The sequence below is a fragment of the Pistacia vera genome, unplaced genomic scaffold (assembly GCF_008641045.1).
Source record: "Pistacia vera cultivar Batoury unplaced genomic scaffold, PisVer_v2 Contig1, whole genome shotgun sequence".
Taxonomy (NCBI): Eukaryota; Viridiplantae; Streptophyta; class Magnoliopsida; order Sapindales; family Anacardiaceae; genus Pistacia; species Pistacia vera.
This window is the reverse complement of record NW_022195026.1, coordinates 280,237-422,059: the sequence shown is the minus strand read 5'-3', so window position 1 is coordinate 422,059 and position 141,823 is coordinate 280,237. Positions and strand designations below refer to the sequence as shown.

Here is a 141,823-nt window from a genome sequence, read left to right as displayed (position 1 = left end):
TTTCTCATCCTGCATCAAATTGTTAAGGGTTAAAAAAGATTGAAATGTTATACAATATGAATTTTTTTTCTTGCTTATCGTTAGAGAAAGGAACATACTTCTCCAGGTAATGTTTGAATGCCACCAGCAGCAAGGTCAGCTGAGACAGTTTTGGATCCTTCTGAGGCTGCCTTAGCACGGTAGTACTTCACAATGGGCAGTTTTGGAAAGGCATAGGCATAGAGAAGAACACAAATAAGCTCAAAAACAACTGAGATGGCAAAGAATAGAACTGCAAGAAATGGTAAAGGTAATTTGTATTTAGCTACCAAACAAGAGAGTTTTTGTGTCTGTTATTCCATTAAACATTAGTTTATTGAAAACTAGCTAGAAATAGGAGCACACAAGATTGCTACAGCATAACATACTTACGCCCTTGCGAAGACCATCCTGAGAGTTCTCGAAAACTCTTTTGTGATTAGCATCAAAGCAGAGGTTAGAGTCCCTGATGCCGCCAAACCAGCAATGAAAGACTGAGGAATGTGAAAAAAAGTGAACGTCAAAATTTAAAATCAGAAAAATAATTGGAATATAGCAATGCCAAATGCATATACTGACTTGAATTAATTCAGTGCTCATGAAGGAAAGGTCTCCAACCATTCCACCCTGCACATGTGCATCAGCAACTCCAACAGCACCACTAATGGCCCATATTCCAATGAAAGTTCCGAGTCCTCCTTTCCCTGATGTAGCTAAATCCAGCTAGAGACAGAAAATTAAGGATAAAGGATTACAATGGTTTCAAGGGATATAACGTACAATTGAATTAAATATACATCTATGGCAGATATAAGGTAATTAAGGTTCAGGAGTACATTAGATTGGTATAACTTTAATATAAGAGGATGGTATTTACGACTAAACCAAAAGGGTACTAAAAAAGAACAGGATATGGCCAAACAGATTTCTTCTTCTAGTATTGGTTTTTGCTTCATTTTATGCCAGAATTGCAAGTGTTCCAAGTGCAAACGCCAGATACACAAGAGTAAGGACCCCTGAGGGGTGGTATTGCTGCAAGAGTAAATGAAAACTTAGATCATCAATCACTTGCCAAAGCAATAACTACAGCAAGGAAAATAATCTGTATGTTATGAAAACAACTTCCTTAGAAGATTTGACGAGACACTTAAAAGTATCAAATCCATATAATATATATCGTGGCAGTTTATGATAATACTCTATTTCGATAGCTTTCTTCGTAAGTAATATCAAATGGCAAACAGGACAAAGCAGAAAAAACTTCTTGAATATTATAATACATGAGTAAATTTTAAAATTTAATAAAACCGGGTCATTTATATGTTGTCAATAAAATGATGCTATTATCAAAAACTGGTAGAAAACTCTGTTTTTAAGCCACTTATTCGGTTTAACATTAAACCAAAAGCAGTTCATGTTATCCAGATACACCATAAGATTTGAGATTTCTGCATGATTTATTGGTTCTAATTGAAGGATAGGTCGGTAGTATTTCACAAAGCCTTCAAAAAGAATACAAGATTGGGACTTGAAAATTACCTGGAACAGGTAAAAATAGTAGTCTTCTACTGTCAGCATACTGTTCCATGAAACGAGGCACCCGATTCCGAGAACCCAACCCTAAACCATCGCAGCATACTTCCCCTGAATTATAGCAAATATGTCAGAAATTTTTTCAACAAATATCTCATCCTGTATATATACTAAATAAAGAAATCGAAAGGTCTAACAAAAAACCTCATCCATCAGGTGAAACCATTACAGCTTCCAAAAAGCAATTGCAAACTAGTAGAGAAACATTCTTATGGACCTGCAATAGTCTAAACCTGTATACAGCCCAAGAAGAGAACATAGGAATCATGCATCAAAGATCGGTTAATAGTTTGCAGAAAGAATAAAAGCACTTAAAGCATAAATAGTACACAACGGAGCTTAGAAAGGCTGAATAATTATTACATGAGCATAACAACATGTCAACAGAACAAGGCCTTACTAAACTCTCAATAAAACTTGCACATCAATGAACATAATGCACCTCAAATAATTATATCCACAAAGTTCTTTTGACCAAAAAAATTCATGCCCAATTGCCCATAAACACCAAGGAGAGCAAAGGAGCTCTTAGCTATACAAATAACAGTGCCCAGAAAGTCCAAGAAGATACTTTCAGGAAATATTTTTGTTTATACTAGACTTCCTGAGCTTGACTTAGACAAATAATAGGGCAAGAAACTTTTTGTCTTACTGGGAAGAAATCATTGACAGAGTACAAGTCTAAAAGATGCATGTAAATACAGATGCCCTCTTTTTTTTTTCTCAACAATCAAACATGAATTATCAATAAAATTTTAAAGTTAATTTATGCAAAGCTGATTACTTGAGTGGTTTAACTCTAGGGGCCAGCCTAACCTTGCCTTTTATAGAAATCATAAACCATGATTCTGAAGCGGAGATTGAACTCCTGGAGCCTAACCATCTTCCACATATACAAGCTTTCTTTTATGCACCACTTCCCAGATGACCCACAAGTTATGTTTATTGAATTGACAAAAGGATATCATGGACATTGTTTTTACTTCGTTAACGAACAAAGTTGAATGTCATTAGCGCGAAGCAAATCTTCTTTGTGACTTTCATGACTTCATATACAGCCATGGACACAGAGTAGAGCCGATGATGAAATTATTTAATTAGTGCTAGATAAAGGGAACTTGACTTAATTAATCATATTTTAAGGGATCAAAATGAAATGTGAATTTTAGGCCACTCTCATTTTTTTTATTTTTAATTTTTATTACCCTTTATTTTCAACCCTCATCAAAATAAACGCTATTGACTTCATTACAATCAAATGGCAAAACAAAAGCTCAAATGTCAACTTTAGCTTTCACATTCCAAATTTCCAATTGATTTAGCACTTGCTAATGTACGTTTAGGATTCAGAGTATTAGAACTGAAGCTCGGGTCATCAAGGGGCTTCAAGCGGTGTCTCAATAGTTTCCTAATTACAGAGTTTTTTAAGAACAAGAATTTTTTAATTTGACGAATAGAAAGTTTTTAATATAAATATATTGGTTAATTATATAAGTCAATTTTCCATAAATGTATATTAAATAAAACCAAATAGCAAGATGACAATGAGCATACAACTTGCCAAGGTTAGTGATTGTTTAAATTTAAAGATTTAGTAATTATTGGAATTAGACAATTAGGTTTAGGTTTTGTTAATCTATCAGGCAAACGTAAGGATCACGAAGAAACCCCCAATACTAAAAAAGGTCGTTTGCTCAGTAACTAAAATATAAACCAAAGTCAATTTAATTAGAATTGTGAATTGTGATGTTCACAACTCTCAATATGATGTACAGCAATTGTCGACTGTTTTTCAGTTGAGACAAGAAGATAAATCAGGATATCATTCATTCACAATATTTTCAATGGTTATTAGAGTAACTGTACAACTCAAAAATGTTTTCGATGCTAAACTAGAATATAAAAATTACTACGCATCTTCAAATCAGACAGAATCCAACGTTACCAACCTTTGCCTATGAGCCACAACCAATCCAGTGTAACCCCAGCAAATATACCTCCTAGAAGAAACAACACAAGCAAATTTCCAAGTGCATTTTGCTCCGGTCCCTATACAAATTCAAATATAATCAATAACATTTCAAAAACTGGTAAATGCTTTGTCAACTGATAGTCCAAGTATGGTGTAATAAACGAACCTTATACCCTCTAGGTGCAGAAGTAAGGACACAAACAGTGAGGTAACCATTAGTTAAACCCAAGAAGGATGTTAGCATAATCATCCACCCTTGGTCACCGTATTTGGCTGTGAAGTAGAACGNAACAAAGTTGAATGTCATTAGCGCGAAGCAAATCTTCTTTGTGACTTTCATGACTTCATATACAGCCATGGACACAGAGTAGAGCCGATGATGAAATTATTTAATTAGTGCTAGATAAAGGGAACTTGACTTAATTAATCAGATTTTAAGGGATCAAAATGAAATGTGAATTTTAGGCCACTCTCATTTTTTTTATTTTTAATTTTTATTACCCTTTATTTTCAACCCTCATCAAAATAAACGCTATTGACTTCATTACAATCAAATGGCAAAACAAAAGCTCAAATGTCAACTTTAGCTTTCACATTCCAAATTTCCAATTGATTTAGCACTTGCTAATGTACGTTTAGGATTCAGAGTATTAGAACTGAAGCTCGGGTCATCAAGGGGCTTCAAGCGGTGTCTCAATAGTTTCCTAATTACAGAGTTTTTTAAGAACAAGAATTTTTTAATTTGACGAATAGAAAGTTTTTAATATAAATATATTGGTTAATTATATAAGTCAATTTTCCATAAATGTATATTAAATAAAACCAAATAGCAAGATGACAATGAGCATACAACTTGCCAAGGTTAGTGATTGTTTAAATTTAAAGATTTAGTAATTATTGGAATTAGACAATTAGGTTTAGGTTTTGTTAATCTATCAGGCAAACGTAAGGATCACGAAGAAACCCCCAATACTAAAAAAGGTCGTTTGCTCAGTAACTAAAATATAAACCAAAGTCAATTTAATTAGAATTGTGAATTGTGATGTTCACAACTCTCAATATGATGTACAGCAATTGTCGACTGTTTTTCAGTTGAGACAAGAAGATAAATCAGGATATCATTCATTCACAATATTTTCAATGGTTATTAGAGTAACTGTACAACTCAAAAATGTTTTCGATGCTAAACTAGAATATAAAAATTACTACGCATCTTCAAATCAGACAGAATCCAACGTTACCAACCTTTGCCTATGAGCCACAACCAATCCAGTGTAACCCCAGCAAATATACCTCCTAGAAGAAACAACACAAGCAAATTTCCAAGTGCATTTTGCTCCGGTCCCTATACAAATTCAAATATAATCAATAACATTTCAAAAACTGGTAAATGCTTTGTCAACTGATAGTCCAAGTATGGTGTAATAAACGAACCTTATACCCTCTAGGTGCAGAAGTAAGGACACAAACAGTGAGGTAACCATTAGTTAAACCCAAGAAGGATGTTAGCATAATCATCCACCCTTGGTCACCGTATTTGGCTGTGAAGTAGAACGCTGGGATGAGTAAGAAACGAGAAAGAGTTGCTACCATGAGACCTTTTCTAGACTCCAACTTCAAGAATTTTATGAGTGGAATGTATCTCCCAATAAGATCGCACACATTATACATCGCTATCAAAACGAGTGCATACCTGAAGAGTAAACACATGTCAGGATGCCATTGTTGACACAGAGACAAGAATATAGAGGCACCAAGGAATAGGTTGTAAAAAAATCATAATGTATAGACAGTATAAATTGACAGAAGTTAACACTGATGAAATAAACTACTTATGTTGCTCTTGATGAGTACTTACCATGTACCCAGACTGTGTGATCCAGTATCTTCAGATAAAAATCCAGGAAAAATTGATAATGTCAGAACATAAATGAGAAACATATCAAGTGCATAATCAATATTCTGAAATAATAACTGTTTGTTGCTCAGCCTCTGAAATTGTTCTTCATCCTGCATTAAATTGTGAAGTATTATGAAAAATTGAATTGTGAAGTACCAGGAACCTTTTGTTTCATATAATTACAGAAGAGCAATACTTGTTCTTTGAGTAATGTTTGGATGCCACCAGCAGCAAGGTCAGCTGAAACAGTTTTGGATCCTTCTGAGGCTGCCTTGGCGCGGTAGTACTTCACAATCGGTAGTTTTGGAAAGAAATAAGCATAGAGGAGAACGCAAAGAAGCTCAAAAAGAGTTGAGATGGTGAAGAATATAACTGCAAGAAGCAGTAAAAGGTTTAAAAGTTTGTCTCCACAATAGTTTTATAAACCTATCTACTAAAAGGAACACAGGACTACAACAGCAGAACAGCTTTCTAGAGTAGAGCAGAATTTGGCATAGTGGTCCTTTGTACAAAACTGGTTAAACTAATTAAACATCTAATATCATAAAGTACTCCTAAAAGTTCAGGATTCATAAATAGAATTTTGATAAAGCCACGGTCATCGAAATCATCTAGTCATCATGCTGTTTGTCATAACTTTTATACCATACATCACTCATCAATGAACTGTATCTCCTGACTATGATTCTATAAAGGAGATTGGTAAGCATAGGCATCATGTTATTCACTTCTGTCGGGCTGCTTACAATGAAAATGACAAACGTAAAAATGGAGCTCAAACATACAAATTGTGGTAAAAGGGCTCCTAGTTCGTTGGAAGGAAGAGCATGATGGAATATAGTTTACTTTCCAATTTAGATAATATATCTGGCGGTAGAGGAATTTATTTCCTTTTCCTTTCCTATTTTCTGATTGAAAACAAACACAACAAGAAATTTGAACATACTAGCCCCCTTGCGAAGACCATCCCTTGAGTTCTCAAAAGCTGCTTTTGTGATTAGTCTCAAAGCAGATGTTAAAGCCCCTGATGCAGCCAAACCGGCGAGGAAAGACTGAAGAATATGAAACAAAAGAGAATTTAATTTTTTTAAATCAGATCAAGAAATACCGAAAACAGAGAAATGACTAGGCTATAGAAGCTCCAACCACATATACTGACTTGAATTAATTCAGGTCCCATGAACGAAAGGTCTCCAACCATTCCACCCTGCACATGAGCATCAGCAACTCCAAAAGCACCACTAATGGCAAAAATGCCAATGAAAGTTACAAGTCCCCCTTTCCCAGATGTAGCTAAATCCAGCTACCACAGGAAAAAAAAAAAAAAAAAAAAATGAAAAGACAGGACCGGAGGGATATAAATTGCAATTGATTGATACATGAAACACAGGTAACATCCAGGTGCATATCGGATGGTATAATTTTAATACAAGAGAACGGTACTTACAACTAAAACCAAAAGAGTACTTAAGAAAAACAGAGTATATCCAAATATATTTCTTCTTCTGGTATTAATTTTTGCCTCATGGTATGCTAGAATTGCAAGTGTTCCAAGTGCAAATGGTTGATACACAAGAGTAAGGACCCTTGAGGGGTGGTATCTCTGTGAAAGGAAATGAGGACTTAGTTCAATCACTTAGCAAAGTCAGTAATGATCTGAAAATACTGTCAAGAGAATTTTATAATCTTCAAACTACTTAAGAAAAGATAATTTCAACTGCAAATTCTATGTAGGCCAATTTTTAGGTTTTTTATTATAGAAAAAGCAGTTGAACGAATATCTTCTAAAGCCTACAAGAGAATACAAAATTGGATATGAAATTTACTGGGAACAAGTAAACATAGTAATCTTCGATTGTCAGCATACTGTTCCACGAAAAGAGGCACCCATTTCCGAGAAGCCAACACACAACCATGGCAGCATATTTTCCCTAAATTGCAGCAAATGTAAATTAGAAATTTCTTCAAGAAATTATGAAAATAAGGAATCAAAAAGTCCAATGACAAACCTCAAGCTTAGCTGGAGCCCTATCAGGTGAAACCATAACTCTTTCCTTTCAAATAGCTAAAACAACCGCAAATTAGCACAAAAAAACTGAAACAATATAGAGTAAATCATGTATGCACATAAAGAATAGATCATAAAAATCGTGTATCGATGCCAAGTTTAAGTTAATTTTACGGGTTATAAATTTCATAGCAACCAGCACAAATAATAAAAGGACACTTTTTTATTTTATTAGACAAATTGAAACCTCCTCACCCTTACAATACTAAACTAACAATTTGGGGTATAAATAATAGCACAAAACTCACATTAATCATTCCTCAACGATAGTGCAACAACCAAGGGTTGAGAAATAATTGCATGATCACAACATCTCAACATAAATATGGCATCACGCATCAAAATGTTGAATATGTCAAACAATCCAATCAATAAAACACGATAAAATCAAGTCTGCCTATGAAACTTCATGACAAGAAAGTACTTCCACGTTACCAAAAATTTCAACTTTCTCACCAAGAAAGTATATCCACGACTAAACCTCACAAACTATAAACACTTCATAACAAGAGAGACATACACAGAAGGCATATAAAGAAAAACAATCTTCGTAGAACCAAAATAAATTCATAAGAACATAGTGAGAGATAATATTTAAAATACGAAAAATAAAAAAGAGAGATTGAACTTACCGTTTGCAGGTGAGCACATATGCAGATATGCTTACTCGGAGAAGAGACTCCTGGACTTTTTTTAATTTTATTTATTATAATTATTAATTAGAATCTGAATCTGAATCTCGATAAGTGAGACGGAAAGAATAAAACAAATAAACAGAGAACACTTAAATCGACCTTTTTTAGGTTTTCTGAGGAATATTCTAGGCCTATAAGCTGTTGCCAAACAAGATGTTTCGACTTTTAAGCAATTTTAAGTTTACACAGTTGGTCGTAGGTTTATTAGGCTTATGCGTATCTTCTTCTCTCTTTCATGTTCAACACGTGTGAGCCAGGGTATTTTCGTCTCCAACACCTCATGCCGTCATGCGGTTTTTTTTGTCAAATTCGTCCATCTTTAAATCTGGTCAATACTAAATGGTAAATTCTGATAAAGGATAAGAATATGTTTGAAAAGGAATATGATGTTATAATATTAATAGGGATTAAATTCCTTTAATGATATCAAATACCTATACATCTGTCCATTTATTTGTTTTATACTGCCAATTATATAGAAGGTTATTTATTCTTTTAATATACAAAACTCTTTTTTCCAATACCCTAAATTCCTTATTTTTTTTAGGGATTAATTTTTTATATATGGGAGAAGATGAAAAAGGTAAATTATTTTAACATTCATCCTATGCTAATTGATATTACTTGTTAAAAATTCTTTAGTTTTTTAGTTCTATAATAGTTAAGTTTATTAGACAAAAAATATTGTGTACAAAGAATATGTATAGAATAGGCTGTCTATGAAGTGAGATGAAGATGGCGATTGATTTTAACTCAAAAAAAAAAAAAAAAGGGATAATAAGGTTAACAAAGAAATTAAAAAAAAACAATATTAAAGACGGGTAATTTTAAAATGAAATATAAGATATTTATAAGTTCAAATTTTTAAATTATAATCTTATTATTAATGGGCTTAGAAAGAAATTTGTGAGTTATGAGGCTGATCTTTTGACTTCATATATATTGATTATTATTATTATTATTATTACTTATACAACATGGATTTTAGGTTTTGTTAGTTTGTGGATTGCGGATACAAACTAAAAAATGAAAAAAAAAAAAAAAAAAAAGAGAGTATTGTTATTAAAAGTTTAAACCCCTCAAGAACTCTTTATTATTAGTCTCCTTTAAATTGTATTTATAAATATATATGATTTGTCACAACAATACCCTTTTTATAAGATTTTCTCAATCGTAATTTTAATGGAACCATTCATTGTCTTGCATACAGCGATGGAAGAGTTTGATTAACTTCGATTTTGCTTGGGTTTGACAGAGAAGCAATTTAAATTTGATATGTACATGATAAATACTAACACTTTCTCCGATACCCCCCACATTTTCCTATGCCCACAAAGTTATCTCCAAAATATGTATGGTTTTTATTGAATTTTAAAAAAAAAAAAATTAATTGTTTTAATGTGATTAAACCTAAACAAATATAAAAAGTTTCTTTGAGAGTTGGCATAAATTTATGATGATTTCGACTTAAAAACTTGGTAGGATTGAATGAATGCTTATCAGCTTACGACATTTTATCGCACAATGATACAAATTACTAAGGTGATTATTTTGGACTTAATTAGTAATTACTAGTTTTATTAAATTTCTAACTTAAAAATAAAACAAGTTAAACTATGTAATCTTAATTAAATAGAAAATCAAATAAAAGAGGCAATTGAGGAATGTACCTCATAAATGAGTATGCCCAAAAGATATTTTTAAGAAGATAAAAGAGGTAATTAAAGAGCCCCGGAGTATGCTTAAGAAATATTTTTGAGAGAGCAAAGGAGGCAATTGAAGAGCCCTGACGTATACTTGAGAGATATCTTTGAAAAGACAAGAATTGTACTCACTTGAATTGAATTGTTTGTATTGAGTTGTTGTAAATTATATGTGAATACATGACTTATTTATATAAAGATATTGTGATAACTATGTAAAGATATAAAATATTATAATAATGATGAAATCTCTACCATAAAGGAAATTAAATAATATATAAAATACATTAGGAATGATTCTATGTTCATATGTCAACAATTTGCTTAGAGATTGGGTTAGAAAGATAAATAGTAACTATGACATAGCTATATATATAAATAATTTTGAAGTTATAAAAGTGAATCACCACTGCATAATTTGATGTTCATCTAATTCAATCCAAAAGTAATGAGGGCAAAACTATGAGTTTTAATAAGATAAACATGCATATTTTTTGTGATTTTTACTTCATTATATTTATGGTTATGTTATGACTATTCTAGAAATATGTACGAGTGTATTTGTTTTATTATTTTGAGTAATATTTCTGAAAAAGTTGAGTTGAATTATCATGATGATGATAAGACTTGAATTTGAAAATACGTTTGGTAAGATTATTTTTTAATCCTCTACAATTATTAATTTAGTTAAACACTCCTTATAATAAAAATTTTAAAATTAATAAAAACACATTCACCCACCCATTAAATGCCGACAGCCGACCACCACTGTCGGAGGGTGGCTGGAAGTCGCTGGAATGATGTACAACTAACTGGTTGGAGGTGTTTAGTTAAATTAACAAACTTAGAGGGTTAAAAAAATCTAAATATTTTGAGTTAAATATAATATAATTAAATTTTAAAAATAATGAAACAAATATGTATTTTAAATATAATAAGATAGAAATAAGGAAATATACACAATTTACCTAATGCTGTATTTACATTTTCTATTCAAACAGTAATTAATATTACGCTTTATCATTTCCTAGTTTCATTTCAACGATTTCTTAAAATGGACGGTCCGGATTTGTTATCTACTTTTATCTCCACAAATTACAACACCAACAATTTCTTTTCTTTTCTTTTCAAGCTCTTCTACATTTTAAAGCGCTGTTCTGGTGGTGACCGACCAAATCTTAAAAAAAACGGCGTGATTTCAGATTAATTAATTGTGTGTCACAATCTCCTTGAACACTCGGTAAAAGTAAGGGGGCAACTAACACATACTCAAAGTTTGTAAAGGTAAAGTATACTGAAATGTTTGAAAATGACAAACACCCATTTTTTGTTATATTTTATTAAAAAAATTTATCTGTTAAAAGATAAAAATAGTAAAAAAACTAAAATATCTATCAATCTCTATTTTTAATGTGTGCCAATAAGGGTCAGTGTCATTGTTTATCATCAAATTTTATAGAAAAATACTAAATCTGATTAAAAAATCGATTGATGACGTAAGAGGGTTGTGCAAACAGGCTTGGGGTGAGAATAAAATTACTAAACTATCTTTTAACAGATAAAAACCCTTTACAGAATATGACAGAAAATATTTATTTCACATTTTTAAATCTTTTGGGTATATTTATTTGTCATTTCTAAATTTTTTGGAGATTAGAAATCTTTTGGATATTAATCTGTCTTTATGTCAAACTTTAGGCAGGTGGAAGTCGTTCGGCCTAAAAGTAATCTAAAACTCTTTTTATGTGAAAGGATTTATGATCATTTATCTATTCTTGAACTCTACATTTTTTTATATATATTTATTTAACAATGCAACCTATTCGTACATTAATGACAGTAGAAGTAGAAGTGAAAAATTTATTAGTGTTGAATAAATTATTCATGTATTTATCTAATTCAATCATTACCATCTTTTCATTTATAAAAATTGGAGAGAATATAGCATATATAAAAACAGAAGCTTTAATTAAAATGGATGCATGTCGAAGAATCATAAATTTAAATATTTTGAATTTCATTAACACAATGTTGTACAACCATAAATTAAAACCTGCCTTCAATTAGAAATTTGATCTGTTGTTATATACAATAAAATATATTGTTAACATTGTTGGATTGGTGGAGTCTTGTGAAAAAGTCTTGTAAACTGACCAAATTAGGTTCGACACTTCAACAGCCATTACAAAGTGAGCCTCTGCATGAACAAAATCTGTCTAAACCAGAAACAACATACCGTCACCCCGAGGCTGTGCACCCTCCAGACTGTCCGATCCAAAATCTCTGAAACCCACTTAATCATTGACCACTTAACTACTACTTAATTAAGAGTCATTTGACTGGTGCCCATTTTATAAATTTTAATTTATCACATCAAACTTCCCAACCGCCATAAACGTATGGCTTCATAAATATAATGTTGTCTTATATCAACCTCTCTTCGCCTTCATTCACTGTATATATACCCTTATAATGCAATCTCCCATCACAACACCACAACCTCTCCCTTTGTAAACCATTCCAGTTAAGCCTTCAAAATGGGTAGCCTCGATTCAAACATGGCCGAGTCTTGCCAATTCAAGCCTTTAAATCCTGAAGAGTTCAGAAAGCAAGCACATGAAATGGTTGATTTCATTGCTGATTACTACCAAAACATTGAATCATTTCCAGTTCTCAGCCAAGTCCAACCAGGCTACCTCCGGGAACGCCTACCCAAAACTGCACCATACCGACCCGAGTCCTTTGAAACCATAATTAAAGACATTCAAAAAGACATAATCCCCGGTATGACTCATTGGTTAAGCCCAAACTTCTTTGCATTTTTTCCTGCTACCGTAAGCACGGCAGCTTTTCTTGGAGAAATGCTGTGTACTGGCTTTAACTCCGTTGGTTTCAACTGGATTGCCTCTCCAGCTGCAACTGAGCTTGAGATGGTTGTCATGGATTGGCTTGCTAATATGCTCAAACTTCCAAAATCCTTTATGTTTTCAGGCACTGGTGGTGGTGTTATTCAAAACACTACCAGTGAATCCATTCTTGTTACTCTCGTTGCCGCCAGAGATAAAGCTCTTGATGTTATTGGCATAAATAACACGTGTAAACTTGTTGTTTATTGCTCCGATCAGACTCATTCTACGTTCACAAAAGTCTGTAAATTAGCCGGTATATATCCTAGTAACATTAGGTTAATACCCACCACCATAGATACGGATTTTTCTTTCTCTCCTCTACTTCTTCGTAAAGTTGTGGAAGCTGACATGGCAGCGGGGTTGGTCCCACTTTACTTATGTGCAACAGTGGGGACAACGTCAACCGCAGCCATTGATCCCATTGAACCGCTTGCTGAGGTGGCAAAAGAATTCGGCATTTGGTTCCACGTCGACGCTGCTTACGGTGGTAGTGCATGTATTTGTCCCGAGTTTAGACACTACTTCAATGGTATCGAACAAATTGACTCACTCAGTTTGAGTCCTCATAAATGGCTTCTCAGTTACTTGGATTGTTGTTGCTTGTGGGTCAAAAATCCAAGTGGACTTACCAAAGCATTAAGCACCAACCCGGAGTATTTGAGAAACAAACAAAGCGAATCGGATTTGGTTGTGGATTATAAGGATTGGCAGGTGGGTACGGGTCGAAAATTCAAGTCGCTCCGGTTATGGATGATTCTACGTACCTCTGGTCTGGTTAACCTCCAAAGCCACATCCGCTCTGATGTTCGCATGGCCAAAATGTTTGAGGTGCTCGTAAAATCGGATCCCCGATTCGAGATCGTAGTGCCTAGACAGTTTGCACTGGTATGTCTTCGGCTAAACCCATGTTCTGAGGTTGGGTCGGGTTATATAGAGATGTTGAACCGTAAACTACTTGAATGGGTGAACTCGACGGGGCGGATTTATATGACCCACACCATAGTCGGTGGACTATATCTGCTGAGGTTTGCAGTGGGAGCCACATTTACTGAAGATCGCCACGTGGTTCCCGCGTGGAAGTTGATAAAGGAAGGAGCCGATGCATTGCTCAAAGTCAAGGATTGATGCATGATTTCAACTGAATTTGATGTGAAGGGGCACTACACCGTTGGAGACTTGAGTATTGATAGTGTTGGATAAGCATTCATCCGTTAAGTAATAATCTATTGGACGCAATTTGGCTATTCGGTAAATTTGTGCATGTTATCTAGCATTGAATAAAAATGCATGTATGTTTCGTAACGATTTTATGTCATCTTCTTGTACATTTGCTGAAGACAACACTCGGTGGCTTATTATATAAATGATATTTTGCCAGTTGGATGTAAATAAGATGACATAATACAGTATATCTGACAGTTAGAGCTGGTCCCAAGCAGGCCCAGGCCTAAGCCCGTTTGGGACTGATCCCAAATGGAACCAGTCGCTCATGAGCAATATTAAGATTTGGACCGGTTCTATGGGCTTGAATAATTTTTTTTCCTTTGATCTTTTTTTTTTTTTATATTTTAGGAGCGAAATAAAATTTATAGGGGGTTTTTAGTTTTTTTAGGGGTAGATTAGTAAGTTTTTAAAAATTTAATTAATTTTAAAAAATAATGAATTAATTAATAGTTAATTTTAATTTTTAACATAAATTCACATTTCACACATTCACGCTTCACAAATAAACAATTAAATAATTTTTTTATTCAATTATTCATTTTCATCGTCAACAATATTTACATCATTCAAATCTGTATTCCTAAGGAGTTCGAGTAGTTCAGGATCTTCAGCGTGTTGTTGTAATCTTCTTTCTGTATGAGTCCAATCCCGTAAACACGTTATCACTTCAATCATCTCATCAGTTAAAGAACATCTGTTGTCTTTAACAATCCGACCACTCGTTGAAAATGTTGACTCGGATGCAATTGTAGAAACCAGCACAGATAAAATGTCACGTGCCATTTGGGCTACAATGGGGAATCGACTTTTATGTTGGTTCCACCATTAAAGAATATCCATACATGTCGCTTCTTCATCGTCATAAAGGACAAGTCCACTTGTAGGTAGCGATTCAACTCATTTGGTCTATGTATGTACGAGCTGGAGCTGCTACTTCCGCCACATTCCACATACGTCCACTTGCTCAATCCTTGACGGAGGGCTACATTAAGGTCCTGATCCTCTCTCCTGAATGTTCCACTTCCACTTCTACTTCCATTGTACCTGTTCTCATATAAAGAAAAAATGCTATCCAATTTTTGTTTAAAGTTAGTCAAATAAGATGTATAATCATGTCCTAAATGCTAGCCTAACTTAGTAATTATACAGTTAACTACGTATAATTTAAACTTAGGATCTAGAACAAGGTCTAATCCATATAAGAATGGAATATCTAACCAATATCTCTCATATTTTTTTTTTTCCATCTTTAAAACAATTTCCCTTAAAATGTTATTACATCTATGTTTAGCAAAAGTTTTAGCAATTTGAAGTAAAATATCTAGCACTAAATTAGTAGCCTGATAATAAATACCACTTAATGTATTAGGAGCATCATAAAAAATTTGAAGAAATGAATAAAAAATTTCACAAACCGCCCAATCATCATAGTTGACAACTTCCTCTAGATAGTGCTTCCGATTGATGAACTCTGTAATTTGTTTCGCGGTTGGCAAAGTTTTTTCCAACATCAAGTAGGTGGAGTTCCAACGGAAAGGCATGTCCGTACATAACTTCAAAGGTCGAACCGGTGGGTCCTCTTGCTTACAATATTTGACGTACTCCTGCTATCTTTCATTGCTACTGCCGATGATAAATCCAATAGTCGCGAGCACCCTCTCCATCTTCGAATGTATAACATCTAAACATGCTTTAACTATCAAATTAATAATGTGGCAAACACATCTCTGATGAAAAAATTTGCCTTCACCACGCGGATCCAATCTCTTTTCAAATAAAGAGATTGCCGCGGTGTTAGCAACTACATTATCAAGTGTTAGCGCTACAACTCTATCAGTTAATAAATATTCTTGCAAAACTTCAAGAATTGTAAAATAAATAGTTTCAGCATTATGTTTTTCATATAATGGTTCAAAACCCATTAATTTTTATTGTAAACCCCAATTATGATCTAAAAAATGTACTGTGACAGTTAAAAAATCGGTTTTTGATCTACAAGCCCATATGTCTGATGTAAGTGCAATAGATATATTCCTAAAATTTTGAAAAAAACTGTTATAATAAAAAGTATAACCATTGGTTGGCAGCCAACGGTTATTAGAGAAAAGTTAAATTTTTTTTATTATTTTATAAAATTTATAAAATTTTATTTTAACCCTTGTAATTTATGTTTATTTCAAAATATATAAGAGGTTTTATGTAATTGTACAAGGGACTAAACCGAAAATGTGCAAAAAAATTTGGGCCCAAGCCTGGGATCGGTCCCAGGCTCGGGCCTTGGAGGAGGGCACAGTGGAGGGACTGGGCCCTCTTCCTTAGGCATGGTCCTTGAGAGGATCGGGTTTTTGGGCTGGGTTTTTAGACCCAATCCCAAATGCCCACCTCTAATCTTACTCTCCAAAACTGAAAGTCTTGCCATTGGACCACAGCGATGGTCAGTTGTACTCTCTCTCTCTCTCTCTGTCTCTGTCTCTGTCTCTGTCTCTGTCTCTCTCTCTCTCTCTCTCTCTCTCTCTCTCTCTCTCTCTCTCTCTCTCTCTCTATATATATATATATATATATATATATATATTACAGTTGACCATCCTTGTGGTACAGTGGTACAGTGGCAATACAGTATATCTGACTCTCCAAAACTTTTTCTACAAAGTGAAAGTTTTGCCATTGTACCACAAGGATGGTCAGCTGTAATATATATATTGAATTGGATAGTTTTTGTGATAAAACCATGACTAATCGTAAGAATCATACATACAAACCCACATTCAGGAAAAAACCTTTTCAATAAAGCAAATTCTCTAAAACAGACAAACCCACAAAGCAATTTACGTGCTTTAGATGCGATAAACAGGGTCATATCGCTAGATATTGTAAAATTAGTGAAGGAATTAGAGAATTGAGCATTGATGATGAGATCATACATAAAATTGAAATGATAATGATACAGTCCTCTGATTCTGATTCAAGTGAAAAAGAAATGTCTGACGACAACCAAGTTGATGAAATCGAAACCTCCAATGAAAATGAAATAAATATCTTAACCAAAGACCAAAATTCCTCATAGAAGCCGTTAATAAAATTGATGATCCTCTTTTGAGAAAAAAGTATCTAGAGAGACTAAAAAATACATTCAAAAAAACTGATAGAAAAATAGAAACCCATAAGGCTTATAGTTTTCAAAATATTATTTACAAATTCGAAAAACAAGAAAAAAGGAAATTAACACTTGAAGATTTAACAAAAGAAATCCAACACCTAAAAATTGAAGTTAAAGATTTATAAGAACAACAAAAACAACATTCGAAATTACTTGTTGCCAAAGAAAAAGATAAATCTGAAGAATCTAAGGATGATGAAGATCATAATGCAGATTTCATAAATATGCTAACCCAAATAACTTATAAAAAATGGCATATTAAGATAAAACTCTAATCCATGATGAATTTATCCTAGAAACAATTGCTCTATTTGATACTGGAGTAGACTTCAATTATATCCAAGAAGGAGTAGTTCATACAAAATACTATGAAAAAACACTAGAATCTGCTAAGTTAGCCAATGGCTCAACACTTTTTATCAATTACAAATTATCATATGTTAAAGTTTGTAATCAAAATATTTGTTTAAACACCTCCTTTTTATTAGTAAAAAATTTGAGAAGAAGTATAATATTATGAGCACCCTTCATTAATTTAATACAACCATTTAGTGTTGATGATTTGGGGATATTCACAAAAATAATGGGTGAAGTTCTTATCTTCAAATTTATATACAAACCCATCCAAAAAAACCTTAATATTCTCCAAGAATACTCAACGTCAAAAAAAGAAATTAATCACCTTCTCCTACATAAACAAAAACATATATATGTCCTCCAAGAAGAAGTTAAAACTAAAAGAATCGAATCCCAACTTCAACAAAATGATATCCGCACAAAGACAAAACAAATACAAAAAACTATTGAAACTCAAATTTGCTCTGACCTACCTAATGCTTTTTGTGATAGAAAACACATATGGTTAGTCTGCCTTATGAAAAAGATTTTGATGAAAAAGAAATACTTAAAAAAGCCAAACCAATACAAATGCATAAAGAATTAGAAGAACATTGTAAAAAGGAAATCAATGATCTTTTACAGAAAAAATTAATTAGCAAAAGCAAGTCTCTTTGGAGTTGCTCGGCCTTCTATGTTCAAAAAAATGCTGAACTTGAAAGAGGAGTTCCAAGACTTGTCATAAATTATAAACCTCTAAATACAGGCTTAAGATGGATAAGATACCCAATCCCAAACCAAAAAAGATTTATTACAAAAACTATCCAATTCAAGAATCTTTTTCAAATTCGACATGAAATCTGGATTTTGGCATATCCAAATCAAACCAGAAGATAGGTATAAAACCGCATTTACTGTAACATTTGGTCAATATGAATGGAATGTAATACCCTTTGGGTGAAAAAATGCCCCATCAGAATTACAAAGAATAATGAATGATATATTCAATCCATACTCTCAATTCCTTATTGTCTATTTTGATGATGTTCTTATATTTTTATCTAGTATAGATCAACACTTTAAACATTTAAAAACATTTATTCATATTGTCAAAACAAATGGTTTAGTTGTTTCAAACGCAAAAATAAACATTTTCCAGACAAGGATCCAATTTTTAAGACAAAGAATCTACAATGGTACAATTATACCTATTCAAAGATCCATTGAATTTGGTAAAAAATTCCCTGATGTCATCACTGATAAAACCCAGTTACAAAGATTCTTAGGAAGTCTTAATTATGTAATGGATTTTTATCCTAAACTTGGTCAAATTTGCAAACCTTTATATAAAAGGTTGAAGAAGAATCCAACACCGTGGACAAGCCAACACACTAATACAATCCGACAGATTAAAGCCCAAATCACCCATTTACCATGTTTGCATTTAGCAGACCCATTAGCCTTCAAAATAGTTGAAACATATGCCTCAGATTTAGGATATGGAGGTATTCTCAAACAAGTACAAGATAACGAAGAACAAGTTATTTAATTTACTTCCAAATTTTGGAATGAAACTCAACAAAAATACTCAACTATCAAAAAAGAGATTTTATTCATTGTCCTATGCATTTCCAAATTTCAAAGTGATTTTACTCAATCAAAAATTTTTATTTCGTATTGATTATCAAATTGCTAAACATGCTTTACAAAAAGGATGTTCAAAATATTTCATCAAAACAAATTTTTGCAAGATGGCAGCAATTTTTATGTGTGTTTGATTTTAACATTGAATACATCAAAGGAGAAGCTAATTCCCTGCCTGACTTCCGCACCAGGGAATTACTTCAAGGGAGATAACCATCATGCCTCCCAAAAAGACCAACCCTCCAATCACTCAAAAACAATCAAAGGTTTCTTATGCCCAAAAGCTCACAAACACCAAATCATGGTATGAACTCGTATGTGAAGAAGAAGCCTAAGAAAAAGCCCAACAATCAAAAGAAAAAGGCATAGCCTCAACAAACTCTTCTCAGAGCCCAACAAATACAGAGCAAATCCAAAATTGGATAAGCTCTTTTCAGCAAAGTCCAGAAGTAGCCTTAGCTATGATTGGGTTAACACCAAATTTACCAAAAAATGAAATTTTGAAATTTAAAGAACCTCAAACTCTTCCAAAAAGTTACCAAGAATTTTCCAAATGTGAAAAAATTTCACTAAGCAAATTACAAAAGGCAGCTCAAATTGGTCTTTCAAAAAACAAAGAACTTGTTCCTGCGGCTACACCATTAAAAGCCTTTAAACCAGGATAAAAATATATTCAAAAAGGAATTGCAACTAATCTTTTGATTTTCGAAGAAGGATATGATTTTGAAAACCATAAACAATTAGTTCAACAAATTTTTCCAAAAAAATTTCATTAAAAGCTCTTAAACCAGGACAAAAATATATTCAAAAAGGAATTGCAACTAATCTTTTAGTTTTCGAAGAAGAATATGATTTTGAAAACCCTAAACAATTAGTTCAACAAATTTTTCTAAAAAATTTTCATTTTATCCCTGAAGATTTAAGGAAAACTAAAATTTTTTATGAATTCCTTCTTGTTGATTCTGACTCTTGTGAGTTTAAATACTATGAGGATAAAAACTAACCAGGATTTATCACTAATTCAACCTTTCATATCATGAAAATCCTTAGTCCTTTTGATTGGGGATCCAACCCAAACCAATTCAAAAAAAATTTCCAAAATTTTGATTAATTCCCGAAATCCTACCCCCAACTGTCCGTGAAGGATTCAATGAGTTAAAGCTCAAGTTCAAAGTTTCTGAAGCAGATTCAAACTTCCTTCCATAACTTCATTTCTCAGCAAAGTTCCACCTCTCGTGGATTTTACAATGGGAATATGAAATTGTCCAAAATATTAGCAATCTCCCTAATTTGATCCGGAAATTTAAAGTCAAGTGGTGGGATAAATTTGATGCATCCCATGTGTCCAAAGAAAAAATTCAACTTTGTCTCTCAAGTTCACCTCATCAAACTCAGGCAATTACCCCTGAAATTGCCAATTTTTTACGAAAAAAGATTGTGGCATCAGTATCCTTAGCAGAAGCCAAGACAAAACAAGAACTTAAAGACCACCTCAAGACTATTCTTTCACAACTCCAAGATGAAGAAGAAGAAGCAGAAGAAGAAGATGGAGAAGAATCTTATCGAAGTTCTAGTGCCTTGGTCAATCTCGCCCAAAGCAATGAAGATGACTATTATGGAATCATCTAAGTTATTCCAAAAAGTTCGAAATTACCGCTTCTCTCAAAAAGAAAACTAGCCAAAGAACCGACATCAGATTCAGAGAATATATAGCATAATATTGAAGAGTCTGAGATTCCCTGCAAAAAGAGACATTTAATGCTCTTTATAAAAAATTAAAATATTCACTCAATAGTATTCATGTGATATTATAGTGAAATCAGATTTCTATAAATTGGGAGGGCTCGTGCAATGTGAACCAAGCTTTACAAAGCCAATTTTAAAATTTTCTCTTTCACTCTCTTTTGATGTAAACCTCTCAAAGCTCTCCAAAAAGAAAACTTTTATTGTAAGTTCAATTTCCTTTAATCTTTCAATAATCATTCAATGTTTAATCTTTCAATAATCATTCAATGTTTAATCTTTCAAGTTCTTTAATTAATTTCTTCATCATTTATCATGTTTGGTTTTAATGTTTATTTAAGTTTTTATTTGTGTTCTTTGTTTCTTTAAATTTTTGTTCATCACTTAATTTGGTTCCAGTGCGGCACTGCCGCCGTTACCTAGTTTAATAATCATTCATCATGTTTGGTTTTAATGTTTATTTAAGTTTTTATTTGTGTTCTTTGTTTCTTTAAATTTTTGTTCATCACTTAATTTGGTTCATGTGTAGCACTGCCGCCGTTACCTGGTTGAAGAATTAATCTCACTTGTTAATATGATTTCAGTGCGGCTCTGCCGCCGTTGTCTTATTAAGTTGTAAGATTATTTAAGTTTATTTTTATTTAAATTTTAAGTTTATTTAATATTTATTTAATCTCTGCATATCTCCTCTTTGTGTGTAACGATCCTGTGTTCCCTCTAGTGTGTGTGTGTGTCTATATATATATATATTATGGTAATCGGAATGTCCAGACCAATTTATGTATACCTCAACTTATCTTGGGGATCTATTGAACACCCTACAAACTCAAATATTCAAGTAAGCTATAATATTATTATAGTAGGTACCCCTAAGGTTTGAACTCAAGAATTCAAGGAATAAAACAAACCTCCTTAACCGTCGGACCAATCATTTGGGGTTGAGTTGTACTATAGTACACCCAATTTCTGGATGAAAGCCCAACATGACATATTCATCTATAATCTTCTTTTAAATTGACTTTGAGATCTATATTGATAAATATTAATTATTCACATATGTTATAATTAATTTGGATAAAGAAATTTTTGGTATGAAAATTTTGACAAGCAAATAAACAAATAAGCACTCAACGGGCTACTTAATAGGATACAAAGAATGGATAATAGAAATTGTTAATATTACCAAGATTACAAGTGGCAGGAATATGATTACAATCAGGTACCTTGCAGTATATGTTTATAAGCTCCATTTCAGAAAACCACAACTCTATGATTACAGGATGTTTATGCCATGTTGCGAAACAAATTGATCCACTAGATGGAATGAAAAGCTCTGGAAGAAGTTTATGCCCACCATGGTGCTTCACCAGTTCTGAAATCTGTCTCAGTCCATGGAACAAACACTACCTTGCCATCTGCCACATCCACATTGGCATGAGCCAATGCCAAGGACTGTGGCAAAAAGTAGAATTTAAGTTTGTTATAATCAATTATGAAACAGAAAATGATTAAAGAAAAGTTGTACTGAGATCCATGAAAATGAGCATAAGGAGCATAGATATGATTTGCTTACCAATGGAGCAGGTCCTCTCACAACTCTTCCTTGGTCATTGTACTGAGAGCCATGGCAAGGACAGATAAACTTGTTCTCAGCTTGATTCCATGGCACGACACACCCAAGGTGAGTGCACACTGCATTTATTCCATATGATGCAAGTGTTCTGTCTTTCTCCACAACAAGGTAAGTTGGATCTCCCTGAAGTACACAATAAATTTCAATCAGATTTCAAAGTACTCATAGCTTCACCATCTCCCTATAATACAACATCAAGTTACAAGTATATGCTCGTTCAATTTCCTCTCTTTCCTCCCATTCATACTCACCCAGGGCGCTCCTCGCCATTGGAGACAAATCTAAAACTATATAGATGGAAATGACTGGTACAACAGGACAAGTTTCAAACCAGGGAACTCAAGCTTTGCGAATGAACACTCCAGGACAAGATATAGAAATTCCCAAACATTACCGTTTATTATTTTTCATTTTTACAAGAAGAGGCGGGGTTCACTGAATGATCAAGGTAAAGGTTATTTATTTGATACGTGCATGCAAAGAAAAAGGAATAATTTTCAAATTGCAAATTATTAGTGGTTTTGATGGTTAAAACAACAATAACCAAAAAAGCCTTAAATTGGTGTCTAGATAGCTCATCAGATTATCCTTATAAAAACATTATAGAGCAAAATTTCACAATCTATGTTTTGCCGCAAATACATTGAGAATTATTGAGGGGAAACGACAAAGAAAGCCTTTGTACCTTCAATCCTTGTGTAAGGGTTCGGTCACCAGGGCCATGGTTCTCAAGCCATTCAGAAGCAATGACATCATTGCCTATGGCATCTTTGGCAGTGGTACCGCCACCGGCACCTCCTAATCTGTCATCATACCGACAAAAGTTAATAAAATTACAAAATAGGCAGAACTACCACAGATTTTCTTCGCATTTATGGAACAACGAATCCGTTTAACCAAGAAACGATAAATTTCCACGCAATCATAGCTGTCTTATTTCAGAACAACAATTCTTGATTAAATTTAGTTGTAGTGTAGGTCAACGAGAAAGGCTTCCTTTTTTCCATGTTCATAAAAAATCCTGGTGAAAAACATCATATTCATACTTATGGTTGAGTTACACTTGCATAATTAAAATTTGAATAGAAGTAAGCAGAAAGTATTTTACTAAATATCTGTGAAGTCTGAACAGTATGAAGCTGCTTCTTATTTGGTTAATTCTATGATGTAACTTAAAACAATAATCATTTCAGCAAATAACCAAAAATCTGTATGATGCATACTGAGTAATATAGAAAACATGACAAAAAAAACGTTTTACTCACCCAGGTGGGGCAAAGAAGGTGGCATAAGGAACCAGCATAAATCCAGTGGGAAGTGAAAGGGCACCCACCAGAAGCAAATTCATAAGCTGCCTCTTGCTCATATCTGGCACTCTATCAGCCGGAATACTAGTAGCCTGGCACTTGATTTTGATTCCTCTGTCCTTTGTAATCATATGGGTCCTGGTTGGCTTCCCAAGAAGAGCTCTTGATGGAGAAAACATACCACTCTTGCTTGAGCATAGCTATATAGAGAAACTTAGCAAAGTGAGATTTCATAATGACATGCACATTGTTTATTTATAATTCAAAAGAATTAGTTTTTTCTTCCTTTTTTTTTTTATATTTAAGAATACCTGAGAAGGAGTTGCAGGAGAAAGAGTGGAGGAAGCCATAGTTGAGATTGGAGTAATGGTGTAGAAGAGACTGAGCAGTATCTTGGTTTTTGTAATTGAGTTGATATTATGGAGATCGGAAGTAACGACGACCACAATAACAGTTAAAGTGGATAAGGCAGCAATATGATGCCACATATTTAGAGATGATGCTTTTTATCTCTCCTACACTAGTTGCTCATCCCCAATTTTGGGCCTTACTGCCGATTCAGCCTTTTGAAAAAAGGCCTCGTAGATGTTGAATGACTGGCCATAGTGAAAATCGAGAGACGGGATTCTAAGAGGCCCGGGGTCTAATGGAGAACGAAAACAACGTTGTTTTTTCAAGATGATATTTCATACGCTATGGTATAAGTTAAAGAAAGCTACTGCAGACCATTTTTTTTTTTTTTTTTTTTAAATTTATTTTACACTACACTTATTAGTTTTGGTATACAAATTGACGTGGGATTTCCTTTTTATATCATATGATTTAATTTTTTCACTATTTGATCATTATGTAGTACATTGTCTTGTTTACAGAATTTATAATCGTAATATTGGTCCTACCCCCTTTTTCTTTATTAATTACCCTTTGACATGCATAAAATAAACAAGTTGTTAAGTTAATAATATTTGCTGCATTTATTTCACTGTTTTTCCACCATCCTATCCTAAAAACTCAAAAATGCATTTGTTTCAGTATTCTCAACATTCAATTTTACTTTATCCAACTCAAAACATTAACAATTACCTTTCTTGTAAAAATAATTCAATTCAACTTAGCTTTACTTTTTCTAAAATACTATTATGAAAAGTATCATAATAGTAAACCAAATGGAGTCATAATTTTCGTTTGTATTTTATAAATGTGTCAATAATAGAACGAGGGAATGAAAATAGCACTTTTTGTGAAAGAAATTGACTCTAACAATATTAAAAAAAAAATTGTAAGTTGATGCTATATTTTTTATACGCATGTCAGAGAGTAAAGGTGAGAAATGAGAAAGTGAGTATAGTTAACACATTCAATAACAAGCTTTGTAGAGTAGAGCCCATGGGTCAAACTGTCTATACTTTATATTGGGCTAGCTGCTTGACTGCTAAGAAAAACTAGAATCTGGGCCATTGTAAGATATCTAATTTGATTTTAAGATCTTTATAGGTGTGGGAATAATGGGTAGTGAGAAATAATAATAATGATGTAGGTTTTGGGATTTTGTCCAAAGTGGAGAAAGAGAAAGGAAAAGGCCCACTGGGTTTGTCTACATTCTATGATATATAATGATGGTGTTATCTGCATGGGTGTTATGGCGTGAAATATCCACTCATCATATCACCTGCATTTCTCTCCCCCTTTGTCTCTCTATTTTATCATTCCAAGCGTGCTCATCATCCCATCCCCAATCTCTCCCCTTTTCCTTTATATATTAATTCACTATGGGATTGATTATATTTATATGGAAATGGAAATGGAAATGGAAATGGAAATGGAAATCATTCATAATTATCAACTATGTTTTCACCCTTTATTCAACCTTCTCAATTCACATATGTCTTACCACACCTAATTTTAAATTACTACAGTACCCCACATTTTATATCATCATGCGGCTGTTAGTCTTATATGTTAATGTTACTATTGTCCACGTTCTTTGCAAAAGTATCCCAGATGCAAATGTATATATAAATAATTATAGAGATAAAAAAAAAAAAAAAAGTAAAAGGAGAGGTGTAGTTGTGGGTATCTTTGGTTTCTTTAGGCTTTCTCTTGCACCAATGCGTAGAAAGAGAGAGAATCTATATTATCATCGTCAAAGAAGAAGACACCCAACAACAAAAGTGATAAGGTAAAATATAAATGATATACTGATTACATATATTCATAGATAAATGAATAAAGAAGAGAGAGCTACAGGATGGAATGAAGCAAGCTTGAAGCAAAGCCCCAAAAGAAAAAAATGGAACGTTCTTCAAAGGCATTTCGAGATGATGGAAACTTAAAGCTGTTTAGCTTTTTGTGATATCAATAACTAAGCTTTTTGTCTCCCCAACTCAGTTCTTAACTATATTATAATTCCTTATATTCAATTACTGAAATCACACTCTAATTTAATTTACTCACTTACTTGTAGAATCCTATGGAACAACCATTTAACTAATGATTTTCATGCATGCGCAAACCTTGCATTGCTTTCGTCTTCTACATGCCTCTCTCTTTGCATTCTGAGAAATTACTGATGAATGAAAAGAAATATGCAAGATGAATTTGATAATTTTAGATACGGTGATTGGCGATGATAGATTTTTGACAAATCACCGAAGATGTTACGGCTATTAATCATGTAAATTATGATGTCAAGGTTGATGTTGTTGCTCTTGTCGGCAAAATTATAATGTCACAAATAATAACATAAAGGGATTTTATACGGCAAAATAATGATATCTCCTCTAATTAATAACGCTCTGTTAATAAAAGAAGATGGAAAAGTAAGAAGCTCCTCGTGGGTTTCAAGCACAAAAGGCACAGGTCAAATTGTTAAATTGATTGGTGAATAATTTCAAAAGTAGGTGCATTGAAGAATTATGTCGGGGCCCTTTTTTTTTATTATTCACTTAAAAATGACCACACATATGATTGTTTGGTTTATAAAGTGAGAAAATGCTTGTGTGTTCCCACCAGCTTTACCTTCACAGATTAATCCAAACTGTTGAGCGAAAGTGATCGAAATTCGGGGTGTTACTAAAGGACAAAACAGATAGATAAGGCTTCTACATAGAAAGTTGTACAATATATCTGTCATACTAATTAGCACAATTAGTCTTTTAAATTGCCTGCCCATTGTATTTTAGGATGAATGTCCATGATATGATCATTCATAAAATTGGCATTGAAATTTGCAGGAATATATCCATAAAAGTGTAAATGATATCCCTTGGAAAATTAGGGTGAACCGTTCAAAACTGGTCCCGTATATATCTTATATGATCAGGATAACATGAAATTGGGGAAAAATTTTGCCCTCAGCTGGAAGAAACAGTGTTCTCACTTAATTCCAATCTTTAATTAATAGCTGCTACTAGGTAGTCTGCTACATCAATGGCAATTGTGTCAGGCCCACACACAGCTTAACCCTGAGAAATTAACACAAAGTTTGATATTAATCCTATAACATATTAGTTTACCTGCAAGTCTATCAGTAGTTTAAATTAAGTCGCGGATCAACGACAAATTGACTCTACTTTGGAGGAAAAGTCTTGAATTATTTGAAATAATATTAAACTTTTACAACTTGATCAGTTAACTTGGGTAAGTTCAATTGATTACAATTTCTTCATTGACTTCGATTATAATTAAACATATTAAAGAATTGCGGTCCTATAAATACTTAGTTTTTAATCCTACGAGTTATGACGCCAAACTAATTAATGTAGTGAAGAGTTCACATGCTTATAACTGCAGAAGTTTTGTCTTATTAATAGTCTCTTCCATTTGTAAGGAGAGAGCTAGCCAGTCTTTCTCATTGAATACAAGGGACATGAACACAAGCTGTCAACCTGCAACCACATAAAAAATTAATGCAGAATTGTAATATCAGCAAGCTTTAATTGCGATTTGCGTATAAGATGATTTAGAAATGCATAGTGGGAGTGGGGTGTTGAAGACTTTCACTTGTAGTAGTTACATGGTTTGGTGTGAAGAAGGCTACAATTCAAACTTGTCATTGTCCTTGAATTTGTCGAATAATGTTTATATGGTTTAAGAACCGAGGCCCACTTGGTCTCTTTGTATTTGATTTTTGTGAGATGTGAAGAGGGTGACCATACTCAATTAATTTGAATCAACAAAATTACTTCTTGACTTAATTGTGCTAGCTTGGTTATCTCTTAATTAATTAATTTGATTTGATTCTTTCTTTTTTTCGATGAGTTTATATCTCATTCCCATATATGTCAATTTTTTTTTTTTTTTTTAACATAAGATGTCCTAATTTTATTGTACTTTTTCTACACATTTATTTCCATATATCTTGAAGCAATTAAAACTTGTACAATTGATGGCAAAATTTGAATAGGGTTGGGATATTTATTAAATGCAATCTGGTTACAGAATTTTCTCTCCTTCTAGGATAAGGATAAATTTCGGATATGGGTAAATATTTGTAAATTATACATAACAAGGAAGCTTGAAAATCTTTACATTAATAATTTCAAAACAGGTATTACTGAACTAGTGTTCATAATTATCTTTTTTCTTCTCCTCAAAAGTTAAATGTTCACACATTCCCCTAATATTGTGAAATTGATATTATTGGATAGTGGGGTAGATATGGCCTAAAGACTTGGAAAAAATGGCTAATTTCTACATATAGATGAATTTTCAGTTGGGTCATAAAGTGCTTGTAAAGACAATATATCATCATGTAATATATTTTCTTAAGATTTTATTTAAGTAATTATACGGATAAAATGTTCCCTACCCATTCTCCCTGACGTCTAAATTATCTCAATATTCGCTCTTTATTTCACAGAAAGAATGGTTAAGTTATAATATTCAAACGCCTAAAAAATGTTTAACATGCGAAAGAGAGATTTATTTGATTATTTCAACCTGCACTAGCAAAAAAGATGGCCACGTGTCACAGAAATACGTTAAGAATAAGATAAGCCCATGTCAGAACAACCTTATGACTATTAGCTATTATTATATTACCATGCCTTATTCTAATTCAGTTACAAATAATAAAAATCTATCAAGAAACAGGCACATAAATTCTTAAAATTCTCAAGGTAACACGTTGCAAAATCTTATTTGCTTGACTGAACAAAGTCTTAACAGTTGAAAACTAAAGTGTGGTCTTGTTGATCTTCAAACCAATCTGCTTCTGACAAAGCTTGAACCTCACAGCAAAAATGGCTCTATCTGATCCCAGCTCCCAGGTTTTCCTTCCCAATAAAAGAGAGGCAGTTTAGCATATGTCAATGCAAAGCATTTCTGAAAGAATTAAGAAACGCACAGCTAGCCATCTTCATTTGCCAAGGAGTGAAGTTCAAGTCTCCACCACACCACACAACACCATCTTTTAATAAAGATATCATATCATTACTCTTTAACACTCTCTCTGTCTACTACTACTAGTACTAGCAACCAATTTTTTCACTCCTTCATTTGACTTTTAACTAATGCATGTGTATGCTCTTCTACTCATCAACTGATCTTTTACTCACTCACTCAATGGAGTTCAATCTTGAATACCCTTTTACAAATTTCCAAGACCTTGTCCTTGATGATGATACAGAAACCTTACCATCTCTCTTCCTCGTTGAATCTGATCACATGCCTTCAGAGGACTATCTGAAGTCTCTCAAGAGCAGTTCTTCTGATTTCTCTGTTAGGCAACACACTATCTCTTATATCTTCCAGGTACTTAACTGTAAATTTCTAAGCATTTCCTTTTCGTCGCTCAGTTCTGATTTCTTTATTTTTTTTTTTTTTTTTTTTTCAGTTTTCCTGTGACTTTGATCCGTTATTATCATATCTTGCTTCCAATTACATGGATCGTTTTTTATCAACCCAAGCATTGCCGGTAAGAAGTCCTGGTGACTCTTGATTATCTTTTTTGTTATGTTTCTTAATTGGTGGTTGTTTTGAGATCTGACTGAATCTTGATAATGTAGCAACCAAAGCCTTGGATGCTTAGGCTTCTTGCAATCTCTTGCATATCTCTGGCGGCAAAGATGAGGAAAATAGAGTTCACTCTCACTGATTTTAAGGTAAAGTTTCATGTTTCTTTCATACATTAGCTTATAGTAATTCTACAAAATCCATAGAATACTTTTGCTGAAGAATTTTATGTACAGGAGGATGGAGGACTAATATTTGACACACAAACTATAGAGCGAATGGAGTATCTCGTCTTGGGAGCTCTGAAATGGAGAATGCGTTCAATTACTCCCTTTTCTTTCCTCTCCTTTTTCATTCCTCTGTTCAAGCTCAAAGACCCTCCATTAAAACAAGCTCTTAAAGCTCGGGCAATTGAAATCATTTTCAAAGCTCAAAGTGGTAATATTTCGATACCCAGAAAAAACTCGCAACTACGATTTGTTTACACCATATCTATCTCAATTCTAAGTCTTTTATTACATTGATAATATCGTTACGCAGATATCGAGATTTTAGAGTTCAAGCCATCAATTATCGCTGCAGCGGCTCTTCTCTCTGCCTCTCTTGAACTATTTCCTTTGCAATTCTCTTGCTTTAGAAAGGCAATTTCCAACTGTTCATATGTAAATAAGGTAAATCTTTATTAATTCTCCTTCTGTTTCTGTTCCTTTCCCCAAGTTATTATTAATTATGATGGTTACAATGGTTCACATTCTGAAAGCTAGCGTCTTTTGACTTCTAAAGACTAAAGCTTTGTATTTTCCCCATATCAGAGACCAATAAAAACCCATACATTTTTTAGTATGTTATTATTATGACTGATCGAGAGGTAATGTAATATGTTATCTTGACTTGGTTAATTAGCTTTATCGTGCTTCAAAGTAAAAAAGTTGAATATTTAATGGTAATATTGTTGCAGGAAAAGATGTTGGAGTGCTACAATTGCATAGAAGACATAATGATGGATGGATACGAGTCAGGATTTGAAACGGTGTCCAGCTCAGACACGCCAGTCAATGTACTTGACCGGCGATTTTCAAGCTCAGAAAGTGATAAGACCCTTGGCTCCACCACCACCACCACCACAGCCCCCAATACTCAGCATAGCCTAGAGAGAGATGCCAAGAGGAGAAAAATGAATGGTTTCTGTGACAATCACCAGCTTTCCCAGGCCCAACAGCACACCGCTAATGCAACTGGTTTCTATAGTTAATCAATCGCCTGGTCCTTTTGAGAGTGACCCTAGCTAGCTACCTAGCAGCAGGCAGCTGCCTAGCAGCAGGCAGCTGCTTCAAATAAACAAGTAGAATTATTATTTTTAAAAAAAAAAAGGGATAAAAAAGAATGGGCAAGAAGTTGATGTTTCATGGACAAAATCAATGCCACAGGATCTCAGTACGACACATTTGCTGTGTTAGCTAAAAGAAAATCAATGAAGGCTAGAAGAAAGAGAATAGAATTTTTGTTTCCTTCTGTTTCTAAGAAGCTAGCGCGTAGCAGGCAGCAGCAAACAAAGACAAAACATTACTTTGAATTGTAGGGGTTCAATTTGTGTTTCTGTTTTGGTTTTAGCGCGGTTATGTCTCTTAGTTTCTGGCAGAAGAATAATAAGACAGTGATAATAACAATAATAAAACAATAATTTTCTCGGAAGATCAAATTAATATTTTTATATTTTTTTTTATTAATGTTAATTCATGATCCTTTTACTTTAACTGTAAGAATAGTCAGCGTGGGAAAGCTGTACTGTGTCTGTGTTTGTGTCCCAGGATTTGCATTGAACATGTTGGGGCTAAAACGATTGTCAATAAATTGTATAGCTCCAAAAGCTTAATTTATTATTAAATTATCAAGATCTTAGGGACTATTTTAATGAATAGAGATGATTTATGGTCCCCAGTAATAAGATTTCCCTATCTATTATAGCTGGACGCCTGGACCACTTCATCAATGCATCAATTCCTATATAAAACAAGAAAAAACTTCAGGGTTTTCTTTTTTAATTATTATATTTAAAGTAATTTCATGTTTTATAAAGAAAGCCAGAGAGTTACACCACTCTACATCCATGATGCAACAAAATTATTACTGAAATTAAAGCTTTGTGTTAGCTAATATTTGGGGTAATAACAAGCGGATGCAAGCTTAGTAATATTGTATTGCTAAAACCCTAGTTAGTAAATACGGGTACAGCAAAAAAAGGGTACAAAAATTATACGGATATAATACGACAAATGGTGAAAAATACGTTTATAAAAATTCGGCCATAAAATTCGGATACGAAAAAAATACGGTACAGGTATATACAGGTTTAATACGGTGTATTGTCAATAATACGTTTTGAAAAATATGGCAATATCAATCTTAGTTTTAACAATTTTATGGACTACCTGGTTAAAAGCAAAGTATTCAATTAATCAATAACACAAATACACAATATATAACTGATATTCAAATTATAGTCTCCAGACTCGAACACAATATTTAGTCAAGATTCAATTATAGTGTCAAATTAAACACATAATTCATAACAAAATCAAAATTCAAAGTCGAATAAGAGCTCCAAACAAATAAAATTTTGTTATAAAGAAGAGTTTAATGATCAAAACTCCATTACAAGTAAGGGCAAAATGATCAATTAACATTATACATAAAATTTAATATTCTCCCTAAATCAAAATTTAATATTCAAAGTTCTTAGCCTCGTCCCTCTTGTTCACCCTATAACCCTTAAAAACACCTAATATCCTCCCTAATCTTTATGATTCTAAAACGCTTTAACTCAAAAATTAACCAGAAACATAAAAAAATAAAAATTCAAACAAACAAATCGTCGGCCAGGTTGCGACTGGTGGCAACACCCCTGACCGCCGAACAGCCAGTCCACCACTGAGCTTGAGCTGAGGAAGAAGAACTGTTGACTGCCGAAGAACTGAAGAAGAATGACTGGACGAGATTTGTTTTAATTTTTTGTAAAACCCACCAAAACGACGTCGTTTTGGGGGTGTGAGATTTTTTTTTTTTTTTTTCAAAAATTCGCAAATAATTCGCGAATTATACGGGAAACCTTATTATACGCGAATTATACGGCAGATTTTATAAAATACGTATATGCGTGTTTTATACGCGAATTATACGGATGTCCGTACAATTCGCGTATAATACGCGTTTTTACTAACTAGGGCTAAAACTCAAAAAAACTTTTACCTTATGTTGGTACTTGATTTTGATACCAACGACTCGCACGTATAAAGTGTTAAATTGTTCTTATAAATTACATGTGAATGATTCATGAGAAGTGTTTATGGCGCTGAGATGATATATATTTAATAAAACATAAATAAAAGATGGACAAGAGGGATTTTTATAGTGGTTCAGATGCTTAAAGCGAATCCTACATTCACTGCTATTTTATTATTCTCTGACTATTTTTATGATATTGCCTGTAAGGTGTACAAAAATTGAGAAATGCTTTGTTTTACAGAGAAAAAAATAATGAAACTCAAATTTATGTCCATCTCTCATATGTCAAACCTCTCATTTTCACGAATAGAGGTGCTCATTTATACCTTTGAGGTCAATGTAATGAGTGTTTTTATAAATTGTTTTGACACGAGGACTAGAGGTGGGCAGGGACCGGTCCCAAGCAGGCCTAGGCCTGGGACCAGTCACTCCGGTCCCAGGCCCATGAGAAAAATTAGGACCCGGACCAAGCCTTAGGCCTAGTAGGGACTGGTCCTATGGGCCCAGGACCGATCCTAGGACCAGTCCCATGGGGCTTGGATAATTAAGTTTTTCCCCCTCAATTTTTTTTATATTTTGGGGGCAAAAAAAAAATTTATGGGGGGTTTTTAGTATTTTTTAGGGGTAAAATTTATAAATTTTATAAAATTTTTAGACCTGGAAGATTTTTTTTTTATAAATTTTGTAAAATTTTATGTTAGCCCTCTTAATTTATATTTATTTTCAAATTAACAGGAGGTTTTATGTAATTTGGCAGGGGACTATATTTAAAAAATACAATTTTTTTTGGGCCCAAACCTGGGACCGGTCCCAGGCCCGGGCCTTGGAGGAGGGCCCAGTGAGGGCCCAGCCCCTCCTCCTTAGGCTTGGTCCCGTTTTGGGATCAGGCCTCTTAGGTCTGATCCTCTCGAGGACTGGTTCTAGGACCGGGTTTTCGAGCTGGGCTTTTGAGCCCGGTCTCAAATGCCAAACTCTAACGAGGACCACTCCTTAATCCTTATCTTAAAATGAGATAGGACTGATATAAAATATATTTTAAAGTCGATTTGAGTTTTTGATAGATAATACCACATTATTTTTAAGATAGTGTTGACATCAGTGTGTTTTTTTTTTTTGGCACAACACCTTATTTATTATTGGTATATGATTTTAACTATATCAAAAAATTTATCCAACTCTCACCAAAAATAGTGTTAATTAAATTAAGGTGCTCATGAATTAATAATATTAATTAAAAAAAGAAAGCCTCTAAAGTCAATACACCATACATCATTTTTTAATAGCCTAAGAAAAAAAACAATGATTTCAGACTGATTTACCTGCTGGGGTTGGAATTACATTGTTGACGACGTCTGGTTCTTCTTCCTATTTAATTATAATTGTCTTTTTGTTCTCCGTAAATACTGTTGTATAATTTGACATGCTTACTCGTAGAAGGTAGCCTTAGACTTTAGAGAGATCTACGATTGATGTTCAAACTTACCTAACAATATATATCTGTATTGTTTACATGTGACTATTATTCAAATTTACAAGTAAGATATAGTCTTTGACACATTTTACTTTTGGCGCGTTGGGTATACCGTATACAGATGCATTTAATTTATAATTGATGTGACAATGCAGATATTAAAGAATGACCTTTACAGGTATAAATAAATTAGTGTTCTTTCAAGGCCTTATAAATTAACAATTTGATATTATTATTATTAATTATTATTTTTTTTTTTTTTTAATAAGCGACGAAGATTTTTTCTTAGGATAATGATTCCCTTCCTGTACAAACATTGAAATTGACCGTTGATAAAAATGAATTTAATACGCAATTGAAGGTATTCCTTTGTACACATGAATAATTAAGGATAAGCTTATCAAATCTTGTGTCTTATGTTACAACTCATCACATCAACATAAAATTTTCTGTTTAATGAATAAGTTTGCGGTAGTTCCAATATAGTATTAAAAATTGGCGTCTTCTTATAGAATTAATTTTTCATATACAAATATAAAATTGACTCGAAAAAAAGTGGGTATAAATCTGGTCTACGAATTAGGTCTGTGTACCGAATTACCTGCTGCGTCCTTGCCTCCTTGGGTCCATGAGGACCATGACAGAGTAATTTGATAATGTTCAGAAGAGTCAACATTTTCAATGTAAGTCTTCTTCGTACCATATATCTAGCTAACCATATCGGCCTATTTGTGCTTCATATTTCGATATTTGCAGTTACCACCTAAATATCTTACGGATTCTGAACATGGTCGTGCTTCATCCTATGTCGTTCAATTGCATCGACATAATTTTAAATATATATGTTCATTTTGACATGCATTTCGAGAGTGTATGGACTTATTGTGCATGAATTGCAATATTGGGAACCTCTAGTTACCATATAAATTTCTCAATTGATAATTCTCAATCTCATCAGAGTTTCATTGCCTCATTTGTTTTCTTTTAGGTAAAAATTAACTTATTTACAGAATCTAAAACAAGACGACGTTGATGAAAATATAAATATTAACCTTAAGGGATTGGTGGTTAAAAATGTTTGTTCATTTTCTTTAGTTTTTAGGTTCAAATCTTGAGGTCATCTACTACAATAATATTGTAGTTTATCTGATTTTTTGAATTTGTATCTCTGTCTTATTTCCCAAAGCTAGCTGAAACAAGAAATAATTATGACCTTACATGAAATAAATAGATTGGAAGAAACAAGAAACAGAGAGGAAGATTCATGACATGATTTATCGAGGTGAGTGTTTTACGAAAAAGCACGTAAGTCACAAGAAGTCCGAGACGGGAAGGCCTCATAACTGTTATGGTGACAATGATGAGATAAACCTCTAAACTTCATAAATTGTTAATGTACGTGAATAGGATATTTTTGACTTTGTTAGATCATAAAATAATAAAAGCAAACAGCTCTAATAGTATTCTGGTACATGTTTGGCTATATAAGCAAGGTTGTGTTTGTCTCCTTGTTGTACACACAACACAGTGCTACTTATTTCTGTTTGATATTTACATCAGGTGAAACAATCTCATCAAGAGTTGGGCCTTAATTTACATATCTTTCCCTTAAAGATAAAAAGGGTTTTTTTTTTTCTAACCACAAATGACATGTCGGGTGCATAATCTACTGCTTGAGACAACGATAATTAAGAACGTATCTCTCTTTGTCTCTCACGCGCATGCGCATGCGCACAGACCAGGCGAAAATAATACCAGTTCAAGATATTAATCAGAGACGAATGGTAAATGAAGAAGAACTCGAGTTTTTGTCATTCTCAAGCCCAAATCTTGTGAGGCCTGGTGGCCTTGATAGTTGATACAAATTACACGTGGTAATTCATTTCTCAATCCTGAAGTGTCTTCTCAGTTAGGCTTATTATTAAGTATTGGATTCTGTAATTGTAAAGTCCAGACCTACCCAAGGAGAGAAGAACTCGAGATATTGGATTAAGAATGCGAATAAATTGTTTTAATGCGCGCGATTCAAAGCAGTCGATTGAGATAAACAAAGAACCGGTTATGGGCCATTAAGTTGCAAAGTCCAGCCCACTTCTGATTAATCCCATTTACTTTCTTCCCCACCCCATCCCATCGCCCCAAAATCCTCCACCTCCGCCAATCATCTTCCTTCATCACCTGACCTTCATCCTCACTATCATCCCACCAAAAGGCCTACCACTCTAACTCATGCCCACTCTCAAGAAAGCTCTTGATATGGCTACCCCGATTTCTACCAAATCTTGGAAAAACTCAACCCCGATTTGGTCATTTATGATTTTCTCCAGCCATGGGCACATGCAACAGCTTTGTCACTCAATATTCCTGCCGTTCATTTTCTTGTCACTTCTATCGTAATGATTGCGTTTTTAGATTACGTTGGTAAAAATCCAGGTGTTGAATTTTTGAAACTAAAATTATCCCACTTGCTTGAATCGATTTCAAATGGAGTGAAAGATCAAGACAAGGTTGAAGAATGCTTAGAATTTGGCCGGATGCTTTTCAGCCAGAATCGCACTCGGCCTGGTGTGATTCTGCCGGAATCACATCCGGCCAAATTCAAACTTGGATCTTGGGTGACAAAGTGAGAAGATTGTGGTGGTTGGGTGCGATTCCAACCAATTGGTGTGAGAAGGTCAGAAGATTCAGACCTTTTTTTTTTTTCAGTTTTTTTATTTGGATGATGCTGTTTTGTGTTGATTTGGATAAGGGTGATGATTTTTTGTGTTGATTTGGATAAGGCCAGGTGGAGATTTTGTGTTGGATTTGTGTGAGAAGTTAGCGGTGAGAAGGCAGTTGCGATCGATCGAAACTGCAATCGGAATCAGAGGTGGAGAAGAAGAAAGAAAAGAATATAAGTGAAGGGTATTTTCGATTTTATATTGTTTTTACCGTGTCAGAGAACAGATTTTCTTAACTAAACATAACGGTGAGTGGGAAAGGGTCATTTTGAAACTTAATGGGTGGAACAAGTGTCATTTTGAAACTGGGCGGGTGGGAAAGTGTGGTTCTGCAAAACCTTGGGTGGGAAAAGGTCGTTCTCCCAATAATTAAGGATAAGCTTATCAGATCTGGGGTCTTATGTTACATCACATCAACATAAAATTTTCTGTTCAATGAATAGGTTTGTGGTAGTTCCAATATAGTATTAAAAATTGGCATCTTCTTATAGAATTAATTTTTCATACACAAATATAAAATTCCAGTTTGACTAGAAAGAAAGTGGGTATAAATCTGGTCTACGAATTAGGTCTGTGTAACGAATTACCTGCTGCGTCCTTGCCTCCTTGGGTCCATGAGGACCATGACAGAGTAATTTGATAATGTTCAGAAGAGTCAACATTTTCAATGTAAGTCTTCTTCGTACCATATATCTAGCTAACCATATCGGCCTATTTGTGCTTCATATTTCGATATTTGCAGTTACCACCTAAATATCTTACGGATTCTGAACATGGTCGTGCTTCATCCTATGTCGTTCAATTGCATCGACATAATTTTAAATATATATGTTCATTTTGACATGCATTTCGAGAGTGTATGGACTTATTGTGCATGAATTGCAATATTGGGAACCTCTAGTTACCATATAAATTTCTCAATTGATAATTCTCAATCTCATCAGAGTTTCATTGCCTCATTTGTTTTCTTTTAGGTAAAAATTAACTTATTTACAGAATCTAAAACAAGACNACTCATCACATCAACATAAAATTTTCTGTTTAATGAATAAGTTTGCGGTAGTTCCAATATAGTATTAAAAATTGGCGTCTTCTTATAGAATTAATTTTTCATATACAAATATAAAATTGACTCGAAAAAAAGTGGGTATAAATCTGGTCTACGAATTAGGTCTGTGTACCGAATTACCTGCTGCGTCCTTGCCTCCTTGGGTCCATGAGGACCATGACAGAGTAATTTGATAATGTTCAGAAGAGTCAACATTTTCAATGTAAGTCTTCTTCGTACCATATATCTAGCTAACCATATCGGCCTATTTGTGCTTCATATTTCGATATTTGCAGTTACCACCTAAATATCTTACGGATTCTGAACATGGTCGTGCTTCATCCTATGTCGTTCAATTGCATCGACATAATTTTAAATATATATGTTCATTTTGACATGCATTTCGAGAGTGTATGGACTTATTGTGCATGAATTGCAATATTGGGAACCTCTAGTTACCATATAAATTTCTCAATTGATAATTCTCAATCTCATCAGAGTTTCATTGCCTCATTTGTTTTCTTTTAGGTAAAAATTAACTTATTTACAGAATCTAAAACAAGACGACGTTGATGAAAATATAAATATTAACCTTAAGGGATTGGTGGTTAAAAATGTTTGTTCATTTTCTTTAGTTTTTAGGTTCAAATCTTGAGGTCATCTACTACAATAATATTGTAGTTTATCTGATTTTTTGAATTTGTATCTCTGTCTTATTTCCCAAAGCTAGCTGAAACAAGAAATAATTATGACCTTACATGAAATAAATAGATTGGAAGAAACAAGAAACAGAGAGGAAGATTCATGACATGATTTATCGAGGTGAGTGTTTTACGAAAAAGCACGTAAGTCACAAGAAGTCCGAGACGGGAAGGCCTCATAACTGTTATGGTGACAATGATGAGATAAACCTCTAAACTTCATAAATTGTTAATGTACGTGAATAGGATATTTTTGACTTTGTTAGATCATAAAATAATAAAAGCAAACAGCTCTAATAGTATTCTGGTACATGTTTGGCTATATAAGCAAGGTTGTGTTTGTCTCCTTGTTGTACACACAACACAGTGCTACTTATTTCTGTTTGATATTTACATCAGGTGAAACAATCTCATCAAGAGTTGGGCCTTAATTTACATATCTTTCCCTTAAAGATAAAAAGGGTTTTTTTTTTTCTAACCACAAATGACATGTCCGGTGCATAATTTACTGCTTGAGACAACGATAATTAAGAACGTATCTCTCTTTGTCTCTCACGCGCATGCGCACAGACCAGGTGAAAATAATAACAGTTCAAGATATTAATCAGAGACGAATGGTAAATGAAGAACTCGAGTTTTCACGCCCAAATCTTGTGAGGCCTGGTGGCCTTGATAGTTGATACAAATCTACACGTGGTAATTAATTTGTAAGATTCATTTCTCACTCCTAAAGTGTCTTGTCAGTTAGGCTTATTATCAAGTATGGATTCTGTAAATTCCAGTCCTACCCAAGGAGAGAAGAACTCGTGATGTTGGATTAAGAATGCGAAAAAATTGTTTTAATGCGCGCGATTCAAAGCAGTCGATTGAGATAAACAAAGAACCGGTTATGGGCCATTAAGTTGCAAAGTCCAGCCCACTTCTGATTAGGTTGGGCGTCAATAATGGCATCATAGTGATGAGTCAATGCATAGTACAAATAAAAAACACTGTTTATGCCAGGCAATGGGCATAAAACATTAAAAGGCAGAAGTCCGTCCATTATCTGGATAAAAGAATTATTGTCATTACGATCTCTTTATATTATTCATAACGGGAAAGCCTACTAGTCACCACACCAAAATCCTATTAAACAAAATCATTGTACGCTAACGCTGTACATATATCCCTTTATCCAGAAGACTGGCCGCATAAGGATTATGAAAATTTTCGTTGGAAAAGATTCTAGTTAAATATATGCAAGAAAACAAAATTCTGCCATTTCCAATACAACAGATATAATCTTTATCCTTTCTATGAGTAAACTTTTATATATTGAACACATTAACATTCTCATAGTAATTCATATATAACTTATATTGATTTCATTTCTAATTTTGCTCATAAAACTCATATATATGGGCATAACATATCTCCATCAAAAAAATGGAGAATGAACAGGTACATATTCGGGGTCGACAAAAGGTACTAGAAAATCATTGGAAATATTGAAATTGTAGGAATTGTCTGCCAAGAATGGTTCAGTCCAGAAATTACCACTCGGTTCAGCATATAATTCAAAGAAAGCAGCAACCTGATGATCTTCTAGAATTGATTCTGTGCTGCTGGTTACACCTGTGGTATCTATGGTTATGGAGGAAAATTGATCACCTGAGGAGGGTTGTGGTGATAATGGGGAACTTTCAAGAATTTGGAGACTGACTATATCTGGATGGTCGTTGTTGAGTTTTGATTCTCCCTCTTGGCTGGTTTCATGGGGTGACGGATCTTCTGGTTTTTCTTTTGATTGATCAGTACTTGAGTTTGAATTTTGGTTCAACCGCTTCTTCAGGTTTGTGTGCCAGTGGTTTTTGATCTCGTTGTCAGTTCTACCTGGTAACTGAGCAGCAATCGCGGCCCATCTGCACATGATCAAAGGATTGCATGAGATTATCATTCCTTAATACATTCATATGCATTATAGCTTTTTGTTAGATATTAATGAACTAGTGGAACTAGCCATCTTTCTCATCTCCAATGAATGTAACAGTCATTTTTGTGATGGTTTAATGGACATGCTCTATCTTAATTAGCTGCTTTTGTTCAAGTTTTGCTAGAGAAATCATCAATTAATAGCATGTTTGTTCATGCTACGCAGATGAAAGGGCTAATTATTGTTATGTTGTTAATTCATGTTTTTGAAGTCTTGAAGCTTTACATAAGAATCGATAGTGTTTGAATGCATGCAGTGAAGAAAAGACTTATTTAGCATAAAGATGGTGTTTGCATTTGATTGATCCTCATTTACTAAACTTGCAAGAATATATTTTACCCTTGATTTATCTCTGCATGTTCTCATCTCTTTTCCAAGTTGAAAAGTTGTATAAAGAAAGGATTGGCAGTCGATAAAGTACCTGTTTCCCAGTGACTCATGCAATCTGATGATGGTGTCTTCTTCTTCCTTGCTATAATTCCCCCGTTTGATGTTTGGCCTCAAATAGTTCATCCATCTGAGTCTGCAACTCTTCCCACACCTTGATAGACCTGGAAATTGAAACAAGAAAGATTATTTTATGAACAAAACCAACGAATACAAAGTCCAAAGTTAATTATCTGATAATCCGAAACACAGTCAATCTTTTAAAGAAGAAATTCAACCCAGAAGTAGAATGTGATTGTCTTTAAACTAAAGAGTAAAGATTAAGCCTTTCAGCGGCTGGCTTTCACTCTTAATTACCTGCATACTTGGGAAGTTGGCGCCAGTTCCAACAGCCATATCTAGTTACATAAGCCTTTAGCTTTCTATCTTCTTCAGGTGTCCATGTTCCCTTCTTCAGTCCACTTTTATCACAGCCAGGAGTTCTCACCATTTTTCTTTTCTTCTGTTTCTCTTTGATTTTATTGTACTCACAGCACAACTGACAAGTTGAAGTTACAGCTATATATACCGTAGTATAACATAGAAAATCAAAACGTGTTTCACACCGTGTTTTTAGTAAACAACTTTTTCGTTTCATTTTCAAATTAATTTGGGTTTATTTAAAAAGGGAGTCTAGTTTTCAAAGAAAAGAGGGTCCACCCAAGAAGATTCGTTACAAGTCTTTTTCTATTATTCAACAGTCCTATGTTGCCCTTCATTAAATAAAAAAAGACATCAAGAGACATTGTCCACATATGAAATTCACACAATCAAGCTTCCAGGAAACTGGCTCAGCGCATACTTGTACACTACTGACAAAGCTTAATCATGGATTAGACTAGACTATTTAAATATTAATAATGTTAACTATGCCTTAATTATCTAATAATTTAAAATTTTGGATCAAATGTCTTCTTGCCAAATATTCTTGGTAGGCCAAGTTTTTGTTTGGAATTTGCTTGAATTTTGGAAGTATATATCATGTGTAATTCGTATAGATTAACAGTTGATTCCATGTTAATTCTGCTTCTGCCCATATTATGTTTTTGATTTTGTCTTTAAGTAGACAGGGGTGTTTAAAGTCTAAAGATAAGAAAGGGATTGTACAAAGTCATAAAACTATTTTTCCCTATATGAACATGTTAATCTCTGATGCATACTAATTTGAAGTCAAGGATGATGCTTAGACAAATAGGATTAGGGACAGCGCAAATGACTATCCACTCTTTGTACTCATCATTTCTATAATTAGACTTTTTAACTTGCAAGTAGCTATATGATATCCTTCTCCTCCTTATCATCTTTTTTAAATTATTATTTCTCATTAAATAATTACTTTTAAACATAAATAATTGGAACCTTCTGCTTTTGTATCCCTAAAAGCTACTTCTTTTCAACAATATTAATACCATTTTTATTTTGAATATTTACAAAATAACTTTGAAAAAAAAAAAAAAAACCAATTTTGCAAATTAATCATTTGGAGACAATTCCTGATTAAATTAACTGATACATAAAGAAATTGGTGTTTTGTATTTTCAAGTAAAAAGTAAAAATACTTTTTGGCTCCAAAAATTACGGGTTTGAAAGCTACATAATCTTAAAGTTAATTTGGAAATATCAAATGGCCACATATATTTCTGCTTATGAAACTAATAAATGTTAGCATGACTAATTCATCAAGTCTTGGTGACATTTATCAACTCTTATGCATCAATTAATAATGTTGGTTTTCTAAAATAATAGTGTGGACCTTTTAATTAGAGTCACAGGTTAGGTAGGGACTTAATGCAATAATAAATAAACAGGGCTCACCTAAAATAGTCCGAATTAATTTCACCTAAGTTAAATTTTAACTTTGATGAGTGATGACGATATATATATAGTGACTAGGTCTGGTCCCATGTCCGTGCTGATGTAATAATGTCTCATACAATGACTAGTATCAATAATGGTTTAGTAATAGTATAAGCAGGGTTTCACATCACGTGTGAACTTGACCTTTTACTATGGATTTAATTTGTATTTTTGATTCACGTGGAGTCACCAGTCAACTGAGAATCTTTCAAGCCGAGTATCAGAAGCAAGAAGGAACCAACCAAAACCAATAGCCTAGCCAAAAGCAAACAGAACAAAAACATCCATCCTTACGTAAATTTTAGGATACTTCTAACACCTTTCAACTGACTGCAACTGGTCAAGCAATAGTCGAAATTCGAAGGGCTTTTTTTATTATAAAGTGAATAGATGTGGTCATTGAAGGTTCGTTGAATGCTTGCAAAAGGTTTGTAGAAATACTTTAGAAAAGTAGAATTCATGCATACTGCCATTTTGGAATTTCATAAAAGCGTTTTTAAGTGCGAGACACGATTAAGTGAAAATTGAAATCAACTTAACTTTGTATTTCAGTTCACATTTGTGTATTATTTCACTACTGGTACTGGGAGCTTTGATTTCCAAAAAACATGTCAAATGAGAGAGGACTATTATTGTATCCACTAAACTTAATAAAAATATTTATGATAAAATTCAATTTAAGAAAAATCAAAGATAATAATTAATAAAATCCCGTACCCTTGACTCTGAACAAAGAGGAATTGTTGAAGAATGGAAGGTATAGGGAAGTCCTGACCACAAATAAGGATGAGGTGACGTGTGGGGTAGGAGAGGCATTAAAACGATCGTCGTGAGTGGCTGAGCATGAATAACATGCAGTATATTATCTTTTTAATTATACCCATTATTTCAACACCACAAATTAATATCAAATGTTAAAACTATTATATGGCGGCCAAAATTGGGTTGACTTCGAAGTCAAGAACCGAGCACACCGTTACTGCAGGAGCAAGCTTCTACTTCCTAATTTCACGTGGTGTCTGTTTACCTTAAGTAAACCCGACCGTATGAACGCAAAATCTATTCCAATTAAGAATACACCAATCGGAGTTGACTGAAAAGATTTCATAATATTTAAATATGAGACACGTAATTTATACCATGGATCATCGAAACTTGATATACATGCAATCATCATAACCCCTTTGTCCTATAAATTATCAAACGTAGATTTGACTCATTAACAATTTAAAAGACTAGTTTTTCATTATTCTGTGCCTGCCCTTATGTGGGCTTTCTCTTTTGACTGTTGTGGGCCTTTCCAACTTGGACCAATAAATTTTGAATTCGAAAACTTCAAAAATGGGCTGAGTCTTATTATACTTGACTTTACATAGGCCTCAACCCATTATTGTTTGAGGTTGCATTTTTACCGTTGTCTTTCCCATCACCGTTGTATGCATAGGCAGTCACTCAATATCCATTTAGTCAGAGTACGTTTTCTCAACAATAATGCTACGGATACAACGCTTTATACCAAAATTTTGCATCAAACGATATGTCACTTGAGTTAGACAAATCATATAACACGTTAACAAATATTCCGTGAATGGACTGCCGTCCATCTTCGCACTCCAGCTCTCACCATTCAAACACAAATATAACAGTAATCTCCAATTAACAGCAATGGCAAAGCTCGTAGTCCTCCTATCTGCCTTCGCACTCCTCCTCCTGCTGACCAACGCCTCCACCTACCGCGCCACTGTGGAGGTTGAAGAAAACTCAAGCAGGGGGCAGAGTTGCCAAGAGCAGTTCGAACAGCAGCAGCGATTCAGGCACTGTCAAAGGTATGTGCAACAGGAGATCCAGGGAGAAAAGGTGGACACTGGAACCAGAGACAACAATGCTTCAAGCAATGTTGTTAGGAGTTGCAGGAAGTAGACAGACGGTGCAGGTGCCAGAACCTAGAGCAAATTGTGAGGCACCAGCAGCAACAGGGACAGTTCAGAGGTGAGGAGGTTCAGGAACTTTATGAAACAGCCAGTGAATTGCCTAGCATGTGCAACATTTCACCCAGCCAGGGCTGTCAGTTCCGTTCACCCTACTAGATTGACGGCGATGAGTAGTAAGTGAGGAAGTATTGCATGAAGTGTGGTACGTATTTGTAGAAGAAGAAATAAAGTTCACTGCGTCCCTAGTCCATGACTTTTGTTTTAATTTAAACTATGATGCCTGTCCATTGAATATGAATAAGAGTACATGATTTTTGTTTTCAAAATTTTTTAATTTAAACTACGGATGGGCGTTTATTATAGGTGGATGTCCTTCCATAGTAAATGGACTCCCGTCTATATAATATAGACGAGAGTCCATTGTTATTTTCACATGGACAGGAGTCCATTTAAAATGAATGGCTGTCCAATAATAATGGATGGTTGTTCATTCGCAAAATATTTGTTAATATATTACGTGACTTGTTTAACTTAGGTGACACATCGTTCAGTGTAAAATTTCGGTGTAAAACATCAGTGTCCGTTGAATTATTGTTTTTTCAAATGCACATATGGCTAAATATCGAGACTCTGATATTTGTTTTGTTGCGAGACAAATTTCAATTAGAACCAATAACTAATAGCTGAATTTATAGTTCTTAAAGGTGGTACCAGCATAATATTTTGAGAGGTGAGAAATACAGTTGGTGGATTAATTAATGTGACAAGGATTACGAAACCAACTTGTGCCAGACATTCCATTAGTCAAGTATGAGAAAACATTTTCAAATAAGATAATATTAATGGGTGTTTGGTTGGGGGTTATCTGAGATAATTAGGGTTAAGTAATCTTATATTATTTGATTACTATGTTTAGTTGTCAAGTAATATAAGATACCAGTAATCTTCAAATACTAATAGTAATTACTATTGGTAATATTAGAGGTAATCTGATTACCTCAATTTTCTTAAGTATTCTAAGATTACTAGGGTTATCTTTTTTTTTTTTGTTACAATTCTATTCCATATTAGTAAAATTTTAGGACAATAATGCTCTTATTTTTAAAACTTATTTTCATGAATATGACTTTTACTATTTCACCCAAATTAATTAACTTTTTGGACAAAATTACCCTTGAATTCAAAACAAATTGCAGCCCACCCAAGCCACCACCCCCACCCACCTGCTACTGGCAACCATTGCCGCGGCCAGCCGCTGCCTTAGCCAGAACAGCAGCCGACAGTGGCTGGGTTGGTGGGGTGTTTTGTTGATTTTCCAAACTTCTATTATAGGGTTGTTTTTGCTAAGTTTTTAAATGCAGGGGGTTATAATAATACAAATAATATCAATATTAAAATAAATAAAATAATATATTTAATTAGAGGACAATTCGGTAATTTAAATAACATACCCACCAATTTATTCTCCTAACCAAACGTATAATATAACATACTCGCCAATTAACCAAACACATTTTTCTAAAGATTCCCAATAATCTTCAAGGTAAACTAATTTCCAGTAATCCACATTCCCTGAACCATACGCCCCCTAAGTATTTAACCACTATTGATTGGGCTGGTGGTAAAAGAGCAAATGGTCTAACATGAGTTCTTGAGTTTGAGTCCTCCTATGCATTATAGGGGGACTATTGAGAGAATTTATCCAGCCGTTCACTTTAGGCTCTGGGGGATCAGTTGAGATACGCGTAACTAGCTCGGACACTCTCAGTCACTAATATATTATATAATATATATATATATATATATATATATATATATATATATATAAGAGTATTTTAATTAGTGTCAAAACCATTTTTCAATCTTGTTTTAGTTTTTATGATAGAGAATTTTATAGAATGCTTCTCTATGATAAGCATAACTAATGAACTATTTGGATGAGAACGTTCTCATATGGAAAAGCTTTATAACTCCACTATATAATTGACCAAACGTTAATATCTCCACAATCTAGCATATCAAGATAATACTCTTTATAAGTGTAAATATTATGCTTAAGGAAGGATAAAATAGTACCTTGAGAAAAAAAGATACGAGAAGGATAATTTAATACCAAGTTAGTTGCGTTGTTGTCCATGGGGGACCAAAGCTTGCCTTTCATTTTCCACTACACTTTATTGTTATGAGCCGGCTATCCCTAAAATTAATTAATGAAGCACCACCACATAAAACAATTCTATGCACTTTACCAACAAGCTAACATATGGACACAACACGCTGATGTTTCTTTTTTATTTCCATATTATATTTATTGTATGAGCTGTTTTAATAATTTATTCAAAAATATAATTCTCTGTAGGGGTTACTCTTCTTCTTCATTTTTTTTTTTTTTTTTAAGGAAAACAATTTAGAAGCACCCCTCTTCATTAAAGAAAAAAAAAATTAAGGGTAGTTTTCAGTAATCTATTAAAAGTATTAGATAAGGATATGACCTTTAAGAATCTCTTAAAGGTCTAGGATAAGTTTCCTTTTTATTTAGAAATTTTTTTTCCCTAATAATGATCACGAGGGTTTCATGATCTTTACTTTTGGCACAAAATAATTAAAATAAATTAACTAAAAGAAAAAAAAAGAAAGTTAGGCAAAAGAGAGGGTTGGATATAGACCTGGTAAAACGAGTTTGGACCCGCTGGTCGACCTTAAACCCAAGTAGAAAATATAGGGTGTGGGTCTTTAATATTAGACCTGTTTTTCTTCAACACGTACCCGACCCAGCCCAGCCCGTTTTGCCAACGGGTCAAGTGGGTACACCCGCAGGTGTCCATGGGTACCCGTTTGTTTTTTTTAAAAAAAAAACCCTTTCCCCTTTTCATTTTGGCCCAAATCGCAAAATCCCTAACATAATTGAAACTCACTCTCTCATCAGCCTTCTCTCAAACTCATCGTCATCGAAATCCCTAACTTCACTGTCGCCGCTTCTCCTGTCTCCGCTTCTCATCAGCCACATTTGTAGTCTCCACTGTCGGTGCATCAAGGTATGTGTATCACCGTCACCGATTTGATCTCATCTCCTTCGTCTTTAATCTTCACTCTTCAGCAGCTCCAATTCTTGGAGTTGATTCTTCGGTGTCTTCAGCTGCTCCTTGACTACAATCTAGTAACATTGAAGGTTACTCTTCTTGCTCTATTGTTATTGTTTGCAGATAACAAATGTCAATCATTTGTATTCTTTTAGAAACCACTGTAACATGAATCAAACTAAATCTAGAAGTTTTTCTAATTTGTCTTGTCTCCATTTCCTATACTTAGTAGATACTTTCTAGCTTGTGTCGCTGTTGCTTTTCTTGTGTAATTTTTTTTTTTTTTTCAGATTCTTTTATGTGGGTTTATTTGGTTGATGAAGAATGAGAGGACAATCGGTAAAGTTTTTTTACCTTTTTCTTTGTTAGGTTATAAGTTTCTGTTTGGTGGTAATAAAACTTGGGAGAAAATAATGTAAGGAACTTTTTTTTTTTTTTTTTTTTGGGCTTTTTTGTGTGTATGGTTTTGGTTCGTGATTGGCAGCTCAGAAAACTAGGGAAAATGATTCTAAATTGTGGGAAAAATGAAAAGAGATCATATTGATTTATCTAAATCTTGTGTTAGCCGAGTTCATCAAAATTAATTATTTAGAATTTCAGTTATTTTCTTTTATGTTAAAGGATTCAATTTAGATCTAAAATTGGGGATTAGAGATTTTTATTTGGTTTAATCTGATTCTCCTTATTCGTTCTGATGATAATTTGAATGATTATAGAAATTTGGATATGTTTTTTCTGAATTAAAACTGCATTGGGTATAAGAGTATTTTTGTTTGGACTTGAGAAAGGCAAATTTTGCTCAAGAATCAAGATTTTAGGAAGATTTGGGGATGTAACTGCAAAAATTTAAAATTGGAGTGAACAGTATGGGCACCCATGGGTCCACCCGTACCCGCATAAGGTAGGATATGGGTCTAAAATATTGGACCCGTTTAAATCAACCTGTTTTGGGCCTATACCCGTAAGACTAGCACCTGTTTAGACCTGACCAATACCCGGTCCGCCCGTTTTGCTAGGTCTAGTTGAATATAGCATATCGCCTTTAATTTTCCCATAAATTAGTTAAAGCTCACAAAATAAAAACAAAATATATTGAAAACAAATAAATAATTGGAAAAAGTTGGGAGTGACACACAGAGGGCAGCATTTCCAGACACAAGAAGCAAAAATCAGAGTTAGAAGAGAAGGATGAAGGGTTATCCGAAGATAAACTAAAGCATAATTATTGATAAAAAGAATTTCATGATACTTATTCACTGTAAAGAAAATATGATCTTCAACATCATTCCACAAAAGTACGGAAGGTGAAAGATATTACAATATAACATGCAATTTATATATATATAAGCATAGGATCAATGGTTAGACTGAGATATGTTGATGAAGGGTCAATATCATTTACTATTTATGATTGGATTTGTCATGATTTAGTAAACAAGTTCTACTGAAAAACATTATGATGTTTCAGAGAAATTATTGCAGAAAATTTGTTGCCTGATGTTCTATACAAGAACTTCCAAGCAAAATTATGGAAAAAAAAGTGGACAATACTTTTTCATGGCAAAAGCAAGCAGAACAATTAATTGTCCAATAAATGTTTTAGTTGTTTGGTTTAATTTAAACAAATAATTGCAAAAGGATTTGGTATAATACTATTGGAATTATAATTTTAACCAAGATTTGAAATGATGGCGTTGAGTAATGCATTGTCTGTTCTTGAACAGAAATTAAAAAAGGCCCAGTACAACTCTCTCACTTCACAAAAAGACAGCAACCCAGTCAAAATTTTGTATGGACGGCTATTCAAACACCTTCCTAAATTGCAATTATCAATTCCACCACCAACCAAATTAATCGTAATGCTCATCTCTCTTCCCTTCAAGTAAAAAACAAAACGGAGTTAATTCTTCTTACCTGTCCCTCACAGTCACAGGCAGCAATAAACTCTATCCATTTCGTACTCACCTTACATTATAATATAAATACATACTGAACAAAATCCATGTATTCAAAACACACCTTGCCGGCCCAATACGCAAAATCTGATGATAAAACCCACAAAGCATACGCGGAGTTATTGTTTCACTTCCTTCATACTTTCTTGTTTAGATCGAAACATGAAGTTCCTTTGGTAGAAACCTTGGTTATTGGTTTTTACTTGTAATTTCTCCTGGCCTGTTGACAAAGAATGAAGAACGTTTCCAGAAATAAATTTCTGCTTTGTTTTAGGCCCGTCGTTGACATGGACTTGGTGCTTGAGAGTGAAGGTGGTATTGATCGCTCCCGAAAAAACCAAACTTTAAAGTATATCGCGGCTGAAAACAACTATTCGGCTTCAGAAGATAATCAGTCCTCAAAAAGTGCTAAGAATTCCATGGTGATTCGTCATCCTTCACAGCGAACCTTTTCAAAAGTGATCAAGGCTGTTCTGTTTGAGACCATATTGGTTAGTTCATTAATCTTATTTTATATACTTGCATATTTACCAGCTAGTAGTGTTTACAGCTTTTGTTTTTCTTTCGGATGATCAATCATAGATGTTTAATTAATTTCTGGTTTATATTAATTTACAGGCTAAGAGAGTTCATGATGGAAAAAATTTGAGCCAGGACTCATTCAAGTCATCATCAGGTCGTAGTTTTTCGAGGCAAAGGTCAGGAGATGATAAGTCAGTGAATCGTGCTAATTCAGTTGATACTCTTAATTTTCAAGAAATCAAAACCAATCAAGTATTGTTTTCTCAATTATCAATCGGGTCATCATCATCGTCTTGTTCAACAAGTACTTCACTATCAGAACCAAAGAGACAAAACCAGAACAGTAACAACAACAGTCTGGTGAAGCGAAGAAAAAAGGACTACATGGGTAGTTCCTCGAGTTTAAACTATGCCATAATCTTGTTGCTACTAAGTCTCAGTTTTACAATTTTATGGGGCCGGCTTTGTGCAATACTTTTCACATCAATCTGGCTTTATTTTGTTCCTCGGCAAAGTGGTTCAAGGCCCGGTGATGCCGAAGTTAGAAAGTTGAGCAAAAGAGGTGTGTCTAGAGATTACAGGAAGAGGATCATAATGGAAGGGCTGCTAGAGAGGAACCACCAAAGGGAGGGTGCATTAAATTTTTGACGTGAAAATTCTCTTTTTCGTGTTTGATGCAAACTTTTCAGAACTTATTCTCTGGCTGTAAATTAATTAAAAGTTATATCAGAGTACACAAAAGGAACCAAACAAACACGAGCTTCTTGTGTTCTCTGCTGCTTCCTTTTAGCATTTTTGGAGTAGAGAGAAATTAAGAAGCTTTCTCTCTCTTTTGTATTATTATAATTTTCCAATTGGTTTTATTTGAAGGATCAAAAACAGTAACTAATGAAATTCAGACCTCTTCTAAGAAGATCATCATTTTTTCCCCATTAATTAAGTATAGCTGTTTCTTTATCGCTTATTTAAACTTAAATGGTGGGTGACCGTGACTATATATTCTGTCCTCGTTTCTACATCTTTTGGGCAGATTGAGATGTTCATCAATGAAGAATTATTTAAGAAATGATTGAGTTGATCAAAATAATCCGAGTCTTTTAAGCTATTTAAAGAATCATAGTAGTTTCCCCATTCAACAGATCGACTACCGTTCCCTATTCTTTATACTAGGCTTTTGTGAAATGTGAACTACTTTTATTTAATCTAGAACACATCTTTTTCTGGTCTTCTTTCCAACTGATTGATTTAGTATTCTGTGACTGTCTATGCTTGTGGATTCTTTGTTTAGAAAATTATGAAAATGCAGCCACTAGCTTTGTGGCCCAAGTAAAGCCTGCAGCATGCGACTATACCACACCAACTACTTGTATTGGAAACCTTTTATTTTCTCTGCTTCAATTTTCATACTGGTTTTCTATCACAAAATGCAGCCTAATATCATATTACTTTGTATAATTAATCAATTATAAATATTTAAAACATTATGCACTCCAAGACAACTTCTACATTACATTTCACTATCACTATTACATCACTTAATAACAATTAATTATGTATTTTAATATAACTTAGATGTTATAATTAAATGATGGAATTTTGATTGACAGCTAAAAAAATGTGATGTGATTTTGAACCTCAATATCATCCTTGTATTTTTGTGTAACCAAAAATCTTTAAAATTGGTGAATTAAAAGGTGGAAATCGGAACCCATGAAGGTCATATCTCATAACTATAAAGTACACAAGTGCAAAATAGTGGATTGAGATCACTTTGAATATACAAATAAAAAGAGAACAGAAATGAGATATTTAATTAAATATAATAAATTAATTTTAAATGGTTGTCGGCTAGTGGTGCCACCGTGTGAGATGGGAGTAGTTGAATTAAACGCTCACCTCGTGAAAATGAAGGTCTCCTTTTAATGCCAAAGGGAAAGGATCAAAGGAATAAGAGTAGGCAAATGGCTACCACTAGTTTCTTTCTACAGAGAAAACATTGAAAGACTTTTTTTGAGTTTTGATTTTTGAATTGATTCATAATAAATGAAGAATTAATGCATCGATAATTTCAAATTAGTTGAATGAAAACACTTGCATCAATGGGAAAAAAACATATTCAAATACAATAAAATAAACAAATCTCGTACAGCCACGTGTACCGTCGCAAAGGAAAAGACAATATATTATGAAACAACTTCCTTAAACTAAACAAGTAAGAAGATAAAGATAAAGAGATGATATGGCAAACATAAGAAATTGAAGAAACTCTTGACAAAGAGAGCAGATACCAATTTACGATGGAGGATTTGTCTCCCTTTTGTTGCGATATCACAACATATCTTAAACATCCAATTTAACCAAAAATTAAATAAATTTGATCTCCAACAGCTTAATTTTAAGAACAGCTTACTAAAATTTGATCGTCAGCCACAACAGTCGTCACATGCGACTGGTTTTCGTCGGTCTCCATCGGCGAATGACCACTAAACGATTGCTAAGACATAGGGATTTTGTAGATTTGGAGACGCTAGTTGTAGTGGTGATGTCCAATTGGATTTTTATCACAGGAAATTGACTGGAATCCAACGATTGGAGGGCCCAATGAGTCGGGAACCAGAGGGGTTTTGGACTACAGACGATGGGGAAAGTGATGGAGGTGATCAGGGGGTTCGCCGCCATCGGAAATAGCCCAAATCCGGTGAAAACTGAGATGGTGCGCAGTCACTGAGGGTATAATTGAAGTAATTTCAAAATAAGATGGTTAATTTTATAATTTTAGTAATTTAGGGGTTTAAACATAATTTATTAATTTAGGGTTAAGGGCATTACTGTAATTGCAGCCTCACTACCCTAAAAATTGTTAACAATGTTATTTTAAGGGTGGGAATCTGGAATAAATGGAACTTGGGATATCAACTTGCGATTCGTTTACTCTAAAAAAGATAAAAGAAATACTTCAATTGTTGTTTATATATTGAATTGTGTTGTACTCTTTACAAGTGATGAATTTATACAAAAACTAAAGAGCTAACAAAGGAAATACAATTAAAAGGAAATCAATTACATGAATTTAGCATCAATCAATTAATTACTTGTAATCAGCCTTGATCAATGATGCTAAATATCTTCAATTAGCCATAAATCTAATTGATTGATGATGCTAAATATCTTCAATTAGCCGTGATTTCAACATGCATTTCATATTCCATCACCCCCTCTCAAGCTGGTGGTTTGTAAATGTCAAATACTCCAAGCTTGTGAAGTACATATGAATGTTGACGACTGCATAATGGTTTTGTAAAGATATCTTTTGGTTGTTCCGTAGTCTGGATATGCATGGTTTTGATAATCCCTTCCTGAATTTTTTCTCCAACAAAATGACAGTCAATCTCTATATGTTTTGTCATCTCATGGAATACAGGGTTTGCTGAAATGTCATTGGTAGCTTTGTTGTCACAGTACAAGCTAACAGGTTTTTCTGTTTGTACTTCCAAATCTCTTAATAACACTAGGATCTAGACAATCTTACATGTTGTTTTTACCATAGCCCTATATTCGACTTTTGCTGAAGAAAGCAATATTGTTGACTGCTTCTTTGTTTTCCAGGAGACAAGAGATCCTCCCAGTTTTACACAGAAACCAGTGAGCGATTTTCTCATCATTGGACACGTGCCCCAATCTAAATCATAATATGCTGTGATATCTAAATTCTCATCTCAAGGTAAAAGATGTCCTAAGGCAGGACATCCCTTCAAGCACTTGAGCACCTTAGTAGCTGCATCCATATGAGATTGCTTTGGCAAGTGGGCAAACTGAACATGAAGCGTATGGAAAAGATGCATTGTGACCCATTCTTTGATGAAGAAGGGAAGAACTTTTATTAATATTTGTATTACATTGAGAAACTTTATTTTTTGTAATACAAGACATAGAGTTATTAAAAACGACATCATTTATCCAATAGTATAGAACATTACGAACCTTACCAAAGCCCATCAATTTTCCAGTCAAAGGGTCCTGAAATTTACACATATTAGGAAGGAAATTTAAAGAACAATTGTTATCTTGGAAAATTTTGGATATTGAGATGAGATTAAAATGGAAAGCATGAACAAACAAAATATTGTGAGGAATTAAGTGTTTTGTGAGTTTGATAGTTCCTATGTGAGTGGCTAGTGCAATGGTTCCATTTGGCATATGAACAAAGGTGGATGATTTTGTGGATGTTTTGGAAAAAATATTTTGGATTGCAAATTAAGTGATCACCAGCACCTGAATAAATTATCTAGATATCATCTTTAACAAAATTGAAACAAAAAGATGTACCTGCATAGGATGTCGTGTTAGCTTGTGGAATCTGATTGAACATCTAAAGTAATTGTTGATATTGGTCCAGATTGATCATAGGTGCTAAAAGTTCATTTCCATAATTGCTATTTGTGGCAACTTCATTTACCGCTGTATTCCCAAATTTTTGGTTGGTTGGACACCCATGTAATTTTCAACAGGTGTCACGGTTGTGATTTTTCCTTTTGCAATAATCACAAAATACCTTTTTCCCTTACTTAGGCCCATTTGATCCATTGCTTTCATATGGGCCATTGGATCCATTAAAATTCTGGTCGTTGGATCCACTAAAGAAAGGAGAAGGCTTGTGGCCATTGGATGAAGCAGATGAATCAAGGTTGTTGGATCCATGTACAGCCCCATATAAAACAGTCTTTTCAGACAACCTTAGCCACCCAAACATTTCTCCCTTCACAGTTTCACTTCATTTTTCACATCACCATGAAAGAGACTTCTCCCTTGTTGGCAGATGTTGAACACAGCAAAATCGATGGCATGGAGTGGTGTTTGGGTGGTGGACCGCTAGCTCTTAGCTTGGACAGCCAGTTGGTAGGTTCAGCGGAGAGATGGCAGTAGTGCTGTCGCCAACATCTGTGTGCGAAAGGGGAGAAAACTCTTGTTCAACCCTATAAGAAAATGGACCAGTCTGTCACGATCCTTTATGCATTGAAAATGTTGGAGAACCGTTGATGGCCCTTCAAACGATTCTTCAATAGCATCTAATTCATTCCATATTGCCGAGAGGTGATTGAAATAAGAGGTTACAGGGAAATTACCCTATTTGATTTCGGCAATAGATTGCCTTATTAAAAAGTTTGGCGAGATTGAGCTGACCATACATTTCTTTGATGTTTTCTCACATTTCTTAAGTATTTTTCGTTTGAGGAAGTCTGGCGGCAATCTCCTAGGTCAGGGAGTTGCTAATCCATGCTCGAACAAGGGTGTTGCACCGAATCCAATGCTTGAGGAGATGTGGCTCGGCTGGTGGTGGAAGGTTTCCATCGATGAATACTTCTTTGTCTTTTATGATTAACCTTTGTCAGAAATCATGAGCCCAAGTGGCATAGTTTGTTGATCCAGTGAGGGGCTGTTTGATTAGCACAAGCTCAGATCTGTCAGATTCTGGCGAGTAGAGAAAATCTCTAGGTTCTGGTCATTTTGTAACGGCTGGGACTAATTGGAAAAACGGGTAGGAATTCTAACCCATTGGGTTCGGATTCTGACCCAAGAGCTTGAAAGGATTTGGGCCAATTTGAGTTGGGTCAGGATTCTGACCCATGAATCCAAAAGGATTTGGGCTAGTTGGAGTTGGGCCAATTGGAGTTGTTTGTTGGTTAAGTCCATCTGAAGTGGCTGTGGACTCATCTTGGTCCCCCAGTGATGGGTTGGCTAGGCTATTTTCTGGGCTGGAATTTTGGTTCAATCCATAAGAAAAAAAATCAATTGAAGTAAGAAAAACAACTAATCCGAGTACCTATTTGGCAAGTTCAAAACTGAGGCTAGAGAGGATCGTTTGACGAAAGCGAAATTATGCACCAAGATAATAGTAAGTGCTGAAAATGATTCAATATGCACTAGGAAAATTCCCAAAAAATTGGAAGGGTCACAAACAATCCCACTTAAAACCCAGCCTCCTTAGACATTTATCATCTTGTTGACATAATTTTCCTAGATATACATATAACCATATAAATAGCTACTGATTGTCCTAAACCTAGAGATGCAAAATTATGATAAATCTAACTGAGTATCTGTTTGAATTGTAGGGATAGAAAGAGAGGCTAGCTGAGAATTGTGCTAATCGAGTATCTGTTTGAATTATAGGGACACAAAAGAGAGACTAGTTGAGCGAAAGCTGATTCAACCTGGAAGCTCTGATACCATGTAAGAATCTAGGCAGAAGTAGAGGCAAGAGAGGTAATATAATTGCTGAAGTATGCCAAATAAAAAAGAGAGAAGAAATACTTCAATTGTATTTTGTATATTGAATTGTGTTGTACTCTTTACAAGTGATGAATTTGTACAAAAACTAAAGAGCTAACAAAGGAAATACAATTAAAAGGAAATCAACTACATGAATTTAGCATCAATCAATTACTTGAAATCAGCCTTGATCAATGATGCTAAATATCTTCAATTAGCCGTGATTCCAGCATGCATTCCATATTCCATCAGTTTATCTTTTTCCCCTTTATAGGATGGTGTTGCATAGAGTCAAAATTAGAATAGTCTCAATTCTTTTCCCCTGACGTATCAAATTGCACATATCCTCTGTCCTCATGACCAATTTAGTTGAGTTTCTCTCAACACATTTAGAGGTCGGATTGGGAATATGGAGCCAATATTGAGAGGGCAAAAGAAATTGTACCAATCACATACCTATAGGCACAAAAGTGCGTTAAATTAATGACATCAGGTAGCTAATCGAAGGTTCTGGCTTTAAAATAAGATATTCCCAGAACTTAAAAAAAAAAAAAAAATATTGAGCTAGTGGGTAATCAAGATTCATCTTCTACTCAGCTTAAAGTTGGGGATCTATAAAAATTATAATGCAGATAAAAAGTACCGCGCCTTAATGGCAGAAAGAGTCAAGGCAAATCTTTTAAAAATTCGAATATCAAAATATCATTTTTCTTTTTGCATCAATGCCAGTTGGCTCTACAATTATAGATTGCGGATTTTCTACTTCTGTCTACCTACTACCAGTACAAGTGACTGCCTATTTTATGCTAACACTCCTCTTAATTAATCAATTAATTTAAAGGAGCAGGGTCTATGCTGGCTGATTCAGAATACTGGTCGAATCTTCACCTTTCAACGGTTCTTAAATTCTCAAGGAACAACTCAGAACACTAGAGGAAAATGCGTCGCTTTTTTGCTTGAGGTACTCAATCTTCATTTCCCGTAAACACTAAGTTGGCTGTGTCTTGTAATTTAGTCCAATTAGGCCACATCTGACCAGTTAATGTTGTAGATATGAGTTACTTAGTATGATTTTATTAAAGAAAAAGCAGAGACATAAAGTTGTGACCTTCTATTAGTCTTTAATAATTTCCCAAGGAATTGTGAGATAAATTTCTCGTTTACATCACAATTCAACCCGATTCTAATGTTAAAAATGAAATTCAGGTAGGTCTAAAATCATATCTTAATATTTAGGTTTTCATTTAATAAAAAACGAAGAGGAAATGGAGTTCATTCAAATTCAAAATCCCAGCTTTAACACGTAATTTGATGATGAGGCGATGTTGCTTCCATGGATCACCAGTACTGTTGGTTTTTAGAGCTGGAGTATATTCAGAAATGAAGGCCAAAACAGACGAGAGAGAGAGAGAGAGAGAGTTGTAGAGGGGGAAAAAAAATTTGAACTGAAATTTTGCTCTACTTTTCATTCATAAAAGAGAGGTGTTTTATTCAAAATATCATCTACTGTTTCACCAATATTACAAGGGTATTTTACAAAATACATTCTTAACCATTTATCTAAAACCAATGCTGGTACAAACCATTAAAATAAAGCCTTAACAAGCAGCTGCTATCACCTAAAGCCATCACATTAACAATTCAAAAATGAAACAGCTTCACCAACTGCAATCTGCCCAGCAGCATTCAAACCTTACGCCAAAAACCTGCAAATTCAAACCTTACGCCAAAAACCTGCAAATTCAAACAGCAACATGTGCACATATTTCCAGCAAAATATCATCGGCTTCAACAAAGTACAAAAGGGCATACAAGAGAAAATTAAACAAGGCTTATAACTACAAAAACAGCAGTAGCAAAATACATTACTATTCGAAACATGTCTTCCGTGGATACATACATACATACATATATACATACAAAGTAACCAGGAAAAAAAAGAAAAAAACCAACTAAGCCACTTATTACACCGACCTGAAACTGACATCAAGAAGCCAAAACATTTATTCTTCAACCAAATATGAAAAAACTGAAAACATATCGACTTGATTCTCCTGTTTAGGAAGTTTTTGAGGATGTGCTGCTCTTAGCTTGAGATGAAACAGTCTCAAGTGTTGTTTATCTGTGACTGTGAACTCTGGTTTGAGGACGAGTCAGTAAAGAAGATTACGTGCTCCTGGCTGTCAGCAAATACTTGGAGAGATCTTGGAACTGGAGACTGCGTCACTTCCAAAAGCCCCTCAAGGATCTGAACCACTTGACTCATTGATGGCCTATGAGTTTCATCATCTTGGATGCACCAACAAGCCACTTTACAAATTCTGGAGAGCTCTTCTACATCAGCAGTGCCCTCCAGCTTTGGATCTAATAGTGTAAGGAGATCATCACCTATGGCAATTTGGTTTGCAGCCCAAGTTGGGAAGTATTTCACTTTTCCGTCTTCAAATTGCTCATAGTTTCTCCTTCCAGATGCAATTTCAAAAAGCATCATACCATAGCTGTAAACATCTGCTTTGGCTGTAATGGCCACTCCTGAAATCCATTCTGGTGCAAGATAACCTCTTGTCCCTCTCATGGTTGTTAGGACTCGGCTGAACTCCCTCCCGATAAGCTTTGCCAAGCCAAAATCTGCCACTTTTGGACAAAATTCAGCATCTAATAAAATGTTCTCTGGCTTTATGTCACAGTGTTTCCAGATGCAATTTCAAAAAGCATCATACCATAGCTGTAAACATCGCTTTGGCTGTAATGGCCACTCCTGAAATCCATTCTGGTGCGAGATAACCTCTGTCCCTTCATGGTTGTTAGGACTGCTGAACTCCTCCCGATAAGCTTTGCCAAGCCAAAATCTGCCACTTTTGGACAAAATTCAGCATTTAATAAAATGTTCTTGGCTTTATGTCACAGTGTATGAGCAATCTCTGCACTTATCATGAAGATAAGCCACCCTCTGGCGTCCCCAGTGCAATACTGTATCTTGTTTTCCAATCAAGAACCTTTAAATCCTTTTCAGGGAACAGATGGGAATTTAAAGAACCATCGGCATGAATCATAAAACCAATAACTTTTTAGCACCTTCAGAGCAGAATCCAAGAAGCCGAACAAGATTGACATGTTGGATATTCCCAATTGTGCTGACTTCTGTTCGAAATTGCTTCTCACCTTGACTAATGCTTTCAAGCCTCTTCACAGCTATGGCATTTGAATTGGGCAACATCCCTTTAAAACAGAACCAAAACCTCCACGCCCATTTCTCAGAAAAATTCTTGGTCGAATTTGCAAGTCCCTGTATGCAATGCCACCAATGAACCTTCCACTGCTTTGGCTGATTTGATCGTTCTCCTTCTCCTCAAGTACACAACCACAAAGAGGCCTACAGAAGTATGAGAACAGCTGACCCCCCAACAGCACCACCAACACCGTCCCTTGTTATTTCTTGGATTGGAATATCAGAGGCTGCAAGCTGATATAAATTGTTTTGCCATCTGTGTCATCTTGTGCAAGTCGTTGAGATTCAAGAGATCTCCCACCCAAACTGAACATGCGTTGTTTCATAAGCATAAGCAGTGCAAGAGCAGTTATTCAAGCATGTTGATTCACATTCCGCGATACTCCCTACCCGAAAAGACTGTGGTTTTTTAGGTAATACCATGTTAAAAATTTTAAAAACTTGTCACTCTTCCCATTGGCAAGACTATTATTTTGACAGCAGGTGGGTTTTCCTCACACAACCCCCAGAATGATCCCCCATCAAGTTTCAATCATGGTCTAATTTGGTTTAAAACCTGGCAAACAAGCACAAAAACGCTGAGTCTGCTCATTGCAGCTGCCAAATGGACCACAATAAGCGTAAACGTCACGGGTTGTCTCGGTTGAGACCAAAAATGAAACCAAGTCTTGCTGGCATTGCCCAGTACAATTGCTTAATTTGCCTGCTGAATCCATAACAAATCGAGATATGAGAGGGATCTATAAGAAAATACATGAAATAACTTTCATTCATTTGACACATAGGTGAAATTGAAAAAATGACGCGATACCATTTCAGGAACCATGCTGAAAATTTGACCATTCCATAAACCACTACTCCAGTACTGTTCGGAATAATCCACAATAACATATTGATCAAGTCCGCTTGGGTCTAACCCAAGAGAGAAGAGACCAGATGCAGGATCTTCTTTGGTCTTCCATGAAGTGAGAAGTTGGTTTTCCTTGGTCCGCTTGTTTGTCGAATCTTCATACCAGGGAGCCATGTATCAGTGGATTTTCAAAACTTTGCCATAAAGGCTCGACGAATTACTCGACCAATTTCTTAAAACAAGATTTCCTTCATCAAGAAAACTGCTTCTATAGAAGCTGAACTGTACTGTTGGTGGAGTTCAAATTTGTGGACCAAATGGTATTCTGGACTCGTTGAAAAGGACTAAATACCACTGATATTCTAACACTGAGGAAATCTATCAGAAATGGTTGTTTCTATTTGCCACCCAAACAACGTTTTTTTCAGCACTTTTTTGTCCAGATGCCTATATAGTAATTTGAAGAATTACCTGGCTTGAAGAAACCTAGTTCAAAGGTCCACCTCAGAGACAATAGTTCGATCACCAGAGAGAGATTGGTTTGCAAAGATGGTGTCAGCTCCCAAGGATACATTCGATTTTAGAGAGAAACACATGAAAAGAACAAAAACCATCAACCATGAATTGTTCTTGGTATCCATTGCTTTGCTGCAACAAATTCTTGCACAGAAATGAATTTTTCGGAAACCAGAGATCTAGGTGTAAATCAGCTGTGTGTTACAAAGAGAATTCTTTGACTTGTTAAGAGGTAGTTTATTCATTAATGCACGTAAAGCCGAAGTACATGTAATGTAATATACCAGCAAGAAGTGAATGCTGTATCTGACATCAATTTGGACGCTTTAGAAGAAAAGTCAAAGTTATGGCGTCAACAAATGGTCAATAGAAGACCGAAACACTGAAAAACGATGTTAATTATCTGTGTTACACTTACTAGTGCAACCACTATATTATAGTCAACAAAGCATTCAAATTAAAGCTACTCAAGTTAATGGTAATTAAGTAAAACTTATTTCCATCGTAATCTTTGTTTATAAAAACGGTAACTTAATCTATGCAAAATCTACAAAGTTTACCAAATACATTGACCCAGTATTTTATGATAAAGTGGTCATTAAGTAAGAATATGATATAGGTTATGGAAGGAGGAGGAGGAGAAATTAACACCGACAGAAGCACATGCATAAAACCAGCTACGTCTTAGTTTTCCTGCACGACATCTCTGAAACGCATCAATCCTTCCACCTCCCCTCCTGTTTATAACTTATTTGTTGAGTTTAATTACCAGTAATATAAACTTAATGAAATCTTCAAGAAATTACATCAAAATATGTGTATAATTTAACAATTAAATAAGTTGTAATAAAAGGAAATGAAATAATAGAAAATACTATTACAAATGTGTAGTTTGCCGAGATTATCTCCATTAACACCTTCATTGTGGCTGTTGTCTCGGTTCATTATGTCGTGCTTATCTCCATTAAAAGTTTGTCAAGTATGGTATATTTTCATCTATTTATATGTCAATTGCAAATTAGATCACATTGAGCACATACAAGAATTAAAAGACATAAGCGAATCAGCTAAAGAAGCTTAAGTCCTGAATATACCAACAGAATTTTATAAATTATAATTCCATAAAATTGGATACATTCTTCATGTTAGATCTTATACTTTTATCTACATTACAAGTGATAACTATATTTTGTCATACTAACCCATTCAACTCATTAATGGTAAGTAAAACTTACTTCATATCATAAAATTGTCATTATAATAATATTACTTACTATAAACACTTTCTCCGATTTTACGAAATACATTGACCTAATATTATGTGATAAATTTTAATACGCAGTTAATGATGTGACAAATATCAATCATATGGAAGAGGAATGCGAACACTATTATATGTTCAGTTTTGTTGATGCTTATCTAGTTATCCTATAGAATCCGAAATGCACATTTAAGTTGACCACTTCAAAGAAAATATCAACTTTAAAGTAATTGAATTTTTTATATCATTAATTGTCAGAATCCAATATGATAAATGAAAATCCATGAATGCCTTTGATTTCTTCGAGTTGGTATATAAAAAAGTGATTATTATATCAATTACATTTTAAATATTTTATTATGTGACATCAAACTCTATGTTAACATAAAACTCTTTCCACATGAGCCAGATTTTTTGGGCATACACTGCAGTGAATGCTTATAAAACATAGGGTAGGAGGTTACATTATCTGAAATACAATATTATTATTTTTGAGTAATTAGCTGACCCACCGACCAAAATTACGTGTCGATGATGTGGCTCGGCTACGATGAAGCAGCTGAAGGATTATATTCTGTGAATGCGGACTCTGGTTTGAGGATGAGGATGAGGCCGTGAAGAAAATATGTGGTCCTGGTAGTGAGAATATGTTGGATAGATCTTGGAATTGGAGACTGCGTCACGTCCAAAACCCCCTCAAGCTTTTGAACTACTTCACCCATTGATGGCCTTGAGTTTCATCATCTTGGATGCACCAACAAGCCACTCTACATATTTTAGAGGCTTTATATCAGCATTGCCTCCAGCCTAGTATCTAACAAGTTGAGGACATTAACACCCTCAGTTATTGCGCTAGCACCAAGTTGGGAAGAATTTCGAATTTTCACTATCAAATTGCTCAGAGTTTCTCTTCCTGATACAAGTTCAAAAAGCGTCATCCCGTAGCTATAAACATCAGCTTTATCTGTAATGGCAACTCCTGAAATCCATTCTGGCGCAAGATAACCTCTTGTCCCTCTTATGGTTGTTAGGACTCTGCTAAACTCCCGCCCAATAAGTTTTGCCAGGCCAAAATCTGCACTTTGGACCAAATTCAGCATCTAATAAAAAGTTTTCAGGCTTTATGTCACAGTGTATGATGCGGTCTCTGCATTTTCATGGAGATAAGCTAAGCCTCTGGCTGACCCCAGCGCGTTTGAATCTTGTTTTCCAATCAAGATTTTTGAGCCTTTTCATGGAAGAGAACGGAATTTAAAGAACCATTTGGCAGTATTCATAGACTAACAACCTCTTGTACCTTCAGAGCAGAATCGAGAAGCCGAACTAGATTGACGTGATTGATATTTCCTATTGTGGTGACTTCGTCCGGAATTGCTTCTCCCCTTGGTGATGCTTCAAGCTTCACAGCTATGACACTTGAATCAGGCAGCACCCCTTTGAAAACAGAGCCAAAAATCTCACCCAATCTCTCCGAAAAGTTCTTTGTCGCCTTCTGCAATTCTTTGTATGAAAACGCCACAACGAGCTCCATTGCTTTCGTTGTTTTAAAAGTTCTCTTTTCATCTCAAGTATGCAACCACAACAAGGCCTAGGAGAAGTACGAAAGCCGCTGAGCCACAACCACCATCAATGAATTTTCTATCGTCATTCCTGGGACTTGAAAACTCATATGCTGCAATCTTGATGTAAATAGTTTTTCCGTCTGTATCACCTACTGCAAGTTGTTGCAGATTCAAGAGACTACCAATCCAAATTGAACACTGGTTGTTTTATAAGCGTAAGCAGTACAAGCGAGTTATTTAAGCAGCTCGTTTCACATTGCTTAATGTTGGCTACTGGGGCAAAATTGCAGATGTTTAGGCAAATCCTTGATAGTCGTTGCCATAAATCTGCACTCTTCCATTGACAAGCATGATATTTCGCACTGCAGTTGTGATTCCTCTGACAACCACCAGAATAATCCGCAAGTTCCAATCATGCTCTGATTTTGGCTGAAAACCTTGCAAACAAGAAACGAACGGCTGACTTGCTATTGCAGCTGCCAAATGCACCGCAATAAGCGTAGACCTCGCAAGGTTGTCTAGGTTGAGCCCAAAACTGAAACCAAGCCTTGTAGACCCAACCAATAAAGTTGCATCATCTGCCAGAACTATCAATATTAATCGAGATATCATGGTGCCTGTCACGGAATAAGTGAAATAGCTTTCGTGATTCGAAAAATAGTTGAAATCGAACATATGATGTGATATCATTTCAGGAATCATGGCGAAATTTATTCCATTCCATATTCCACTAGTCCAGTACTTCAGACATGATTCTCACTATAAGATACTGATCCAAACCAGCAGGATTAGTTCAGAGAGAAGAGACCAGGTGCAGGATCTTCTTTATTTTTCCATGCAGTGAGAAGCTGGTCACTTTGGTGCGCTTGTTAGCCAAACTTCAACCAGGAAGCCATGTATGGGTTGGATGATCAAAACTTTGCCATAACGGCATGGACGATTTAGAAGACCAATCTCTCAAAACAAGATTCCCTCATCCAGAAGAACTGCCTCGGTGGAAGTATTGGTGGTGGAGTCAAGTTTGTGGACCAAATTGTAATTTGGACTCGTTCAAAAGAACTAAATTACCATCAGAGAATCTTAAAACCAGGAATATCTATCAGAAATGGTGTTATCTCTATTTGCAACCCAAACTATGGTTTGTTCAGATATTTATGGTACCACATACCAATATAGTGTTGAAGAATTACCTGGCTTGAAGAAACCTAATTCAAAGACCCCACCTTCAGAGACATAGTTTGATCACCAGAGAGAGAGTGGTTTGCAGAGATAGAGTGGATAACAAAGAGACATGGGATTTGAGAGAGAAGTACATGAAAAGAAAAGAAATCGTCAACCTGGTCTGTACTTGATATCCATGGCTGCAACAAATTCTGTGCAGTCAAAGATAGAAATTCAAGAAAAAAAAAAACTATATAGTAATATAATGTTTGCAAACATGTGAAATTAGACAGAACAAGTCACATATTTCTAAACAATCATGTCACTGAGATTCTTAAAACTTCCCATAATGATGTTGATGAATTACCAGACAACTCTCTCAATACAAGATTTCCTTCCTCTAGAAGAACTGCTTCTAGAGAACTTGTGGAGGTAGAGGTCAGATTCGTGAACCAAATTGGCACTGGGCCTCGTTGAAAAGGACTAAATTACCATCTGAGATTCTTAAAACTGAAGACATTTATCAGAAATTGGATGTCTTATTTGCCACCCAAACTACATTTTGTGCAGACACTTTACCATACCACATGCATAAATAGTAGTTTGAAGGCTTTACCTGGCTTGAAGAAGCCTAATACAAAGTCCCACCGGCAGAGACAATAGTTCATCACCGACGAGAGTTTGGTTGCAGAGATGGTATCAGCGCCAAAAGCGACATAAGTTTTGAGAGAGAAGCACATGAAAAGAGAGAAAGCGCAAACCATGAATTGTTCATGGTATGCATGGCTGCAACAAATTTTAAGTAGAAAAGATAGATATTTCAGTAAAACCGGAGATCTATACTATGGTGTTTTCTTCCACTATTTATTAACAAATTTCTTTACCGTGCTTGCGATGTTAAATAAAATAGACAAGAAATTTAATGTAACAAAAGTCTTCCTTTTCTCACTGCGGTCAATTCTTGGTGAATTAGGTCTCGTGAAGTTGAAAAATCAAATCAAAGTATTACTTGGAGTCTTCGGAATGAAGTTGAAAGTCAGCTCTGAGTCAAAGATATTAAAAAATCACTTTGCTCAATTTAACGTTAGTGACTCCCACCACAAATACATCGCCGTGTACCAGAGGGTGGTTAATGCAGACTTTGTGGATACCAAATTTGTTCAAAACTAATATTTATTGTGATAACTTAGTTTGTTAAAGTTTCACGAGTTTGAGTTAGAATTCGAGATTAATATTGAGATCTTACTAATCATAATTTTAAGTTATAAAAGATTAGTAAGTGGGTACAAACTAGTTTAGATCTTGAACAACCTTGTGATAATAAAAAAATAAATATAATGGATTAAGGTTGTTGTTGACTAATATTTGAAATAGGATATTATTGATGACAACCTAAACTTAAGAGACATAATTGAATCGATTTTGTCTAATGGCATGGCATCGATTATAACTTTATTAATTTTATTGACTTTTAATTTCAAAACTTCAATCATAGTTTGTCAATTGATTTGCATATTAACGATAGAAAAAAGAAAGGAAAATAACTGTTCAACAAATGAAGAAAGGAAATTAAGTGTTCAAAAATGCAGATTATGTAACGATAAAAAATATAAAATTCTTACAAATTATTAAAATCGAAATCGCCAATGTAGCACCTTATTAATAATGTTTTGCATAAAAAATTTGCAAGAAACCCAACCCATCGTGAAATTTTTGCTTGGACTCTTTTTTTTTTTTTAGCGGTGGACAATGATTGGAAGGCTAATATATATTGCAGAGAGAGAATCATGTAAGGGGTGGGATCGGTTGATATGGATTACAGTCCATGCATCAGATACGAAAGATAGCTTTGACCTTCTCAATTAAGAGACTGAGAGAATAAATTGAAGTTAAAGGTGAATTAGAGAGACTGAGAGAATGAATATGAAATTAGAGGTGAATGTGTTGAGGTTTGAGTCTTAATTTTGGAATTTATAGTTTATCTGTATTATATTCATTTACTTTGTGATTTTATAAATTCCTACACACTATATATAATAAATATGATTTCAAAAGTGGATCTCTTTATGTGTGTAATGTTGGAGATTTTTTATTAAATTTCTAGTAAGTCCCAGTAAATGATAAATGAAAATCCATGAACTTTGATTTCTTCGATTGGTATAAAATAAGTGATTATTATATATCAGTTATCATTTTAAATATTTTTATTATGTGATATCAAAACTCATGTAACATAGCACTCTTTCAACTGAGCCAGATTTTTCTGGGTAGGAGGTTACATGACATAGTTTTCCTATGAAGTAAAATATATTATATATTTTTGAGTAATTAGTGAACCACCTGAAGCCAAAATTACGTGTCGATGATGTGGCCTACGATGAAGAGCTGAAGGATTATATAATCTAGGCAGAAGTAGAGGCAAGAGAGGTAATATAATTGCTGAAGTATGCCAAATAAAAAAGAGAGAAGAAATACTTCAATTGTATTTTGTATATTGAATTGTGTTGTACTCTTTACAAGTGATGAGTTTGTACAAAAACTAAAGAGCTAACAAAGGAAATACAATTAAAAGGAAATCAACTACATGAATTTAGCATCAATCAATTACTTGAAATCAGCCTTGATCAATGATGCTAAATATCTTCAATTAGCCGTGATTCCAGCATGCATTCCATATTCCATCAGTTTATCTTTTTCCCCTTTTATAGGATGGTGTTGCATAGAGTCAAAATTAGAATAGTCTCAATTCTTTTCCCCTGACGTATCAAATTGCACATATCCTCTGTCCTCATGACCAATTTAGTTGAGTTTCTCTCAACACATTTAGAGGTCGGATTGGGAATATGGAGCCAATATTGAGAGGGCAAAAGAAATTGTACCAATCACATACCTATAGGCACAAAAGTGCGTTAAATTAATGACATCAGGTAGCTAATCGAAGGTTCTGGCTTTAAAATAAGATATTCCCAGAACTTCAAAAAAAAAAAAAAAAAAAAAATATTGAGCTAGTGGGTAATCAAGATTCATCTTCTACTCAGCTTAAAGTTGGGGATCTATAAAAATTATAATGCAGATAAAAAGTACCGCGCCTTAATGGCAGAAAGAGTCAAGGCAAATCTTTTAAAAATTCGAATATCAAAATATCATTTTTCTTTTTGCATCAATGCCAGTTGGCTCTACAATTATAGATTGCGGATTTTCTACTTCTGTCTACCTACTACCGATACAAGTGACTGACTATTATATGCTAACACTCCTCTTAATTAATCAATTAATTTAAAGGAGCAGGGTCTGTGCTGGCTGATTCAGAATACTGGTCGAATCTTCACCTTTCAACGGTTCTTAAATTCTCAAGGAACAACTCAGAACACTAGAGGAAAATGCGTCGCTTTTTTGCTTGAGGTACTCAATCTTCATTTCCCGTAAACACTAAGTTGGCTGTGTCTTGTAATTTAGTCCAATTAGGCCACATCTGACCAGTTAATGTTGTAGATATGAGTTACTTAGTATGATTTTATTAAAGAAAAAGCAGAGACATAAAGTTGTGACCTTCTATTAGTCTTTAATAATTTCCCAAGGAATTGTGAGATAAATTTCTCGTTTACATCACAATTCAACCCGATTCTAATGTTAAAAATGAAATTCAGGTAGGTCTAAAATCATATCTTAATATTTAGGTTTTCATTTAATAAAAAACGAAGAGGAAATGGAGTTCATTCAAATTCAAAATCCCAGCTTTAACACGTAATTTGATGATGAGGCGATGTTGCTTCCATGGATCACCAGTACTGTTGGTTTTTAGAGCTGGAGTATATTCAGAAATGAAGGCCAAAACAGACGAGAGAGAGAGAGTTGTAGAGGGGGAAAAAAAATTTGAACTGAAATTTTGCTCTACTTTTCATTCATAAAAGAGAGGTGTTTTATTCAAAATATCATCTACTGTTTCACCAATATTACAAGGGTATTTTACAAAATACATTCTTAACCATTTATCTAAAACCAATGCTGGTACAAACCATTAAAATAAAGCCTTAACAAGCAGCTGCTATCACCTAAAGCCATCACATTAACAATTCAAAAATGAAACAGCTTCACCAACTGCAATCTGCCCAGCAGCATTCAAACCTTACGCCAAAAACCTGCAAATTCAAACCTTACGCCAAAAACCTGCAAATTCAAACAGCAACATGTGCACATATTTCCAGCAAAATATCATCGGCTTCAACAAAGTACAAAAGGGCATACAAGAGAAAATTAAACAAGGCTTATAACTACAAAAACAGCAGTAGCAAAATACATTACTATTCCAAACATGTCTTCCGTGGATACATACATACATACATATATACATACAAAGTAACCAGGAAAAAAAAGAAAAAAACCAACTAAGCCACTTATTACACCGACCTGAAACTGACATCAAGAAGCCAAAACATTTATTCTTCAACCAAATACGAAAAAACTGAAAACATATCGACTTGATTCTCCTGTTTAGGAAGTTTTTGAGGATGTGCTGCTCTTAGCTTGAGATGAAACAGTCTCAAGTGTTGTTACTCTGTGACTGTGAACTCTGGTTTGAGGACGAGTCAGTAAAGAAGATTACGTGCTCCTGGCTGTCAGCAAATACTTGGAGAGATCTTGGAACTGGAGACTGCGTCACTTCCAAAAGCCCCTCAAGGATCTGAACCACTTGACTCATTGATGGCCTATGAGTTTCATCATCTTGGATGCACCAACAAGCCACTTTACAAATTCTGGAGAGCTCTTCTACATCAGCAGTGCCCTCCAGCCTTGGATCTAATAGTGTAAGGAGATCATCGCCTATGGCAATTTGGTTTGCAGCCCAAGTTGGGAAGTATTTCACTTTTCCGTCTTCAAATTGCTCATAGTTTCTCCTTCCAGATGCAATTTCAAAAAGCATCATACCATAGCTGTAAACATCTGCTTTGGCTGTAATGGCCACTCCTGAAATCCATTCTGGTGCGAGATAACCTCTTGTCCCTCTCATGGTTGTTAGGACTCGGCTGAACTCCCTCCCGATAAGCTTTGCCAAGCCAAAATCTGCCACTTTTGGACAAAATTCAGCATCTAATAAAATGTTCTCTGGCTTTATGTCACAGTGTATGATGCAATCTCTGCACTTATCATGAAGATAAGCCAACCCTCTGGCCGTCCCCAGTGCAATACTGTATCTTGTTTTCCAATCAAGAACCTTTAAATCCTTTTCAGGGAACAGATGGGAATTTAAAGAACCATTCGGCATGAAATCATAAACCAATAACTTTTTAGCACCTTCAGAGCAGAATCCAAGAAGCCGAACAAGATTGACATGTTGGATATTCCCAATTGTGCTGACTTCTGTTCGAAATTGCTTCTCACCTTGACTAATGCTTTCAAGCCTCTTCACAGCTATGGCATTTGAATTGGGCAACATCCCTTTGAAAACAGAACCAAAACCTCCACCGCCCAATTTCTCAGAAAAATTCTTGGTCGCAATTTGCAAGTCCCTGTATGCAAATGCCACCAATGAACCTTCCACTGCTTTGGCTGATTTGATCGTTCTCCTTCTCCTCAAGTACACAACCACAAAGAGGCCTACAAGAAGTATGAGAACAGCTGACCCCCCAACAGCACCACCAATCACCGTTCCCTTGTTATTTCTTGGATTTGGAATATCAGAGGCTGCAAGCTTGATATAAATTGTTTTGCCATCTGTGTCATCTTGTGCAAGTCGTTGAAGATTCAAGAGATCTCCCACCCAAACTGAACATGCGTTGTTTTCATAAGCATAAGCAGTGCAAGAGCAGTTATTCAAGCATGTTGATTCACATTCCGCGATACTCCCTACCCGAACAGACTGTGGTTTTTTAGGTAATACCATGTTAAAAATTTTTAAAAACTTGTCACTCTTCCCATTGGCAAGACTATTATTTTGACACTGCAGTTGGGTTTTCCTCACACAACCCCCAGAATGATCCCCCATCAAGTTCCAATCATGGTCTAATTTTGGTTTAAAACCTGGCAAACAAGCACAAAAACGCTGAGTCTGCTCATTGCAGCTGCCAAATGGACCACAATAAGCGTAAACGTCACAGGGTTGTCTCGGTTGAGACCAAAACTGAAACCAAGTCTTGCTGGCATCTGCCCAGTACAATTGCTTAATTTGCCCTGCTGAATCCATAACAAATCGAGATATGATGGGATCTATAAGAAAATACATGAAATAACTTTCATTTTCATTTGACACATAGGTGAAATTGAAAAAATGACGCGATACCATTTCAGGAACCATGCTGAAAATTTGACCATTCCATAAACCACTACTCCAGTACTGTTCGGAATAATTCCACAATATAACATATTGATCAAGTCCGCTTGGGTCTAACCCAAGAGAGAAGAGACCAGATGCAGGATCTTCTTTGTTCTTCCATGAAGTGAGAAGTTGGTTTTCCTTGGTCCGCTTGTTTCGTCGAATCTTCATACCAGGGAGCCATGTATCAGTTGGATTTTCAAAACTTTGCCATAAAGGCATCGACGAATTACTCGACCAATTTCTTAAAACAAGATTTCCTTCATCAAGAAGAACTGCTTCTATAGAAGCTGAACCTGTACTGTTGGTGGAGTTCAAATTTGTGGACCAAATTGGTATTCTGGACTCGTTGAAAAGGACTAAATTACCACCTGATATTCTTAACACTGAGGAATATCTATCAGAAATTGGTTTGTTTCTATTTGCCACCCAAACAACGTTTTTTTCAGACACTTTTTTGTACCAGATGCCTATATAGTAATTTGAAGAATTACCTGGCTTGAAGAAACCTAGTTCAAAGGTCCCACCTTCAGAGACAATAGTTCGATCACCAGAGAGAGATTGGTTTGCAAAGATGGTGTCAGCTCCAAAGGATACATTCGATTTTAGAGAGAAACACATGAAAAGAACAAAAACCATCAACCATGAATTGTTCTTGGTATCCATTGCTTTGCTGCAACAAATTCTCTGCACAGAATATGAATTTTTCGGAAACCAGAGATCTAGGTGTAAATCAGCTGTGTGTTACAAAGAGAATTCTTTGACATTGTTAAGAGGTAGTTTATATTCATTAATGCACGTAAAAGCCGAAGTACATGTAATTGTAATATACCAGCAAGAAGTGAATGCTGTATCTGACATCAATTTGGACGCTTTAGAAGAAAAGTCAAAGTTATGGCGTCAACAAATGGTCAATAGAAGACCGAAACACTGAAAAACTGATGTTAATTATCTGTGTTACACTTACTAGTGCAACCACTATATTATAGTCAACAAAGCATTCAAATTAAAGCTACTCAAGTTAATGGTAATTAAGTAAAACTTACCTTTCCATCGTAATCTTTGTCATTATAAAAACGGTAACTTAATCTATGCAAAATCTACAAAGTTTACCAAATACATTGACCCAGTATTTTATGATAAAGTGGTCATTAAGTAAGAATATGATATAGGTTATGGAAGGAGGAGGAGGAGAAATTAACACCGACAGAAGCACATGCATAAAACCAGCTACGTCTTTAGTTTTCCTGCACGACATCTCTGAAACGCCATCAATCCTTCCACCTCCCCTCCTGTTATTAACTTATTTGTTGAGTTTAATTACCAGTAAATTATCAACTTAATGAAAATCTTCAAGAAATTACATCACAATATGTGTATAATTTATACAATTAAATAAGTTGTAATAAAAGGAAATGAAATAATAGAAAATACTATTACAAATGTGCTATAGTTTGCCGAGATTATCTCCATTAACACCCTTCATCTGTGGCTGTTGTCTCGGCTTCATTATTGTCGTGCTTATCTCCATTAAAAGTTTCTCAAGTATGGTATATTTTCATCTTATTTATATGTCAATTGCAAATTAGATCACATTGAGCACATACAAGAATTAAAAGACATAAGCGAATCAGCTAAAGAAGCTTAAGTCCTGAATTATACCAACCGAATTTTATAAATTATAATTCCATTAAAATTTGGATACATTCTTCATGTTAGCTCTTAGTACTTTTCATCTACATTACAAGTGATACCTATATTTTGTCATACTTAACACATTCAACTCATATAATGGTAAGTAAAACTTACCTTTCCATCATTAAAATTGTCATTATAATAATATTACTTACTATAAACCACTTTCTCCAGATTTTACGAAATACATTGACCTAATATTATGTGATAAATTATTAATTACGCAGTTAATGATGTGACAAATATCAATCATATGGAAGAGGAATGCGAACACTATTATATGTTCAGTTTTGTTGATGCTTATCTAGTTATCTTATAGAATCCGAAATGCACATTTATAGTTGACCACTTCAAAGAAAATTATCAACTTTAAAGTAATTGAATTTTTTATATCATTACATTGCCCTCAGAATCCAATATGATAAATGAAAATCCATGAATGCCTTTGATTTCTTCGATTGGTATATAAAAAAGTGATTATTATATATCAATTATCATTTTAAATATTTTTATTATGTGACATCAAACTCTATGTTAACATAAAACTCTTTCCACATGAGCCAGATTTTTCTGGGCATACACTGCAGTGAATGCTTATAAAACATAGCTGTAGGAGGTTACATTATCTGAAATACAAATATATATTATTTTTGAGTAATTAGCTGACCCACCTGAAGCCAAAATTACGTGTCGATGATGTGGCCTACGATGAAGCAGCTGAAGGATTATTATTCTGTGAATGCGGACTCTGGTTTGAGGATGAGGATGAGGCCGTGAAGAAAATTATGTGGTCCTGGTAGTGAGAATATGCTTGGATAGATCTTGGAATTGGAGACTGCGTCACGTCCAAAACCCCCTCAAGCTTTTGAACTACTTCACCCATTGATGGCCTTTGAGTTTCATCATCTTGGATGCACCAACAAGCCACTCTACATATTCTTAAGAGCTCTTCTATATCAGCATTGCCCTCCAGCCTAGTATCTAACAAGTTGAGGACATTAACACCCTCAGTTATTGCGCTAGCGACCCAAGTTGGGAAGAATTTCGAATTTTCACTATCAAATTGCTCAGAGTTTCTCCTTCCTGATACAAGTTCAAAAAGCGTCATCCCGTAGCTATAAACATCAGCTTTATCTGTAATGGCAACTCCTGAAATCCATTCTGGCGCAAGATAACCTCTTGTCCCTCTTATGGTTGTTAGGACTCTGCTAAACTCCCGCCCAATAAGTTTTGCCAGGCCAAAATCTGCCACTTTTGGACCAAATTCAGCATCTAATAAAATGTTTTCAGGCTTTATGTCACAGTGTATGATGCGGTCTCTGCATTTTTCATGGAGATAAGCTAAGCCTCTGGCTGACCCCAGCGCGATTCTGAATCTTGTTTTCCAATCAAGAATTTTTGAGCCCTTTTCATGGAAGAGAACGGAATTTAAAGAACCATTTGGCATGTATTCATAGACTAACAACCTCTTTGTACCTTCAGAGCAGAATCCTAGAAGCCGAACTAGATTGACGTGATTGATATTTCCTATTGTGGTGACTTCTGTCCGGAATTGCTTCTCCCCTTGGCTGATGCTTCCAAGCCTCGTCACAGCTATGACACTTGAATCAGGCAGCACCCCTTTGAAAACAGAGCCAAAACCTCCTCCACCCAATCTCTCCGAAAAGTTCTTTGTCGCCTTCTGCAATTCTTTGTATGAAAACGCCACCAACGAGCCCTCCATTGCTTTCGTTGTTTTAAAAGTTCTCTTTTTCCATCTCAAGTATGCAACCACAACAAGGCCTAGGAGAAGTACGAAAGCCGCTGAGCCAACACCACCATCAATGAATTTTCTATCGTCATTCCTGGGACTTGAAAACTCATATGCTGCAATCTTGATGTAAATAGTTTTTCCGTCTGTATCACCTACTGCAAGTTGTTGCAGATTCAAGAGACTACCAATCCAAATTGAACACTGGTTGTTTTCATAAGCGTAAGCAGTACAAGCGCAGTTATTTAAGCAGCTCGTTTCACATTGCTTAATGTTGGCTACTGGGGCAAATTGCAGATGTTTAGGCAAATCCTTGATAGTCGTTGCCATAAATCTGTCACTCTTTCCATTGACAAGACTGCTATTTTCGCACTGCAGTTGTGATTTCCTCTGACAACCACCAGAATAATCCTGCAAGTTCCAATCATGCTCTGATTTTGGCTGAAAACCTTGCAAACAAGAACAGAACGGCTGACTTTGCTCATTGCAGCTGCCAAATGCACCGCAATAAGCGTAGACCTCGCAAGGTTGTCTAGGTTGAGCCCAAAACTGAAACCAAGCCTTGTTAGACTCCAACCAATAAAGTTGCATCATCTGCCCAGAACTATCAATTATTAATCGAGATATAATGGTGCCTGCCACGGAATAAGTGAAATAGCTTTCGTTCTGATTCGAAACATAGTTGAAATCGAACATATGATGTGATATCATTTCAGGAATCATGGCGAAATTTATTCCATTCCATATTCCACTAGTCCAGTACTCTTCAGACTGATTCCTCACTATAAGATACTGATCCAAACCAGCAGGATCTAGTTCAAGAGAGAAGAGACCAGGTGCAGGATCTTCTTTATTTTTCCATGCAGTGAGAAGCTGGTTCACTTTGGTGCGCTTGTTACGCCCAAACTTCATACCAGGAAGCCATGTATGGGTTGGATGATCAAAACTTTGCCATAACGGCATGGACGATTTAGAAGACCAATCTCTCAAAACAAGATTCCCCTCATCCAGAAGAACTGCCTCGGTGGAAGTATTGGTGGTGGAGGTCAAGTTTGTGGACCAAATTGTTAATTTGGACTCGTTCAAAAGAACTAAATTACCATCAGAGAATCTTAAAACCGAGGAATATCTATCAGAAATTGGTTTATCTCTATTTGCAACCCAAACTATGGTTTGTTCAGATATTTTATGGTACCACATACCTATATAGTAGTTTGAAGAATTACCTGGCTTGAAGAAACCTAATTCAAAGACCCCACCTTCAGAGACAATAGTTTGATCACCAGAGAGAGAGTGGTTTGCAGAGATAGAGTGAGCTACAAAAGAGACATGGGATTTGAGAGAGAAGTACATGAAAAGAAAAGAAATCGTCAACCCTGGTCTGTACTTGATATCCATGGCTGCAACAAATTCTGTGCAGTCAAAGATAGAAATTCAAGAAAAAAAAAAAAACTATATAGTACATATAATGTTTGCAAACATGTGAAATTAGACAGAACAAGTCACATATTTCTAAACAATCATTGTTCACTGAGATTCTTAAAACTTTCCCATAATGATGTTGATGAATTACCAGACAACTCTCTCAATACAAGATTTCCTTCATCTAGAAGAACTGCTTCTAGAGAACTTGTGGAGGTAGAGGTCAGATTCGTGAACCAAATTGGCACTTGGGCCTCGTTGAAAAGGACTAAATTACCATCTGAGATTCTTAAAACTGAAGACTATTTATCAGAAATTGGATTGTCTCTATTTGCCACCCAAACTACATTTTGTGCAGACACTTTACCATACCACATGCATAAATAGTAGTTTGAAGGCTTTACCTGGCTTGAAGAAGCCTAATACAAAGTCTCCACCGGCAGAGACAATAGTTTCATCACGACGAGAGTTTGGTTTGCAGAGATGGTATCAGCGCCAAAAGCGACATAAGTTTTGAGAGAGAAGCACATGAAAAGAAGAGAAAGCGCAAACCATGAATTGTTCTGGTATGCATGGCTGCAACAAATTTTAAGTAGAAAAATAGATATTTCAGTAACCGAGATCTATACTACTGGTGTTTTTCTTCCACTATTTATTACAAATTTCTTTACCGTGCTTGCGATGTTTAACTAACATGACAAGAAATTTAATGTACAAAATGTTCCCTTTTCTCACTGCGGTCAATTCTCTGGTGAATTAGGCTCTCCGTGAAGTTGAAAAATCAAATCAAAGTATTCCTTGGAGTCTTCGGACTGAAGTTGAAAGTCAGCTCTGAGTCAAAGATATTAAAAATACTTTGCTCATTTAACGTTAGTGACTCCCCACCACAATACAACGCCGTGTACCAGAGGGTGGTTAATGCAGACTTTGTGGATCCAAATTTTGTTCAAAACTAATATTTATTGTGATAACTTAGTTTGTTAAGTTTCAGCACGAGTTTGAGTTAGAATTCGAGATTAATATTGAGTTCTTATCTAATCAATATTTTAAGTTATAAGATTAGTTAAGATGGGTACAAACTATTTAGATCTTAACAACCCTTGTGATAATAAAAAATAAATAAATGGATTAAGGTTGTTGGTTGACTAATATTTGAAATAGGAATATTATTGATGACAACCTAAACTTAAGAGACATAATTGATCGATTTTGTCTAATGGCATGGCTCTATTATTCACTTTATTAATTTTATTGACTTTCTTAATTTCAACTTCATTCATAGTTTGTCCATGATTTCATATGTAACGATAGAAATAAAGAAAGGAAAATAACTGTTCAACAAATGAAGAAAGGAAATTAAGTGTTCAAAAATGCAGATTATGTAACGATAAAAATATATAAAATTCTTACAAATTATTAAAATCGAAATCGCCAATGTAGCACCTTTTTTAATAATGTTTTGCATAAAAAATTTGCAAGACACACCAACCCTCGTGAATAATTTTTGCTTGGACTCTTCATTTTTTTTTTTTTAGCGGTGGACAATGATTGGAAGGCTAAGATTAATATTGCAGAGAGAGAAATCATGTAAGGGTGTGGATCTGGTTGATATGGATTACAGTCCATGCATCAGATACGAAAGATAGCTTTGACCTTCTCAATTAAAGAGACTGAGAGAATAAATATGAAGTTAAAGGTGAATTAGAGAGACTGAGAGAATGAATATGAAATTAGAGGTGAATGTGTTGAGGTTTGAGTCTTAATTTTGGAATTTATAGTTTTATCTGTATTATTATTCATTTTACTTTGTGATTTTATAAATTCCTACACACTATTATATAATAAATATGATTTCCAAAAGTGAGATCTCTTTATGTGTGTAAATGTTGGAGATTTTTTATTAAATTTCTAGTAAGTCCCATGTAAATGATAAATGAAAATCCATGAATGCCTTTGATTTCTTCGATTGGTATAAAAATAAGTGATTATTATATATCAGTTATCATTTTAAATATTTTTATTATGTGATATCAAACTCATGTTAACATAGCACTCTTTCAACATGAGCCAGATTTTTCTGGGTAGGAGGTTACATTGACATAGTTTTCCTATGAAGTAAAATATATTATATTATTTTTGAGTAATTAGCTGACCCACCTGAAGCCAAAATTACGTGTCGATGATGTGGCCTACGATGAAGCAGCTGAAGGATTATTATTCTGTGAATGCGGACTCTGGTTTGAGGATGAGGATGAGGCTGTGAAGAAAATTATGTGGTCCTGGTAGTGAGAATATGCTTGGATAGAACTTGGAATTGGAGACTGCGTCACGTCCAAAACCCCCTCGAGCTTTTGAACTACTTCACCCATTGATGGCCTTTGAGTTTCATCATCTTGGATGCACCAACAAGCCACTCTACATATTCTTAAGAGCTCTTCTATATCAGCATTGCCCTCCAGCCTAGTATCTAACAAGTTGAGGACATTAACACCCTCAGTTATTGCGCTAGCGACCCAAGTTGGGAAGAATTTCGAATTTTCACTATCAAATTGCTCAGAGTTTCTCCTTCCTGATACAAGTTCAAAAAGCATCATCCCGTAGCTATAAACATCAGCTTTATCTGTAATGGCAACTCCTGAAATCCATTCTGGCGCAAGATAACCTCTTGTCCCTCTTATGGTTGTTAGGACTCTGCTAAACTCCCGCCCAATAAGTTTTGCCAGGCCAAAATCTGCCACTTTTGGATCAAATTCAGCATCTAATAAAATGTTTTCTGGCTTTATGTCACAGTGTATGATGCGGTCTCTGCATTTTTCATGGAGATAAGCTAAGCCTCTGGCTGACCCAAGCGCGATTCTGAATCTTGTTTTCCAATCAAGAATTTTTGAACCCGTTTCATGGAAGAGAATGGAATTTAAAGAACCATTTGGCATGTAATCATAGACTAACAACCTCTTTGTACCTTCAGAGCAGAATCCAAGAAGCCGAACTAGATTGACGTGATTGATATTTCCCATTGTGGTGACTTCTGTCCGGAATTGCTTCTCTCCTTGGCTGATGCTTTCAAGCCTCTTCACAGCTATGACGCTTGAATCAGGCAGCAACCCTTTGAAAACGGAGCCAAAACCTCCTCCACCCAATCTCTCTGAAAAGTTCTTTGTCGCCTTTTGCAATTCTTTGTATGAAAACGCCACCAACGAGCCCTCCATTGCTTTCGTTTTTTTGAAAGTTCTCTTTTTCCATCTTAAGCATGCAACCACAACAAGGCCTAGGAGAAGTACGAAAGCCACTGAGCCAACAACACCATCAATGAATTTTCTCTTGTCATTCCTGGGACTTGAAAACTCATATGCTGCAAGCTTGATGTAAATAGTTTTTCCGTCTGTATCACCTACTGCAAGTTGTTGCAGATTCAAGAGACTACCAATCCAAATTGAACACCGGTTGTTTTCGTAGGCGTAAGCGATACAAGCGCAGTTATTTAAGCAGCTCGTTTCACATTGCTTAATGTTGGCTACTGGGGTAGATTGCAGATGTTTAGGCAATTCCTTGGCAGACGTTGCCATAAATTTGTCGCTCTTTCCATTGACAAGACTGCTATTTTCACACTGCAGTTGCGATTTCCTCTGACAACCACCAGAATAATCCTCTAGCGAGTTCCAATCATGCTCCGAATTTGGCTTAAACCCTGACAAACAATCACAGAAAGGCTTATTTTGCTCACGGCAGCTGCCAAATGCACCGCAATAAGCATAAACCTCACAAGGGTTTCTCGGTATAGACCAAAACTGAAACCAAGTCTTGCTAGTCTCTAACCAATACATTTGCTGAACCTGCCCTGAAGCGTCCATAACAAATTGAAATGTTATTGGAGCTGCTACAGAATATGTGAAATAGCTCTCGTTCTCATTCGAAACATGGCTGATGTTGAACATATCATTACTTTTAAGGTACATCATTTCAGGAACCAAGCTGAAATATTGTCCATTCCATAATCCGCTAATCCAGTATTGTTCAGTCCTGTTCCGCAACATCACATATTGATCGGATCCATCTGGATTTGGCTCAAAGGAGAACAGACCGAGTGCAGGATCTTCTTTATTTTTCCATGAAGTGAGAAATTTTGCCACTTTGGTCCTCCTGTTCCGTCCAATCTTCATACCAGGGAGCCATGTATGAGTTGGATTATCGAAACTTTGCCATTACGTCACTGACGAATTAGTGGACCAATCTCTTAAAACAAGATTCCCTTCATCCAGAAGAACTGCTTCCAGTTCTTGTACAAAACTTGTGGTGACAGAGTTCAAACTCGTGGACCAAATTGGTATTTGGGATTCGTTGAAAAGGACTAAATTACCATGCGAGAATCTTAACACAGAAGAATACCGATCATAGATTGGTTTATCTCTATTTGCCACCCAAACAATGGTTTTTCCAGACAACTTGTTGTACCAGATGCCTATGTAGTAGTTTGAAGAATTACCTGGCTTGAAAAAGCCTAATTCAAAGATCCCACCTACGGAAACAATGGTTTGATCACCAGAGAGGGATTGATTTGAGGAGATGGTATCTGATCCAAAGGAGAGATGGGATTTGATCGAGAAGCATATGAAGAGAACAAAAACTACGAATTTGATATCCCTTGGTGCAAAAAATTGAATCATTTGCAAGCTAGACATCACAGGAGGAAGAATTTCATATCATTTGTCTGTGTGCATGTGCACCTATATGTGTGGAAGAGGAAGGGTGTCGCGTTGCTAAATAGTCATGCCGTAATTAAACCGCTGTTTATTCCCCTGTGAAGTCAACCAATCTGCTGCAGATTAAACTGACCGTTATGCTCTTACTCTCAAGTCAAGTTATGAAAACAACAGTCAATTAATTGGTTAAAAGTCATATTAGAAATAAGCGTGCTACCCTTCCACCCGCCATGTTACCGTCATTGAACATGTCTTCCGTAATTTCAGTTTCCATGCTTATATACAGTTTATTGGAAATCCATGGTTTTAAATACAGAAAAATATATATATACGTATCATGCTCTAAAATATTAATTAGACAACTTAAAAAAAAACAACTAATTCGTAAAATTAGCATAATCCTTCCTAAATATCTTATCACTCACTAAAGGTACCTATTGTTACTGTATTTTTAATACGCAATTATCTTGAATTTGGATGCTTCCAAATGTTTGATCTATTGGCTACACCAGGAATAGTGAAGTTGAATGAAGACCAATAAATATATTATGGAAAATGATAGAGTTACCGAAAAGTTTACACCGAATTTGTGCACCGAATGACGTGATAAAATCTTGACCGTTGATTAATATTAACTGATAATAAATAAACGGTCAAGATTTTGTCACGTCATTCGGTGCACAAATTCAGTACACACCCGTCGATAACTGTAGCATTACTCATATATTATTTTCAACGGCAAGTTCAAATAAAAGGTTTAAGTCTTCTTATATAATATCAATGAACCCATGACTTTATCCTAAAAAGAATTATGAAGGAGCTCGGATTTGTCTTTTACGCATTTGAATTTATCTCTTATTAGAGTCCGTCCCCACCATGAAAATGAATAAGAGACAAATCCAACTAAAAACCTTACATTCAAAATACATTCAACTTGATAACACAGAATTAAAAGCCACTTAATCATGAAAATACCATAGACCTTATGGTGATACCATTATACGAAATACATGTTCTTAAACTGAATATGGAAATTGTAAAAATATCTCAACCACTTAATTTTGTCTTGAGCAATTAGGAACTTTTCAATGATGTGGAGCTCTTAGCTTGAGATGGAATTGCTGAAGTGTCCTTGATTGGTAACTGTGACTATTGTTTGAGGATGAGCCAATAAAGAAGATTACTTGCTCTTGGTTGTCAGCAAATACCTCGAGAGATCTTGGAATGGGAGACTGTGTCACATCCAAAAGCCCCTCAAGTATCAGCATTACTTGACCCATTGATGGCCTATGAAATCTAGGATGCCCCAACAAGCGACTTTACAAATTCTTGAAAGCTCATCCACATCAGCATTTCCCTTCAATCTTGGATCCAATACGCTAAGGACATCTCCACCTTCAGCAATTTGGCTTGTAGCCCAAGTTGGGAAGAACTTCCATCTTCTGGTTGCTCAGAGTTTCTCCTTCCAGGTACAGTTTCAAAAAGCATCATCCCATAGCTATAAACATCAGCTTAATTTGGCTATGATGGCCACTCCTGAAATCCATTCTGGTGCAAGATAACCTCTTGTTCCTCTCATGGTAGTTAGCACTCGGCTGAGCTTCCTCCCGACGAGCTTGGCCAACCCAAAATCTGTCACTTTTGGACAAAATTCAGCATCTAATAGAAGATTCTCTAGCATTATGTGACGGTGTATGATGCAGTCTCTGCATTTCTCATGGAGATAAGCCAATCCTCTGGCTGTTCCCAACGCAATTTTGTATCCTGTTTTCCATTCAAGCACCTCTGAATTCTTCTCATGGAAGAGGTGGGAATCTTAAGAATCATTTGGCATGTACTCATAGACCAACAACCTGCTAGTTCCTTTTGAGCAGAGTCCAAGAAGCCGCACTAGATTGACATGTTGGATATTTCCTATTGTGCTGACTTCCGTCAGGAAATGTTTCTCTCCTTGGCTCAAGCTTTCTAGCTTCTTCACTGCTATGACAATTGAATTAGGCAATGCTCATTTGAAAACTGAACCAAAACCTCCCCCACCGGATTTTTCTGAGAAATTCTTTGTAGCTTCTTGCAAATCTTTGTATGCAAATGCCACCAATGAACCCTCCTCTGCTTTGGTGGTGTTGTTTGCTCTCTTTCTCCTTCTCAAGTATACTAACACAAAGAGACCAAGGAGAACTAAGAAAACTGGTGTGCCCACAACACCAGAAATGACAGTTCCTTGTTTCTGGGATTTTAAAACTCTGAAGCTGCAAGCTTGATATAAATAATTTTACCATTTGTGTCACCTTGAGCAAGTTGTTGCAGATTCAAGAGATTCCCGATCCATATTGAACACTGGTTGTTTTCGTAAGCATAAGCAGTGCAAGAGCAGTTACTCAAGCAGGGTTTTTCATATTCCATGATACTTCCTGCTGAAATAGACTTTAGATGTTTAGGTAAGACCAAGTTATTATTTTCAGTTTTCCTAACACAACCACCAGAATAGTCCTCTACCATGTCCAAATCGTGAATCAAATTTGGCGTGAAACCCAGCAAACAAGCACAGAATTATTTTTATCACGTCGCTCCAGTCAGAAGTATTTTCCAACTAAAAGCTTCTATTCAAATTTTTGGAGTGTGACAAAGTTTTCTTTAGAAATGTCAGCCTTGGTATCTAACTGAAATTTAAGATTCTTGCTTTTATTGATATTAAAAGAGGAGGCTTATCGGTGATCAACCTTAATTTAGAGAGTGGATCGAATAGATTTTGTTGAATTTTGAATCATGTAGATTTGCTTGTGTGCGTGAATTTAGAAAAGGTGAATTCTATTTGTGTGTTTGCAATTGGTTGTTTTTTCTCTTCAGGGAAAAGAAATCTAAATTTTAGATATATAACAAGTAAATGGAATTGGACCTGGGACAGAGATGAAATGGAGGTCATCCAAGTTCAACATCCCCAGCTTTAACACTTAATTTTGACAGCTGAGTCGAAGTGCGTCTATGGACCGTCACACGGACGGAGCATAGATGAGAGAATAAACTAGGCTACTTTAACTATAAAGCTCCAGTTAGATTATGAGGCACAATGCAATTAAATTTATGTTGAAACACACTTTCAAATTGTTACCCACAACTTTATAACATCTCTGAAGTGTTTATAGGTTTTTTTTTTTTTTTTTTTTTTTTTTAAAAGAAGGCAAATTCCTGAACCAAAGTTGTTTGTTTAGATTGTCATTTCTAACAGGAAATAAACAATTATTTGAAACATTAACTGCAAGAAATGCTATAGCAAATTACATTACCTTACACTGGAGAGTATGAATAGAAATACAGTCTATTTAAATATGCATAAAACTTGTTAGAACATATGATAAAATGCAAAAATACCTATCCTTTAACCAATTATGAAAGTGCTCAACAAAACTTGAATTTATTCTCTTCAAACGGACTCAGGAACTAGTCGAAGATGTGGTGCTCTTAGCATGAGAGGAAGTAGCTAAAATGTTACTCCGTGACTGTGAACTCTAAATTGAGGATGACTTAGTAAAGAAGATTATGTTCTCCTGATTGTCAAAAAATACTTGGAATGATCTTGGAATTGGAGACCGGCTAACATCTAAAACCCCCTCAAGGATCTGAACTACTTGACCCATTGTTGGCCTGTGAGTTTCATCATCTTGAATGCACCAACCAGCCACTTTACAAATTCTAGAAAGCTCATCCACATCAGCATTCCTCTCCAGCCTCGGATCCAATAAGCTAAGGATATCACCCCCTTCAGCGATTAAACATGCAGCCCAATTTGGAAAGTATTTCACTTTTCCATCTGCACAATGCTCTGAGTTTCTCCTTCCTGATACAATTTCAAAAAGCATCATCCCATAGCTATAAACATCAGCTTTGGCTGTTATGGCTACTCCTGAAATCCATTCGGGTGCCAGATAACCCCTTGTGCCTCTCATGGTTGTTAGGACCCGGCTGAAATCTCTTCCCACCAACTTTGCCAATCCGAAATCCGCTACTTTTGGACAAAATTCAGAATCTAATAGAATGTTCTACTTTATAGTGGTAAGAGAGTTTATTGAAATATATGATCAATACAAATGTGTGATTAATTTATGTTTAATTAAGTTATTATGTTATTAAATTAGTTATGATATACATCACTTGATTATACAATATATTATGTTCATAAATTTATCATATTATATTTAATTAAGTTATTATATTATTAAATTTGTTATGCTATATATCACTTAATTATATAATATGTTATGTTCATCAATTTACCATACTATATTAACTAAGCTATTATATTATTAAATTTGTTATGTTATACATCACTTGATTGTACAATATGTTATGTTTATCAATTTATCATACTATATTTATTATTTATTAATTGAAATGCTATCTTATAATATTTAATTATTGATTACATTTGAAAAAATACGAAGCTATTATGTTATTGGATTTACTATATTATATATAACTTGATTATACAATCTATTATGTTATTAAATTTGTCATACTATGTATCATAATAATTTATTACTTTTTAATTAAAATAATATATACTTATATATTTAATTATTGATGACATTTGAAAAAAAAAAAATCCAAACATATTATATATATAAAAAAAAAAAAAGTATCATAATATTTTATTATTGATTACCATTAAAAAAAATTCATCCAACCTAAACCAAACATAATATAAAAAAAATATATATATATATAAATTATAATAATGCATACCATGTTTTTCAAACATAAACGAACGAACAATCGAACAGATTGTTCGCGAATAGATAGATCAATTGAACGTGTAATGTTCGCGAACATAATCGAACAAACAACCCATATTCGAACTTGATCGAACATATTCCACTCGCTCGATCCATCACTGATACCTTGCTAGAAATGCATCATGGTTCAGTTCAGTTTGAAAAAGTTTTGGCGCCACTGGAATTCATTTGCTGCAGTTGTCGTGCGTGAGTTGCAAGTTGGTGCAATTTTGAATCTTAGTTTAGGTGTGATTAAGATTGGTAATTGATGTATTTTGAGTATGCATTTGTTGGTTGTTAGAGTTTAAATTCAAATTTGGAAAATGTATCTGCTGTAGTTGTTGTAACAGTGAGGTTTTGGTTAGACCGGTGTATATATTTTCCAGCTTTACTGTAATGAAAATATTCCACTCACTCTTCCAGTTTTCTCTTCCTCTTTCCTTTGTAAAATCTCCGGCCATAACACCAACAATATTGAACACTGGTTGTTTTCGTAAGCATAAGCAGTGCAAGAGCAGTTACTCAAGCAGGGTTTTTCACATTCCATTATATTTCCTGCTGAAATAGACTTTAGATATTTAGGTAAGACCAAGTTATTATTTTCAGTTTTCCTAACACAACCACCAGAATAGTCCTCTACCATGTCCAAATCGTGAATCAAATTTGTCGTGAAACCCAGCAAACAAGCACAGAATTATTTTTATCACGTCGCTCCAGTCAGAAGTATTTTCCAATTAAAAGCTTCAATTCAAATTTTTGGAGTGTGACAAAGTTTTCTTTAGATATGTCAGCCTTGGTATCTAACTGAAATTTAAGATTCTTGCTTTTATTGATATTAAAAGAGGAGGCTTATCGGTGATCAACCTTAATTTAGAGAGTGGATCGAATAGATTTTGTTGAATTTTGAATCATGTAGATTTGCTTGTGTGCGTGAATTTAGAAAAGGTGAATTCTATTTGTGTGTTTGCAATTGGTTGTTTTTTCTCTTCGGGGAAAAGAAATCTAAATTTTAGATATATAACAAGTAAATGGAATTGGACCTGGGACAGAGATGAAATGGAGGTCATCCAAGGTCAAATCCCAGCTTTACACTTAATTTGACAGCTGAGTCGAAGTGCGTCTATGGACGTCACACGGACGGAGCATAGATGAGAGAATAAACTAGGCTACTTTAACTATAAAGCTCCAGTTAGATTATGAGGCACAATGCAATTAAATTTATGTTGAAACACACTTTCAAATTGTTACCCAAACTTTATAACATCTCTGAAGTGTTCATAGGCGGTTTTTTTTTTTTTCCCCCCCTTATATTCCTGAACCAAAGTTGTTGTTTAGATTGTCATTTTAATAGGAAATAAACAATTATTTGAAACATTAACTGCAAGAAATGCTATAGCAAATTACATTACTTACACTGGAGAGTATGAATAGAAATACAGTCTATTTAAATATGCATAAAACTTGTTAGAACATATGATAAAATGCAAAAATACCTATCCTTTAACCAAGTATGAAGTGCTCAACAAAACTTGAATTTATTCTCTCAAAAGGACTCAGGAAATAGTCGAAGATGTGGTGCTCTTAGCATGAGAGAAGTAGCTGAAATGTTACTCCGTGACTGTGAACTCTAAATTGAGGATGACTTAGTAAAGAAGATTATGTTCTCCTGATTGTCAAAAAATACTTGGAATGATCTCGGAATGGAGACCGGCTAACATCTAAAACCCCCTCAAGGATCTGAACTACTTGACCATTGTTGGCCTGTGAGTTTCATCATCTTGAATGCACCAACCAGCCACTTTACAAATTCTAGAAAGCTCATCACATCAGCATTCCTCTCCAGCCTCGGATCCAATAAGCTAAGGATATCACCCCTTCACGATTAAACATGCGCCCAATTTGGAAAGTATTTCACTTTTCCATCTGCACAATGCTCTGGATTTCTCCTTCCTGATACAATTTCAAAAAGCATCATCCATAGATAAAACATCAGCTTGGCTGTTATGGCTACTCCTGAGAAATCCATTCGGGTGCAGATAACCCCTTGTGCCTCTCATGGTTGTTAGGACCGGCTGAAATCTCTTCCCACCAACTTTGCCAATCCGAAATCCGCTACTTTTGGACAAAAATCAGAATCTAATAGAATGTTTCTGGCTTATGTCGCAGTGTATGATGCAGTCTCTGCATTTCTCATGGAGATAAGTCAACCTTTGGCTGTCCCCAGTGGCAATTTCATATCTTCTTTCCAGTCGAGTACTCTGAATCCTTTTCATGGAAGAGATGGGAATCAAAGAACCATTCGGCATGTAATCATAGACCAACAGCTTTTTAGTACCATCAGAGCAGAATCCAAGAAGCCGCACTAGATTGACATGCTGGATATTTCCTTTGTGCGACTTCTGTACGGAATTGCTTATCTCCTGGCTCTGGCTTTCAAGCTTCTTCACAGCTATGACACCTGAATCGGGCAAAATCCCTTTGAACAGAACCAAAACCTCCACCACCCAGTTTTCTGAGAAATTCTTTGTCGCATTTTGCAAATTCTTGTAGCAAATGCCACCAATGAACCTCTACTGCTCTGGTTGATTTGATTGTTTGATTTCTCCTCCTCAAATATACAAAAAAAGCAAGGCTAAGAGAACACAGTGCCACCGAGCCCAGGACAACACCAATACTGTTCCCCTTTTACTTTTGGGACTTGAAAACTCCGAGAGCTGCAGCTTGATATAAAGGTTTTTCCATCTGAAGCACCTTGCTGCACACCAGCAGATTTCCAAACCAAAGGAACACTGATTGTCTATAGGCATAAGCAGTGCAAGCAACTTATTCAAGCAAGTTGTTCACAATCAGCACCACTTCCACTGACACAGATGTGGGATTTTTGGGCAATGCCATGTTCAAATTTGTTAAAAATTATCCTTCTTTCCATTGGCAACACTATGTTTTGACACTGCAGTTGGGTTTTTCTTGCACAGCCACCAGAATAATCCTGCAAGTTCCAATCATGCTTGAGCTTGGCTGAAAACCTTGCAAACAACCACAGAAAGGCTGACTTTCCTCACTGCAGCGGCCAATGCACCACAAAAATCGTTACCGGCATTGTTGTTTGGGTTGAACCCAAAACACAAACCAAGAGTTATCCCCAACCAATATTTGCTCACCTGCCCTGAAAAACCATAAGAAATCGAGAAATAATGGTGCTGGTATTTTTCAGAAATGTAAATAGCTCCGTTTTCATTGGTAGAATAGTTGAAATCGTAGATATAATGCTCCATTTCAGGAACATCGAGACAACTTTTGATTCTCGTTCCAAGGTCTGGACCAGTACCGTGAGATTGAGACCCATTCCCCAAAATAAAATAAGAATTTGATCCATTTGGGTCTAGTTCAAGAGAGAATAATCCCGGTGCAGGATCTTCTATATTCTTCACGAGATGAGACGTTGGCTTACATTGGTCCGCTTGTCCAGTCTCATCCTCATACCAGGGACCATGTATGAGTTGGATGTCAAAACTTCCATAATGATGTTGATGAATTACCAGACAATTCTCTCAAAACAAGATTTCCTTCATTAGAAGAACTGCTTCTAGAGAACTTGCGGAGGTAGAGGTCAGATTCGTGGACCAAACTGGCTCTTGGGCCTCGTTGAAAAGGACTAAATTACCATTTGAGATTCTTAAAACTGAAGAATATTATCAGAAAATGGATTCTCTCTATTTGCCACCCAAACTACATTTGTACAGACACTTTACCATACCACATGCCTAAATAGTAGTTGAAGGCTTACCGGCTGAAAGAAACCTAATACAAAGTCTCCACCGGCAGAGACAATAGTTCGTCACCGGAGAGAGTTTGGTTTGCAGAGATGGTGTCAACGCCAAAAGAGACATAAGTTTTGAGAGATAAGCACAGAAAAGAAGAGAAAGCGCAAACCATGAATTGTTCCTGGTGTGCATGGCTGCAACAAATTTGAACTAGAAAAAGTAGATCTGTAACTGTGTTTTTCTTTCCACTATTTATTAACAAATTATTTACCGCGCTTGCGATGTTTAACCTTTTCTAACTCCGGTCAATTCTGAAGTTGAAAAATCAAATCAAAGTTATTATTGGAATCTTCGGTGAAGTCTGAAAGTCAGCTCCATTAAAATCTGTGCTCAATTTATACGTTGTGGACTCTCCAACACAAAATCAAATCCGTCTGTTTCGCCGTGTGGGCTGGCTAATGGGGACTTTATGTATACCAGATTAATTCAAACCTAATATTTATTATGACATGTAGGCGGTTAAGGTGGTTGTTTCATTAATATTTGGAATAGGGATCCTATTGGTGACAACCTAAACTTTAAAGAGACATAATTGAATCCATTTTGTCTAATGGCATTTGCTTTATTGTTATTTTTATTAATTTGAAACTTCAATTCATCGTTTGTCACATTGATTTTTAATTTGTTAAATAATGTTAGAATCTTTTTATTGAACTCTCTAGAAATAAAGAAATTGTTTGTATATGTAACGAAAAACTATAGAAATAGAGAAAGGAAATAAGTGATTCAATAAATGCAGATTGTGTAGAGATAAAATATATTGTGAAGTGCATATACAAAAAATCTTATGAATTATTAAATTCGAAATCATTTAGATAATGTTCTATTCTCCTATAAAGGGGAAGCGACTTACCCTACCCAAGGTTTTGAGAAACGATAGATTGGTACCCAAAAGGTTTAAAAAAAAAACAAGTACCTTCCATTTGGGAAAAAAACTAGAATGCCCTTTGAGAAATATTACTCTATTTTTAATTAATTTTAGACCCCTTAAGTTTATTAATTCCATCAAATACCCCCAAAAAAGTTTAAAAATTAACAAAAACACCCAACCACCCATACTTGCCAGATTCCGGCGGCCACAGCCGGTGGTAGCCGAATCTGTCACCAACGGTCGCCGCACACACCGAAAAAGGCCAGATCGGTGAATTACTGGCCATTACGGTGATGGTTGCCAAAATCTGGCAAGTATGGGTGGGTGGGGGGTTTTTGTTAATTTTAAACTTTTTTCTGGGGGTATTTGATGGAATTAATAAACTTAAGGGGACTAAAAACTAAAAAATAGACTAATATTTCTCAAAGGGCATTCTAGTCTTTTCACTAATGGAAGGTACTGTTTGTCGTTTTGAAACTTTTGGGTACCAATCGCCGTTTCGCCAAACCTGGGTGATATAAATCGTTCGGCCTCCTATAAATGCATAAAGTTTAAAGTACGCCCAACCACCCTGAATAATTTGCTTGGGGCTCTCATTTTTTTTTTTTTTTTTCTCTTTTTTTTTAGCGGTAGACAGTAATTGGAAGGCTGAGATTATTGCAGAGAGAGAAATCATGTAAGGGTGTAGCTCTGGTTGATATGGATTACAGTCCATGAATCAAATACGAAGACAAGGTAGCTTTGGCCTTCTCAATTAGAGGTGTATGTGTTAAGGTTTGAATCTTAGTTTTGGAATTTATAGTTTTAATGTATTTTTTCTTCATTTACTTTTGTGATTTTATAAATTCCTACACACTATTAGTATTATATAATAAATATGATTTCCAAAAGTGAGATCTTCTAATGTTTAAATTGTAAATGTCGGAGATATTTTATTAAATTTGTAAAAGTCCATATAAGACTAATGCCAAAAATGTCATGATAATTTAAGAAATATTCCATTCAAACATACATACATGTAACTATACATACAACTTGTTAGCACAGACATCAACCTATCCTCAACAAGAACTTATATGGATTGTCTTCATAAACATTTAGGAATTTGTGGATGATGTGTTGCTCTTAGCCTGAGATGAAGCAGCTGAAGTATTAGTCCGTGACTGTGAACTCTGGCTGGAAGATGATTCGGTGAAGAAAATTATCTGTTCCGGATATCCACAAATACTTGGAGAGTTCTTGGAATTGGAGAACGGCTCAAATCCAAACCCTCAAGTATCTGAACTACTTGACCCATTGTTGGCCTGTGAGTTTCATCATCTTGGATGCACCATCCAGCCACTTTACAAATTCTTGAAAGCTCCTCCCACATCAGCATTCCTCCAGCCTGGACTAATAGGCTAAGGACATCACCCCTTCTGCACATTACGCTTGCAGCCCACGTTGGGAGAATTTCATTCCTATCTTCTGAATGCTCTGAGTTTTTTTCCTGAACAATTTCAAAAAGCATCATCCCATAACTATAAAACTCGCTTTGGCTGTTATGGCTACTCCTGAAATCCATTCGGGAGCAAGAAACCTCTTGTTCCTCTCATGGTTGTTAGGACTCGGCTGAATTCTCTTCCATCAACTTTGCCAGCCAAAATCTGCCACTTTTGGACAGAATTCAGCATCTAATAGAATGTTCTCTGGCTTTACGTCACAGTGAATGTGCAATCTGCATTTTTCATGGAGATAACTTAAGCCCCTGGCTGTCCCCAGTGCAATTTCATATTTCTTTTCCAGTCCAGAAACTCTGAAGTCTTTTCAGGGAAGAGATTGGAATCCAAAGAACCTTGGCATGAAATCGTAGACAAAAGCCTTTTAGTACCTTCAGAACAGATCCAACAGCCGAACTAGATTGACATGTTGGATATTACCTATTGTGCTGACTTCTGTTCGGAATTGCTTCTCTCCTTGCTCAAGCTTTCAAGCTTCTTCACTGCTATGACACTTGAATTGGGTAAAACCCCTTTGAAAACCGAAAACAAAACCTCCCCCACCCAATTTCTCTGAGAAATCTTTGTCGCATTTTGCAAATCTGTATGCAAATGCGATTAATGAACCCTCAACTGCGTTTGTTTGAGTTTTCTTTCCTCCTCAAATATAGAAACACAACAAGGCCTAAGAGAAATACAAGTGCCACTGAGCACAACAACAAAACCAATAACTGTTCCCTTTTACTTTGGGACTTGAAAACTCCGAAGCAGCAAGTTGATATATAAGAGTTTTTCCATCTGAGGCGCCTTGCTGAACACCCAACACATTCCGGACCAAATGAACACTGACTATCTTCATAGGCATAAGCAGTGCAGAAGCAATTATTCAAGCAGGGGTTTCACACTCGTCTACATCCGTACTGCCACAGATTGTGGATTTTCGGGCAATGCCATGTTCGAATTTGTTAAAAATTTATCGCTCTTTCCATTGGCTGCACTATTATTTGACACTGCAGTTGGGTTTTCCTCTCACAACCACCAGAATAATCCTGCAAGCTCCAATCATGCTCTGATTTCGCTGAAAACCTTGCAAACAATCACAGGACTTCTGAGTTTGCTCAGAGCAGCGCCCAAATGCACAACCATAATCGTATACCTCGCATTGTTGTCTGGGTTGGGACCAAAACAGAAACCAAGATTTGGTACCGTCTAACCAATTCGTTTGCTTAATCTGCCCTGTAACATCCATATAAAATCGAGAAATAATAGTGCTGGTATTTTTCAATGAATATGTAAAATAGCTCTCCGTTCATTGGAAAAAAAGCTAAAACGTAGATATAATTTTGTCATTTCAGGAACATCGTCGAACAACTTTTGATTCTCGTTCCAAGGTCCACTGGACCAGTACCTGTGAGATTGAGACCCATTCCACAAAATAAAATAAGAATTTGATCCATTTGGGTCTAGTTCAAGAGAGAAAATCCCGGTGCAGGATCTTCACATTCTTCCATGAAATGAGACGTTGGCTTACTTTGGTCCGCTTGTCAAGTCTCATCTTCATTCCAGGGATCCAGTATGGGCTGGATGATCAAAACTTTCCCATAATGATGTTGATGAATTACCAGACAACTCTCTCAAAACAAGATTTCCTTCATCCAGAAGAATTGCTTCAAGAGAACTTGTGGTGGTAGAGGTGATATTTGTGGACCAAACTGGCATTTGGATCGTAAAAAAGAGCTAAATTACCATCTGAGATTCTTAAAACTGAGGAATATTTATCAGAAACTGGTTTCTCTCTATTTGCCACCCAAACGATAGTTTGTAAAGATATTTTATCGTACCACATGCCAATATAGTAGTTTGAAGAGTTACCTGGCTTGAAGAAGCCGAATCTAAAGGCCCCACCTGCAGAAAGAATAGTTTGATCACCGGAGAGAGATTGGTTTGCAGAGATGGTGTCAGCTCCAGAAGAGACATGAAATTCGAGAGATAAGCACATGAAAAGAAAAGAAATCATCAACCATGTTATGTGCTTGATATCCATGGCTGCAACAAATTCGTGCAATCAAAGATAGAGATTCAAGAAGAAGAAACTACATGTAATGTCTGCATACTTGTGTGAAATCAGAGAGAACGGAGAAGAATCATGTTTGGTCAACCAAGTTTCTCGAACTGACCACAATGCCCTTTGGTTTAAAATGAATCACTGACGTAGCAAAATTAAAAATATTGTTTTTTGTTTCTCTTAAGTCTTAACTTCGTAGTAGTCAGCATGTTTGTTAACAAGAAAATAAAATAATTACTTTTTCTTTAAGAAAGCCATTCCGAATGAAAAACTTTTAACTTCATTATGAACTTTTTTTGGATAAGATAGAAATATAATAAAATATTGTTATATGTATTTATTTTAAATTATATTATAGAAAAAATAGAATATTCAAATAATAAGAGTTTATACATCTTTATTGGAATCAATAGAAAGGCTTCTGACAAACAATGAAATGATACCGTCATATCAATATATATCAAATTGGTATCTCATATTTATTTGTAGTATTATTGTTATAGAAAATGTCAAAATAAAATATTCCTATTATTTCTAAATAATAAAAATCTGGACAGTTTGGTCATTTTAAGTTAGATGAGAACTACCGTTCCTCGTGCGCACTACAATAAAGAAAAGTCAAAGGAAAGATCAAGGACTAGACATTCATATTAGACTTCTTGCGCAACCGGACCCGACTACTGAAGTCGGTCAATGGTTGGCCCACTTGGCTTCGCCGCATGATGAAACCATTTACGAGGAAAATCAATCACCATCTTGGTGGCCGCAGTTCACGCGGTGACACGGCAAACAAACGAATCGTTGATTTGTTTATGGTTACAATCCTCATTTTGAAAATATCTATTTTTTCTAACCTGATTAGGTACATCAATAAATGGACTTTGCCACCTTTTTCCCACCTATTAAACGGAGATGCCAATTGCCAACCCAGCAATCAATATTCAACATTCAACACAACCAACCTTTTTTGTCCTTTCTCACAAATAATTCAATCATAATAAACTTTTTATATTGGAAATGAAAATGAAATAAATAAGTGAGACACCTTTACTCGTTTACACATCCATCTGTCACATAAATTTATTTGAAATATCTTTAAAATTAAACCATCTTAATCGCAATTAATTAGTTAAGTGAGAAATAGCTATAAATATTAGTGAAGTGACATGAGATGTTAAATCGGAAAGAGAAAGGAGTTAATGAGTTGTGGCAACGAGTTCAGAGTTCACATCAAAGCCTCATCAATTCCAACCACCACCACTCATTAATCATCTAATTGTTAACTCTCAAAATTGTCCATATCAATTACTACTATTTAGACCCCTAACAAAAAATAATGTTGACAACTCACAGACTTGGTCCTGCTTTCCCCTGCACCTGATGATTGTCCAAATAGACCATTGCCATTTTTTCCTACCACAACTTGTCACAAACAAATGAAAATTTGCACTTAATGCATTACCTTCTCAAAGAAAAATTGACCATTTGACTTCTTCAACATTAGCTCATGGCCAATCTATGACTCGTCAAACTATAACACTAGAACTCAAATGCCTTTTTCTTTTCTGGAAGCTCCGTGATTAACTAGATCTGAATGTTGAAGAGAAGACGACCCACAATGAAAGTCACATGGGAGATCCTTGACCTGTACTAATTGTTATATTGTCTAATTTTACATTTAGGGCTGCGGAATGTGACCTGAGAATAAATTAAATCCGACAATGTAGTAACTGACACCAAGTACCCATAATCTAAATAGCAAGTATTATTTTTTGCGAGACAAAGGTAGATTAACTACCAGATATATTCACTCTAGCATTTTCTCACTGACATGAATGTATGATGTCCAAAAGTTCGCACAACTTGCATCCTGAAAGAGCTTGTGAACTTGCTATGCAGGAAAATAATAATAATCAAAATCAAAATCATGACATGCAATATTCAAGACATGTAAACTAAATACGAAAGCTGTAATCAAAACTTGGAATATCAGCAGTTAGCAGCAAGAGCTGCATATCTAAAACATCACAACTAGCAACAGCTATAAGATTTTTGCCATCAGATTAATTAGAAAAATCCATTTTTGAGCTGAGGTTCGCAATGTGCCATTTAAACGTCTCTGATTTTCTTCCTCCACAACACAACCTGGGGCGCGAAAAACTTTAACGAGTCAAAGCTTTGGCCCAACTATATGCTGTGCCCATGATTTATTTTCAATCTTAAAACAATTTCCATATCATAATTAACACTGAAATGAATGATTCACACTATATGTCAGACATCTAGTCATTATCTTAATTCTTGCTACTGACTTGCTTGTCCTACTTACAAAGCCAGCCCCAACCAAAAACAAACAAATTCTCCTGAGTTCTACTAAATACAACATACGATACTCTTCGGATGTTTCTATTAGAAGAATATATTCCTTGGATCTTCAATCCAGATGAATTTTAAAACCTTACAATTATATTCTGAATAACAATTTCTTACAGCTATTACAAATAACCTGATGCTAAAAATTGACAATAATCAACCAAATCACTCACTTTGCGCAATCTTAGCACCTCTTCGGATACGCCTCAAGGTATTCGCCTTGCTCACATTAACTCCTAGAAAGTCCACCTTTGGAGTCCTCCCTCTTTTCCTTCCAGCCTCAGTGGAATTTCCACTTCGAGCATAGCAATTTGTTTGAACAGCTATAACTCTTTTGCTTAATGATTTACTTTCCTCACTATTGTGCAACCCCCTTGAAGGTTGGTTTGCTCCGCAAAGTCGGCCAAAGTAGTAAAGAGGATCAACATAACAAGATGATGAAGACACAATTCCTCTTACCTTCACTGGCTGGACAAGCTTTACAAACTCCTGTATCTCCATAAAGCATGAATGATCAGAATATGGAACTGAATATATATACTTGTGAAACCTGTCTGCAGATCCTAAATTGTCATTCCTCTTATCTGTTTGCATTCCACCATTTGCACCTTTTTGGCTTCTGTTGTAAGGAGTTAAAAGAGAACCAAAAAGCTTGTCTTTTCCTTTGAAGGGTTTAACCAGCCATGGAAGACCAGATGGCATAATTCCTATGGTTGGGCGCATTGTATTTAATCGTTCTAAAGTGTCAATGCTAAAACTGTAACGAGGAACAGCTCGCACTCTAGTGAGAGAAGTTTTGGTTGTGAATATGTCATGGAATCCAAGAAGGTGCATGGTTTGCAGGCGCTCTGGCCACACCCAAATCTTTAAAGAATAAAACAAAATATATAGAGTAACCATCTGTTTTAGAAATACACAGAAAAGTTACAAGCACCAACTTATTTCTTATGTAAAAGGAAAAGACGAATGCGAATGCCTTAGTAGAAATTAACATTTTTGCGATATAAAGGTTGTAGTTTGAATACTTATAATGCATGTACAAGGGAGGACAACTGGAAAGATACAACATGGAAACCAGAACAATTATGGGCAAACAAAGACAGTTAGCTTCATAAATATGTTAAACTACTTAAACCAACAAATGATTGGTAACCCACCCATTTTTCAGATATTATATATCAGTAAGAATTATACCAGCAAGCAATTAAGTTCCAAATTATCTGAAGATGATTTCCAAAGTTAGATCCATTGTGACTCTGCTGCATGTGTCAACGTTTTTATTTGGAGGAAACATCATGATGGTTAATTGATTATTATATAAGAACTTCATATGTTCATCTACAATAAGGATAAGCAAACCTTTATATTGAGCAGACGTGAAATGTGAACTAAAAGTTCTTCTTTCCCCAACGTGTCAATCCCAATTATGATGTCGTGGTTGGGATGGGAGGCAATTATATCAGCAACCTGTTTTCAGCAGGGAATCCAACCACCAAGAATCAGTACACATAAATATTACCTAGGTTCAGTACCACAATCATTAACACAGTATCATCCTAGAGTGAACTGCCTACTTGAACAACCACAAGCTTAGGAGATACTATCCTAGAAGCACCAAATTTCCAGAGGTAAAGCACCCAATGATAATCAGTATTACTATAATAATTTATAAACACAATGACATGATGTTAAAAGTAAAGCAAAGTTAATATATAGTTTTCCTTCTATATATTGCTAGGACTTTTGGCTCACATGTAGAAACACGCGTACACATATTAACGATTATTATAGTTAATGTTTTCCAATAACCGACAAACATTAGAATGTGAAAGCGCACCTGCTGAGCAGCAACTTCTCGAGAAGGAAAATCGTATGATGGATTACAATATGTGTTATCCAAGTAAATAATGTCGACTGCATCCTCCTTTAAAGCTTTGAGTAGTGTGTTCCTTGCTGTTTTGGCCCTCTCGCCGTCTGTTTCCCAGCGGAAATCACCGGTGTAAAGCAGGCACCCAAACTCTCCACGGAATAACAGCATAATTGAACCTTCCAAATACAATAAAATAATAATAATAATAATAATAATCGGCCAAAAAAAGCGGTTAAAATGAGAGTAACTGACCAGGGCAATGGTGAGCGTCAATTGCCATAACTTGGACAACGGTTTTTTCTCCGGAAGATGGCGACATCAGTGAAATTGAATGCCAAGAGCCAATATCGAGGACGCGAAGCAACGAGAGGTTTAACCCGGGGAACTTTAAGGGGAAGAGCTTGGCTGTGAGCCGTGAGCAGAAGAGTGGGCCTCTGGTCCATGACGATGTTAGGCCCTTCGTGTGGTCTGAGTGCAGGTGAGTTAGGAAGTACGCCTGGCTTCCCTGTGTCCACTGATAGACGGAGATTAGGCCTTTCTCCATCGCCCACAGCACAACGGTGGCGTATTTGGGAAGATAGACGAGAGAGAGGGAGGGAAATTTTTTAACCGGATATTTGAACGAAATGTTGGGTTTTATAGCGGCAACCAGTGAAGATTGTTAGGAAAGCCGGATAAACATAGGTAGAGTTTATTTTAAAGACATGTTTCACGTAAATAAAGAGTTTTTTTATTAATTTCTAAATATAAGGAATGAAATTTATATTTAAATCATACTTTAACAAATAAAAGAAAAACTTAATAAAAGAGTGAATTAATAATAAAATATATAGAAACTTATAATTTATTAAATAAAATAGGGATAGAGAATAAAATTTAACTCGTAAAGAGTCAAACTCATTTTTTAATTTATATTTACAGAATAAAAAGTCTATTAGACTCTTGTTTTTATGGACAAACACTTTATAATAAAAAATTTAAATTATATGAAGGGTCATTTGGACTTGGAGATGCTCTTAGATTGACAAAACCTTTTTCACTAATTTTATCGTATAAATGCGACGTGTCAGTTTGTAATTGATTGGATAGGACATATGGTTGGACAAGCGGGACTCATTACGAGTTGATCAATTGTGAGCTGACACGTCGTATTTATTAGAAAAATGTAGTGAAAATGGTTTATCAATGTTGACTGTTGTGTTTATATATAGCCAGTTCCTTTCTAGTCTAACAAAATTCTATGAATTGTAGTTAACAAATTTTATAAATAAATAGATGTTGAAGTAATGGTAATTATATTATATCTATCTGTTATACCTAAAAAATTAGGACTGACGTAAGCTTATATCAACAGACACCAATCAAAGTTTAGAAAGGCTTTGTGGCGTCCAAGAGCTACCAAGTCGTCCCAAGACAGAGATGATACGGTCGTCACCAACCCAGTAAATTTAGGTTTTGTTATGAGGGGGGGGGGGGGGGGGGGGGTGAATGGGGATTGTACACTCGTCCAAGGCCTAGATAATTTGAGAATATTTTTTAAATTATCAGCCAATGAGACGCAAGGAATGACTTGTACGACACATATCCACTTGCAAACTTGTAATCATTACCTTGAATTCAATAGTTATAAATAAAAGACCCCCCCTCTCAAATTTGGGATCCCTGATTTTCATACAAACCAATAGCAAAGACAATCTAATAGAAAGAGACTAGCTTAACATTCTCTCTAAATATACAGTTATTATATCTCTGTTCGTCATATGCCACTTCTAGTAATGCATTTATATAAAAAAACAGTGAATATTATAGGAATAACTTTGAGCATCCGAATCACTATAAAATTCTCAATGTCTTATTTATTATTAGGTTTTTGCATTCAATTGTGTTTATAATCTTGTTCTAGCTCTTAAATCAATTAATCTCATATAATTTTTAAGACTTGTTTAATATTTTACCCGTACGACATTGTAATTAAGTGAGACAATTAAAGGTCGTGGTTTGCAAAATGTAAAAGAAAACTAAATAAAATAAGGTCAGAGTTGTTGAAAACACGAGAGCTAACTCAGTTTTAACATTTATACATCAAAATTCATTTTTCCAAAGTTCCAACTTTATTTTCCCATTATTTATTTATTTATTTTTTGGTGTTACTGGAACCAACTGGATTAAGATTATAAAAACTTGCAATTACTTGATTAAATAAAATGTATACACTTGCAATTATGGACATATAATTGGTTCCATTTGCTTTCCCAACCAAAAAAACAGAATAAATAAAATTACATGTATAAATTTCTCTTGATAAGAAATTTGACACTCCAGCTGAAAACCAATGAGCAATTCGCTGCCACGGCAAACTGCCTGCAACTGCAAGTCACGTGAAACCACTTTAGCAATTAGCATAAATTAAAGTGACATTGTAGATACAATCTCAATCTCAATCCTATGGTATTGGTTTGTTAACATCATCTTAATGTTAATCTTAAAATATAAGATAAATAGAATAAATTGTCACATTAAATAAGACATAAAAATCTCAAACTTTATGCATATACACTACTATTAAGATTTTTACAAGCATAAATCTCAAATTAAACTAATTTTTTTGATAATTAAACCAAAATTAGATTTTGTAATTGAAACTACAACTTAAATTTGCAATACTAAATTAAAACCATCATCACAAACTCAGAGTGACAGCTTGTTTGAAGAACACGCATCTTATCTTGAAAATCAATAAACGAACATGACAGGACATAGGTGAGTGCACCAACAGAAAAACATTAACAGTAGAAACGATAAATTCATGGAAAGGTGAGTGCTGGAAATAGCATTACAGCTTACAGCTATCTCCAGCATACAATTGATGGCTCCCTTTCTACTCCTTGTGGGTTCAATGTTTCTTCCTTTTTATTGTTGCTCTCACTGTTGGTCATTTTCCCTTAGTTTTCATTCAAGGCTGGCAATCTCACTTTCCAACTACACCATGACAAAGCAACGCTCTTGAGTTAATGTTTTCTGTAACTTGTCCTAACACGAGTAATGCTACAGTCACTGAAGGTTGCGCACCGAATCTGTGCACTGAATGACGTGACAAAATCATGACCGTTGATTCATTATCAGTTAATATTAATCAACGGTCAAGATTTTGCTATGTTATTCGGTACACAGATTCGATGTGTAACCTTCGGTGGCTCTATCATTTTCCGTCCTAACACTTTTATCAAATTTTGAAATCTATCTCTTCACTTGACTAGACATAGTTTTGTGTCAACGTTATTTTGGTATATAGAGGATAGAATGGTAACTACAACAAATAATTATAATGTGGTTTCAAAACAAAATCTATTAATGCTCATGATAATAACACCTAACACGTGAATGGTGCCAAGCAACCCCAATCTATAATGGAGTATGAATCTCCATCTTTCAGTAATAACTATAAACTTAATAAGTACAACACTTCCCTCTTCACAAAATTCACGTTACCCTCCAAAACTCAACTCAACTCGACATTCAACAATGACCTCACACAACCACCACCTAAATAATCAATCGGAACCCGACCGTCCCCTTCTCCCAACAATCATAGCAAAACCCTCCTCCTCCCCACGTCTTCCTCTCATAACTACCCCAACCGCCGGCGCTCAACGCAAGATCGCAATCGCCGTCGACCTCAGCGACGAGAGCGCCTACGCTGTCCGATGGTCTGTAGAAAATTACCTCCGTCCCGGCGACGCCGTCGTCCTCCTCCACGTCCGGCAAACCTCCGTCCTCTACGGCGCCGATTGGGGATTCCTCAATCACCAATACGTTCCGAGAAACAGCGACAACAGCCAACAACAGGTGAACGATGAAAGCGATTTAACGGATTCGACGGCCAAGAACATAGCGGAACCGTTAGAGGAAGCGAGGATACCGTACAAGATACACATAGTGAAGGACCACGACTTGAAGGAGAGGCTGTGTTTGGAGGTGGAGAGATTAGGGTTAAGCGCGATGATAATGGGGAGTAGAGGGATTGGTGGGGCCGGGAGGAGGAGTAGTGTGGGGAGGTTAGGGAGTGTGAGTGATTATTGTGTGCATCATTGTGTTTGTCCTGTTGTTGTTGTTAGGTATCCTGAAGAGAGTAAAACTCGAGATAATGGAGTTGGAGAGGAGGCGGCGGTGGCGGAGCTCCATCCGGTGCCGGAGGAGGATATGGAGTATCACGATGTCTCTGAGTAATTTTAAAGGTTTGTGCTCTGGAATTTTTTGCTTGATTGAGAAATTTTACCATACATTGAATGTAAAATTTGTTGTTAACATGTATGACTAGTAATATGACGAAATAAGAATGTTTGATGTCAATCGCTAGGATACTGTAGATTGACCGTTTATTTATTTATTTTGGGATTTTCTTTTGATGAATCTGAGTTATGGTTACGTTTTGGTAGGAATAAGATGATTTGGGGATGTTATCAGAGGTGAACTTTAAGATAGTTTGCACTGAAGTTAAATGATGTTTTCTAGTGTAAAGGCAATAAAGCATGTTAGATTGTTAGTTAGAGTGAGTGAGAGAGCATCGAAGTGGGTGATCATGAGAAGTTACAAGCAGCAACAATTGAAGTATGTTCTGAAGGATGGCATGTGTAGGATGCTGAAAATTTTCAAGAATCTTTCCAGCTACTTAGCTGGTTCAATTACAGCATATGTTTGTTCGCACTTCCACATTTTAGAAACCACCGTTATTTAGCTTTGCTATCGTCTATTTTCTCTTTGTTTTTATTAGTTTCCTATTGATGTCTTCTGTGTCTGTGCTGAAACCTTTTTCTGTTGCTATTAGAAACTACTGATTTTGGAAACTAGAGAAGTAAGATCCTATAGTTTGTAAGATATGATTGACCAAAATAAGAGAAGGCTGGTGAGGTTTTGTGGAAAAGTGTTCTTTGATAAATCCATTTTTATAGAATTAGTTCATTTATTCTACGATTTGTTATACTGCTATGCTTTATCTGATATGTAGTGCTAATGGACTATGCTTCGTTCAAAGTATTCCCATCTTTTATATTACTGATGCTTTCATCTTTGAACTTACTGTATCTTAGATTAATTATGGGATATTCTAGAGATTACAATTATATGAAGTATGTATTGTTATGTGGTTTAAAGCCTTGCTTATAATAGTTTGAAGCAAGGTCCCGTCTAACTCCTCTCTTTTTTTTTTTAAACACCATTTCATATCTCGTCAGTGTAATGCTTGTATCTTCCTGAATGTTGAGGTCATGCATAAATGTTGCAGTGTTGTTTAGAATTCTGCTAAACTGCAATGGTGGTTGTCCAGTTTTATAATCAAACAATGTAAATGTTCTTATGCTTTTTTTATGGATTGTATGCATAAAAGAGTATAATCTACATGTTATTATCTTGGAATAACATTGTTCTGCTGTCTCCAGGAAAACTGATATATTATGTGATTTACATCAATTTTGCAGAAGATGAAAGCAACAAAAAAAATGTGAAGTCTGCAGAACAGCAAAGTCCGAAGAACACAGGATATATTTTCTTAATTAAAAGAAAGAAACCAGAATGTAATTTTATTGTGTGCTTTGAAGTTTGATATATGCCTTGTAAAATAGTGCTGGTGGTAAATTTGATGTAGTTAAGGACTCCCATTTACTGTATTTTCTTGCCAGCCACCTTCTCAAATATGAAGTGTTGCGTATTAACCGTGTATTTTATGTTTTCGTTTGTCGAGCAAACATATTACTGTTGTCTTTGACAAAGTTGTGTTATAGCTTTTCAATGTATATGTTACTTTTGTCTTTGGCAAAGTTGTACTATTACTCAATAGCCACATCTTTATGAAGATCTATTTCAACAATCAAAAGTAAATTTTGTCAACACCAATACGGGTATGCGCATAATTTTTTTTATTAAAATCAATAGACAAAAGAATTTAAAGAAAAATTAAAACCATGCTGATCAATTAAATGCAACATAAATACAATATAACTAGACTATATATATACACACACGTTATTAAGCTACTTTCATCTTTACAAGATTGGTTATCACATAATTTCATAAATTCTTTTCTAATAACAATTGACTCCCGGTAAGATACAAAAAGGAATTGAAGCCTTTTTAAATCCTCTTAGAACTGCCCCTCAAAACACTAGATTCAACATAAGCATACCTAATAAAGTCCAATAATAATGAGCTAAAATGACAGCAAATGTACCTGGATAATGAATTTGAACATTAAGTCGTTCAAATATTTATTTTGATATGATGCAGACACCAAAACCACGTAAAGAAAATAGAAATTCTACTAACCAGATTGTTTACAAACACAAAAAATAAAAACATCTCAGAGACCACCTCCTATAGTTCCTTCACTTCGACTCCTGCGGATAGAAAGCTCTGATTTAAGGTTTAATAGTTTGTTACCAAGATCAATATAATTCTGTCGATGACTGGTCGTTGCTTTAGTTCCAGTTGGTGGCAGGCGCACATGTCTACTTCTTGGTCGTTTTGGTGGTGACACCACAGTTTGATTTTTACGGCCGTGAGTTGATGAAGACAATGGCCGATGACTACCTACACCATGACTACTCTTCCTAGTAGCTTTGTTATCTGATCTAAGGCCACGATCAAACTGATGGGCGCTGATGCCCAGCCGAACTGATCGATCAGCAGTATCTTTCAAAGTACTTGCTTTCATAGGCTGCCGGTTGAGGTAAACCAGATTTGGAAGAACGCTTTGTAGATATTTCTTCAGGTGTTCATCACCGACATTCTTCTGAGCTGGGTTTCCTTCCAAGCTGACAGCCTGCAAGGAATTGTAGTTGGCTGCAAGTTGACCAAGGCATTTGGCTGTAGAAATTTTGTTGAAACGGAGATCCAGCACAGTCAATTTCAAGAGGCGGTGAAGACCCTCAACCTCACTAATTTTATTTCCAGCCAAATATAACTCTTTCAGAGAGGAACATGATGCCAAACCTGACAATAAAACCACCCACAGAAGACCCAAGTTAGAACTCAAAAACATGATGAGAATAACACAACTAACAACTTTCAACTGGATAAAGTATGAACCATACCATGTCCAATTCTAAATATTCTATTATAGCTCAGGTCAAGAACACGGAGGCGGGTAAGCTCACGTAAGCCCTCAATTGTGGAGATATTATTTTTTGACAAATTCAACATATGAAGTCCCCGAGGAAGTGCACCGGCAGTGATCCTCACTACAAGAAGCAAGGAAACAGGTAAGAGCAAAATAATTATCAGACTGTGATTCAAACTCCAAAATATACTGCTATTGCATACTAGAGGAAGATAAATAAATCAAGATAACTACCGCTATTAGAGATACAAACCTATGGCATTTCCTGAAAGATTAAGCACCTTCAGGCTGACAAAGGCGCTAAGAAATGGGATGACAACCAACCCATGATTTGACAGCTGAGCTGTAGTTGCTGAGCCATTCAGAGAAGCAATATACCTTTTAGCAGCTTCCATGCCAGGAGTAACCTTACCATCCACCTTAGCAAAATTCAAACCATTCAAGACATCACGATCTTTCTTGATCTGATCGTTAGAAAGAGATGAATCATTTGTTTCTTCCAACGGGCTGCACAGACTGCAATGTTGAAGATCATTAACCCATTCCTCGATCCGCTTAATCTTAAAATCCTTGCTTGGCAAGTTATCCGACTTCTGAGTTGAGGATTCTCCATGAAGGTTTTTAACTGAGTTCACCTCATCTGGTATTATCCAGTCCTTTGCTGAAGCAGAATAACTACTGGAATCAAAACAGTCTTCACCAGGAGTGTCAAAGTGGTTTTCCACAGTTTTACATATGTCATCTCCTCTTTCTTGCTTTTGCCTAACCAGTGAGTCAACATCATGAACCGACATATCCTTCCACCTCATGTCTAGAGCTTGTAGATCATCAGCAGATCTGGAATTAGGAGCTAAATTTTTAAGAGAAGAGCACACTCCAGAAGAACACATAAAACCACTAATGTTGGTTGATGATTGTGATTTTCCAATTGTTGGAGTACGAGAGATATGTTCAACATAATCAGCAGCACAGTCCTCAAGACCAGATATTGGAGCATCAATATTTTCATGCGCCTTTTTTTCTGAATTCTGAGGATCTCCAATTGAGAACATTGATTCCATATTCACATGATCAGAACCAACTTGAACAGACTCTGATTGTGCAGTTTTCTGATACTTACTGGGTATGCTTGCCACTGGATTATTGCTGCCATTCTGAACTACCAAACCATTCTGGTCATGGGAATCAGAAGAGAATCCTTGATCAGTCTCCAACTCAGTATCATTTTCACCAGGACTTCTCCCCTCCCAGCACAGTCTACTTCCTAGAGACCGACTCTTTTTCAGATGCCCCAACTCGTTGAACGGCATATCGATCTCCAAACTGAATTTGCTCTTTATTTCCTCAGATTTCCAGCCACGTTCAACAAAGGAAGAACTTGAAACATGTTTCTCATCACCATTAATTTGAGTATCTCCCGGTGCACTCAAAAATAATTGTTTTAAGTGTGTAGAGTTAGGTGAATCTCTCATGGTCTGAATTTGAGAAAATTCCCGGAAACTTGACGGCATTGCTTCAACTGACGGTTGAACTGTTTTCTGATGGACAGAGTAAAATTCATAGTCAGAAATAAAAGGACCATTAACCCAGAAGTACTAAATCTTAATAAAACATAACTAATCTTACCTTTGGTTTTGGGCAATAAATGTTACTACTGAAGCATGAAAACCTAACCATTCTGGAAATAGTGACCAGAGCTACATTCACACAAGATCTACTTTTTGTGTCACATAAAAAGCTATGGATAACCAACTATCCCGCTCATTAATGTACAGAAGCCTGAAAAAAAAACCTGAATATTCTTCGATGAAAAGAAAAGCTACAATCAAGCTTCTGCTGACTTAGCCAAAGGTGACCTTAGCCATAATCAAGCGACAAACCCTCTGAAACACGGCACAATCTCCAAATATGCGATGACCTTGATCTTCTTAAAACACAAAGTAATATTACCCCCTCGTGATCACCCCACACCCGCTTAGAGGTGCGAGAAGCTTTCGACTTTGCTGCAGCGGCCAGAGTGAAAAAGGATCTTTTGCAACTAGGCAAACCCGAATCTTAACATATATAGGAGACCCTGGCCTTAAAAAAAATGAAATAAATCAACAATCAAACAACTTGATTGAGAGACCATGTAGACTAGTTAATGGAAGCATAATAACGAAGAAATGCAATAATTTCATAACACGTTTTACTACCAGGAGTGCTACAGAGGATATTCTAACAATCAAAATTAAAAACTATACCAAAGTTGAAAAATTACAGTGCTTTTCTTAATGCATAAAGGGTTACAGTTTCTTCCAGGAAAGAGTGTGAAAAGAAGCTTAGTTCTTTTTTTGACAAGAATAAAGCTTCATTATTAAGCATTACTCTCATGAATTGTTCTTAAATTATGTAATTTATTATTCTTTTCAAGAAGAAACATTCATATGCCTAACTTTATAATAGTTAACTTCAAATCACTACTAGTCTATCTGAGAAACAGGAGCTTCCCTGTTAACTAATAGTATACTGCAGGGTCCAGAGGGACCTCATAAAATATAACCAATATACCTATATCATTATGATTGTCGTTGAAACGGAGATCCAGCACAGTCAATTTCAAGAGGCGGTGAAGACCTCAACCTCACTAATTTATTTCCAGCCAAATATAACTCTTTCAGAGAGGAACATGATGCCAAACCTGACATAAAACCACCACAGAAGACCCAAGTTAGAACTCAAAAACATGATGAGAATAACACAATTACAACTTTCAACTGGATAAAGTATGAACCACTACCATGTCCAATTCTAAATATTCTATTATAGCTCAGGTCAAGAACACGGAGGCGGGTAAGCTCACGTAAGCCCTCAATTGTGGAGATATTATTTTTTGACAAATTTTATTTATTTATTTTGGGATTTTCTTTTGATGAATCTGAGTTATGGTTACGTTTTGGTAGGAATAAGATGATTTGGGGATGTTATCAGAGGTGAACTTTAAGATAGTTTGCGCTGAAGTTAAATGATGTTTTCTAGTGTAAAGGCAATAAAGCATGTTAGATTGTTAGTTAGAGTGAGTGAGAGAGCATCGAAGTGGGTGATCATGAGAAGTTACAAGCAGCAACAATTGAAGTATGTTCTGAAGGATGGCATGTGTAGGATGCTGAAAATTTTCAAGAATCTTTCCAGCTACTTAGCTGGTTCAATTACAGCATATGTTTGTTCGCACTTCCACATTTTAGAAACCACCGTTATTTAGCTTTGCTATCGTCTATTTTCTCTTTGTTTTTATTAGTTTCCTATTGATGTCTTCTGTGTCTGTGCTGAAACCTTTTTCTGTTGCTATTAGAAACTACTGATTTTGGAAACTAGAGAAGTAAGATCCTATAGTTTGTAAGATATGATTGACCAAAATAAGAGAAGGCTGGTGAGGTTTTGTGGAAAAGTGTTCTTTGATAAATCCATTTTTATAGAATTAGTTCATTTATTCTACGATTTGTTATACTGCTATGCTTTATCTGATATGTAGTGCTAATGGACTATGCTTCGTTCAAAGTATTCCCATCTTTTATATTACTGATGCTTTCATCTTTGAACTTACTGTATCTTAGATTAATTATGGGATATTCTAGAGATTACAATTATATGAAGTATGTATTGTTATGTGGTTTAAAGCCTTGCTTATAATAGTTTGAAGCAAGGTCCCGTCTAACTCCTCTCTTTTTTTTTTTAAACACCATTTCATATCTCGTCAGTGTAATGCTTGTATCTTCCTGAATGTTGAGGTCATGCATAAATGTTGCAGTGTTGTTTAGAATTCTGCTAAACTGCAATGGTGGTTGTCCAGTTTTATAATCAAACAATGTAAATGTTCTTATGCTTTTTTTATGGATTGTATGCATAAAAGAGTATAATCTACATGTTATTATCTTGGAATAACATTGTTCTGCTGTCTCCAGGAAAACTGATATATTATGTGATTTACATCAATTTTGCAGAAGATGAAAGCAACAAAAAAAATGTGAAGTCTGCAGAACAGCAAAGTCCGAAGAACACAGGATATATTTTCTTAATTAAAAGAAAGAAACCAGAATGTAATTTTATTGTGTGCTTTGAAGTTTGATATATGCCTTGTAAAATAGTGCTGGTGGTAAATTTGATGTAGTTAAGGACTCCCATTTACTGTATTTTCTTGCCAGCCACCTTCTCAAATATGAAGTGTTGCGTATTAACCGTGTATTTTATGTTTTCGTTTGTCGAGCAAACATATTACTGTTGTCTTTGACAAAGTTGTGTTATAGCTTTTCAATGTATATGTTACTTTTGTCTTTGGCAAAGTTGTACTATTACTCAATAGCCACATCTTTATGAAGATCTATTTCAACAATCAAAAGTAAATTTTGTCAACACCAATACGGGTATGCGCATAATTTTTTTTATTAAAATCAATAGACAAAAGAATTTAAAGAAAAATTAAAACCATGCTGATCAATTAAATGCAACATAAATACAATATAACTAGACTATATATATACACACACGTTATTAAGCTACTTTCATCTTTACAAGATTGGTTATCACATAATTTCATAAATTCTTTTCTAATAACAATTGACTCCCGGTAAGATACAAAAAGGAATTGAAGCCTTTTTAAATCCTCTTAGAACTGCCCCTCAAAACACTAGATTCAACATAAGCATACCTAATAAAGTCCAATAATAATGAGCTAAAATGACAGCAAATGTACCTGGATAATGAATTTGAACATTAAGTCGTTCAAATATTTATTTTGATATGATGCAGACACCAAAACCACGTAAAGAAAATAGAAATTCTACTAACCAGATTGTTTACAAACACAAAAAATAAAAACATCTCAGAGACCACCTCCTATAGTTCCTTCACTTCGACTCCTGCGGATAGAAAGCTCTGATTTAAGGTTTAATAGTTTGTTACCAAGATCAATATAATTCTGTCGATGACTGGTCGTTGCTTTAGTTCCAGTTGGTGGCAGGCGCACATGTCTACTTCTTGGTCGTTTTGGTGGTGACACCACAGTTTGATTTTTACGGCCGTGAGTTGATGAAGACAATGGCCGATGACTACCTACACCATGACTACTCTTCCTAGTAGCTTTGTTATCTGATCTAAGGCCACGATCAAACTGATGGGCGCTGATGCCCAGCCGAACTGATCGATCAGCAGTATCTTTCAAAGTACTTGCTTTCATAGGCTGCCGGTTGAGGTAAACCAGATTTGGAAGAACGCTTTGTAGATATTTCTTCAGGTGTTCATCACCGACATTCTTCTGAGCTGGGTTTCCTTCCAAGCTGACAGCCTGCAAGGAATTGTAGTTGGCTGCAAGTTGACCAAGGCATTTGGCTGTAGAAATTTTGTTGAAACGGAGATCCAGCACAGTCAATTTCAAGAGGCGGTGAAGACCCTCAACCTCACTAATTTTATTTCCAGCCAAATATAACTCTTTCAGAGAGGAACATGATGCCAAACCTGACAATAAAACCACCCACAGAAGACCCAAGTTAGAACTCAAAAACATGATGAGAATAACACAACTAACAACTTTCAACTGGATAAAGTATGAACCATACCATGTCCAATTCTAAATATTCTATTATAGCTCAGGTCAAGAACACGGAGGCGGGTAAGCTCACGTAAGCCCTCAATTGTGGAGATATTATTTTTTGACAAATTCAACATATGAAGTCCCCGAGGAAGTGCACCGGCAGTGATCCTCACTACAAGAAGCAAGGAAACAGGTAAGAGCAAAATAATTATCAGACTGTGATTCAAACTCCAAAATATACTGCTATTGCATACTAGAGGAAGATAAATAAATCAAGATAACTACCGCTATTAGAGATACAAACCTATGGCATTTCCTGAAAGATTAAGCACCTTCAGGCTGACAAAGGCGCTAAGAAATGGGATGACAACCAACCCATGATTTGACAGCTGAGCTGTAGTTGCTGAGCCATTCAGAGAAGCAATATACCTTTTAGCAGCTTCCATGCCAGGAGTAACCTTACCATCCACCTTAGCAAAATTCAAACCATTCAAGACATCACGATCTTTCTTGATCTGATCGTTAGAAAGAGATGAATCATTTGTTTCTTCCAACGGGCTGCACAGACTGCAATGTTGAAGATCATTAACCCATTCCTCGATCCGCTTAATCTTAAAATCCTTGCTTGGCAAGTTATCCGACTTCTGAGTTGAGGATTCTCCATGAAGGTTTTTAACTGAGTTCACCTCATCTGGTATTATCCAGTCCTTTGCTGAAGCAGAATAACTACTGGAATCAAAACAGTCTTCACCAGGAGTGTCAAAGTGGTTTTCCACAGTTTTACATATGTCATCTCCTCTTTCTTGCTTTTGCCTAACCAGTGAGTCAACATCATGAACCGACATATCCTTCCACCTCATGTCTAGAGCTTGTAGATCATCAGCAGATCTGGAATTAGGAGCTAAATTTTTAAGAGAAGAGCACACTCCAGAAGAACACATAAAACCACTAATGTTGGTTGATGATTGTGATTTTCCAATTGTTGGAGTACGAGAGATATGTTCAACATAATCAGCAGCACAGTCCTCAAGACCAGATATTGGAGCATCAATATTTTCATGCGCCTTTTTTTCTGAATTCTGAGGATCTCCAATTGAGAACATTGATTCCATATTCACATGATCAGAACCAACTTGAACAGACTCTGATTGTGCAGTTTTCTGATACTTACTGGGTATGCTTGCCACTGGATTATTGCTGCCATTCTGAACTACCAAACCATTCTGGTCATGGGAATCAGAAGAGAATCCTTGATCAGTCTCCAACTCAGTATCATTTTCACCAGGACTTCTCCCCTCCCAGCACAGTCTACTTCCTAGAGACCGACTCTTTTTCAGATGCCCCAACTCGTTGAACGGCATATCGATCTCCAAACTGAATTTGCTCTTTATTTCCTCAGATTTCCAGCCACGTTCAACAAAGGAAGAACTTGAAACATGTTTCTCATCACCATTAATTTGAGTATCTCCCGGTGCACTCAAAAATAATTGTTTTAAGTGTGTAGAGTTAGGTGAATCTCTCATGGTCTGAATTTGAGAAAATTCCCGGAAACTTGACGGCATTGCTTCAACTGACGGTTGAACTGTTTTCTGATGGACAGAGTAAAATTCATAGTCAGAAATAAAAGGACCATTAACCCAGAAGTACTAAATCTTAATAAAACATAACTAATCTTACCTTTGGTTTTGGGCAATAAATGTTACTACTGAAGCATGAAAACCTAACCATTCTGGAAATAGTGACCAGAGCTACATTCACACAAGATCTACTTTTTGTGTCACATAAAAAGCTATGGATAACCAACTATCCCGCTCATTAATGTACAGAAGCCTGAAAAAAAAACCTGAATATTCTTCGATGAAAAGAAAAGCTACAATCAAGCTTCTGCTGACTTAGCCAAAGGTGACCTTAGCCATAATCAAGCGACAAACCCTCTGAAACACGGCACAATCTCCAAATATGCGATGACCTTGATCTTCTTAAAACACAAAGTAATATTACCCCCTCGTGATCACCCCACACCCGCTTAGAGGTGCGAGAAGCTTTCGACTTTGCTGCAGCGGCCAGAGTGAAAAAGGATCTTTTGCAACTAGGCAAACCCGAATCTTAACATATATAGGAGACCCTGGCCTTAAAAAAAATGAAATAAATCAACAATCAAACAACTTGATTGAGAGACCATGTAGACTAGTTAATGGAAGCATAATAACGAAGAAATGCAATAATTTCATAACACGTTTTACTACCAGGAGTGCTACAGAGGATATTCTAACAATCAAAATTAAAAACTATACCAAAGTTGAAAAATTACAGTGCTTTTCTTAAGGCATAAAGGGTTACAGTTTCTTCCAGGAAAGAGTGTGAAAAGAAGCTTAGTTCTTTTTTTGACAAGAATAAAGCTTCATTATTAAGCATTACCCTCATGAATTGTTCTTAAATTATGTAATTTACTATTCTTTTCAAGAAGAAACATTCCTATGCCTAACTTTATAATAGTAAACTTCAAATCACTACTAGTCTATCTGAGAAACAGGAGCTTCCCTGTTAAATAATAGTATACTGTAGGGTCCAGAGGGACCTCATAAAATATAACCAATATACCTATATCATTATGATTGTCGTGAACTCGTTTGATACAAGTTTTTTGAATACCAGCATTCGACGAGACAAAGATGAGTAGTGACCCAGATGAAAAAAACAAGATAAAATCAAAATATAAACGTCCATATACACAATAAAACTTATATCATAAGAATCAAACCGTGGGTACATACATTTTTTCGACATAAAATCTTCAACTAAACACAATACGGTTTAAATATATTGACGAGGTCTTAAAACAACAAATCCTAGATATACAAAATGACAAACAATATTAAAAAAGGATGATACAAAAATAAAACTTACCTCTCTTTAGCCAGATTTCGTTTCGAGAAGACAACGCAGAACGAAAAACCCAAACATAAAACACGTAAATTGTTTTGTTAGCAATATCTAATTATATAAAGAAACCGCTTTGAGATTAATAAGCTTAAACGCTAATAACCCTAAGTTTTGGGGGTGGCTTTGATTTATAGCCCAAATCAACGGCCCTGATTTAAACCAATTAAAGGGTATTTCCGTGTATGAACGGAGAAAATAAAATAAAGTTTGAATTGGATTCTGCTGGGTTAAATTTTTATATGGCATAATCAAAAGAGGTAGAGAGAAGGAAAGTTTAGGAGGATTTTTTAAAGGAAATAACAGAGAGAAAATTAATGTCCACAGGTTGATGGATGATGGGTTTGGTGAATTGGAAGGAAAGAGCGGATCTTGTCTTTATGCACCACAAAATTTGCCGCCTGACTTGCAGCTTCCTAAATGTAGAGGGAATTTTGATTGTCGTTTATCTTTGGCTTTGGCTTTGGCTTTGCTTTTGCTTTAGGCTTTAGCTTCCAAAAAAATGCTTTTCTGATTTGTTCTGTTTCTGCTTTAAAGATATTACCAACAATTTCTTATTTTAAATACTACATCTTTAATCATTCTTGAACCTAATTTAACTACTTCTTTACGTATCGTATGACGAGATGAATTAATATAAAAAAATTAAATTAATAAATATATATTAAATGATATGATAAATCAATAGAATTGTCCCGCTACTTCATAGGAATAATTTTGTATGAATGTTTGTAAGTGTAATATTATTATTTTTGTTTTGATATTTTTCAATTTTAATTAGAGTGAGAAATTACTAATTTTTTTACTTAATGATGGGTTAACTATAGAAATACAAACTTTTTATTTAAATTTGTAATATAAACTCTTACTTTATAATACAATCTAATGCTTTAAGAAATTTAAAGGGTTGTTAAGTTGAGATTAAAAATAATTAATTTTAAGTTCTTAGATTGTATGGGAATATGGGATGATAATCAATAATATACATATTGTAACTTAAATGTAAATTAATATTAAAATAGCTTATTTAAATTATTAGTTTAATGTTTACCTAAATTCCTTGGTAGTTAGCACATATCTGTTATAAAAGTTGGAGATTTTCTACTTTTAAAATGGAAATCTATAGTGTACTTTTTTCTTTAATTTTATTCTCAAAATTCCATCCCTCATTATGACCTCATTTTTCTCAAAGTTGTTATTCTATTAAATCATCCACACTTAACATTGAATTATAAAACAATTATTCAAACTCATATAATTGAATTTATCTATATTATAAATATTAATAAAATTGCAAGTTTTATTTTAAGTATGTTGTAAATTTTATAAAATATTTCGGTGGTATTTCCAACAGTTAAAATGTCTAAAAATCTCAATAAAAGCTTATCATTTCTTAATGAATATGAAATACTTTTTTTTCTTTTAAATATCCTATTGGCCCTTGGCCGCTGACTAGCCAGCAGGCCTTGCTGGCTGCATTTTGGGCCTGTTGGCCCAAATCAAGGAAATATTAAATAAATAAATTGAATTTTTTTAATTTATGATTAAAAAGTCTAGAAACTAATTTTAATAATTTGAAATTGTAATATAATAAATTGTGTTTTTGATATAAGATTAATTTTAATATAATAAATTATAATAGTTTAAATTATTATTTGTTTAGTTATATAATAAAGTAATATTATAATTTTTTATCTTGAGATTTATTTATTTTCATAATTGAATGTATTGAACTGATAACTAATTGCAATGTTCTTTTAATAATTTAAAATTAGAAAACTACACGAGGGGGCAATAAGACATCACAATGTTGTTAACCAAAATGGGTTTTTTCAATTGCCCAAAACAAATAATATGTAATTAGAAGGTTAACCGTGTATGAAGTTAACTACATTTACCCCCTTAGGGTTTCGGTGTACTAATCTATATCTTGCAAATGAAAATAATAGCAGTAAACCCCTGGATTCTAATTTTTTTTTTTTTTTTTTTTTAATAAACAGCAATATTGTTTTCAGAGCAAAACTGAAGGAACATTACATTTTGTTGAAAGGGAATCCGGAGTGTAGTAAAAACGTAAACAACCACACCCCTTACTTAGCCCGCCTTCGCCTCTGCCGCGTATTGCCAACAGTCCCGCAGGGCCGCCGTCACCACCGCGGCCCTCTTTATCTGAAAGGTATTTTCTACTTTTAATTTATTTTGCTTACAGTTCTCTAAGTGAAATTCATCTTTTTATAGTTTTTAAAAAAGCAACTTCCCTATATTTTGTGCTCTGTATTTTGAGTTGTAGAAGAGTTTCTTTGTGGTTTTTGTTGGGTTTCTGATGATGTATTGTGTTTCATCCTGAATTCTTTTTTATCAGAACGGTAAATTTTGGATGTGGGTTTGGTTGGATGCTATATTTGTGACATTGATACAACCTTTTTCCATCTGTATTTTTGTGGTTCTTACTTCTTACTAGTTTTTGGATTGTCATGAAGTTTTGCAAGAGCTTTATACTTGTTGGGAATATCTAAGTTATATGGTTAATTATAGTATAAATTGGGAAAATTCACCTCATTGAAATGGTAACAAGACTTACAAAGTGGAAACTGATAAAAAAAGGGGATAAAAGTGATCGCTAAATATGGTCTACCCTCGAAAATTGAAGGTCAATAAGAAACTTGTTAGGTATTTAGCATTGGCCCAAATAAAATGTCGTCTTTCTTGTTGTGATAAAGAACCTCCTATGTATTTGGTGGATATAATCAAAATCTATCCTTTATTAAAAGGTCTCGAAAATGGAAAAGAAAACGGTACAGTTGCTTCCTTCTCATTGATTATATCCTATAGCAAGTGAACATAGATCGAGGAGATATTTCATGCTACCTTTGATGGACCAAAATGCTCTACTTGATGGGAACAATGGAGAGGTGACATACTCACTTTTGCATTTCTGAGAATTCAAATCTGAACCAAGCTAAATAGTAGATGTTACTTTCCATGGTTAGAAGCTTGAAGTTCTTTACCAAGTTCATTCAAGTTTTTGATACACCAATATTGTGTGTAGTTTCCCATGAAAAGTGTTTAATCTAGTAATTGAAGTTTACAAGGGATCATTCACAAAACAAAACTCATACTGAGATTAGGTTTATCTTGACATGAATAACACAACTTTATAATTAAATTTTTTTAAACTAAAAATTAGCAAGCATTGATCTAGGAAGTTTAATTTGTCTTTGACTAGGAGAGAAACACAATATTGATTTGTGAAAAGAAATATCTTTTCCTTTATTATATTAATTTATGATTGTTTAAGCTTAGTCAGTTGGATCTAATTCAGATTATGAACACTGTTCTGGAATTATTCAGGTTCATATATTTATCATCTATCACCAAAAGAAGCAACTGAAGCAGCAGCTTATTGGTCATTGTGATTGTATTATGGCTACCAAGTTTGTTCTTTTACGAAGGCTCTCAAGATTTGCAAAACCTTCTTTGACTCATAGGTCAAGATCTGTTCTGCTGGAACCTTTGAGACCTATTGGTTTCTCTGAGAATAAGTCTTCTTCTAGAAGCTTAATTACTACTTCTAGAAACTTTTGCTCTGGCCCACTCAGTCCTAGCGATGACTCTCAAGTGCCTGCTGCCATCGATTATCAGTATGTGGCTTGGTTCTTTTCTATCTTTGTTTTACTTAAAAAAATTTCGTTTGATAAACTTATGGTTTTGAACACAAATTTACTTGTATGTAACTGAATTTGCAGCATTTGTTGATAGTTGTGATACTAACAATAGAAATTGTTGGGCTAATATAGATTAAAGTGGATACAGTTCTCTTTTGCAGGAGGATGAGTTTCACAGGCTAGCTAACTCCACAATCCATGATTTACAAGAGAAACTTGAGGTAAATCGCATGTGTATTTCATGTATTTAGCATTATACAATCTTGCAGTGCATCTTTGTTGTTAGTATTTTAATAATTTAGCATAGAACTGCAGCTTACCTTTCTTCTTTGGACATTCTGTTATGTTTTATAAAATAATCGTATTTGTGTATCAAGATTTATTCAAATGGTGTGTGTTCTTTATAACTTGTTTTTGATGTCTATTATTATAACTAATATATTATTACAGAATTTTACCCATAAAAAGTTATTTGTGCTCTATAGCAATGGGCACAACCACATTTAATTTTTATGAACTTTTTTCTTTGATGCCTGGCAGGAATATGGTGATATTGTCCAAATTGATGGATTTGATGTAGACTATGGGGTGAGAGTGGTTTATTAGCTTTTGGAGTCGGCTGATTCTTTTTTAATGCACTGTATCCATTCCTCATATAATTTTGCTTCAATTTGGCAGAATGAGGTTTTGACCCTGAAGCTCGGAGCTTTGGGTACTTATGTGTTGAACAAGCAAACACCGAATAGACAAATTTGGTTGTCTTCTCCAGTGAGGTATGAATTTATAATTACCCATTTGTTTTATTTGTGACTTTGCTTACTTTAGTATCAGTGATATATAAGGTTGAATAATTCTTTTCAGTAGTTTTCTCTGGTATATTCATATACTGTTACATGTGGCTAGGTTCCAATTTGTGAATGAAATAGGAACTTATTATTTGCTTTTAAACTGCAAATTTTAAACTAATCCCTTGATATTGTCATCATTTCACCACTTCTCTGGCAGTCATTCTTGAAGGATTAAAGTAAATTTCCATCTGGAAGTGTCCTTAAGTGTGATTCTCATGCTCAAAACTTGTGACCTTGAGATTGGAATGTAATATCCACGTAATCAAGACTTGCATTTTGTTAACACGGTTCTTCGTTGTGATTGAATTCCTGTTAACAATTGCTTATGTACATATGATGCCAAGATATATTCAGTTTTTTTTTTTTTTTTTGTTCCTTTGTTTTCTATATTTCTTTCTTTCTTTCATCTTAAAGGTAATGTTCTTTATGCAGTGGTCCTTCCAGATTTGACTGGGATCAAAGTGCTCAAGCTTGGGTTTATAGACGCACTAGAGCAAACTTGCTGAAAATGTTGGAAAGTGAGTTGGAGCAATTATGTGGTGAGCCTATCAATCTTTCGTCAAATAGTTGAAGGTTCTGTAATGTATTACTCTATACAAGTTTTCCTTTCTTTTTTACATATTAGTCATGAGGAAGTTTTGTTGTCAGTTCACTAGATAATATATCTGTTTATTACTTTCATTTTCTGGGTTTGTAACAACCTATTCAGGATCATAAGCACTTTCTCACAAAAATAATGTCAAACACAGTTCAAAACTTTGGTGCCTCTTGATTCGTGAATGTGAAATAAAGCCTTCCAAACTTACGTTTAAAGTTACACCCATGTCGACAAGATTTACGATACAAACAGGGAGGTTGGCTGAAGCTAATTTTGTATGTTCTCCCTGGTTAAGCATGTACAGTTTTGAGATATTAACAAGGATATATGAAGATAAATGAGGAAGTTCTAAAGCAAATGATCATAATCATGGAAGATGTTGAACTAGAAAACATTCCATAGTACTTAGAGATTTCAGTGAACAACACGAGCGTATCAAGAAATTGAGGAACTACATAAGTTAATACGAGGAAAATGTAACGTCAAATTGAATGAATGGATTTAGGTGGTTTATTAATCTTTCATTTTATATAATATGTATTGAATCACGTAAACAACTCCCAATTCTGAAAACGCATTTTATATTAAAGCCTTGCAATTGAACAGGTAGATATCAGCCCATGATTGATGTTGGTGTAATGTAAATGCATTTTATTGTACAAAGAGCCTTTTGAGTCACCTTCAGGTTCGAGTACAAATGGGAAGTCATGTCAGCAGAATCCCAAGATGAATACAATCTTATAATATCTCCATGGATGTTAAGAAGCGTACAACCACCACCACACATAAAACTTTCTCCTCAAACCACTGAACTAATCTCCACCACAAAACCCATTCGCACTTGATACTTTCCCTCTCACCCATGTGATGTGATCATTCTTTTATTACATTTCAACAAAGAATCCATAACAACCACCGCTAAACACTCTTGATATTTAGACTATGTTTTGTTGATGAATTTCCTCAACCACAATTTCTTCTCATGCTTCTGTTCATTCTATTTATAATTTATAGTTTGATTTCTTAAAACATAAGTTCATCCCACTTTGATGTGATGGCCGGCCATAACCATTATCTGTTACTTTCAAAGATCCTAATTTTTGTTAAATGAAGCTATAGATATAAATATTTATTTTGTAAAACATAAAAAATAAAAATTCATGAATATCTCTTGAACCGATGTTATAAAGCAGCAAGAGGTGGGTCAATTAGGCTCATAGCCATGGTCACTTTACAAGCAACAATACGTGCCTTTAAATTGGCCTTGCGATTCTCTGACACTGATATTTTGATTGACTGGTGATCACCTCATTCTCACCAAGCAATCAATCAGGTGGCTGGTATAGAAAGTTGCATGTTCTTTCTCTGCAACAGCACCCACTGACTAGTACGAAATTTTTAAGGCTGCTATAGTGCTATTTGTTCTGCCATTCTGCTGCACCATATACCCTAACTTTTATCACATTCATCCCAATTTCAAATTTTTTCTACATCCACCCCTGTAAACTATATCAACAGAAAACATTTATGTATTTGTTTTTACTCATAATCACATTATAAAGCCATGCAACTATTTCAGCAAGAGAAAAATGTTAAGACTAGAGTTAATGAAAATCTAACATATTTTCCAAATCCATTCAATTAATCTAGTCCAAGAAAACCCCTAATACGGAGGATAAACACATCAGAATCATATATATTCCATACAATCTAATTTTGGAAAGAGAAATCAAAATTAAATCTCCCATTAATACAAAATTAAATCTAAGCGCCAACTGGTCATCAATCTGAGGCTATTGTTAGAACAAGTTAACTTGAAAAATATCCCAAACTAACTTAAATCGGACGGCTACACGATCCCCACGAATCAACCTCACTTAATTCCCCTTTATTTCGCTGATTACGTAATCTCTTAAGCGGCTCAGCGATAATCGCTACGGATTCCGAACGAACCGCTTCTGTTGAGTCAATACCAGCAGCCTGCATCGGTGAGGTCGTACAGTACTCCCGTTGAGAAAATGAACCGTTCTGTTCATCCTACGCAGGCCATTAACATCTGATAAATCTTAAACGTCCATTGCATTTGAAAAAATAATTTAAAAAAAAATAAAAATATGGAATCACGAAAAAGTACTTGAGATTGAAGATCTGAGGCCTCTTCACGACGCCGTTTCAACGAACAAACGGAAATCTCATCGCTACTAGAAGAACTGGAAGCCGGCGGCGGCGTAGATGCGATGGCGGACCAAGGCACCACCTGATTTTCTCCGTCCTCCACCTCATCGTCCTCTTCGCCATCGTCGTCGTCGTCATCGTCGTCGTCGTCAGTTGGTTCTTCTTGGCTCTGTCCTTCGTATTGTTGTTGACGGTTGACGCAAGTCTCGCAGACGGAAACGGTGTGACCGAGCTTTAAACCGGAGGCTTTCCAAGGAGTTAGAGAGTCGCATATATGACAGAGGAGGGTTCTAGAGTGTCTGGCAACTAGAAAGTTGGCTGCATGGACCTTGTCGTCGCACTCCCAGCAAAGGCTCGCCTGATCAGATTCGCAGTACGTTCTCGCCCTCGATTTGCACAGCTCACAGTTGTTCATTTGTTGTTTGCTTTGATTTATTGCTAATTTTCTATTTTCTTTTATTACGCTTTCTCGGGAATTTCCTCTCTCTAGTTTGTTGGAATTCTCTCTCTCATCTAGCGCTGCAGAGGAAGTGTGAGAAGAAAAAGTGAAGAGGGATGGAAGGTGAACAAGTTGCAGTGGTTTACAGTTACAGACTTGCTTTTGCGTTAAATCACGAAATTAACCTTGAACTGTCTGCTTTTCTGTAGAAGACCAAAATATCACAGTTTAAGAATAAAAACTTAAAAAGTTAACAGTATTTTCGATTTTTTTTTTATATTACTTAATAAAATAGAATAATATTACGTGCATAAATTGTTAAGTTAAGCGTGATAAAAAGTCATCATTCGCCAAAAAACAAAAAATTAAAAAAATAAAGAGATTGAGTTTTAAATAAATATATTTTTAACCATTAATATTTGTGCCATCTGTTTAACAAATTATTTAACATTTCTTATATCATAGGTATAAAATAACTTATATTTCTTCAATTACCATATTTTATATTAAATTAATATTATTATATGTATAGCATAAATACACAATAAACAGAAACAAAAATTTATAAAGTATAATCTAACGAGAACATTAAAGAAAAAATGTATTAGTAATAAACAACCAATCAAACTCGTTTTATGAAACAGGGGTGTAACAGTCATTTCAATTACACCATCTTATACAGAAACACAGGAGGACTTGGGGTCTGCGCAAATACGCCATCGAACCAGAGGCTGTGGTGTAGGTGAGTGCCAGGTGTTGGCTTAAGAGGGAACAATGCGTTTTGTGGTCAATACGTAACATGCCGCTTTGTTTAGCCTTGGCTTGGCTGGGATTTGTTTCCTGGGTTCGATGCAGGTGTTTTTGCCCTTCTGATTTGATAGTGACGTGTTATCCAGGTGGCGGGTTTGTAGTTGGAGATTCCGATTCGCTTACCTGGCGTGATTTGCTTCAATGGAGGACCTCATCCCACGTGGTCTGTACCTGATTTGCTATCCGTGACGTGTTCTTTGGACCCCGCGATTCCTCTTGCAATTACCATCTACTCTACATTGTCGATGAAGATAAAGATATGGATTACTTCACACGCGCTTTTCATGGTAGTACATATCACTCCTACCTATTCATTACAATTTATATAAAATTATTTAATTTGTTTGTTCTAGATTGTTCTCTAAGGTGGCTCGATTCCCTTTTTTATTGTATTATATTATACTAATTAAATAATAAGACAATCACAAATGATATATCAATATATGTAGAAAATTTGCAATTACTTAGATGTTTAAACATAATGTGTAATTATGCAGACATTGAAAATAATAATTAAAGTTTAATACTTTGTATGAATTGAATCAAGACGTGTTAAGTTAACAATATTTAATAATTAAATTATGAATTGAGTCCTATTTAACATCAAGTTTTCCAATGTCAAAGAATAGAAGAATTCAAACTTTACAACTCAGAATATATTCAAACACACAAGTCAAAAGCTTATAAGACTTGGAACTCATATTTAGAGATGAAAAACTGAACAAGGCAACCAAGAGTACTGGCCAATCCTACTGCAGACGAAAAAAAAGAAGCGTTATGGAATTGGGTTGGGCTGGATGAACAGCGCAAAGTACAAGAGAAATGTTGATATTGGGCTGATTCATTGTCACCGGTCTTCATACAAGTCCATGACCAGAAGATAAAAACTTTAAAAAGTGGAAATGCGTCGACAGCAGGGTTCGAACCTGCGCGGGCGAAGCCCAACAGATTTCAAGTCTGTCTCCTTAACCACTCGGACATATCGACTTTTCGTTTGATTTTCCGAGATAGAAAATAAAGAGAAAGAAGAAATAGAAGCATATGGAAACTACCATCATGTGCACGGCAACTGGCCTCGATGATTGTCACCAACAAACATCTTAAATGCGTCTCTTCAGAAACATTGACATTGAAAGCAAAAGCAAGAGGCGCAACTTTTTCTACATACCGGAAAACGCGTGACGATGTCGATATTAGAATAAAGAGAAATAGACATACTAATTAGACGACCATGACCTTGTTTGCCACCGTCCTTCACAAAATACAGTAATCCAGCTGTTAGCATACTATAATCAGAAGTACTGAAACTCATCCCTTCTTTGTTTTGCTAAAGTCTTTCACATCCTTTTATGCTATCAATTTTAACTGGAAATTTCGATTAAAACTTATTTTTGGTACTAAGTATATGTTTTTCTACTTGTGGATCACTATTTGAACATGGTACATGGAATATATTTGGTTCATTGGGCTGTTGTTGCTTTTATCTTCAGTAAGTTATAGCTCATTGAACAGGGTACAGGGAATACATTTTCACCCATTTCACACCAGTTCACGTTATGCGATGTGAAAATTGTTGACCAGAGTCAATATGAAGGGGCTTGTAAATCAACCTGAAAGAGTCTTCTGCTAAGAAGGTAACTGACTCTTGTGAGAACTTGCTCAAACACCCTGCATAATCGAGGGAAACAGGAGAATGATTAGAACCATCTTGAATATATGCACTCTATTCACATTTTACCTATCATGTTTAGAAGGTCGATAACCATAACTTTCTTTTTCAATAGATCAGGTAGCCTCTAATTCTCATCTGACATTGTGAACTACATTCATCCTTTTAGGATCTGTCATTTTTCTTAAGCGTTTGCTGAGTCTTACTATAGATTTAATAAGATGCTTCTAAAGCAAAATCCCTGTTATGCAATATATTGCAAATGTAACTAGAGTTACTGCTTGTATATAAGAATCCACTTTTTTATTTAATAAAGTCAAGATTTTGCCCCAATTTTCAGCTTTCCTCTGTTTCTTTTGCTCTCTCAATACAATATATATGTGTGATTTGGGAATTTTATCTATGGATTACCAAATTCATAGCGAAATCTAAGGTTACTGAAATCAGTTTGTAATTTATTATTGCTATCCACAATCAATTAAAATCATTTGACTATTTAAACAAGGGGATTTGTTCAGCAAAGAGAAGAAGAAAAATACTAGAACGATACAGACATGTATAAAAGCTTCAGCAATAATGCAAGCATTAGTTACCGGGTATCATGTGCTCCTGGCATTAATATCGACTGTCACTAACAAAAGGTCTTAATTGGTCATGTCAAAGAACATTCACAGTGAAAGCAAGAGGCAGAGCTTGTTTATGTTATATGTAGGAAGCCGCGTCGAAATAGCTATTTTAGGACCATAAAAAACAACCAAAAAAAAAAAAAAAAAAAAAAAAGTGAAATGGACAAACGTAGACTACCTTGACCTCGGTTGCCAGCTTCTTCTACTATAATTCAGCTTTAACATACACCACTCAATCGCTGAACCTTATCGCGTGGTCTTTTTTCTGATGACATTTCCCAGAATTGCTTCTGGAACTTTGTGTTTGCTCATTTTCCTCAGGTTTTTCATATCTTATTATGCTGTCCATCTGTCAAATCAATTAATGAGATCTTGTAATATTTGTTTTAACAGTAAATTTCCAATAGAATTTTCAATTCTTTTATATTTTTGGTGATTTTTTTATTAGCCCTCAAGCATTAAGCAAGACTACTTTTTGGATATTAACTCTAGACTTCTAGTCAACGGGCAATTTCACCTTCTGTTAGTTGTAGTTATTAAAGGGCCAGAACGACTTACACATACCCAAAGTTTATCTAGACAATAAATTGGTATCTAGAAAGTTTTGAAACGATAAATAGGTATCTTCCGTTATGTTCTGTTAATAATTTTTCTTTGATAATAGTGAAAAGACTAAAATACCCTTGAAAGTTTAATATTTTAGCTTTTTATAAATTTAAAATTTTTTGAAAAACCTCCTAGGTTTGCTAATTTGACTAAATACCCCAATATATAAATTTTTTATAAAATAACAAAAACACCCCCACCACCGCAGTGCCAGATTCCGGCCACCACTACCGGAATCTGGCCGAAAAATTGTGTTACGACACAGACCCGTCGGATCTGTGTCGTAACATGTCGATCTGGCCTTTTTCGGCCTCGACGGCCAGACAGACCCGTCGGATCTGTGTTGTAACACTTCGATCTGGCATTTTTCGGCCAGATCGACGTGTTACAACACAGATCCAAAGGGTCTGTGTCGTAACATGATTTTCCGGCCAGATCTGGCCTTTTCCGACCAGATCAGCCACGGATCTTGCCGGAAAATGTCAGATCTACGCTTTTGACGGGTCTGTGTCGTAACGTAATTTTTCGGCCAGATTCCGGCGGTGGTGGCCGGAATCTGGCATTGCGGGTGGCGGGGGTGTTTTTGTTATTTTATAAAATTTTTATATATTGGGGTATTTAGTCAAATTAGCAAATGTAGGGGGTTTTTAGAAATTTTTAAATTTGTAAAAAACTAAAATATTAAACTTTCAAGGGCATTTTAGTCTTTTAACTATTATCAAACGAAAATCACTAACAGAACCTGACGGAAGGTACCTATTTGTCGTTTTAAAACCTTTTAGGTACTAACTTGTCGTTTCGACAAACCTTGGGTATGCGTAAGTCGTTTGGCCTTATTAAATGTGGATATACATTTATCTCACACCATATGTACTAAGTGAAACTTGCGAATCATGTCGCTTGTAAATGAACTTAAAAATTGTTATGCCTAAAAAAATCAGGGGCTGATGCAAGCTTACGTTAGCAAGTATTAATTAAAGTTTAGAAAGACTTTGTACCGTTCAGGAGTTGCCATGTCGCCTGAAGACAGAAAGAATATAGTTGTCATCAACTTGGCAAATTCAGGTTTTGTCTATGAGTGAATAGGGGCCACACACCTGTCCAAGCACCACACGATTTAAGGATATCTCCTATGTAATCAGCTAATGGGAAGCAAGGTAGGAATTGTACGGTACCTATCCATTTGCTGACTTGTAATCATTAACTTGAATCACTCGACTATAAATAGAGGACTCTCTCTCTCATTTTCAGGATTCTGATAGTAAAAACTATACTCCAATTGTATCTCAGCTTGCTATACGCGACCTGATTGTAATATCTCATATATACAAAAACAGTGAACGTAGGATTCGTTTTGAGCATCCGAACCATTTTAAAAATCATTTTTTATTTATTTACTGTATTAATCATTCATGTGTAATTTCTAAGAGCATCTTAGCACTTTGCATGTGCGAGTCGTTGGTGTTAAAATCAAGCATGAACAAAAAAAAATAATGTAGATGCCAATAGAATTTGTGGCTAGAGGTGGAACAAATGGGCCGGGTTAGGCGGGTCAACCCTAACCCGGCCCGCAATGAAGCGGGTTGAACCCGGACCGCCAATATGGCGGTCTGGGTTGAACCCAACCAGGCAGCAACACCCCGGCGGGCCGGGTTGCAAAATGGCAACCCGCAACCTGACGGGTTGCTATTTTGTCTCTTTTAAAAGAGACCCGCCAACCCGCCGGGTTGGCCCAAAAAAATAAAAAAATTGATTTGTTTTTTCAAATTACCCCTTTGCCCTTGAAATATAGCCGTTGAAAGGGTCTTTTTCGTCATTTTTCTTTCCCATTTTTTTCTATAAATTGGCCCTAAACTCTCACATTTTTCTCACAACTCAAATTCTCTCATTCTCTCATATTCTCTAATCTCTAATCTCTCAATTATTCATTTATTCTCTTAATCTCTTTGTTATCAATTTGCTCGTATTTTAATTTTTAATTTTATTAGTTTTGCAATTTTTAATTCATATTTCCAATTTCCAAATTCCAATTTCCATATTACAATTCTCTTTCTTAATTTTTATTTCTTCTACACAATTTTTTTTTTTTCAACTAAATGGATAGATATTCTCTCTCATCAATGACAATGATGAAGGAAACTACTATCCTAGTCTAGTCCGCGATTTTACTAACATAAATGCGGAGGAGATTCAAATAGTCCGTTTCCCATTCTCAGAATCCGATACACCTCAAAATATGCCCTGATTCCAACAGCTCCCGGTGGTTCTAGAAGTCGTCCTCGTAATCGTCGTGCTCGTCCAACTTCATCTCAAGCTGAGGCGGGATCATCACCTGCCGTCGAAAACGAAGACAGACACAATCAGACGTTTGGGCACATTTCGACAAGTTTTACGAGACAGAAAATGGGGTTCAAGTCAAGAAAGCGAGATGCAAATACTGTGAAAATATTATAAAACTGATTCAGGTAATGGTACTAGTACTTTAAAAAGGCATGCTAAAATATATTAATCAACATGGAAATAGAGAAAGCAATCAAACTCAATAACTATAGGGTAATAATTGGCGTTATAATTCTGATGTATATAGGGAACAGTTGCTTTATATTTGCTGTAACGATCAACCTTTAAATGGCTGAAGATAAATATTTTGAAAGATTTGTTCAAAATTCATTTTTTCCAGGATTTAAAAGTTATTCTAAAACTGCAACTAGAAATGATTTAATAAAATTATTTAGAAAAATGAAATTAGAATTAAAAATAAAATACATACTGTCATGTTAGTATGGCTCCAACTCGATATTTGGAGTGGTAGAGCTAAACAAGATTATATTTGTATGACGAGTCATTATTGATAATGAATGTAAATTAAATAAATCTTTATTAGGATTAGATTAATGGATGTTGATCATAGTGGTGAACAAATTTTAATAAATTGTTGAAGTTTTAGAGATTATGATATTGTTAGTAAAGTGATAAGTTTAACTTTAGATAATGCAAGTTCTAATAGTAAAGCTATAAATTATTTCAAAGTAATATCCTTATATAACAGTTTGAAATTTTTCACCAACGTTGTGCATACCATGTTATTAATAATTGTAAAAAGTGGTATGAAAACAATTAAAGAAAATATTAATAGAATTAGAGATTGTTTAGCTTGGATTACTAGTAGTAATAAAAGAAATTGAATTCAAGACACTTGTATAAAATCAATAAGTCTCCTAGAACTTTGCATTAGACATGCGTGTAGATGGAATAGTATTTATTTAATATTTGATTCATGTTTACCTTATGCTAATATAATTAGTCATTTTGTAGCAAATAATAGAGGTCCTCATTATTTGGTAGAAAATGATTGGCAAAAGTTAAAGTTTTTCATTCTTTTCTTAAAACTTTTTACCAATCCACTTTACAACTTTCTGGTGTGTATTATCCTACTAGTCATTGGTAATACATACAATTATAAAATTTCTGAGTTATTATAAAAAACAAAGACAATGTAATTTAAATGCACTAATAAAGGCAATGGAATTTTTTTTTTTTTAAATATTGGAAACTCATTCCTTTCTTTATTGTTTAGGTGTTATATTTGATCCTAGAATTAAATTAGCAGGTTTAGAAAATGGTTTTGACACATTTATGTGAAAATTTACAAAACGAAAGTATGCCAATCAAAAGGAGAGGTAAAAAATCACTTTTCGAAGTATATTCAATATGAAAACAGGTATGGAACCGCAAAGAGGCGAAACATCCAGGGAAGCTGATCGAAGAAACAAATGAAGACTTCTACTCTTGGGTGCACTGAAGGCCGAAAAGGACCCGAATCCGAAGCACAACTCTTCAGAAGCTCCACCAACAACAACAACTAATGTACTGTTTCCATGCAGTCACAGAGTAATGAGCTTCAACAATATTTGGCAACCCTGAAATGTTACCAGTAGACCTACAACAGAGAGCCAACATTGATCTCTTAGACTATTGGAGAGCCAGAAAATGTATTTTTCCGGTATTATCAAGACTTGTCTTGGATGGTTTCGATGTTCCTGTCTCACCGTCTATCCGAACAAACATTTAGTGCAAGTGGAAGAATTTAATGAAAGGAGGACTAAACTTTCACAAAAAATGATTGAAGTCCTCACATGTCTTCGAGATTGGGAACGGTTGCGCCATCAAGGTCAATACAAGGTTGTCGACGATACTTTAATAGAATCATTTCAATTTTGTAATATAGATTATACGGATGAGGGAGGTCCTAGTGAACCCAAAATTAGTTGTTTTGTAAATTGTAACTTGTAAATTAATTGTCAATTATTGCACTTTTTTTTCCTACCAAGTTTTTGTCTATTGGGTTTTTCTGGTGAGGATTTTAACGAGGCAATAATTATTGTAATTTCTTATTTTATTTTTTAATAAATGAATAAATTTAATTATTCTTATATTACAATTTTAATGTATTAAAATTGAATTAATATTTAGAATGTTAACAAAAAAAAATTTAATTTAATTTAATTATTGATATCTTGAAAAGAAATTAACAATTAACTAAAAACAATTACATTTATTCATTTATAAATTGTTAATTATTTATTTGAAAAGTTAATTAAACATTTAAACTTAAACAAAATAAAACAAAACAAAATTAAAAAAAAAAAATCAAAAAGAGGGTTAAGCCGGCCCAACCCGCGGCTTAACCCGACGGGTTAGGGTTGGCAGTCTGGGTTGGGCCAGCCAATTCCCCAACATTGGCGGGCCTAACCCAGCCTACCAATGTTGTCGGACGGGTCGGGACCAACCCGCCACTAAAAGCAACCTGGATTGGGTCGGGTCGGATCAAGTCGGGTTGCTTTTCCACCTCTGTTTGTGGCCACTAGTAAATGAGCAGACGACTCAAGTCTTCTGCTATGAAGCAAACTCGATAAGTAATTGCTTACAGACTCAAGTCTTCTGCTATGAAGAGAATTCTGTAAGTAATTGCTTACACCCTTCGATAATGGAGAGGAAGCGGAGAATGGTAAGAACTATCATTAGATGCACTGAGATTCATATGTTACGTACTGTGTTCATTTTATGTACATTTTTGTTCTGTTTTCATCTTCCATTCTGTTCTGCCAAAGATACCTTAACAATATTGAATGATTCCATTAGCGATCAAAAGAATGAAACTCTCATCTCAGCTGGTGAAAGATTTGAATTAGGATTTTTCACCCCTCATGGAAGATCTGATAAGAGAAGATACGTGGGGATCTGGTATAAAGGGTCTAATCCAAGGAGAATTGTATGGGTTGCGAATCGATCTCCTTGGCTGGATAAGAGTACTGGGATTTTTTGCATTACTGAAGATGGTAACCTCATGGTACTTGATGAAAATAACAAATCAAAATGGTCAAGTAATCTTCAAGGATGGTCTCCCTTTAAAGGGATGGTGAAGCTCTTAGATTCTGGAAACCTCGTTCTAAGCAAAGAAGACAACGGCACATCAAAAGTTGTCTGGCAAAGCTTCAATTATCCAACTGATACATATCTTCCTGGTATGAAAATGCATGGTAGCCTTAATTTGACTGCATGGAAAAGTTCTGATGACCCAGCACCAGGAAACTTTATATTCCAGAAGGATGAAGAAAGCGGAAACCAGTACATTATAAAAAAGAACGCCAGGGATCTAGATTACTGGAGAAGTGGAGTTTCTGGAAAGTTCATCGAGTCTGATATTTTCCTTGTTATATCCTTTATATTATCAAACTTTAAAAAATCTAGCTCCAACATAAGAAATATATTGAAGAATTGTAACAGTTCCAGCCGGTGTAACATGACATCATCTTCCCTCTTCAATAAAAATAATACGATGTTGGTTATGAGTTTTGATGGAAAGATACAATATTTCTCCCGACACAATAAGTCAGCTTCATGGCGTTTGACCTGGTCGGAACCGAGGGATAACTGCAGTGTGTTTAAAGCCTGTGGAAACTCTGCAATCTGCAATACCCAGACAGGGTGCAGGTGTTTAGGTGGTTTTGATCCTGTGTCACCAGGTGATTTTTCTAATGGCTGCAGAAGAAAAACGCCTCTTCTATGCAACAAGTCTGGCGATGGAAACTTCTCGATGTTAGAAATGATGAAACTTGGAAAGCCAGATACCGAACTTGAGACCACAGGTGAAAATGGATGCAGAGAGAAATGCTTGAAAAAGTGCAAAGTGTCAAGCTTATTCATTTGAAACAACAAACATAACAAAAAGAGACAATACAAGAATATCCAGGTGCTGGCTTTGGGTTGAAGATCTCAACAATATTCAGGAGGAATTCACAGATGGTGGCCGTAACATATATCTCCGTTTGCTGCCTTATACAGGTAATTCTCTTTTCGTTTCTGTATCGAACAAAACTTTGTTAGTGTGCTCTTACATTGAAGGATCAATTGAACTATAGTTAACTTTGTAAGTTAGCATACTTCAATTTTTTATAATCGTAGGCAAGAGAGGGAGCTTGAAGGGAAGAATTTACCATCAAATGTTTTTCTAATCACTTGCCATACACCATGATTTCTGAGCGAGACTAGTCTATTTTCCTTATTGCAGAAGTAGATGCTAACAGTAACAGTAGTGGAGGCTTTTATAATCCAAGGATGCAAGGGACTTTGATTGCTTTAGTGACTATGGCAAGTTTGACTGTTCTGGCATGTGTCATTGCATATATCTACATACAAAAGAAAAAGGCCAACAGACAAGGTAACTAATTTGAATGCATTCATACAAATTATATTTAAATAGACAAGGGTTTTATCCATTTAAATAGGACTGATTAAGTTACGAATAATTAATATTTTGAATTCAGAAGACAGGCAAAGAGCTCTGGCGCTTCACTTATATGACAGTCAGAGGCATGTCAGAGATCTGATAGACTATGGCCAGTTCAAAGAGGAAGATAAAGAAGGCATAGACTTACCTTTCTTTGATTTCGGAAGCATATTAGCTGCTACAGATAACTTCACTGAAGCAAACAAACTTGGGAAAGGAGGCTTTGGCCCTGTTTACAAGGTAATACACTACTATTGTTCACAAGATTTGTTGATACTGTTGCTACTAGTTTCTTGTCATAAGTATAATAATCAATGTATTGTTATAAAATAATGCACATTCCAGGTTAAGTTTTCAGGAGGTCAAGATATTGCTGTAAAGAGGCTCTCAAGTGTTTCAGGACAGGGTTTGGAGGAGTTTAAGAATGAGGTTATGTTGATTGCTAAGCTCCAACATCGGAATCTTGTTAGACTTTTGGGCTACTGTATAGAAGGGGGCGAAAAGATTTTGCTCTATGAATATATGCCTAACAAAAGCTTAGACTTCTTTATATTCGGTCAGCCTCTAACAAGTCTAATTGTCTGCGAATAAACGATATTGTATTTTGTTTGATACAAAGTGACCATAGTACTAATATTAATATTATGATTTTGATTGGGAAATGAAAACTCTTCCAGATCGTACTCTCAGTATTTTATTGGATTGGGAGATGCGCTTTAACATCATTTTGGGAATTGCTTGAGTACTTCTCTATCTTCACCAAGATTCTAGGTTGAGAATCATTCACAGAGATTTGAAAACGAGCAATATTCTACTGGATCATAAGATGAATCCTAAAATTTCTGATTTTGGATTGGCAAAGATTTTTGAAGGGACACAAACAGAGGGGATTACAAATCGAGTGGTGGGAACTTAGTAAGTTGACATGAGAACATTAATAATTTTATCAAAGCAGATTTTATATTTTCTAGCATAGCTTTTCAGTTCGCCATTGCAATTAGGAAAAAGATAACACAATTTTTGCCTAATCACAAAAATTATATTGATGGTTGTAATGCAGTGGTTATATGTCCCCGGAGTATGCATTAGATGGTTTTTTCTCGGTCAAATCCGACGTTTTTAGCTTTGGTGTAGTTGTACTCGAGATTATAAGTGGAAAAAAGAACTCTGGATTTTACAATTCAAAAGAAGCTTCAAGCCTTCTAGGTTATGTATGTAGTATGACTTTTATACACATTGCCCTTTTGGCCAATTTTATCTTCTTACCAACTTGTAAAATTTTGAACTTCCAGGCATGGAGATTGTGGCAAGAAGACAAGGCATTGGATTTAATTGACCAGAAACTAAGAGAAAGTTCCAAAACAAATGAAATATTGAAGTGCATAAATGTTGGGCTTTTATGCGTGCAAGAAGACCCAGGTGATCGTCCCACCATGTCCATCGTTATTCTCATGCTAGGCGGTGAAACTGTGACCCTTCCAACTCCCAAACCACCAGCCTTCGTTTTAAGGAGAGGACTTTCTGGCACGCCTTCTTCTTCTTGTACTAAACCAGAAATGACAGTCAGTTTAGAAGGTCGGTAGACGATAACCAAATTATTATGCATTTCATCCTTCTCCATATATCAATCTTGGTAAACTTTTATGTGCATCAATTCATCGAACCTCTAGGAAGCTGTTTGATAACTTTTCTTCCCTCGTGGATATATATCGATTTTGAGATTCTTATATTTCAGTAATTAAGTTGATCTATCAGCAGAGAGCAACATTCTATTAGACGAAGAGATGAATCCCAATTCCCAAGTATATTCAAGCTTCAGAATTATAGCGTGATGGAACTAATAAATTAGACCAAAGTGTAAATATGTGGTGAATGATATAGATACGTCACATCGATCAATTTTAATATTAATTAGAATATTAAATGGAGATATAAATTACTCTATAAATTTAGTTGTAACTCGTTTTGTAATCATTCTTTGCACATGTCAATTTTGATTTGAATTGCAAGTTTGGTTTACAGCTAAATTTATAAAGTAATTCATGTCAAAAAAATGATCATTAAAATTCATTCTGCACCAATCATGTGATAGTACAAAATATACTCTTCTATTCTACCCAGTTCAGCCAAATAAGATTTTAAAAATTAGTCCAATGGATTCCACGCCCCAAATGGCCAAACACAGCCTTCATATCAAAGCTTTTAGGACCATAAGAGAAGAAATACACAAAATAAGATGACCTTGACCTTGACTTAGATTGCAGAAAATTTAAATTCATCTCTTCACATGCAAGTAATACCACTCAACTGTGTTGAACGAACCTTGTCGCCTGGTCCATCTATGGGAAGCTTTTGTCCATAATTGACTGAACCTTCTGCGTTTAGCCAATTTCCTACGCGCATCAAATCAAATTAAACTAAATCATTGATTTCATGCTGTAATTATAGTTTTCTCCTTTCTGTTAGTCGCAACATATTCATACGCATTAAATGCCAGAATCCAAGGGCGCGACTTAAGAATAAAATAACAAATCAATTTAGTGTAATTACAATGGATTGTGACTCGGAAGTCTAAAGAATAGTTTGCATCATGAAAACATATACTACTATGAATTTGTAAGGCAGATAATTAACTGCAGATATTGCAAAATGCAAAATAAGGATGGCCATAACCCATGTTTTAGATATTATTATTTTTTCTTTATGGCAGAGATTGCATTATTATTTTAATATTTTTTTATGTATTCACTTATAATTCACAACAATAACAAAGTGATGATATTTTGCATTGAGATGTAAATAAAATAATGATGTATTGAATAGTATGACAATTTTTTTTCTCTTTTTGGTGATTGGGGATGTACGGGTCAACTTATATGCACCTTAACTAATCTCCCATGATCCTGAAGTTGACGACAAGGTAAGCTCTTTAGTGGCCCTCTATTAGGGCTTGTGGGACTTAAACTCATGAGCTCATGGACCTTATTTTGCTCTTTTGCCATCATGTGACACGTTATTTAGGACATGTAACTGGGGATAAGACTTTGAAATGAATAATATTATTCCGTTTTATTTGAAAGAATTGGGATGTTTAGTGCATGTCATTATACCACTTAGACCAATAATTGATATGACCTGTTGTTGTATGTGATTTTTCCACTAAGCTCTGGCTACCGCGAGGATGTAGCTCGACCTAGGACCAGTCCGACTTCACCGATTGTCCGACCCAACACAAGCTCGTCAACACATAGGTCGACCCAGCATAAGCTAGTCGCGAACAACCCGAATGATCATTTAATCAATTCCCAGACAGATCCCAGATATTGCGGGAATGACTAAATCAACATCAATCTCTGTGCAATCACAACGCCCAATCGCAAGAATATCAGAATTGTAGTTCAGATCAATTGTAATCTCTTTATTTTCGCTCTTTCCTTTGTACAAACCTTGTATATAAACCCCCACAAATGATGAAAAAGGGGTTACGACTTTGACACAAAATTCTCATTGTAAGCTTTCACAGCAAATACAAAAAACAGTGGACGTAGACCATTGTCATTCATTTTATTGCACTTAATATTTGTCTATCACTGATTACCCATAATCACATGCACATCAATTCTGGTCCCATCAAGGTCGATCAGAATTCTCTAGTTGGTGCAGATTTTTGTATCAACATTTTGGCGCTAGAAGAAGGGCCCCCTCCGCCAACATCACAGCAATTCCTATAAACAGTCGTGACAATCTACCCAATCCATGCCCATAATGGTGCACACCAGATCAAAAACCACCACCGAAAACCTTGAGAATGTGGAAACCACCCATCAGGAGGTGTTAGAGTCATGAAAGTGACTATATTTTGGTGATAAAAATACCCCAAGTGTGATTAAATTAAAGTATATTGAGACAATTAAAGAATTTATGAATTTATTCACGAAAATCGCTTCCTAATATTTTTCTTATGAATTTAACATGTTTGGAATGATTTTGGAAAGGATATGAGTTGATATTAGGTTGTGGTTTGTGGATTAGGGGTGATTTTGTCTCATTTATGCTATTTGGGGGGTAAACTGTCATATTTATAAGGGCTGGTTTTGTCACTTTTCAATTGTTCAGGGACCAAAGTGATATTTGCATTTTGTTCCATAAAAGAAGACGAAAAGTCGCATTCTAGGGGAGGTTGTTCACCTAGTTTTTCGTCAAGCTCCGACGACCCTTCGTCTCCTTCCGGCGATGATCCATCTCCCCATGCACCGATCTTCATCAGCCACCGCAAATCACCACCGTGGGAACCATCACGACACCGCGACGCTTCGTCTTCCACCACCGTGACGTTTCGTCTTCTAGGCCAGTTTTGGCCATTTTTCGGCGACGGTTGGACTCCCCAAGACTTGATCTTCCTTCCCCACGGCTGGATCTACCCATTCCGAGCTTCAGCCGCTGCGAAAACCACCGGAATCCGCCATCTAGCCGCCGCGCCTCTTCATCTTCCAGCCCAGATCTTGCTCATTTTTGGTGACCTTTTACCTCCCCAGGACCTGCTCTGAACTCTCTATCACCAGAGCTTTCCATCGGTACCTTTGGATCCCATTTCCGCCACCATTTTTTGGAAGACCCGCAACAAAATTAACATTTTTCGGTGAGTGCGGCTGTTCGTATTCCGGGCTGTCTGTGGGTCGTTTTCGCCCCTTCTTCGCATCATATCGCTATCGGTTACCTCCTCTCCACCATGATCAGCTCCGTTTCCACCGTTTCAGCCTCCGTCATCACCATCATGAGCGGCTGAGTTCCCAGTTGTCTGTTACGGTGTAGGCGAGATCGAGATTGACTCCATTGATCTCCTCATCAGCTCTCGACTAGTTGGATGAGCCCGAATGTTGGACATTTGGTTAAGTTTCTTGTATTCAGATTATATTTGTTTTCGTTTCAGTTTGTTTGCGATGCTTTAATATTATTCTGATGCTCGACGTGTTGAATTGATAATGTCCATTGAGAACGTTTATTGATATATAACTTTTCGCATAATTGAATGTCGGTTTGAGATTATTGAATGTTGATTATGACTTTAAATTGCTTCGGTACTGATTGCAATCAAGTTGTAGTAGCGTTTAATATCATTTTGACTAGGAATGCATTTATTGTGTAATTAGTTGATTGGATGATATAGGTTGATAGGTTGTACTTGTTAACGTTGTACCAACTAGTGGTGTTTAAGGGTTTAGCATTTTTTGGTTAGTCAATGATAGTCTTTAACCAATCGATCTGTAACTAAGATGACGGGTAGATAGGATAGATTATGCCTAGATTGCCGGGAGATATTTCTATTGATTTGCCTAGCCTTGTAGGATTAGGAAATTGAAGAGCGAGGAGAGGAATTGTGAGAGTTGGTCTTGAGTCAAACCGAACCCGTAGCGACAACGCTTTTAATATTGTGTTTTAGTTAGCAATTTATTTGATGCTTTTTAATTTCCTACAAGTAATTAGTTTCCTTAGTTTTAATCAATCATTCTGCCAATTTCTCTTTCGTTAACTCAAATATACATTAGGTCGTTAGTCTTGCTCTCTGTGGATTCGACCCTGCTTACCGCTAACTACGGTATTTAGGTTTAATTTTGTGACTGTGAAGACTAGTTCAACAGGAGGTACAACAGGATGTCGCTAGATGCCAACCACCCGTGCCGCCAACTCAGCATGTTGTGACTAACCAGGGGTAGGGACGTCAAACCCCAAAAACGGACAACTGGTAGAAATGATCAGAACGATGGTTGCATAGGCGGTGCAACAAAACGTGGCTGAGCTAAGGAATCAATAACCACCTGCCCAGAATCTTAACCAGCCGCTTTTCACCAGTGCCACCCCAACATGTATGAATTCTACAGGCAGCCAGTCTGGTTCATCGGTGCCAAGAGGAGGCCAATACCCTCAACATCGCAAGCTGCACTCCTCTCACGAGCACGAGTCTCGAGGGTAAACTAGCCCTGAGAGGCAGCTAGGGAAATAGCCACTAAGGGAGAGTGAAGACAACGGTCATCCCCGAGAAGGTCGACAATATCCCTAACATCAACATGCCGATATTAACCCACGCCCAAGACAAGATCGATCCCCGCTAGCTTGCGAGACAAGCCATATGCGCCAATCTAGTAATGACAGACGTTCTGGTTATAACTGACGTCGCGAGCAACGAATTGAATAGCATGATAGCACTTATTAGCCTAGTCATCATGACTCAACTTCACGCATCAATGCACAATAGAGAAGCTTCGCAAGCAATGAATTTGCGAACTCATTTGCTCAAAGTGAGGCTGAACAAAGCCAGCCAGGGCAACTACAACAAATACTTAGATCGTGTATAGAGAATACTCGATGATCTGAAAGCCTGTTAGAATGGAATGACTGAGGAGATAGTAAGTTCCCCTTTTACAGAGGAAATTTTCCAAACCCCACTTCCGCAAGGATTTAGGGTGCTAGAAAGTAAGTTCGATGGGAAAGGGGACCCAAGAGACCACCTTGATAATTTCAACGACCTAATGGAGCTACACTAGGTCTTTGATTTGGCGAAGTGCAGGTGCTTCGTAGTCACACTAGTAGGGGATGCCAAGAGGTGGTATAAGAGGCTCAAGGCGAACTTTATCAACTTCTGGGAACAATTCTCCTCGCTGTATTTACAACAATTTCAAGCAAGGAGGCAGTTTGCAATGTCACTTAGCTGTTTGAGCAACATTCGTCAAGAGAGAGACGAAACATTAACCTTGTACTTGACGATGTTCCAAAACGAACAAGCAAAGGTTGCAGATGCACCCGAGGAGTCCATCCAAATTTTGTTGATTGTAGGGATCAGACCGAACACAGAGCTGTGGAAAGAGCTCCAAAGTGAAGATCATGTAAGCCTGGCCAAGTTCTACCAGATGGCCATAAAACACCAACGAGTAGAAAACTCACTAGCAGCATTGACCAGAAGTTCGGCACGGGGGCCTTTGGACAGGAAACAAGATCGCCCATTGGATAAACGCATGGGCCAAGACCGCAATGACAACAACTGTAATAGCATCCTGAAAAGATGAAAAACAGATAACCGCAGAGATAGGCGGCCCTTCCCGTGGTATGCAAAATACACCATCCTCACTCAAGACATCGCCCACATCTACGAAGTCTCATGTGAGGCGAATAGATTGCCTGCTCCAAGAAGAATGAGAGGGGCTCCGGGCAGAAGAGATCGACACAAGTATTGTTGATACCACTGAGATGTCGGGCACAACACAAACGAGTGCCGAGCTTTGAAAAATGTCATTGAAGACCTGATAAGAAGGGGCTGCTTAAAGGAATTCGTTAAGACGCCACAAGCTTGCGAAAATCCAGGTCAGCAAAACAACCAAATCCTGAGCCAGGACCAAAACCAAGCCTAGATCAGGTCCAGTAAGCCCCGCCAAATGCCAACAACGAAGTCTAGGTAGGCATGATCTACGAGGGGCCCGACATAGCAGGGAGCTCAAGGCGTGCTCGTGAGCAATGTGCTCATGAGGCAAGCACAGACTCGGTTCACCAGATAATGAGCTGTGAATAAAAGCAGCCCAAGTGGCCCGACAGGAGAGCAAGGTAGTAGGGTTCACGATTGAGAAATGCGAAGAATCCCCTCGCCACAATCATGATGCGATTGTAATTGCAGCTAGAATCAGTAATACCCGAGTACATAGGGTAATGGTCGACAATGAGAGTGTAGCGAACATCATTTTTTTGGGAGCTTTTCGAGGAATGAGGTTCATAGAAAGAGATATGAGGGCGTGCCCTTTGCCATTCTATGGATTTACCTGGGACAGCCTAGTTCCTAAGGGGACAATCGACCTTCCCATGACTTTGGGGACGGAACCCAAGATCAGGACGCTGATGGTTGAATTTTTAGTGGTAGACTGCCCTACCTCGTATAATGTCATCCTTGGAAGGCTGATCTTCGATGACTTGAGCATAGTCACATCGGTCCACTACCAAGCAATGAGGTTTTTGACTCCTGTGGGGGTCGCGATGATTAGGAGTTATAAAAAAGAATCTCGGGAATGTTACAACAGGGCCATACACACAGTACAAAAGTGGTCGCTCTTGAGAACAATGGTTATAACAGAATCCAAGTCAAACCTCAGACCACTCGAGGATATAATAGATCCTCGCATCCATAGAGAAGAACCCGCAACAGGGCTGACAGAAGAGCTGAGAGAAATAAGTGTTAGTGAGGGAGATCTAACTCGCGTACTGAAGATCGGTAGAAGTTTGAGCGGAGAAATAGCCGATAATCTGGTAGGGTTTCCTGAAGAGAAACCTCGACATGTTCGCATGGGTGCATGCGGATATGGTAGGGATCAACCCCGAGGTAATGTGCCACAGGTTGAATCTCGACCCCTATAAGACAAAAAAGAAGATCTATGGATGCAGAGCACTCACAAGCGTGCAAAGCTGAAGTTGACAAACTCCTGAAAATCAACTTCATTAGAGAAGTCAAATACTCGGACTGACTCGTTAACATAGTCCTAGTAAAAAAGTCGAACGGTAAGTGGCAGACTTGCGTCGACTTCACAGATCTAAATAAAGCATGTCCCAAAGATAACTTTCCGCTACCATAGATTGACCCACTAGTAGATACGACAGTCGGGAATGCTCTACTTAGCTTCATGGATGTGTACTCGGGATATAACCAAATTCTGGTGTACCAGCCCAATGAAGAGCATACCTCATTTATTACTGACCGTGGAATTTATTGTTACAGGGTTATGCCATTTGGCCTCAAGAATATTGGGGTGACCTACCAGCACTTGGTGAATAGGATATTTGTCAACCAAATCGGTAAGACAATGGAGGTGTACATCGACAACATGCTCGTCAAGTCAAAAGTCGTAAAAAGCCACGTTGAGCATCTAGGAGAAATGTTTGACATCCTCAGAAAATACCAAATAAAGCTCAACCCCTTAAAGTGTGCTTTCGAGGTAAGCTCGGGGAAAATCCTGGGTTTTCTCGTGAACCAACGGGGTGTAGAAGCTAACCCAGAGAAGATTCAAGCTCTGTTGGATATGAAAAGCCCAATCAGCGTAAAGTAGGTACAAAGCTTGATAGGGCATGTGGCTACACTCAACAAATTTGTTTCTCGAGCCACAGAAAAATGCTTATCATTTTTTGAGACCTTGAAATGAAAGAAAGGC

The 141,823-nt window shown here is 35.5% G+C and overlaps 16 protein-coding genes, 1 non-coding gene and 4 pseudogenes across 24 annotated transcripts; 7 read left to right on the top strand and 14 right to left on the bottom strand.

Moving 5' to 3' along the window:
• Positions 1-2,494, bottom strand: part of LOC116137666 — a 3,822-nt pseudogene extending 1,328 nt beyond the window's left edge.
• A 913-nt stretch (positions 2,495-3,407) lies between these two features.
• On the bottom strand, positions 3,408-8,398 carry LOC116109294 (equilibrative nucleotide transporter 3-like). 2 transcript variants are annotated; one of them, XM_031396405.1, is made up of 11 exons: positions 8,184-8,398; positions 7,493-7,548; positions 7,310-7,414; positions 6,931-7,086; positions 6,643-6,786; positions 6,430-6,535; positions 5,680-5,855; positions 5,442-5,593; positions 5,106-5,276; positions 3,750-3,837; positions 3,408-3,660 (listed from the first exon to the last, which is right to left on the bottom strand). In XM_031396405.1, the coding sequence occupies exons 2-11, from the start codon at positions 7,526-7,528 to the stop codon at positions 3,553-3,555; spliced, it is 1,242 nt and encodes a 413-aa protein (XP_031252265.1). In that variant the 5' UTR covers positions 7,529-7,548; positions 8,184-8,398; the 3' UTR covers positions 3,408-3,552. The 2 variants fall into 2 exon arrangements, with proteins under 2 accessions (XP_031252265.1, XP_031251689.1); XM_031395829.1 differs by lacking the exons at positions 3,408-3,660; positions 3,750-3,837 and adding an exon at positions 4,676-4,928 and having other exon boundaries at positions 5,018-5,276; positions 8,184-8,395.
• A 4,088-nt stretch (positions 8,399-12,486) lies between these two features.
• Positions 12,487-13,983, top strand: LOC116136764 (tryptophan decarboxylase TDC1-like). Its single transcript, XM_031422745.1, has one exon. It carries the CDS (start codon positions 12,487-12,489, stop codon positions 13,981-13,983), a length of 1,497 nt encoding a protein of 498 aa, XP_031278605.1.
• Positions 13,984-22,098: 8,115 nt separating this feature from the next.
• LOC116144315 (cytochrome b6-f complex iron-sulfur subunit, chloroplastic-like) lies at positions 22,099-24,375 on the bottom strand. Its single transcript, XM_031430067.1, has 5 exons — positions 24,214-24,375; positions 23,861-24,102; positions 23,281-23,398; positions 22,536-22,718; positions 22,099-22,414 (listed from the first exon to the last, which is right to left on the bottom strand). Exons 1-5 carry the CDS (start codon positions 24,250-24,252, stop codon positions 22,307-22,309), a joined length of 690 nt encoding a protein of 229 aa, XP_031285927.1. The 5' UTR covers positions 24,253-24,375; the 3' UTR covers positions 22,099-22,306.
• A 4,906-nt stretch (positions 24,376-29,281) lies between these two features.
• On the top strand, positions 29,282-31,162 carry LOC116107482 (putative cyclin-D6-1). The gene is made up of 6 exons (XM_031394067.1): positions 29,282-29,656; positions 29,739-29,819; positions 29,911-30,006; positions 30,094-30,295; positions 30,398-30,528; positions 30,816-31,162. The coding sequence occupies exons 1-6, from the start codon at positions 29,420-29,422 to the stop codon at positions 31,107-31,109; spliced, it is 1,041 nt and encodes a 346-aa protein (XP_031249927.1). The 5' UTR covers positions 29,282-29,419; the 3' UTR covers positions 31,110-31,162.
• A 9,246-nt stretch (positions 31,163-40,408) lies between these two features.
• On the bottom strand, positions 40,409-41,964 carry LOC116146151 (transcription factor MYB15-like). The gene is made up of 3 exons (XM_031431847.1): positions 41,796-41,964; positions 41,473-41,602; positions 40,409-40,980 (listed from the first exon to the last, which is right to left on the bottom strand). Exons 1-3 carry the CDS (start codon positions 41,926-41,928, stop codon positions 40,497-40,499), a joined length of 747 nt encoding a protein of 248 aa, XP_031287707.1. The 5' UTR covers positions 41,929-41,964; the 3' UTR covers positions 40,409-40,496.
• A 3,035-nt stretch (positions 41,965-44,999) lies between these two features.
• On the top strand, positions 45,000-45,421 carry LOC116125107 (annotated as a pseudogene).
• A 4,947-nt stretch (positions 45,422-50,368) lies between these two features.
• LOC116104816 (uncharacterized protein At5g23160-like) lies at positions 50,369-51,717 on the top strand. The gene is made up of 2 exons (XM_031391523.1): positions 50,369-50,791; positions 50,919-51,717. Exons 1-2 carry the CDS (start codon positions 50,534-50,536, stop codon positions 51,468-51,470), a joined length of 810 nt encoding a protein of 269 aa, XP_031247383.1. The 5' UTR covers positions 50,369-50,533; the 3' UTR covers positions 51,471-51,717.
• Positions 51,718-58,924: 7,207 nt separating this feature from the next.
• On the bottom strand, positions 58,925-72,758 carry LOC116142508 (G-type lectin S-receptor-like serine/threonine-protein kinase At2g19130). Its single transcript, XM_031428229.1, has 2 exons — positions 70,785-72,758; positions 58,925-59,772 (listed from the first exon to the last, which is right to left on the bottom strand). Exons 1-2 carry the CDS (start codon positions 72,645-72,647, stop codon positions 59,200-59,202), a joined length of 2,436 nt encoding a protein of 811 aa, XP_031284089.1. The 5' UTR covers positions 72,648-72,758; the 3' UTR covers positions 58,925-59,199.
• Positions 72,759-74,198: 1,440 nt separating this feature from the next.
• On the bottom strand, positions 74,199-77,476 carry LOC116108396 (G-type lectin S-receptor-like serine/threonine-protein kinase At2g19130). The gene has a single exon (XM_031394937.1). It carries the CDS (start codon positions 76,822-76,824, stop codon positions 74,380-74,382), a length of 2,445 nt encoding a protein of 814 aa, XP_031250797.1. The 5' UTR covers positions 76,825-77,476; the 3' UTR covers positions 74,199-74,379.
• Positions 77,477-78,848: 1,372 nt separating this feature from the next.
• On the bottom strand, positions 78,849-81,503 carry LOC116145224 (G-type lectin S-receptor-like serine/threonine-protein kinase At2g19130). The gene has a single exon (XM_031430975.1). The coding sequence runs from the start codon at positions 81,006-81,008 to the stop codon at positions 79,038-79,040; it is 1,971 nt and encodes a 656-aa protein (XP_031286835.1). The 5' UTR covers positions 81,009-81,503; the 3' UTR covers positions 78,849-79,037.
• Positions 81,504-82,633: 1,130 nt separating this feature from the next.
• Positions 82,634-90,253, bottom strand: LOC116135845 (annotated as a pseudogene).
• Positions 90,254-92,070: 1,817 nt separating this feature from the next.
• Positions 92,071-94,661, bottom strand: LOC116141595 (annotated as a pseudogene).
• A 2,295-nt stretch (positions 94,662-96,956) lies between these two features.
• On the bottom strand, positions 96,957-99,451 carry LOC116139464 (5' exonuclease Apollo). Of its 3 annotated transcripts, none has more exons than XM_031425416.1 (4): positions 99,051-99,451; positions 98,766-98,974; positions 98,288-98,395; positions 96,957-97,792 (listed from the first exon to the last, which is right to left on the bottom strand). In XM_031425416.1, the coding sequence occupies exons 1-4, from the start codon at positions 99,340-99,342 to the stop codon at positions 97,094-97,096; spliced, it is 1,308 nt and encodes a 435-aa protein (XP_031281276.1). In that variant the 5' UTR covers positions 99,343-99,451; the 3' UTR covers positions 96,957-97,093. The 3 variants fall into 3 exon arrangements, with proteins under 3 accessions (XP_031281276.1, XP_031281851.1, XP_031282410.1); XM_031425991.1 differs by having other exon boundaries at positions 98,766-98,947; XM_031426550.1 differs by having other exon boundaries at positions 98,766-98,902.
• Positions 99,452-102,289: 2,838 nt separating this feature from the next.
• LOC116122359 (universal stress protein PHOS32-like) lies at positions 102,290-104,532 on the top strand. Its single transcript, XM_031408502.1, has 2 exons — positions 102,290-103,033; positions 104,273-104,532. Exon 1 carries the CDS (start codon positions 102,321-102,323, stop codon positions 103,023-103,025), a length of 705 nt encoding a protein of 234 aa, XP_031264362.1. The 5' UTR covers positions 102,290-102,320; the 3' UTR covers positions 103,026-103,033; positions 104,273-104,532.
• A 261-nt stretch (positions 104,533-104,793) lies between these two features.
• On the bottom strand, positions 104,794-107,986 carry LOC116113807. 2 transcript variants are annotated; one of them, XM_031402876.1, is made up of 5 exons: positions 107,702-107,986; positions 107,536-107,606; positions 106,163-107,447; positions 105,884-106,030; positions 104,794-105,782 (listed from the first exon to the last, which is right to left on the bottom strand). In XM_031402876.1, the coding sequence occupies exons 2-5, from the start codon at positions 107,584-107,586 to the stop codon at positions 105,151-105,153; spliced, it is 2,115 nt and encodes a 704-aa protein (XP_031258736.1). In that variant the 5' UTR covers positions 107,587-107,606; positions 107,702-107,986; the 3' UTR covers positions 104,794-105,150. The 2 variants fall into 2 exon arrangements, with proteins under 2 accessions (XP_031258736.1, XP_031263536.1); XM_031407676.1 differs by lacking the exon at positions 107,536-107,606 and having other exon boundaries at positions 104,795-105,782.
• A 2,424-nt stretch (positions 107,987-110,410) lies between these two features.
• LOC116128979 lies at positions 110,411-114,885 on the bottom strand. 4 transcript variants are annotated; one of them, XM_031429455.1, is made up of 6 exons: positions 114,383-114,885; positions 113,319-113,600; positions 113,153-113,223; positions 111,780-113,064; positions 111,501-111,647; positions 110,411-111,399 (listed from the first exon to the last, which is right to left on the bottom strand). In XM_031429455.1, the coding sequence occupies exons 3-6, from the start codon at positions 113,201-113,203 to the stop codon at positions 110,768-110,770; spliced, it is 2,115 nt and encodes a 704-aa protein (XP_031285315.1). In that variant the 5' UTR covers positions 113,204-113,223; positions 113,319-113,600; positions 114,383-114,885; the 3' UTR covers positions 110,411-110,767. The 4 variants fall into 4 exon arrangements, with proteins under 4 accessions (XP_031285315.1, XP_031279514.1, XP_031273487.1 ...); XM_031423654.1 differs by having other exon boundaries at positions 113,153-113,605; XM_031417627.1 differs by having other exon boundaries at positions 113,153-113,600.
• A 1,502-nt stretch (positions 114,886-116,387) lies between these two features.
• LOC116124229 (frataxin, mitochondrial) lies at positions 116,388-119,743 on the top strand. Its single transcript, XM_031410246.1, has 6 exons — positions 116,388-116,591; positions 117,767-118,056; positions 118,229-118,301; positions 118,621-118,668; positions 118,759-118,853; positions 119,361-119,743. The coding sequence occupies exons 2-6, from the start codon at positions 117,839-117,841 to the stop codon at positions 119,497-119,499; spliced, it is 573 nt and encodes a 190-aa protein (XP_031266106.1). The 5' UTR covers positions 116,388-116,591; positions 117,767-117,838; the 3' UTR covers positions 119,500-119,743.
• A 1,465-nt stretch (positions 119,744-121,208) lies between these two features.
• Positions 121,209-122,323, bottom strand: LOC116123300 (B-box zinc finger protein 21-like). Its single transcript, XM_031409357.1, has 2 exons — positions 121,661-122,323; positions 121,209-121,563 (listed from the first exon to the last, which is right to left on the bottom strand). The coding sequence occupies exons 1-2, from the start codon at positions 122,114-122,116 to the stop codon at positions 121,363-121,365; spliced, it is 657 nt and encodes a 218-aa protein (XP_031265217.1). The 5' UTR covers positions 122,117-122,323; the 3' UTR covers positions 121,209-121,362.
• A 1,532-nt stretch (positions 122,324-123,855) lies between these two features.
• TRNAS-UGA lies at positions 123,856-123,937 on the bottom strand. Its single transcript has one exon. It is a non-coding gene; the product is annotated as a tRNA-Ser (tRNA).
• A 6,928-nt stretch (positions 123,938-130,865) lies between these two features.
• LOC116138567 (G-type lectin S-receptor-like serine/threonine-protein kinase At4g03230) lies at positions 130,866-134,444 on the top strand. Its single transcript, XM_031424527.1, is given in 8 exon segments — positions 130,866-132,038; positions 132,040-132,196; positions 132,423-132,572; positions 132,679-132,881; positions 132,987-133,197; positions 133,319-133,556; positions 133,702-133,852; positions 133,934-134,444. Coding segments are annotated over 8 exon segments (2,547 nt in total). The 5' UTR covers positions 130,866-130,892; the 3' UTR covers positions 134,225-134,444.
• The last annotated feature ends 7,379 nt before the right edge of the window (positions 134,445-141,823 follow it).

Bases quoted from the DNA above. Each gene is read 5' to 3' on its own strand.
- LOC116146151 (XM_031431847.1), bottom strand. From the start codon at position 41,928: ATGGTGAGAACTCCTGGCTGTGATAAAAGTGGACTGAAGAAGGGAACA. The intron at 41,603-41,795 runs GTAATTAAGAGT...TTCAATTTCCAG, and splicing joins CCAACTTCCCAAGTATGCAG to GTCTATCAAGGTGTGGGAAG. The intron at 40,981-41,472 runs GTACTTTATCGA...GATCATGTGCAG, and splicing joins CATGAGTCACTGGGAAACAG to ATGGGCCGCGATTGCTGCTC.
- LOC116104816 (XM_031391523.1), top strand. From the start codon at position 50,534: ATGAAGAACGTTTCCAGAAATAAATTTCTGCTTTGTTTTAGGCCCGTC. The intron at 50,792-50,918 runs GTTAGTTCATTA...ATTAATTTACAG, and splicing joins TTCTGTTTGAGACCATATTG to GCTAAGAGAGTTCATGATGG.
- LOC116139464 (XM_031425416.1), bottom strand. From the start codon at position 99,342: ATGGAGAAAGGCCTAATCTCCGTCTATCAGTGGACACAGGGAAGCCAG. The intron at 98,975-99,050 runs GTCAGTTACTCT...TGTATTTGGAAG, and splicing joins TGACGCTCACCATTGCCCTG to GTTCAATTATGCTGTTATTC. The intron at 97,793-98,287 runs GTTTGCTTATCC...TATTCTTTAAAG, and splicing joins CACGTCTGCTCAATATAAAG to ATTTGGGTGTGGCCAGAGCG.
- LOC116108396 (XM_031394937.1), bottom strand. From the start codon at position 76,824: ATGGATATCAAGTACAGACCAGGGTTGACGATTTCTTTTCTTTTCATG.
- LOC116109294 (XM_031396405.1), bottom strand. From the start codon at position 7,528: ATGGTTTCACCTGATAGGGCTCCAGCTAAGCTTGAG. The intron at 5,277-5,441 runs GTAAGTACTCAT...TTTACTCTTCAG, and splicing joins TCACACAGTCTGGGTACATG to GTATGCACTCGTTTTGATAG. The intron at 3,661-3,749 runs GTTCGTTTATTA...GAATTTGTATAG, and splicing joins CTGCACCTAGAGGGTATAAG to GGACCGGAGCAAAATGCACT.
- LOC116122359 (XM_031408502.1), top strand. From the start codon at position 102,321: ATGACCTCACACAACCACCACCTAAATAATCAATCGGAACCCGACCGT.
- LOC116128979 (XM_031423654.1), bottom strand. From the start codon at position 113,203: ATGGTTAGGTTTTCATGCTTCAGTAGTAACATTTATTGCCCAAAACCA. The intron at 111,648-111,779 runs GTTTGTATCTCT...TGCTTCTTGTAG, and splicing joins TCTTTCAGGAAATGCCATAG to TGAGGATCACTGCCGGTGCA. The intron at 111,400-111,500 runs GTATGGTTCATA...TTTTATTGTCAG, and splicing joins AATATTTAGAATTGGACATG to GTTTGGCATCATGTTCCTCT.
- LOC116123300 (XM_031409357.1), bottom strand. From the start codon at position 122,116: ATGAACAACTGTGAGCTGTGCAAATCGAGGGCGAGAACGTACTGCGAA. The intron at 121,564-121,660 runs GTACTTTTTCGT...TGGCCTGCGTAG, and splicing joins CCTCAGATCTTCAATCTCAA to GATGAACAGAACGGTTCATT.
- LOC116136764 (XM_031422745.1), top strand. From the start codon at position 12,487: ATGGGTAGCCTCGATTCAAACATGGCCGAGTCTTGCCAATTCAAGCCT.
- LOC116124229 (XM_031410246.1), top strand. From the start codon at position 117,839: ATGGCTACCAAGTTTGTTCTTTTACGAAGGCTCTCAAGATTTGCAAAA. The intron at 118,302-118,620 runs GTAAATCGCATG...GATGCCTGGCAG, and splicing joins ATTTACAAGAGAAACTTGAG to GAATATGGTGATATTGTCCA. The intron at 118,854-119,360 runs GTATGAATTTAT...TTCTTTATGCAG, and splicing joins TGGTTGTCTTCTCCAGTGAG to TGGTCCTTCCAGATTTGACT.
- LOC116144315 (XM_031430067.1), bottom strand. From the start codon at position 24,252: ATGGCTTCCTCCACTCTTTCTCCTGCAACTCCTTCTCAG. The intron at 24,103-24,213 runs GTATTCTTAAAT...TTCTCTATATAG, and splicing joins CTCCTGCAACTCCTTCTCAG to CTATGCTCAAGCAAGAGTGG. The intron at 22,719-23,280 runs GTACAAAGGCTT...TGTGTACTTCAG, and splicing joins CCCTTACACAAGGATTGAAG to GGAGATCCAACTTACCTTGT.
- LOC116107482 (XM_031394067.1), top strand. From the start codon at position 29,420: ATGTGTATGCTCTTCTACTCATCAACTGATCTTTTACTCACTCACTCA. The intron at 30,296-30,397 runs GTAATATTTCGA...ATCGTTACGCAG, and splicing joins CATTTTCAAAGCTCAAAGTG to ATATCGAGATTTTAGAGTTC. The intron at 30,529-30,815 runs GTAAATCTTTAT...ATATTGTTGCAG, and splicing joins ACTGTTCATATGTAAATAAG to GAAAAGATGTTGGAGTGCTA.
- LOC116142508 (XM_031428229.1), bottom strand. From the start codon at position 72,647: ATGGATACCAAGAACAATTCATGGTTGATGGTTTTTGTTCTTTTCATG. The intron at 59,773-70,784 runs ATAAAGCCAGAG...AAACACTGTGAC, and splicing joins ATTGCATCATACACTGTGAC to ATAAAGCCAGAGAACATTTT.
- LOC116113807 (XM_031402876.1), bottom strand. From the start codon at position 107,586: ATGGTTAGGTTTTCATGCTTCAGTAGTAACATTTATTGCCCAAAACCA. The intron at 106,031-106,162 runs GTTTGTATCTCT...TGCTTCTTGTAG, and splicing joins TCTTTCAGGAAATGCCATAG to TGAGGATCACTGCCGGTGCA. The intron at 105,783-105,883 runs GTATGGTTCATA...TTTTATTGTCAG, and splicing joins AATATTTAGAATTGGACATG to GTTTGGCATCATGTTCCTCT.
- LOC116145224 (XM_031430975.1), bottom strand. From the start codon at position 81,008: ATGAAGATTGGACGGAACAGGAGGACCAAAGTGGCAAAATTTCTCACT.